The 141526-nt window shown below is 56.6% G+C and overlaps 3 protein-coding genes across 4 annotated transcripts; all 3 read right to left on the bottom strand.

Annotated features, from left to right (window-relative positions):
- Nucleotides 1-23099: 23099 nt before the first annotated feature.
- TAS1R2 (taste 1 receptor member 2) lies at nt 23100-38441 on the bottom strand. Its single transcript, XM_027524408.1, has 6 exons — nt 37986-38441; nt 33606-33906; nt 31366-32133; nt 29966-30175; nt 25330-25453; nt 23100-24574 (listed from the first exon to the last, which is right to left on the bottom strand). Exons 1-6 carry the CDS (start codon nt 38165-38167, stop codon nt 23646-23648), a joined length of 2514 nt encoding a protein of 837 aa, XP_027380209.1. The 5' UTR covers nt 38168-38441; the 3' UTR covers nt 23100-23645.
- Nucleotides 38442-48821: 10380 nt separating this feature from the next.
- ALDH4A1 (aldehyde dehydrogenase 4 family member A1) lies at nt 48822-82339 on the bottom strand. The gene is made up of 15 exons (XM_027522118.1): nt 82024-82339; nt 68218-68311; nt 67478-67570; nt 63778-63825; nt 62894-63049; nt 60441-60590; nt 60291-60365; nt 59013-59200; nt 56326-56399; nt 53833-54029; nt 53643-53690; nt 52580-52732; nt 51817-51938; nt 51180-51298; nt 48822-50290 (listed from the first exon to the last, which is right to left on the bottom strand). The coding sequence occupies exons 1-15, from the start codon at nt 82083-82085 to the stop codon at nt 50178-50180; spliced, it is 1692 nt and encodes a 563-aa protein (XP_027377919.1). The 5' UTR covers nt 82086-82339; the 3' UTR covers nt 48822-50177.
- A 1398-nt stretch (nt 82340-83737) lies between these two features.
- IFFO2 (intermediate filament family orphan 2) lies at nt 83738-133369 on the bottom strand. 2 transcript variants are annotated; one of them, XM_027522134.1, is made up of 9 exons: nt 132370-133369; nt 98689-98749; nt 97318-97413; nt 96010-96150; nt 94627-94766; nt 90331-90451; nt 90128-90220; nt 89175-89305; nt 83738-87884 (listed from the first exon to the last, which is right to left on the bottom strand). In XM_027522134.1, exons 1-9 carry the CDS (start codon nt 133038-133040, stop codon nt 87779-87781), a joined length of 1560 nt encoding a protein of 519 aa, XP_027377935.1. In that variant the 5' UTR covers nt 133041-133369; the 3' UTR covers nt 83738-87778. The 2 variants fall into 2 exon arrangements, with proteins under 2 accessions (XP_027377935.1, XP_027377943.1); XM_027522142.1 differs by lacking the exon at nt 96010-96150.
- Nucleotides 133370-141526: the final 8157 nt, after the last annotated feature.

Here is a 141526-nt window from a genome sequence, read left to right as displayed (position 1 = left end):
GTGTGTGCACGCTACTTTATTGATGACTCCTGAAAGCAGGGCTTCCCACATAACGCTAGTGCTAAAGAACCCAGCTGCCGGTGCGGGAGACCTAAGAGACAGAGGTTAGATCCCTGGATCAGGAGGATCCCCTGGCAGAGGGCATGGCTACCCACCCCAGCATTCTTGCCTGGAGAATTTTATGGACAGAGGAGCCTGGCAGGCTACAGTCCATGGGGCCGAGTCGGACACAACTGAAATGACTTCACATGAAAATTAAAGGTTCTATTTATTTTTCCCCAAAGTGTGCTGGCACCAAGCACATCACTGTTCCTTTAACTGACAGGCTGAGTTAATAAACTGCAGTGCCCTCCGTCACCGTCATAACCATCACTTCACCACCATCAACCACACCTGTGGCAGGAAAGGCAGCAACGTTACCATCTTCATCTCCTTCGTTACAAGTGCCACCGTGGTCACCCTCAGCAATGGCAACAGCCCAGAGGCCTTCACCACGAGGCTGTTGTCTCCATGACTGCCCTCCACACGTGTTTACCCGAAACCTTAGGTGGGCCAAGCTCTGTGCCAGGAGTTGCCCCTGCATGCCCTCATTTGATCATCATAACAAGCCTAGTCCCAGCCCTGCACCCACGGGGTGGATAGTCTTGTACTCATTTTGTTGTTGCTGTTGCTAAGTTGTGTCCAGCTCTTTGCGACCTCATGGACTGCAACATGCCAGGCTTCCCTGTCCTTCACTATCTCCCAGCGTTTGCTCAAACTCATGTCCATTGAGTAAGTGCTGCCATCCAACCATCTCATCCTCTGTTGTCCCCTTCTCCTCCTGCCCTCAATCTTTCCCAGCATCAGGGTCTTTTCTAATGAGTCAGCTCTTCACATCAGGTGGCCAAAGTATTGAAGCTGAAGCTTCAGCATCTGTCCTTCCAATGAATATGCAGGGTTGATTTCCTTTAGGATTGACTGGTTTGATCTCCTTGCTGTCAAGGGACTCTCAAGAGTCTTCTCCAGCACCACAGTTCAAAAGCATCAATTCTTCGGCGCCCTGCCTTCCTTGTGGTCCAGCTCCTACATCCTTACATCCTTACTACTGGGAAAACCACGGCTTTGACTATATGGACGTTTGTCAGCAAGGTGAAGTCTCTGCTTTTAAATATGCTGTCTAGGTTTATACCCATTTTACAGATGAGAAAACTGAAACTCCAAAGAGTTTCTTGAATCTCTGAAGTAATAGAAACAGGGGAGGAAACCAGGCTTGTCTGACTCCAAACTCTATCTTCTTAAACATGCTTTGTACCATCACCTCCAGATCGCGGCAAAACCACCACTATTTTTCACAGCCTAGAAAAGTCACCAGCATCCGCGTCAGTCTGACCCTCACTGCCAACACCAGCACCACCGCTGCCAAGACCTGCTGCCATTCGCCTCCGTCAGCGCTGCATCGTCACCACCACCCCATCGTCACTTTTAGACTCAGTTTGGTGGACATCAGCCTAAGACAGAGGAGCACGCCTGGACCCTGGCCTCAAGGAGCCATGTCCACTCCCATCATCAGGACCTTTTCTCCCTGCCCCGGCCTTGCCACCTCATCATACGAAGGATGACCTGGGGAGGAGCGGTTTTTCCACGATCACGGAAGAAAAGTTTTCATGGCCCAAAATTCAGGCCTTTGTTTGACTGCATTCCACCAACATTCGTTCAGCCATTCACGCAATTCAATCAGCATCTCCTGAGCACCGTCAGGTGAGCCAGAGGGACTCAGAAGCAAACAAAGCAGAGGCAAGGCCCCCTCCGATGGAGTGAGGAGGACAGCTGTCGAATAAATCATCACAGGAGGGACGGAGCACCGAAGAGGCGCGCTGAGCACAAAAATGGGTTGGGGAAAAAAAAAATAAAAAGGAGTGGAATGGAATAACTTAACCTAGTCCAGGAAATCAAGAGGGATTCCTGAAGGAAGTAACAGTTAAGCTGAGACCTGAATGCCAAGCTGGAGTGAACTGAGTAAAAAGGAGATTGTGCGGGAGCTGCTGGCAAGGAGTTCTGGTGAAGGACGCAGCGTGTGCAAAGGCCCGGAGGCGGGAAGGCACCTCCTCCTGGAGGAGTTGAAGGGAGCCCAGGGTGGGTGGTGCAGGATGACCCAGAGGGAGGCGGAGGTGACCAGAAATTGAGGCAGCCCTCTTGCCTCATGGGGAGCAGGAGGAGGGTGGGGTAGGAAGCAGGGGGTGGTTCTTTCTAGAATTTGGAAAGAGCATACCCAGTCCTGGAAGAGAGGGCATGGGCAACCCAGCATGAGGCCCAGAGGACGCAGCTCAAAGTGTTCATGGGAGCCGATGAAGGGTGATGGGCAGTGTTGGCGATTATCACGGAGAATCGGTTGCTCGGGCCAGGGCCTGCCTGGTGCAGAGACACAGACACCATGTCAGGCCTGTGACCCAAAAGCATCACCCGGCCGCCAGTGAGTGAGCAGAGCCCACGGGTGCAGGCAAAGCCGGGACACCCCCAGTAAGAGCAGGGCCCCTCGGAAGATGCTGGCATGGGGAAACGAGTGGGTGTGCTCGTCTGGGCTCCTCTGCACGGACACAGCCCAGCTCCCAGAGACACAGCAGGCAGGCGGCGAGGGAGGCTGGGCCTTAGGAGGAAGACGTTCTGCAGATAAATTTTAAACATGCAAATCAGAAAGGGAGGGACTCTGGAGACTGCCAAAGACCCACTCCCAGGGCACAGGAAAGCAGAGGAGGGGGCTGGCGAGACAGGCAGAGGACGAGCCCGAGGGGGGCGGGGGGCGGGGGGCCAGGGGCCTTGTGCCAACCTGGCACCCTCCTGGCCACTCCTCAGCCCCAGGAGCCACCTCTCTGTACAGCTAGCTGGGTGACTGTCCCTCCCACCCCCCAGAGAAGTGTGGGCCAACTGGGGCACCTCAAAACCATGTTTCCAAGCAAGTATCTACTCTGTCACGAGCCTTCCCACATCTCATCTGGATTTCTGGCTGTACCTTCAAAGTGGGTCTGATCCTACAGGTGGAGAAACCACAGTTCAGAAAGTTAAGGGGCCCAGGCCAGGCGTTCAGGTGCCTAAGTAATCAGCAGCATAGCAACAGCAAATGCCAGAGCGGCTCTGACGGCCACCTGGCTGACCCCGTGCCGAGCCTTTGGCGTGTGCCATCACGTCTAATCCTCAGTCCTGTCTGATGCTCTAAGAAGCTTCATCAGCCCCATTTATAGACAGGGAAACTGAGGCTCTCAGAGAAGTAACTTGGCCAAAGTCATCCTGCCAATAAGAAACAAGCTGATATCTGAACCCTTTGTCTGAACCCGGAGACCTTACTCTCAAGATCCACCGTGGTGAAGAAAACATCTCCAGGTATCAGAAAATTCCCAGCTCAGGGCAAGAGTTGGAAGTCACAGGACACAGGGAACTGATGGGAAGGACGAGAGCTGGAGGAAGGCTTCCTCTGGGATCCAAATTCAAGCCACAACTTCCTGGGCCCCTGTGTTCCCAACCTCCGGGTGTAGGGAGGGGTCCAGGAAGTCTCCACCGCAGGTAGGCAAGTCCCGTTCTGCAGAACCATCAGTTCCCAGACAACATTCTCTGCATTGTGCCTGGGCCAGCTTTCGAAAAAGCATTTTTTTTACATTAATTTCATTTATTTACTTTTGTCTGTGCTGGGTCTTCGTTGCTGTGCAGGCTGTCTCTAGCTGCGGTGTGCGGGCTTCTCCCTGCGGAGCTTCTCTAGGTGTGAAGCACGGGCTCCAGAACACAGGCTCAGCAGTCGCAGCTCGCAGGCTCAGTTGCTCTGCAGCCTGTGGAGTCTTCCCGGACCGGAGATCAAACCCGCGTCGCCTGCGTTGGCAGGTGGATCCTTAACTAACTTTAAAGGGCAACTCAGCTTAGGGCCAGCCTGCTTAACCCTCTCTGTGGCTTCCCGGTTGTTCTGAGAATAAAACCCCAAGTGCTCGCCATGGCCTGCCAGTCCCGGCTCTGACCCCCAGCCACCATCCTGACAGCCCCGGCTTGCTCCCTCCTGGTCCCCAGGCCTCCGCCCCAGGGGTGTCCCCTGGAGACACCCTCCCCGCCTGTCGCGGCCCCTGTCCCACTCTTCCTGGTGCGCCCCTTGGTCTGAACAGGTCTCACTGATGCTGCTTCTCCTTTCCCGTCTCTCATGGAGCTTGGCTCTCGTGAGCACAGGGGCACGTCTACCCTCTGCATCTCTGGCATCTGGAACCACCTGAGGCACACAGCAGGGCCTCAGGAAACGCAGGCGGGATGAATGGGGGTGGGCGGCGCCCAGCGAGGCTTCTTGCACCAGGCAGGGCCAGCACGCGGGGAAACCGAGGCTCCCAGCAGCCGACTCCTCGCTGCGGGCAGAGGCCGCACTTGCCCCAGAGCCAGGAATTTTCCACTGCCCCAGGCTGCTTCCTTTGACAACAGGAGTCCATGACCTCTTTCCCTTATCCCATCCTTGACCTCACATCTGCCCCCTGGTCCCATCCCAGGCTCGTCGCCTGACACTCACCAGCATCGCAGCCCGTCAGCCAGGCCTGCCTGGAGCAGAAGCGGTTTAGTGACGAGTCTCAGGTCTGGACTTTTGCTCAATCTCAGCTCTGCCAGCCCCCCCAGTTTGACCACAGTCAAGTTTCTCTACCTCTCTGATCCTCGGTTTCCTCCTCTGTAAAAGGGGGACATTAGGTGGATGTTGACGGTTGGATGGCATCACCGACTCAATGGACAGGAGTTTGAGCAAACTCCGGGAGTTGGTGATGAACAGGGGAGCCTGGTGTGCTGCAGTTCATGGGGTCGCAAAGAGTCAGACTCACTGAGCAATTGAACAAGGAGGATGTTAGGTGAGAGTGCGTGTGTGAAGGGCCCTGAGTCAGCGTGTATGAACGTGGCCCCTTAGTACCCGTAATTCCGAGCACACAATGGGATTATGTGACATTATTACGGTTTCAGCACGGCCTCCTCCTAACTCGAGGACCCCCGGGTCACTCCTTGCCAGGCCAGGGTCTCTGGCGCCAACTAAGAGGTTACTTCGTCTTTGCAGCCTATCTGTCCATAGCCTCGCTATCCCTCAGACAACTTACTTCCTTCTGCTCCTCATCCATCAGCCCAGCCCAGCGGTTGCCTGGAGTTCGTGATTCCCCGCCAAGCGCACGCACACCACCAAACACACCCGTACGGGCAGCCACACACACACACACCTCCCCACACACAGCTAAAGGGTCGTGCCCAAAAGGACAGGGTGACGAGAGCTCACACACACACACACCCACTCACACGTGTGCACCGGTCCCCACATGCTGTCCCTCTCGTGTGTGCGTGTACAGACACACCCACTTGCACTCTCGCTGACCACAGGAACCCACCCAAGCATCCCCTTCCGCAAGCCTCCTCCTCTCTCACACCCCCGCCCGGCAGGACCCCCGCCACGCACGCTCCACAGAAGTGCACGCGTGATCAGTGAAAACAGCCCCGGTACTTGGCACCAGGCAGGCAGAGGAGATCCAGCCAGGCCACCCCAAAGGAAAGCAACCCTGATTATTCACTGGAAGGACTGACGCTGAAGCTGAAGCTCCAATACTTTGGCCACCTGATGCGAAGAACTGACTCATTTGAATAGACCCTGATGCTGGGAAAGATTGAAGGCAGGAGGAGAAGGGGACGACAGAGGATGAGATGGTTGGATGGTATCACCGACTCAACGGACATGAGTTTGAGCAGGCTCTGGGAGTTGGTGATGGACAGAGAGGCCCGGTGTGGTGCAGTCCATGGGGTCACAGAGTCGGACACGACTGAGCGCTTGAACAACAACAGGGGAACAGCCTCTGTGTGTCCTGTGTGTGAGTCTGCCCTTCCCCAAGGCAAGTGACGGGCGATGGAAAGTGAGCCGGAGAGTCTGGCCTCCCCGGAGAGGGGACCCCAGGCACCTGCAGCCCTGCAGGCCCTGGAGCTGGGAGCCCAGGAGATGCCCAGCCTTCCGCTTGCCCAGGAACGGGGTCAACAGCACCATCTGCTGCCAGCTTCTGGAATTGCCCTTCAGAGAGCGAGCCTGGCCCTCAGCGGACGTTCTGGAAGGAACCGAGGTCCGAGAACAAGCTGAGGCTGCAGGGACCCCTCCGTCCCACGGCCTAGAACGGGGCCCCTGGTCAGAACCTTCTGGGAAGCTCGGTACCCAAGCTGGGGCCCCGAGGCAGAGAATTATGAGATCCACTGGTCGCCCTGGGAAGAGGGGCACGGCCATCTCACAGAGGGAGACGTCCCATCTTCTCAGTGATGGGAGAAATGCTGGGTCCTTCCCAGGACAGGCAAGCCCATTGTACAGATCACATCATCTCCCACATGGATGGGCACACCCGACACCCCGAGAAAGGGGCTGCAGCGTTGGCGGGGGGCGGGGGTGGGGGGGGTGGGGGGTGGCCCAGGCAAGAAGCCGCAAAGGAATGAGAGCTGGAGGGAGGCCACGGGTGGACGGGAGGGGGGCCTGGCTGGCTCTGGCACCACGCTCCGCTCCCGCTGTGTGGCACCTGCTGAATGTGGGAGAGAAGCAGCCTTAGAGTGGAGATGGGCGGTCCGCCATTATACAGATGGGAAGACTGAGGCCCCAGGGAGAAGGGATCCCCAAGGCCTCAGGAAGCAGCAGCCAGCTAGGAACTGGTCTTCGGTGCCCCGCCCAGCACTCTTGCCTCCCCTGTGGTGGCCCCTTCACCCTCTTGGGTCCAGAATTACCCTTTCTACGGTGGAGGCTCTTTTCACGTCCCTGGAGAATAGAGCTGAGTTAGGCCCTGAAAGGGTCTGGCAGGCCTCCTTCCTGGGTTTCTCTGATGGCTCAAATGGGAAAGAATCCACCTGCAATGCAGGAGACACAGGAGATGGGGTTTGATCCCTGGGTCAGAAAGATCCCCTGGAGGAGGAAATGGCAACCCACTCCAGTATACTTGCCTGAGAAATCCCGTGGACAGAGGAGCCTGGTGGGCTACCGTCCATGGGGTCACAGAGTCAGACACGACTGAGCATTCAAACTCACATATACACACAGGCCTCCTTCCTAGAGTGGAGGCTGCTGAAAGAGGTGTGGGAGGCCTGGGCACAAGGCAGGTTCTACCAGGTTCCTGAGCCTGGTCCTAGGCCGACCCCTACCCCTGCCTCCCTCCTTTTAAGTCACGGATGTCATAGCTCTTAAAGGGCTGAGGGATTTTAATAGTAATGATCAGATGCTAGGAGCCACTGTTTATTAACAGGTTTTTTTTGGGGGGGTGGGGCGGGGGTTGTTTGCTTTTCAGCCACGTCACCTGGCACATGAGATCTTAGTTCCCCGACTAGGGATCGAACCTGCAGCCCCTGCAGTGGAAGCACCGAGACTTAACCAGCGGACCACCGGGGAAACCAGGGAAGCCCCTGTGACGCTGAACCAGTTCTTTCCCCCTTGGCTCTGGACCTTCCTGTTGACTGAGCCTGGAGAGAGTGAAAGTGAAGTTGCTCCATCTTGTCCGACTCTTTGCGACCCCATGGTCTGTAGCCCGCCAGGCTCCTCTGTCCATGGAATTCTCCAGGTCAGAATAATGGAGTGGGTAGCCATTTCCTTCTCCAGGGGATCTTCCTGACCCAGGGATCAAACCCAGGTCTCCTGCACTGCAGGTGGATTTTTTACCATCTGAGCCACCAGGGAGGCCCCCATTACCAGTTTATTAAGGAACTTGGGGCCATCCTCCTACAGAATGGATCCTTCTTCTCCGATCAACAGATGAGGAAAGCAGGCTCAGCTTGGGTGCACTGACCTGCCCAACGTCACATCAGGCCCAAGTGACTGGTCTCATCCTCGAGACAGCAGCCCCCAGCCCAAGCCCCTCTCCTCCGCCCCCACTGCCGCATACGGGTCGGAGTAGCGTTTGCATCTCGAATCCATTCAGCAGTGCTGGGGTCCCACTGCAACACGGATGTTGAAAACACCCAGAATCTCATCAGCAAGTGTTTCTCGAGCACTTACTATATGCCAAGCACCACCCCAAGCATTGAAGGTACAGCAGAGTTTGAAACAAGTTAAAAAAAACTCCCTTCTCCTGGGGAGACAGATAAATTAGGTAAGTCAGCAAAGACACATCCTGCCAGATTTTGATCCAGGCTGTGGGGGAGAAACAGCAGAGTCAAGACAAGGAGCCCGGGTGTACGGGGCGGAGGGTGTGGCTGGGACAGGAGGAGGCTCCGGGGGTGTGACTGAGAAGGCGGCGTTTGAGCAGAGACCTAAAGGAGGCAAGGGAACAAGCCACGTGGGTGTGTCTTCCAGGCCGAGTGAGAAGCCTGTGCAAAGGCATTGAGGTGGGCCGTGGGGTCGCTGTGTTGGAGCAGCAGGCGGCCGGTGTGACTGGGGCAGGACCAGCAGAGAGGAGCAGAGGAATGAGTCAGGGAGGCCGGGCAGGGCCCTGTGGGCCCCCGCAGAACTCTGGGTTTCCCTCTGATGGATGGGAGCTGTTTCAAGCAAGGAAGTGGCAAGACCTGATGCGGGCTTTGAAGGGCACTTTGGACACTGTGTAGTTAATAAACTATAGAAGTGGCCTGGGCAGAAGGCGGGAGACCCAAGTGGCGCCTCCCAGGAGCCCAGGGATGTGTCAGGCTGGATGGGTCTTCTTTGTGATTCATTTTGAAGATAAACACACCCACGCAGCTGTGAGTGAACCCACCCTCGGCTGTAGAGGAACCAGCTCCACAAAACCCTTCACTCTGGCTCCTCTGACCCCCCACGTGTTTGCACCACACACAGGGTAGAGAGTCACCCAGGCCTGCCCGGGTGGGTCACTAAGGCAGCCCCGTGCGGATGGCCTGCTTCCCCGCGGCCCTAGAGGCAGTCCTGGTGCCTCCGGAAGAGACAGCTGAAACCCTCAGCTCCTGCCCAACCCTTCATTATACAAGAGGGGAAACTGAGGCTCAGAGTAGCAAAGGGGCGTGTTGCAGTGACAGCTAAAGAGACAGCTGAGACCCTCAGTTCCTGCCCAAACCCTCATTATAAGAGAGGGGAAACTGAGGCTCAGAAGCAAAGGGGCTTGTTGTAGTGACTCAGAAGTTGGAACGGGGACCCGGTTTTCTGACTCCCTGTCCAGGGCTCTCTCTGCTCTGTGTCACCCGCCCAAGGCCTGGCCCCGGACGACTGTGGTGACAGAGGGCCTAGGGCCTGGTCAAACCCACCCGCCCTTCTCTGGAGAAGGGGGTGGATGACGCGGGACTGAGAGAAACACAGCTTTGTCCGCCGGACTCCATCCCCATCCGACTCCCTCCTGGACCGATCCAGTCTAGTCAGAATCTGAAAGGACCCAGATCTGACAGAGAAAAAGGCCGACATACTGCTGGTGTAAGAAAGGACCACTGACCTTGGCTTCGGGCCTCTAAATCAGAGACTTAACGAAGACATTCCACTCGGAAGGGAAGGACTGGCATTAACATCCTCACCACCATCACCACCACCACCACCATCACCACCACCACCAGCATCACTACCACCAGCATCATCACCATCACCACCACCACCATCACCACCATCACCACCACCACAACCAGCATCACCACCATCACCATCACCAGCATCACTACAACCACCATCACCACCACCACCACCATCACCAGCATCACCACCACCAGCATCACCACCACCACCACCACGACCACCACCATCACCACCACCACCATCACCACCATCACCACCACCACAACCAGCATCACCACCATCACCATCACCAGCATCACCACCACCATCACCACCATCACCACCACCACAACCAGCATCACCACCATCACCATCACCAGCATCACCACCACCACCACCATCACCACCACCACCATCACCACCATCACGACCACCACCATCACCACCACCACGACCACCACCACCATCACCATCACCACCATCACCACCACCACCATCACCACCACCACGACCACCACCATCACCACCACCACGACCACCACCACCATCACCACCACCACCATCACCACCACCATGACCATCACCACCACCACCACCACCAAGGCAACCAACACCATCAACACCAGCTTCAGCAGTTCAATCAATACCGTCACCATCATCACCACCAGCACCACCAATACAATCACCATCACCACCACCAACACCATCACTACCACCACCATCACCACTACCACCACCACCATCACCACCATCACCATCACCACCATCACCACCATCACCACCACCATCACCACCACCATGACCACCATCACCACCACCACCACCATCACCACCACCACCATCACCACCACCATGACCATCACCACCATCACCACCACCATGACCACCATCACCACCACCATCACCACCATCACCACCACCACCACCATCACCACCACCACCATCACCACCATCACCACCATCACCACCACCACCACCATCACCACCACCATCACCACCACCACCACCACCATCACCACCACCACCATCACCACCATCACCACCATCACCACCACCACCACCATCACCACCACCACCATCACCACCACCATGACCATCACCACCATCACCACCACCATCACCACCATCACCACCACCATCACCACCATCACCACCACCACCACCATCACCACCACCACCATCACCACCATCACCACCATCACCACCATCACCACCATCACCACCACCACCACCATCACCCACCATCACCATCACCACCACCATGACCATCACCACCATCACCACCACCATCACCACCACCATCACCACCATCACCACCACCACCACCATCACCACCACCACCATCACCACCATCACACCATCACCATCACCACCACCATCACCATCACCACCACCATCACCACCATCACCACCACCATCACCACCATCACCACCACCACCACCATCACCACCACCACCATCACCACCATCACCACCATCACCACCATCACCACCATCACCACCACCACCACCATCACCACCACCACCATCACCACCACCATGACCATCACCACCATCACCACCACCATCACCACCACCACCACCACCATCACCACCACCACCATCACCACCATGACCACCATCACCACCACCACCACCATCACCACCACCACCATCACCACCACCATGACCATCACCACCATCACCACCACCATCACCACCATCACCACCATCACCACCACCATCACCACCATCACCACCACCACCACCATCACCACCACCATCACCACCATCACCACCATCACCACCATCACCACCACCACCACCATCACCACCACCACCATCACCACCACCATGACCATCACCACCATCACCACCACCACCATCACCACCACCATGACCATCACCACCATCACCACCACCACCACCACCACCACCACCACCATCACCACCATCACCACCACCACCATCACCACCACCATGACCATCACCACCACCACCACCACCACGGCAACCAACACCATCAACACCAGCTTCAGCAGTTCAATCAATACCATCACCATCGTCACCACCAGCACCACCAATACAATCACCGTCACCACCACCAACACCATCACTACCACCATCACAGCACTGACACCATCGCCACCAAGAGCACCACTGCAACACAGACACCGTCCCCACTGGCACTGCCACCACATCACCACCGTCAGGACCGTCCACACCTGGCCAACCTTTCCACCATCACCACTCAGCCGGATCTAGGTTGGGTTACCCGGGAGAGCAAACGGGACCCCCTGCAAACGACACTGAACTCAGGAATCTAGCTGGAGAGAGTGAGACTGAGTCTCGCACCCCAGGGAGAGCCAAAAGGCTCAGTTAGTCATCAGGGAATAGAGCTGGGAGGCCTGGAGGGACCGAGAGTTGGGATGAGCGGCGCAGTAGAAGCAGTAGCTGAAACCCCACGCAGAGCAGGGTAATTCTCAAGGCTGACTAGAAGAAAGAGGGACCAGCGAGTCTGAGGAGCATGGAAATGGACTGACCATCGACCACATGGGACATCAGGGAAGGGAAGAGAGGAGCCCTTAGAGGAGCCCACTCGTGAGATGAAGGCCAGGAGGGAGTGTCTTCTTCTTCTTCTCAGAGTTGGGGTCCAGCAGGCAGGAATCCTATCCTGGGCAAAAAACAACAACATTGTAACATCATGGCTTCCCACTCTCTATCATAACGACTGTCATCACCATGGCAACCAGTCTCATGAATGACACCTTCATCACAGCTATGGACACTCTCACAGCCCCACAATTAGCTCTGCCATGATCCCAGTGTTCCTGCCCAGTAGGCCCAGTAGGCCTTCCCCGCTACTTCCCTTGCAACAGAGCTCCCAAGTGTATTTGATGGATGTGGGCTGGGTTTTCCCAGAAGCAGACCCTGAGATAAGTGGGCAGGTTTACTGGGGAGAGCCCTCAGCGTGGACACCTGTGGACAGGAAGCAAAAGTGTAATTGGGTAGAGGAAGAAGCTGGATACAGAGCCAGCTCAATAAAGGCCTTGGCTGACCCCACAAGGACCTCTGAAGAGGGGATGGTTCTCTACACTCGTCCTGCACCATACCTAAAGAGGCCTGCCTTGACATTCCTCGAGATTCCCACAGCTTCCAGTCATTGCTTGCAAGCTCCCCACTGGAAGAGGGTGTGACTTTAGGCAAAACAGTTCTCTTCAGCCAGGAGCCATGTCTAGGGAGGACTGAGGACTATTGGCAAGACTGAAGGGGGATCTGGGTGATGCTTTACATGTCCATCAGAGTCCACTAAATTCCACACTCCCACCCTCCCTTGTAGCAAGGTGTGGCCAGATGGCTAAATTCTGGCCAACTTCATGTAAGAGAAAATTACGTTTGCCCCCTTCAGGTTGTTCCTGAAAAAGAGTGAGCATATAATCTTCTTCTCACTTACCTTTTCACTGCTGGGTTGCAGATGTGATGATGGGAGCTGGAGCAGCCACGTTGGGCCCTGCGTGGGAGCCGCATGTAGAGTGTGGCAGAGTAGCCCACTACTTCTCAACTGCACGCCCCCAGATTGTTACCTGGCAGAGGAACAGCTTCTGCCGTGCGTAAGCATCTGGGTGTCTCTGTTGTCGCCTGCTCTCGTTGACTGTAGCTGAGGAGCCGTCACTTACGTCACTATCCTGACAACAGTGTGACCGCTGTGTTCATCACCAGTAACGCCAACTGCGGCTCCAGCTTCAGCCCCGGCTCCGCTGCCCACTGGCTCTAAGACCCTGGACAAGTCACTACCCCTTTCTGAAAATACGTAGTTTCCTCTTCAGAAAATGCATAGTTTGTAATAGATAATTTTTTGTGCGTTGCAAGGGTGTCATAAGGATGAAACGTATGCTGTACGCGGCAGGAGCCACGTGTGTTTATATGGAAGGTTTGCCCGCTTCCACATCTCCCCACCAGCTCTGAATCTAGAGCTGACTCCTCGGTGGCAACTATTGTTTGTACTGCACAGCATCAGTACAAAGGTCACACAATGTTATCCCTACCCTAACCACCAGAAGCACCACTTCCACTTTTGTTTTAGAGTCAGAAGACCGGGATTCGAATACCAACTCCATCTATTACCAGATGAGTGACTCAAGACTCCCCTGAGCCTCAATCCTCCCATCTGTAAAACGGGAATAATAACAACCCCCATGCAGACACTATGAGAGTGAAACAGGAAGATGAGTGTAAAATGCTACACACAGCACCTGGGTCCAGGTGACACTCATGAATGGCGCCTGTTGTCACTGTCACGGCTGCTGCTTACCTCCATCAAACACCTCCAGCTCACCAACACAAGAAAGCCATGATGCAGATCCTCCCTGGGTCTGGAAATGTGCTGGGTGGGATGGGAGACCCCTCCCCTTGTGGGGGCTCATGATTCGTGTTCAAGGAAACGGCCCTGGCACTACAGTGGGCCACAACTCCAGGGCTGGGGGCAGGGACCAGGCAGAGCTCACACAGTCCAGAGTCCACAGGTGCGCAAGGCTGCCCACCCTGAGACTGCAGGTCACAGGCAGAGGCGCTCCTGAACGCACAGGCGCATTTCAGAGATCCCGACCAAAGGGAGGTCTTGCGGTCTCTGATCAAGACAGTCCGGGTAATGGTTCAAAGCAAAATCGTGGGCATTAACCTTACACCAGGCCTGACCCTCGCTGACGGCTCAGCTCTGCGCTAAGGCACCAGGTGTGACCAAGCTCCACTGATCCTCTGCAGACCTGGGGCTTCCCTGGCACTCAAGTGGCTGAGACTCTGAGCTCCCAATGCAGAGGGCCTGGGTTCGATCCCTGACCAGGGAACTAGATCCTGCGTGTTCCAACTAGGGTTCACATGCTGCAACTAAAATCCCGCACACCACAACTTTAAAAAACCAAAATCTCACGAGCCACAGGGAAAATCCCGCACACCACAACTTTAAAAAAACCAAAAATCTCACGAGCCACGGGGGAGACCCCATGTGCCACACTGAGACCCAGCGCAGCCAAATAAATAAAGAAGTATTTTTTAAAAAATCAATCCTCTTCAGGAAGTACACGTCTGTACTTCCACCCACGTGCTAGGAAGCCTCCTTGGCAAAACTACCTTCTCATTTCAGTTCAGTTCACTCGCTCAGTCGTGTCCGACTCTTTGCGACCCCATGAATCGCAGCACGCCAGGCCTCCCTGTCCATCACCAACTCCCGGAGTTCACTGAGACTCACGTCCATCGAGTCAGTGATGCCATCCAGCCATCTCATCCTCTGTCGTCCCCTTCTCCTTCTGCCCCCAATCCCTCCCAGCATCAGGGTCTTTTCCAAAGAGTCAACTCTTCGCATGAGGTGGCCAAAGTACTGGAGTTTCAGCTTTAGCATCATTCCTTCCAAAGAACACTCAGGACTGATCTCCTTTAGGATGGACTAGTTGGATCTCCTTGCAGTCCAAGGGACTCTCAAGAGTCTTCTCCAACACCACAGTTCAAAAGCATCAATTCTTCAGCACTCAGCTTTCTTCACAGTCCAACTCTCACATCCATACATGACCACTGGAAAAACCATAGCCTTGACTAGACGGACCTTAGCTGGCAAAGTAATGTCTTTGCTTTTCAATATGCTATCTAGGTTGGTCATAACTTTTCTTCCAAGGAGTAATATCTTTTAATTTCATGGCTACAATCACCATCTTGAGTGATTTTGGAGCCCCCAAAAATAAAGTCTGACACTGTTTCCACTGTTTCTCTATCTATTTGCCATGAAGTGATGGGACCAGATGCCATGATCTTCGTTTTCTGAATGTTGAGCTTTAAGCCAACTTTTTCACTCTCCTCTTTCACTTTCATCAAGAGACTTTTTAGTTCCTCTTCACTTTCTGCCATAAGGGTGGTGTTATCTGCATATCTGAGGTTATTGATATTTCTCCTGGCAATCTTGATTCCAGCTTGTGCTTCCTGTAGCCCAGCATTTCACATGATGTACTCTGCATGTAAGTTAAATAAGCAGGGTGACAATATACAGCCTTGACGTACTCCTTTCCCGATTTGGAACCAGTCTGTTGTTCCATGTCCAGTTCTAATTGTTGCCTCCTGACCTGCATATAGGTTTCTCAAGAGGCAGGTCAGGTGCTCTGGTATTCCCATCTCTTTCAGAATTTTCCACAGTTGATTGTGATCCACACAGTCAAAGGCTTTGGCATAGTCAATAAAGTAGAAATAGATGTTTTTCTGGAACTCTCTTGCTTTTTCCATGATCCAGTGGATGTTGGCAATTTGATCTCTGATTCCTCTGCCTTTTCTAAAACCAGCTTGGACATCTGGAAGTTCACAGTTCACGTATTGGTGAAGCCTGGCTTGGAGAATTTTGAGCATTACTTTACTAGTGTGTGAGAAGAGTGCAATTGTGCGGTAGTTTCCGCATTCTTTGGCATTGCCTTTCTTTGGGATTGGAATGAAAACTGACCTTTTCCAGTCCTGTGGCCACTGCTGAGTTTTCCAAATTTGCTGGCATATTGAGTGCAGCACTTTCACAGCATCATCTTTCAGGATTTGAAATAGCTCAACTGGAATTCCATCCCCTCCACTAGCTTTGTTCGTAGTGATGCTTTCTAAGGCCCACTGGACTTCACATTCCAGGATGTCTGGCTCTAGGTGAGTGATCACACCATTGTGATTATCTGGGATGTGAAGATCTTTTTTGTACAGTTCTTCTGTGTATTCTTGGCACCTCTTCTTAATATCTTCTGCTTCTGTTAGGTCCATACCATTTCTGTCCTTTATCGAGCCCATCTTTGCATGAAATGTTCCCTTAGTATCTCTAATTTTCTTGAAGAGATCTCTAGTCTTTCCCATTCTGTTGTTTTCCTCTATTTCTTTGCACTGAAAACTGAGGAAGGCTTTCTTATCTCTTCTTGCTATTCTTTGGAACTCTGCATTCAGATGCTTATATTTTTCCTTTTCTCCTTTGCTTTTCGCTTCTCTTCTTTTCACAGCTATTTGTAAGGCCTCCCCAGACAGCCATTTTCCTTTTTTGCATTTCTTTTCCATGGGGATGGTCTTGATCCCTGTCTCCTGTACAATGTCATGAACCTCAGTCCATAGTTCATCAGGCACTCTATCAGATCTAGGCCCTTAAATCTATTTCTCACTTCCACTGTATAATCATAAGGGATTTGATTTAGGTCATACCTGAATGGTCTAGTGGTTTTCCCTACTTTCTTCAATTTAAGTCTGAATTTGGCAATAAGGAGTTCATGATCTGAGCCACAGTCAGCTCCCGGTCTTGTTTTTGCTGACTGTATAGAGCTTCTCCATCTTTGGCTGCAAAGAATATAATCAATCTGATTTCTGGCTGGCACCTAATTCCACCAGGTGCAGTGTGCCACCCATTACCCTCAGTGCTCCTTTCAGACAAAGAGTGACTTTTGCCTCTTATGAATTTATTCTGTGAGGTTTTCCCTACAGCAGGGTGGGTCAGGAGGGATCTGACAGATGATGAGGGTACCGAAAGGGGAAGGGAGCATACTAATGACAGTTTGAAAAGCTCACCGTTTTGCCACAATCTGAAAACAAACTGAGACAAGACATCTGGGTAATGACCAACCTAGACAGCATATTAGAAAGCAGAGACATTACTTTGCCAAGAAAGGTCCATCTAGTCAAGGCTATGGTTTTTCCAGTAGTAATGTATGGATGTGAGAGTTGGACTACAAAGAAAGCTAAATGCCGAAGAATTTATGCTTATGAACAGTGGTGTTGGAGAAGACTCTTGAGAGCCCCTTGGACTGCAAGGAGGTCCAACGAGTCCATCGTAAAGGAAATCAGTCCTGAATATTCATTGGAAGGACTGATGCTGAAGCTCCAGAGCTTTGGCAACCTGATGCGAAGAGCTGACTCATCTGAAAAGACCCTGATGCTGGAAAAGATTGAAGGCGGGAGGAGAAGGGGACGACAGAGGGTGAGATGGTTGGACGGCATCACCGACTCAATGGACATGAGTTTGAGCAAACTCTGGGAGTTGGTGATGGACAGGGAGGCCTGGCGTGCTGCAGTCCATGGGGTCATAAAGAGTCGGACACGACTGAGCGACTGCTGAACTGAACGACAGTCTCCGCCTCCACATCTCCTTGCCCGTCCATTGGCCGTAATCATGGCCGTTATGTGATCCGTCAGTGTCAGGCCGGGTCATGTGACTTCCTCTGGCCAATGAAATGTGGCCACTGCAAACAGAGGCAGGCTGTGCTTTCTGCCTCAGCTGCTCCCTCTGCCGTGAGAGTTGCCTTTTTCAAAGCAGGCTTGCTCCTTCAGCCTGGATCCTGAAAATAAGATACCCGGAGAAGAGCTGAGACCAGCCCACAGCTCCCTCGTAATGCGAGAAGGAAAGAAATCTTTACTTTTGTAAACCATTTTGTAAATCTTTACAAATCACTTTGTAAATCTTGGCTTCTGTAAATCCAGGGAATGCTTGTCACGTAGCATAATCCAGCAAACACTGACTAATACAACAGCTAGCCTTTCTATAGCAATTACCATGGGCGAGGCACAGTCTGCATACATAACCTGTATTATCTCATTTGACGCCCACAGCAACCTTGATAAGATGGTTCCTATTATTGTGTTGGCCAAAAAGTTCATTCATGTGGCTTTTTCCATCATGTCTTACAGAAAACCCAAATGAATGTTTTGGCCAACCCAATGTATTAGCCTTGTCTCACAGATGAGGGTGGTAAAGCTCTGACACATTAAGTGTCACATCCAGGTTCGTAATGGGCAAAGCTGGGATCCAAACGGAATCCATCCACCTTGAATGACACAGGATGGCTTTTCTCCCATTTTACAGATGGTGAAGCTGAGGCTCTGAGGGGAGACCACACTTGCCCAAAGTCACACGACTGGAGCCAGTCCCTTTACATCATGGGGCCCACTGCAACTCAGGCAGGGGGTGAGGACCGAGGTCTCCCCTCTTTGAGTCCGTAGCCTCCCACCGGGTGCTTTGCCAGGGCAGGACCGCTGGCTCTCGGATACCCCCAGTCACAGTGATGCTGGGATGCCACCCTCCATGAGCCCTTCCCTCCCCGTGAAGCCCACGCTTACGTTTCAGGAGCCCAGGCGCCCCTCCTGCGCACAGCGGCTGCGAACAGCGCATCTGCCCAGGCTCTTCAAAGCCTTTTGACACTTGCTAATATCCTGCCGCTTCTGTGCACCGCAGGTCTGGTTTGCATTAGCACCTCAGGCCCCGCGGTGGTCAACACAGGCCCTGGGCTCCATCCAGAAAGTGTCAGACTCTGCTGGGGCTCTTCTGACTACTTATCTGACGTGGAACATCGAATGGTTTGATCTGCCAATTAGGCACCCCCGGAGCTGCTAACTGGAAGCAGATGGGCCCGTGTATTACCATGTGGAAAACTCCGCACGCCTGTCTTCCCGGCCGAAGGGGCGTGTGGGGCCCGGCGCTCCTCTCTGGCCCGCCCCACAGCCCTCGACGGCGGCAGGCTGTGTGGCCTCCTGGGGGAGTCCCGGGGTGTGTGCCGGGGGTGTGAGCTTCAGGGAGAGTCAGTCTCATCCCCCGCTCCCAGAGAACCGGAGAGAGTCCGCTTCTGGTTACATGTGGAGCCAAGGGGTGGCCCTCCCTGGTGCTCTCAACCCCAGAGCATCACAAGCCTCTGCCAGTGCCCTCCAGCAGGGCCCAGGAGACCTGCATGCAGCGGGTCAGCGCCGGGCACCGGGCTGGGCCCCGAGCCTGCCCAGAGCAAGCAGGGATATGAATGCCTTCTGGGGCCCCTTCTGACCCTTAGGTGGCCTGGACCCACCCACCCACAGCTTCCCCAGCCTGTGGCCGCCTGAACCAGGAGCCCCTCATGCCCCCGGGGCCAGGCCAGCCCCCAGGAGCCCTCGGACGGCCCCACGTCCCTGGCCGCCTCGGGCTCAGCCGCGTCTACGCTCACCAGGACACGCTTCTCAAAGGGCCTCCCTGCCTCCTCTCTCAGAGCATGGGGCCCGCCCCCTCCCTTCAGAAGCCCAGCAAGCCCCGCTCTTCGGTCCAAGCCCAGGCGCCCTACACCCACTGGGCTCTGCCAGGCGTCCTGCTGAGAGCGCCACAGCACAGCGCGCATCACCCTCACGCGGCCCCAGGACCGGCCCCCCAGTCACAGGAGAGGACTGACCCGGGGGCTCACTGCGGGGCAGGCTGCCTGCTCTGCCTCTCTAGGCCTGAGTCTCTGTCTCTCTCCCACCCCTCCCCCTCCTCCCTCCTGTCTTCTGTCTTCTCAGTCTCTCTCTCCTCTCCCTGCCCTCAGCCCCTTCCCCCCCACCCCACAGCTCACCTCCCACTCTCAAGCCCGGCTCATCTCCCCTATCCCCATTTCGGGCCTGCCCGCCCTCCAAGCCTGCCTCGCCTGGCCGGCCGCAGAGAAAACTTGGCCCCTGGAGATGAAATTGGACAGGTGAGCAGGGTCCGGACTTTGAGGGGTCTGATTGGCACACAAAGCGGGTGGAGCACGACTGTACGTCACTCAGTCGGCCAGAGTGTGGATTTAGGGGAGGATTACAGGGACCTTGGGCTTCCCTTGTAGCTCAATCAGTAAAGGATCTGCCTGCAGTGCAGGAGACCTGGGTTTGATCGCTGGGTTGGGAAGATCCCTGGAGAAGGAAATGGCAACCCACTCCAGTATCCTTGCCTGGAAAATCTCCTCCTGGGACAGAGGAGCCTGGTGGGCTGCAGTCCATGGGGTCGAAAAGAGTTGGACACGACTGAGTGACTAACACTGCAGGGGCCTTGGAGAGGGAAGTTGAAGAGGTCCTCACGGAGAGAGGGTCATGGGTCAGAGAGTAAGGAGGGGACCAAAGGAGAGGTCCGCTCGGTGGTCACAAGCAGGTCCTACGAGCCGTCGGGAACCTTTGCCTATTTATCTGTTTCTCTTCATTCATTCGTTCATTCTTGGCTGTGACGGGTCTTCGTTGCCGCGTGCGGGCTCGCTCTGGTTGCAGCAAGCACGGACTCCTCTCCTTTGAGGTGTGTGTGCTTCTCACAGTGGGGCTTCTCTAGTTGGCAAGCACAGGCTCTAGGGTACTTGGGCTTCAGCGGTCACAGTGCATGGACTTAGCTACCCTGTGGCACGTGAGGTCTTCCCGGACCAGGGATTGAACCCATGTTCACAGCATCGGCAGGCAGATTCCTAACCACTGGACCCAGGAAAGTTCTAGGTAAGAAATTTTAGACCAAAAAAAAGAAAAAGAGACCATCCAGGGAGGACACAAGAGCTGTACTCCCTGAATTACTCCTTGAACCCAAACCCTAGCTCCCACACTTACGAGCTGGTGACCCTGAGCAATTTAAAACTCAACATCTCTGAGCTTCAGTTTCCTCTTCAGGAGGGTAAGGATGCTTTGGGTTACAAGGGGCAGAAACCCAACTCAGACCATCTTGAACGATAATGGACTTAAATGGACTCGTGAAATGGGAGATCTCAGAGGCGGGGCTGCCTGTAGGCAAGATCCACCATCTCAACAATTTCCAAGGACCCAGTTTTTGCATCCTTCCACTTGGCCTCTAAGGCTGACTTGCCTTGCAGTCCTGCAAGAAATTCCCCCAGCTCCCGGGTCGACAGCCTTGCTGGCTCCTAAAGAAAGACTCTGTCCCAGCAAATGTCCTAAGGGTCATTCTGATTGGACCAATCCAGGTCATGCGTCCACCCCAGAGCCAATCCCTGCAGCCAGGGGAAGGGTGTGTGTGGATTGGTTGGCCTGAGTCACCCGCTCCGTCCTCCAGAGCCAGGACACAGTCAGCTTCCCTAGAACCACACAGAGCTCCCTTGGGAGTCCAGGGGCTGCCAGGGAGGGAGAGGGGGAGGGATGCTGGGAGGTATCCGAGGTGGCCAGCGAGGGTCACTGGTACCCATCAGGCAGGGTCATCATGGGGATTAGAAATAACACGTATGAAGCACATAACGCCCAGGAGGTGCTCCTTCAGAGGCCATTCTTTTTGCTATTATATATGAAAGACCTTCATGAGAAAAAGGAATGAGTCTAATGTGTGGTCCCAAAGGATAAAACTAGCAACCATCGATGTTTTGAAATCCCAGAGAGCTGGGTTTTCATTCACTCTAAGAAGAATTTTCTAACAACTAGCATTGTCCTCAATGGGCCTCCCATCACTGGAGGGGAACAAGCAGGGATTAAGATCTCAGCTTGGGGTAGCTACAGAAGGCGGTGAGCAGCAGATGCCTCTGAGGTTGGGGTGATTCCAGGATTCTCTCTCTAATGGTGGTCTAGAAGGCAGAACCAGGAAAAATGAGGTCATTATCTCTTAGAAGTGTTTAAACCAAAGCGTCAGAAGCTTGTGAGAAAAGAGAATTAAGAGCTTAAAACTCTCTGAGCCCCTGACAAGCTGGTCCCCAGGGCGAGGAGGCCAAGACTTAGACACATCCGTGAACAGACTGTGCAGAGCCGCTCCCTGGAAGCTCAGGGCCCTAAGTGGGCTCAACCGAGATGCTGGGCTCCCACTGGAGGCGAGTGGAGGGGACAGAGAAGGGATGGTCACGCTGACGGTCCATCCCTGGGTCTTCTCCCCACAGTCTCCAGCCCTCAAGCTGAGCCCCAGGAATATGGGCAGAGAAGGCCGGTCACAGAGGTGAGGGGCAGCCCCAGGCAGCCTGAGGAGAGGGGAAGCCAGCCCATGCAGGGGACACAGCAGTGGCCAGCGGGGAAGATGAGGTCAGGGTCCCCCACACCTAGCCCCTTCCACACCTGGTCCTGACAACCAGCCACCTGTTCCCTTCACCCATCCTTCGCTCTGCAGCCTGCCCACCTCCCCCCCGATTCCTCCCCACCCCAACTCAAACTTCCTGCCTTCCCAAGCTTCTCTGTCCTTCAAAGCACTTTTCAAATGTCAGCTTCCCCCAAGGTCTTCCCTGGTCACTACATTCACAAGCCATCTCCCTAAACTTTGAAGCCCCCACCCTCCAGCACACCAATGTGCCCCCCGACCCCAGCCTACATGATAAGGTTCCCCTCCACCAGCGTTCCAGGCAGGGCGCCCTGGGTCTCACTGCACAGAAGGTCACATTCCAGGGGTGAGCTGTGTGGGGTTGGGGACATTTCATAGTCTCTTTGAGTCTCCTTTTTTCCCATCTGGGACCCATCCCAACCCGCGGATCAAACTCCAGTCTCTTACATCCCTGCACTGGTAGTTGGGTTCTTTACCACTCGTGCCCCCTGGGAAGCCCGTACACCATGGGCACCAGGGTATAAAAAGGGAGCACAGCTTTATTTTGTCCCTGACGGTTCTGGCGACGTGGATTTGCAATGCTTGGCATTTACTGTGTGCCTAATATATGCATTGGGGCTTCCCAGGTGGCTTAGTGGTTAAGAATCTGCCTGCCAATGCAGAAGCCGCAGGAGATGCAGGTTCAATCTCTGGGTCGGGAAGATTCCCTGGAGGAGGGCATGGCAACCCACTCCAGTATTCTTGCCTGGAGAACCCCCATGGACAGAGGGGCCTGGTGGGCTAGCGACCATGGGGTCACAAAGAGTCAAACGAGACTGAAGCGACTTAGCACACACGCACACACCCACAGTAGCAACGCTGGGACTGAAACCAAGATCTCTGATTCCACGTCTCTGTTCTCAGGGGACCTCTGGAAAACAAGGAGAAAACTCATCTGTTTCACCCAAGTAAGGTTTATTCACAAGCATTTATGTGCTCAGCTGTACTCAGAGATAACAGAAAGGCTGGGCCCTCAAGCTCCGGGAGAATCTGGGGGATGAGACTCGGACACACGGACAGCGAGTGAGCGAGGCCAGGTGGTATTTTCTGAGCTCCCATCCGCCCCTCGCTAACCCCAGCCCAGCCCACCAGCAGGCTTCCCTTCACCAGGAGTCAGCAGCAGGAACCTGCAGGAGCCCACCATGACCACCAGATGGCGGCTGCAGGCTGCCAAGCTGGACTCCGTCCTTGGAAGCCGGTAGGTCACCTTGGGTGGTTTTCTAGGATGGAGTACAGCACCTGGCAAGCTAAACAGCTCGAGGGAAAGAGATAAAGGGCAAATGTACCTAAGCATCCATCACTGGGTGGGCAAAGATGGCCAGGACGCACAGAAGCCTGGAGGGACAACCCATCAGAGACCAGGCCCAGGCAGCAACAGGCGAGGGTGGCTCCCCTGCCACCACCTGGCTCCATCTGGAATTGAGTGAGCCCCCTGGCCTCCGCCTCCCGACGCTGAGCCCCACGTCCCAGAGGGCAGACAGTGGAGCCCTAGTCCTTCCGCATGGTGTAGCCCTGAATCACACTGTTGAAGTAAGCCGGCGTGTTGCGCTCCGGGTAGAAGAGAATCATGTAACACTTGGGGCCGAAGTAGCCCAGGCTGATGCCCAGGAGGTTCAGCACGGTGACCAGGAGGTCTAGGATGGTGACCAGCACGCCATTGTAGACGGCCATGAAGGTGCAGAGGAAGACGGAGGAGGAGAAGTAGAAGGTCATGCAGAAGGTGATGAACTTGGCCTCATTGTAGTTGGTGGGCAGCTCCTTGCCGGTGTAGGCGAAGCCGAAGCCCAGCACGGACAGGAGCAGGTCCAGGCTGGTGTTGACCAGCAGCCCCCGGTGGTAGTTGGGGTTGCAGGACAAGATCATGATCCTGGGGTCATCGGGGTCCACGCGAGTGGTGGGCATGGTGGTCGTGGCCAGGACGCTGCTGGCCACAATGACCAACTTGAGCATCACGACGCACGCCACAAAGACATAGGGCCCGTGGTAGCGGCCCCAGCAGCCATAGGCGCGCGGGAGGCGCCGGGCCATCTTGAAGACGCAGACGATCTGGAAGGAGCGCACGGTGATGCAGGAGATGCAGATGGTGAAGCAGAGCGTGAAGAAGGCCTGGCGGAAGATGCAGGACCACACCGTGGGTGGCCCCACGTACACGGGCACCGCCGTGTACGCCATCAGCAGCGGCGCCAGCATCAGGAAGCACATGGGCCCGCCCGCCGAGCGGACCACGGGCGTCCGAACGTGCCTCCAGAAGATGATCACGATGGCCAGGGTGCTGAGGAAGCCCAGGGAGGCCAGCATGACCACGACGATGGTGGGGGCCTCGTCCCATTCGAGGAAGGCCAGCTGCCGCTTGAAGCAGGAGGTGTCTTTCCTGTGGGACCACTCGGAGCTTGGGCAGGGCTGGCAATCAAATTCATCTGCAAGAGCCCAGGGCAGCTCCTGTCAGCTAAACACGCCTTCTCAGCGTCCACCTTCTCCAGGGCTGCACCAGGCCTGGTCCCCATCGGAGGGAGACAGAGCTACGGGCCACCAATGCTCACTGAGTCCCTGACACCCCCTGGCTCATCAACCCCTCACAGCAACCCCATTTCACAGATGAGGAAACTGAGGGTCAGCCAGTTAAAGTCACAAAGCCAGGAGAGTTACAGAGGCAGGATTTGAACTAAGGTCTCCTTGACTCACTCAGTTGGTAAAGAATCTGCCTGCAGTGCAGGAGACCCCAGTTCAATTTCTGGGTCGGGAAGATCTGCTGAAGAAGGGATAGGCTACCCACTCCAGTATTCTTGGGCTTCCCTGTTGGCTCAGCTGGTAAAGAATCCGCCGGCAATGCGGGAGACCCGGGTTCAATCCCTGGGTTGGGAAGATCCCCTGGAGAAGGGACAGGCTACCCACTCCAGTATTCTGGCCTGGAGAGTTCCATGGACTGTACAGTCCATGGGGTCGCAAGGAGTCGAACACGACTAGCGACTTTCACTGACTCCTGGACTCAGCCTAACAACTGTAATCTTTCTTTCCAAGATCTCATCCTCTGGTGGGAGATATACAGTCCTCAGTCCTTGGACACCTGTGTCCCCGGGGAGACTGCCAAGACTCTGCAAAGGGGAAAGGCCTGAGGGAGACCCCCTCAGGGCAGGGCAGGTGCAGGGCCCGTGTGTGGGCCCTGGAGTCATACCTAAGGTTTGGTTGAGGAAGGTGCCCGGGAGGCAGTCAATACACTCGAAGCAGCAGGGGTGCAGGCCCACCGGCTTTTTCTTCTGCCCAGGTTGGCAGCTTCTGGAGCACATAGACACAGGGATCTGGGGGGCGGAGGGCAGAAGACCCTGAGTCCTCCTTCCCGCTCTCTGGAGACCCCTCCTCTCCCATCTCATCCCCAGAAGGATGCTCCCAGGAGGGAAACTGGGCCCTGTTGAGGAGGGGCAGGTGCCAGGACTGCGGCTGGAACTGGACCATCATAGAGACGCTCTTAGCTTTGCCCAGCAAAGACCTAATCTACCTTCTTCAGGACACAGCACTCAGCTGCTGAGATGGAGACCTTCTGAGGTTGCTGAGTGAACAGTGTGTGACTCTGGAGCTCCTAGAAGTCCTCTTATTTCTGGGGGGGTGGGGGGGAGGTGGAGAACTTGCCTGAGGAAGGATCTGGGAGATGGAGAGAATGAGACCCTGGATCCAGCCTTGCGTGAAGCCTCACGGTCAACCCTGGAGTCTTCCATGATGCAAGGCAATAAGTTAACTTTTTATTTATATCATTTTCTGTCACTTGCCACCAGGAGTCCTACTTAATGCAGCTTTATGGAGGGGCAGGGTTGTCTGGAGAACAAGAGCCAGCAGGCAGTGGCCACATCTATAGGTTTTACTGCTGCATTCCTTAGAACAGAGGAGGCCGCCAATGACTGTTCGTTAAGTGAATGAATTACAAGTAGAGGAAACAGTAAGAGCAAGGGGGTGGACGAGAGGCAGGGGTTGGCATTTTCAGAAAGAGGGTGTGTCTAAGCCTGGCTGAAGCCAGGATGCTCTGGGAGAGGGTGGGGAGAATGGGAGGTTGGACTAAGACACTAAAAATGTAGGGTCAAGGGGCCTCAGCCATGCACGCTTCTTGAGTGGGGAGTGGCCTGATTAGATTCGGGTTGTATAAAAATTATCCTGGCTGCGCAGCACTGGAGCGGCAAGCGGCCAAGAGGAGCTACCCCATGTCCAAGGTCAGTTGCAGTGGCTGCGCTTTGCTGGAGCAGCCGTGGAGAGATACCCCACCTCCAAGGTAAGACAAACTCCAGTAAGACAGTAGGCACTGAGAGAGGGCATCAGAGGGGCAGACAGACTGAAACCACAATCACAGAAAACTAGCCAATCTGATCACATGGACCACAGCCTTGTCTAACTCAATGAAACTCAGCCAGGCCATGTGGGGCCACCCAAGATGGACGGGTCATGGTGGAGAGGTCAGACAGAATGTGGCCCACTGGAGAAGGGAATGGCAAACCACTTCAGTATTCTTGCCTTGAGAACCCCATGAACAGTATGAAAAGGCAAAATGATAGGATACTGAAAGAGGAACTCCCCAGGTCAGTAGGTGCCCAATATGCTACTGGAGATCAGTGGAGAAATAACTCCAGAAAGAATGAAGGGATGGAGCCAAAGCAAAAGAAGCAAGGTCCGATGCTGTAAAGAGCAATATTGCATAGGAACCTGGAATGTTAGGTCCATGAATCAAGTCAAATAGGAAGTGGTCAAACAGGAGATGGCAAGAGTGAACGTCAACATTCTAGGAATCAGCGAGCTGAAATGGACTGGAATGGGTGAATTTAACTCAGATGACCATTATATCTACTATTGTGGGCAGGAGCCCTTAGAAGAAATGGAGTAGCCATCATAGACTACAAAAGAGTCCAAAATGCAGTACTTGGATGCAATCTCAAAAACGACAGAATGATCTCTGTTTGTTTCCAAGGCAAACCATTCAATATCACAGTAATCCAAGTCTATGCGCCAATCAGTAACGCTGAAGAAGTTGAAGCTGAATGGTTCTATGAAGACCTACAAGACCTTTTAGAACTAACACCCCAAAAAAGACATCTTTTTCATTATAGGGGACTGGAATGCAAAAGTAGGAAGTCAAGAAATACCTGGAGTAACAGGCAATGGCCTTGGGGTACAGAATGAAGCAGGGCAAAGGCTAATAGAGTTTTGCCAAGAGAATGCACTAGTCATAGCCAACACCCTCTTCCAACAACACAAGAGAAGACTCTACACATGGACATTACCAGGTGGCCAACACCGAAATCAGATTGATTATATTCTTTGCAGCCAAAGATGGAGAAGCTCTATACAGTCAGCAAAAACAAGACCGGGAGCTGACTGTGGCTCAGATCATGAACTCCTTATTGCCAAATTCAGACTGAAATTGAAGAAAGTGGAGAAAACCACTAGACCATTCAGGTATGACCTAAATCAAATCCTTTATGATTATACAGTGGAAGTGAGAAATAGATTTAAGGGCCTAGATCTGATAGATAGAGTGCCTGATGAACTATTGACTGAGGTTTGTGACATTGCACAGGAGACAGGGATCAAGACCATCCCCATGGAAAAGAAATGCATAAAAGCAAAATGGCTGTCTGAGGAGGCCTTACAAATAGCTGTGAAAAGAAGAGAAGCAAAAAGCAAAGGAGAAAAGGAAAGATATGAGCATCTGAATGCAGAGTTCCAAAGAATAGCAAGAAGAGATAAGAAAGCCTTCCTCAGTTTTCAGTGCAAAGAAATAAGAGGAAAATAATAGAATAGGAAAGACTGGATATCTCTTCAAGAAAATTAGAGATACCAAGGGAACATTTCATGCAAAGATGGGCAGAATAAAAGACAGAAATTGTATGGACCTAACAGAAGCAGAAGATATTAAGAAGAGGTAGAAAGAATACACAGAAGAACTATACAGAAAAGATCATGATCCAGATAATCATGATGGTGTGATCACTGACCTAGAGCCAGACATCCTGGAATGTGAAGTCAAGTGGGCCTTAGGAAGCATCACTACAAACAAAGCTAGTGGAGGTGACTGAATTCCAACTGAGCTATTTCAAATCCTAAACGATGATGCTGTGAAAGTACTGCACTCAATATGTCAGCAAATTTGGAAAACTCAGCAGTAGCCACAGGACTGGAAAAGGTCAGTTTTCATTCCAATCCCAAAGAAAGGCAATGCCAAAGAATGCGGAAACTACCGCACAATTGCACTCATCTAACATGCTAGCAAAGTAATGCTCAAAATTCTCCAAGCTGGGCTTCAACAGTACGTGAACCGTGAACTTCCAGATGTTCAAGCCGGATTTAGAAAAGGCAGAGGAACCAGAGATCAAATTGCCAACATCCACTGGATCATCGAAAAAACAAGAAAGTTCCAGAAAAACATCTATTTCTACTTTGTTGACTATGCACTAACCCTTTGACTGTGTGGATCACAATAAACTGTGGAAAATTCTTCAACAGATGGGAATACCAGACCACCTGACCTGCCTCTTGAGAAATCTGTATGCAGTCTGGAAGCAACAGTTAGAACTGGACATGGAACAACAGACTGGTTCCAAATAGGAAAAGGAGTACATCAAGGCTGTACACTGTCACCCTGCTTATTTAACTTATATGCAGAGTACATCATGAGAAACGCTGGGGCTGGAAGAAGCACAAGCTGGAATCAAGATTGCCATGAGAAATATCAATAACCTCAGATATGCAGATGACATCACTCTTATGGCAGAAAGTGAAGAAGAACTAAAGCATCTCTTGATGAAAGTGAAAGAGGAGAGTGAAAAAGTTGGCTTAAAGCTCAACATTCAGAAACCTAAGGTCATGGCATCTGGTCCCATCACCTCATGGCAAATAGATGGGGAAACAGTGGCTGACTTTATTTTGGGGGGCTCCAAAATCACTGCAGATAGTGATTGCAGCCATGAAATTAAAAGACGCTTACTCATTGGAAGGAAATTTATGACCAACCTAGACAGTATATTAAAAAGCAGAGACATTACTTTGCCAACAAAGGTCCATCTAGTCAAAGCAATGGTTTTTCCAGTAGTCGTGGATGTGAGAGTTGGACTATAAAGAAAGCTGAGTGCCGAAGAACTGATGCTTTTGAACTGTGGTGTCGGAGAAGACTCTTGAGAGTCCCTTGGACTGCAAGGAGATCCAACCAGTCCATCCTAAAGGAGATCAGTCCTGGGTGTTCATTGGAAGGACTGATGTTGAAGCTGAAACTCCAATACTTTGGCCACCTGATGCGAAGAGCTGACTCATTTGAAAAGACCCTGATGCTGGGAAAGATTGAGGGCAGGTGGAGAAGGGGACAGCAGAGGATGAGATGTTTGGATGGCATCACTGACGCAACTGACATGAGTTTGAGTAAACTCCGGGAGTTGGTGATGGACAGGGAGGCCTGGCGTGCTGCAGTCCATGGGGTCACGAAGAGTCGGGCATGACTGAGCGATTAAGCAACAACAGCATCTATTTTCCGGGATTAGCATGAGAGTTGAAGTCTTCAATCCACGCATGTCCTGAGCCCCTTGGCCCTGAGGAGCCAGAAAGCCCTGAACGTGGGCAGTTCTCCGTCAGGGAAGAAGGCCAGGACCCCAGACGATACACCCACTCATAGAGACGCCCCCACTTATCAATAATGAACCCGGGTCAAAGGGCCCTCCCACCCCAGCTCCAGCCCTGGGGCCCCGCCCCAGGCCCCGCCCCCAGGCCCCAGGACCCTCCCACCCCAGCTCCAGCCCTGGGGCCCCGCCCCAGGCCCGGACTCCAGGCCCCCTGAGGCTGACCGTGTTGTTGGGGGTGTTCCAGGAGATGTCATGGATGTGCTTCAGCTGCCGCTTGGATGGCTGGTAGGAGGCGACGCTCCGAAAAGGGTTCTGGCTCAGGTCCCATTGCCACTGGATGATCTCCAGGTGCAGGGACAGGTCCCCTTGCTCGTTGAAGAAGATTTGGTGGCCCAGGAGGGTGAAGTTGACCTTCCTGATCTCCAGAAGCAGCTAGAGGGGCCCGAGGGAAGGGAAGTGGAGCTGGCATCAGAGGTCAGGCCAGACCCCGGAAAAATTCTACCAGCCCATGGGCCTTGATTTCCATGTCTATAAAACGGGGCTGATAAAACTGCAAAAGCGTGGCGGTCTGGAGGCAGTGGCTGAGAGATCTGACTTAGAGCCAGATACGCCGGGGTTTTCGCAGCCCATCTACCTCCTGCTGTGAGGCCTTGGACCTGTCACTTAACCTCTATAAACCCGATTCCTCTTCGGCAAAGCGGGAGTCAAGAAAGCCTGATCTTCTGGGCTCTGAAGCAATCAGTGAGTGAATCTCCACTAGAGGCTCAGAACAGTGCCTGGAAAATAGTCAGCACTCACCTCCTAGGAGACGCCAATATGATTCCTTTTCCCTGGAAGTCATTTTGGCCATCCCTCTGTGACCCAATACCTGGGGTTTAGAGTCCATTGCCTCTTCCACCTGCCTGGATCTTCCCTGCCCCCCTGGGTCCTGCCTGCCACCCCACACTTTGGAGCTAACTCTCGTTAGGAGAGGATAAAGATGGGGGTGGGAGGTGGCTGAGCAACAGAGTGGGCAGAGTTTCCAAACTGTGAGAAAGCCAGTGAACTGTTTAAGCAGAGATGTCTGACAGTGGGCAGAAAGTGTACATCTCTGGTCTGCATCTCCTCTGCCCGGCTAGGTCCTCAGTGAACCCTTCTCTGCTTTCCGAAGGCGCATGGCAGAATGCGCCTATGCACATGTGTAAACCAGGAACGCACAGCTTTCAATTCCAGGTCTGAATCAAGGTGAGGTAGAACTGGAACAAGAAGATCAATAAACCTGAGAGCTGATGGGACGCTACAAAGCCCAGCCTCAGCGCCTTCACCCTGGCGAGGCTGTGTGGGGAACTGGGGCTCCCGCTGCCTGCCGAGATTCCTGCTAGAGAATGTCACCCAAATCTTGGTCCCAGGACAGATTCTCGTGGATGGGGATGATTAATTTTTAACAAAGGTATTCTGTTTTGTCACCACGAAGGACTCCTATGTGCCTGGAGGCAGGGCGTGCGCCCTGGTCTCTTCCACTCACTTGCCCAGAACCTCACCAGAAGGTGAGGCCGGAGCTGAGCGCTTGGTGGTCTCCATGACAACCACGGACTCTGCGCCTGCTCCCTGAGGCCCCTGGTACCCTGCGGGCCGGACCTCACCTGCCAAGGGTAGACCACATCCCTGCGGCAGCCGCTCTGGTTGCAGCCCAGGAGACTGTGCAGCGCGTGCGCCACGGCGTAGACGGAGGAGTACACGCTGTAGACCACGCGCTCGCCGGAGAGCGTGAGGATGCTGTTGAAGGACTCGGTGGTGTTCAGACAGGTGTCGCACTCCTGGTTGCAGTTGGCACTGCTCCTGTTGAGCGCGGGCCGACCCACCTGGGAGCGGCGCACGCGGAACTCGCTGAAGCCCGGGATGGGCACGTTTTGGGTGGTGATGCCCAGGAAGGTGCCGGCGCGCTGCAGCTCGGTGAGGTTGTGCAGCACCGGGTCGATGGCCCAGGACTCGGAGGCGATCCACACGGCGCCCGTTAAGTTCTGGCGCAGCACCTCGCGGAAGAAGTTGTGCAGGGCAAGCTCCGGCGAAAACACCACCACGACGCGCGCCGTGCTCTGCTGCAGCTTGCCCACAATGGCCTCCAGACGCTCCTGGTCCTGCGGCGTCATGGTCTGGTTGGGCTGCGGCGTGGGCAGCGTCTCCTGGAAGGCGATGCAGATGTCACCGTGCGCCAGGCGCTGGCTGAGCAGGTGGCTGTTCTCGCGGCCGTAGTCGTCGCCGCTGGCCAGCACGACGATCCAATTCCAGCGGAAGTGCAGCAGCATCTGCACTATGGCCTCCGTCTGGTGATCCGCGCCCGGCACGGTGCGTAGCACCGCGGGGAACCTGCCCTTGTTGCCCAGCTCGTCGTTGATGGCGCTGTACGTGATCTGCAGAGCAGAGGGTCCTCGGGCATTAGCAGGGGGTGGGGCTGGGGGTCGGGGATGGGGGAGGATGGGGATGCGGGGTGGCGGGAAGCTCACCCGGCAAGGTTCCCTTCCTCCTTCACCTCCCTTAAGCCTCCATCCAGGTTCCCCCTCCCCCCGCTTCACCTGCCACCCCCCACCCCCGCCCCCGCAACGTGGCCCACCTCCCTTAACTTTGACTTGACTTTCCCTGACGTCCCTGGTGGCTCAGATAGTAAAGCGTCTGCCTACAATGCGGGAGACCCGGGTATCTCTGGGTCGGGAAGATCCCCTGGAGAAGGAAATGCAACCCACTCCAGGACTCTTGCCTGGAGAATCCCATGGGATGGAGGAGCCTGGTAGTCTACATACAGTCCATGGTTTGCAAAGAGCCAGACTCGACTGAGCGACTTCACTTTCCTTTTCCTTTTTCCCTTTCCTCCACTGCTCACTTCCTGTCACCCTGTATCACATCCTGATTTGCACTGGTCCCTCCGTCTGTCCCCCCAGAAGGTCAGCTCTATGAGGACAGACTTCTGTGCCTCCACAGCTCATCACCAACACCTGCAATGGTGCCTGGCTCGGCACATGCTCAATACACACTCATTACATGAATGAAAGAGTGAGTTCAGTCCTGACTGGATGTTTCAGGTAAGACTGTCAACATTTATTGAGCACCTACAATGAGTCAGAACCTTGGTGCTTGATGTCATAAAAACAACAGTAACAATTACAGTATTTGTAACTGCCCACTGTTGGCTGAGTCCTGTGCTAGCGGCTCTTTAACAAGCAGATATTTTATGCCATTTATGCCTTTCTGATCATGATGAGGAAACTAGAATAGCAGCAGTAGATGTGGCCACCAACTCCGCTCCTCTTGCTTGGAAAAGCTCATGGACAGAGGAGCCTGGTGAGCTACAGTCCATGGGGTCGCAAAGAGTCGGACACGACTGAGTGACTAACACACACACACACACAGTAATTCTACAGCACTTTTGTGAGGACCTGCCATGGGCAGACTCCATGCTAGGAAGCTATGCAGAGTGGTACAGGACACTTTCTGAGTTTTCATTCTCGTGCAAGACACTTTACATAACAAGGGCAACATTACTGACTACCTACTGTGTGCTAGAAATTCTTAGCTAGGGTGAATGCTTTAATCTGCAGACAGTCCAAAGATAGGACTCTTATCTCTCCACTTTAGAGATGCAGAAACTGAGGCTTGGGAGAGTTGAGAGATTGGCTCGAGGTCTCACAACGGCCAAGATTCAGAGGCAAGGTGCACACCAGGTCTGTCTGCCTCCAGAGCCTGAACTCTCAACCAACAGGCTGGCTGCCTGCCAGGGCTGGGGTGGATGTCCTGACCTTGCTTCTGCTCCCCCAGGCATCCCCTGTAGGTACTGGTCAGGGTGGTAAGCCCTCTGGACAAGCCCTCCTCCGCAGCCCCAGGGCCTCACCTGTGGAAGGAGGAAGAGGGAGAGGAAGTTGGCCACAGTCTTGGTGGACTCGGAGTTGTCGGGACCTATGATGGCCACCACGCGGGGCACATATTGGCTGTAGTCCTCCTGGATGGGCAGGAAGTAGTCATCCTGTGACAGGAAGTAGAGCGCGGGCTGGACATTGTTGGACATGTAGCAGGAGTCCACCATCTCGTAGCCCAGCAGCACGTCGGGCAGCAGGCTGCTGTCATTGTTGATCTCCTCCACCGCGAAGCGCATGGCCTGCATGAGGTTGTAGCCCAGCACCTTCATCTCATACCTGGAGGGGCCGCCGTGGGCGGGGTGGGCAACAGGTCCAGGGTGGGAAGGGGAGGGGAGGGGGGGCAGGTGAGCCAGCCTGTCCCTCATGCCTGCAGTAGAAAAACCAAGGCATCGCCCAAGAGGGAACCACTCCAAAGGGTGCTGGCGTCATTATATCATTTTCACCACCCCACAGCTCTGGGATCACCATCGTCCCTGTGACCACCTCTGACACCAGGACCTCTGTGGCCATCAGTCACTTACCACTTCTACCAGCACCAACATCCCTATGGCCTATATCATCACTCAATCAACGTCCATCAATGTGACCATCATCCTACCATGGCCTCCACCATCACCATCACCACCATGACCATCATCACCTGCTATTTCTATTGTGGATATCATCACCATTGCCATCATGGGCACCATGTCGGAAACCATGATTATCAATACCACTATCATCACCACCACCATCATCACCATCATGACCACCACCATCACCACCACCACCACCACCATCACCACCACCATCATCACCATCATGACCACCACCATCACCACCACCACCATCACCACCACCACCATCACCACCATCACCACCACCATCATCACCATCATGACCACCACCATCACCACCACCACCATCACCACCACCACCACCATCACCACCACCACCATCACCACCACCACCACCATCCCCACCACCATCACCACCACCACCACCACCATCCCCACCACCACCACCATCCCCACCACCACCACCATCACCACCACCACCATCACCACCACCACCATCACCACCATCACCACCCACATCATCACCATCATGACCACCACCATCACCACCACCACCATCACCACCAACCACCACCACCACCATCACCATCACCACCACCACCACCACCATCCCCACCACCACCACCATCCCCACCACCACCACCATCACCACCACCACCATCACCACCACCACCATCACCACCACCACCACACCACCATCACCACACCACCACCATCCCCACCACCACCACCATCCCCACCACCATCACCACCACCACCACCACCATCCCCACCACCACCACCATCACCACCACCATCCCCACCAACCACCACCATCCCCACCACCATCACCACCACCACCATCACCACCACCATCCCCACCACCCCACCATCCCCACCACCACCACCATCACCACCACCACCACCACCATCACCACCACCACCACCATCCCCACCACCACCACCATCCCCACCACCATCCACCACCACCACCACCACCATCCCCACCACCACCACCATCAACCACCACCATCCCCACCACCACACCACCACCATCCCCACCACCACCACCAACCTCACCACCACCATCCCACACCACACCATCCCCACACCATCACCACCCACCACACCATCCCACCACCACCCATCCACCACCATCCCCACCACCACCACCATCCCACCACCACCCCCACCACCACCCCATCACCACCATCACCATCACCACCACCACCACCATCGCCCACCACCATCACCACACCACCATCCCCACCACCACCACCATCACCACCACCATCACCACCACCACCACCACCATCCCACCACCATCACCACCACCACCACCACCATCCCCACCACCATCACCATCACCACCACCATCACCACCACCCACCACCACCATCCCCACCACCATCACCACCACACCACCACCATCCCCACCACCACCACCATCCCCACCACCATCACCACCACCCACCACCACCATCACCACCACCACCACCATCCCCACCACCACCATCACCACCACCACCCCCACCACCATCACCACCACCACCATCACCACCACCACCACCACCACCACATCATCACCATCACCACCACCGCCACCATCCCCACCACCACCACCATCACTACCACCATCACCACCACCACCACCATCCCCACCACCATCCCCACCACCATCACCACCACCACCACCACCATCCCCACCACCATCACCACCACCACCATCACCACCACCACCACCACCACATCATCACCATCACCACCACCACCATCACCACCACCATCCCCACCATTGATCACCACCACCATCACCACCACCACCACCTCCACCACCACCACATCATCACCATCACCATCACCACCATGACCATCATCACCTGCTATTTCTATTGTGGATATCATCACCATTGCCATCATGGGCACCATGTCGGAAACCATGATTATCAATACCACTATCATCACCACCACCATCATCACCATCATGACCACCACCATCACCACCACCACCATCACCACCACCATCATCACCATCATGACCACCACCTTCACCACCACCACCACCACCATCACCACCGCCACCATCACCACCACCATCATCACCATCATGACCACCACCATCACCACCACCACCATCACCACCACCACCATCACCACCATCACCACCACCATCATCACCATCATGACCACCACCATCACCACCACCACCATCACCACCACCACCACCAACCACCATCACCACCACCACCATCACCACCACCACCACCATCCCCACCACCACCACCATCACCACCACCACCATCCCCCACCACCACCACCATCCCCACCACCACCACCATCACCACCACCACCATCACCACCACCACCACCATCCCCACCACCATCACCACCACCACCACCACCATCCCCACCACCACCACCATCACCACCACCATCCCCACCACCACCACCATCCCCACCACCATCACCACCACCACCACCACCATCCCCACCACCACCACCATCCCCACCACCACCACCATCACCACCACCACCATCCCCACCACCACCACCATCCCCACCACCATCACCATCACCACCACCATCACCACCACCACCACCACCATCCCCACCACCATCACCATCACCACCACCATCACCACCACCACCACCACCATCCCCACCACCATCACCACCACCACCACCACCACCACCACCACCACCATCCCCACCACCACCACCATCCCCACCACCATCACCACCACCACCACCACCACCACCACCCCACCACCATCACCACCACCACCATCACCACCACCACCACCATCCCCACCACCATCACCACCACCACCATCCCCACCACCACCACCATCACCACCACCATCACCACCACCACGACCACCATCCCCACCACCATCACCACCACCACCACCACCATCCCCACCACCATCACCATCACCACCACCATCACCACCACCACCACCACCATCCCCACCACCATCACCACCACCACCACCACCATCCCCACCACCACCACCATCCCACCACCATCACCACCACCACCACCACCATCACCACCACCACCACCATCCCCACCACCACCATCACCACCACCACCCCCACCACCATCACCACCACCACCATCACCACCACCACCACCACCACCACATCATCACCATCACCACCACCGCCACCATCCCCACCACCACCACCATCACTACCACCATCACCACCACCACCACCATCCCCACCACCATCCCCACCACCATCACCACCACCACCACCACCATCCCCACCACCATCACCACCACCACCATCACCACCACCACCACCACCACATCATCACCATCACCACCACCACCATCACCACCACCATCCCCACCATGATCACCACCACCATCACCACCACCACCACCTCCACCACCACCACATCATCACCATCACCATCACCACCATGACCATCATCACCTGCTATTTCTATTGTGGATATCATCACCATTGCCATCATGGGCACCATGTCGGAAACCATGATTATCAATACCACTATCATCACCACCACCACCACCCTCACCACCATCACCATTGTCACTACCACCACCACCATCCCCACCACCATCACCACCACCACCACCACTTCCATCATCACCATCATGATCACCACCAGGACCACCACCACCACCATCACAACCATCACATCATCACCACCACCACCATCACCACCTCTACAATCACCATCAGCACCTCCTCCTCCATTACCACCACCACCACCACCACCACATCACCACCGCCCACCATCACCACCCTGCCACCACCGCTTCCGGCCTTATCCTGGAGACTCACTCCTTGCACTTGGGCACCTTCAGGTAGTTGAGGTGGACAATGCCTTTCACATTGGCATGGAGGGTGAAGAGGCCACCGAGGAGGTAATCACCAGGCAGGAAGAACTCTGAATTCTCCGCTGGCTCAGCCAGGGCTTGCAGCAGGAAGAGCAGGGAGCAGGCTGCCCTGCCCTGGGGTCCCATGGCTGGGAAATGGAGGTCTCAGAGGTGGCTCTGCCTCCTGGAGAGCTGACAACCTGACCCAGGGGATTTGCACAGACATTTACATACTGCTCCTGTTGCTGTCCACGGGGCAGGAAAGCACCTGGGACAGGTAGAGAGGTTAGTGGGCTCTGGGGAAAGAGGAGGCTGGGATTAGGATGAGCCTTCTGTCACTTGGATGAGATCACATCTTCCTAATGTTTCAAACATTTGGGAGCAAAGGACATTCAGTTCAGTTCAGTCGCTCAGTCATGCCCGACTCTTTGTGACCCCATGGACTGCAGCACGCCAGGCCTCCCTGTCCATCACCAACTCCCGGAGTCTACCCAAACTCATGTCCATTGAGTCGGTGATGCCATCCAGCCATCTCATCCTCTGTCATCCCCTTCTCCTCCCCACTTCAATCTTTCCCAGCATCAGGGTCTTTTCTAATGAGTCAGCCCTTCGCATTGGGTGGCCAAAGTATTGGCGTTTCAGCTTAAGCATCAGTTCTTCCAATGAATATTCAAGACTGATTTCCTTTAGGATGGACTGGTCGGATCTTGCAAGTTGCAAGGGACTCTGAAGAGTCTTCTCCAACACCACAGTTCCACAGCTGTGAAGGACATAGAGGCTCCCGTTAGGAGACAGAGTAGGGGACAAATGGAGCCCGCACTTGAGCCTGGCCCAGCTGGGGCTGGCACGCGGTCCTGTGTCCCACGCCTGACCCATCGTAGTTGTTCTAAAACAGCAGCCCCAATACTAAGAGTCAGACATCACCCTGAGAGCTTGTCATCCACCATCTCATTCACTGCTCACAATAACTGGGACTGTTGCCAACCCCATTTCACAGATGAGGAGACTGAGGCAGAGAAGCTAAGAAACTCACTGTCAGTTGTACAGCCAAGAGAGCTGGGGTTCAAAACCTCAAGGCCTGGCTCTTAACCTCCATGCCATGTTACATCGAAAGGGCCTTGCTTTAAATATATATATATATATATATATATATATATATATATATTCATTTGGTTGCGTTGGGTCTTGGTTGCAGCAGGCGGGACCGTCACTGAGCCAGGTGGGAGCTTTGGATCTTTCCTTGCAGTGCCAGACTCTCTGGTTGCGGTGCGGGGGCCCAGTTATGGCACTCCAGCTTAGCTGCTCTGTGGCATGTGGGATCTGAGATCCACAACTAGGAATCAAACCCACGTCCCCTGCACTGCAAGGTGGATTCTTAACCACTGACCACCAGGGAAGTCCTGAGGGCCTGGCTTTTGATAAAAGCAGCACAACAGCAGGCAAGAGATTGGGAGGTTGGGGGCGGGGACCGAGGGGCAGGCCTCTGTCAGCCCGACGGTCTATCGGTCAGCTCTGCAGAGGGACGCTGCTGGGTGTCCCGTCGATCCAGCACCCAGGGGCAGGCGTTGTGGCAGAAAGGAAAGTTAAAAATTCCTAATGTTGATGGTGATTCCCCCCAAGGAATAAGATGGAGGGAGATGGCTCCAGCAAACCAGGAACCTGCTTGGATCAGAGATCCTTGTCCACAGAGTGCTGCTTTGGTCCTTTCTGGTCCCAACAACACACACGTTCCTTAAGGGCCTGCTCTGTAATGCCCAGACGGGACGGGTCTGTCACAGGCCCGAGCCCTGCTCGTGGGGCCCAGGGTCGTGGGGGGAGGAGGCTCTAAGGGACACAGAGGGGATTGGAAACCCAGCACTGTCCCCCTGCACACCCTGCCGAGTCCTGCCGCTCCTTCCACAGTCCGCTGGAGCCTCGCCTCCTCCTAGAAGCCTTGTGTGGCCCCAGTTCACAGACACTGCTTCCGCTCTGCCCTGCAGTGCCCCTTCCGTCCAGACCAGCGCTGGGCCCCCAGGAGCAGACCTATGTCCTTGACCAGCTCCTGCTGAAGCATAAGTCTACACTCCGGGAACCTCGAGGTAACCTGACTCCAGCCGGCCTGGACGGGACATCTGCTCTGTGCGCTGTGCGACTGTGGGCAGGTTACTCAACCTCTCTGAGCCTCTTTTTCCTACCGAAGCAGGCCTGATAACTCCAGCCTCATGAGATCAGTGTGGGAATCAGGTAAAACGGCGTATGTGACCTGCAGGGCGCACAGCAAACCCTGGGGAAAGGTGAACTGGCCAGAAGTGCGAGATTGTCCTTTCCTGTGATGAAGTGAGCAGGCACTGAGCCCAGCTGAAGGAGCCCGAAGCGTCCCGAAGTTACCCCTGAAAGGTGCTGGCTGTGCCTGTAGCAGTTCCAGAGGGACCACCCCCTCCTGCGCCTCTGAACACCCCTGGGCTAGAGTCAACCACAGACACTGAAAACAAAAGGAAGAGGCCCCTGGTGCTGTGGAAAGATGCGGGATTTGCTGTGTGACTCAGGAGGCTGTCCGTCACTCTCTCCGGTAAACCAGTGGGCAGAGGGGGAGACCTGACCCACAGGAGGAAAGGAAGAGTCTGGAGGCGTGGGCTCTGGGCCTGGCGCTGCCCCCCTTCTGGCCTCAGTGTCCTCATCTGTACAATGGGGAGGCCCTCTTTGGAGAGCCCACACCCACCCTGCGTGTCAGCAGTCAAAGCCCAGCACTCACGCACCTGTGTCCTGCTGGCTCTCTCCAGGCCCCTCCCCTTTTGCCTCATCCCAAACTCACACCCTCACCACCTCCTGTCCGGACCTCTCCGTCTGCCTCACCCTGACACTTTCAGCCCCTGCAGGACAGCTCTGAGTCTCTCCTTCCTCGGCTCCAGCAGCCCCGGGACTCCGTCCTGCTGCAGGACCACGGCTGAGCCCCTGGCCTTGGCGTCCAGGGCCTCCCCAGCCTGGCCCCAGCTCAGCTGCTCTTCCCCCTGCTCACCTCTGTTCCACGCACCTCAAACCACACTGGCCTCCTTGGAATAGGGTCCGTGGTGGCCTTCTAGGAGCCACCGAGACCACGGCCCCTTGCCCTGCCAGACTCTTGGGAAATCAGGAGGATTATAACTAAATAGCACCCTTCCCGGGGTGTGTACGCCAGGCATGGTGCCAAGCACTTCATAGGTTCGGTATCATTTAGTTTGTGCAACTCCCAGCCAAGTAGTCATTTCACTCCCATTTTTTAAATGAGGAAACTGAGCTGAACAGTTAAGCACTTGCCAAAAATCACACATCTAATAAGTGCTGACGCTAGAAGTCATTCGCTGTTCTGCACAACCTGTGGGGTCTTGGTTCCCCGACCGGGGACTCAACCCAGATCCACAGCAGTGAAAGCGCAGAGTCGTAACCACCGGCCGCTAGAAATCAGTCCCAGGCTGCCAAGCCTTCAGCTCTCTTGCTACCTGGTTTTTTGTGCTCTGCCCACAGGAGCTGTCACTGCCATGCCCACCATGAGGCTGGGGGGAGCTGGTGCCAACCTCCCCCAGTGCAGGTCGCACCTCAAGGCCGAGGTGTTGGGAAGGACACGTCCAGGCACAGCGAGTGTGTGCGTCAGTTTGAAGAGGGGAAGTAAACGAGCTGGTTGCTGGGTGGCCCTCGAATGTTCCGGAGTCTCCCAACCAAGTCAGGTTATCTAGCAAAGCTTGGGGGTAAGGGGATGGTAGGGTAAGAGAGTACCAAAGTTAACTGGAGCCCTCCAGATGTGGGGTTGTGGCAGACAAGAGTGGCTGAGAAAGCCGTTTGTCCAGAGGTCACTAGCTGAGCCCCCTACGTGGCAGGGCTGGGTAGGGTACAAGGGCCATAGTTGGGACACACAGAGGACATGACTCCTGGTCTGCAGACAGAAATCAGGCCCCTTGTGAGGGCAGCACTCATTGGTAGGTGCCAGGGGTACCAGGGCCACCCATAGCGTGGCGTATGGTGTCAGAGCTAAGAGGGCCTGCAGAGCTCCAAAACCTACCCATTATACAGATGCAGAAACTGAGGCCTGGAGCGGGCCAGTTGCCAAAGGGCCAGAAAAGCAAGTTGATTTCCCCTGGACTCCAATCAAGTCAAAAGCATGTCAGGACAGCTCTGCAATGCCTTACACTGTGCCGGCCACCAAGATGCGGTAAGGAGAAGGGGCGGTGTGGGCTGGCCAAGCGCTCCGTGGGGTCAGCAGCCAGGGAGCCTGGGAGGAGGATGGCAAAACGAACCCAGGTTATTTCTGTGGTAAACACACTTGGAGGGCTCGCCCCACCCCAGGGACAGTGTGGGCACCCGCCATGCTGGAGGGCTCGCCCCACCCCAGGGACAGTGTGGGCACCCGCCATGCTGGAGGGCTCGCCCCACCCCAGGGACAGTGTGGGCACCGCCATGCTGCCGTTCTGTTTTACTCTCACCACCGTTCGAGGTGCTGCTGTGAGCTCTCCAGTTTTCAGAGCAGGAGTCTGAGGTTTGGAGAGGAACAGTGACTGATTCAAAGCCACATGGCAACCATGCGGATTGGAGGAATCCAGGACCCTGACAGGGGCTCCCGGGAGGAAGGAGCAATGGGGTCCCCTTGCTTAGTGTGGTCAGTGCTGTGGTCCGTGCTGTCAGTCTGCACGGACGATCCTCTCTGAAGAGCGAAACCTGCAGAAGGAAGGAGCTCCGGACGGAGAGTCAGAAGTCCTGGCTCCGGGTTAGCTCTGCCCCCATCGGAAGGCTACCCTTGGGCCGGTGGCTTCCACTCTCTGGACCTCAGCCTCCCCATCTGTAAAATGGACTCAGTGCGTCTTACAATTTCAGAGGCAAGGATCCTTTTGAGATCCTGACAGAGTCCTGGACACTAATGCATATACCCACAAATGCAGCCATGCACCCAGCTACAGAATGTCACGTGGCTCAGGCCGTGATTCATGAGATGCCCTGGGCTAGATGATCTCCAAGGTCCCCTCTGATCTTGATGTCACCTAAGAGGGGCGAGTGGGTGAGGCTTGGGCACTGGCTGTCCCAAGGACAAATGCCAGGGGAACCCTGAGGCTGCGGCTCTCCTTCAGGACTGCACATACTGCCCATGCACACCGCGTGGGGACCCAGGCGACCCTCATGGGCCGGTCCGGGGCCTGAGTTCCCCATGCTCACACCTGTGTGGGCGCTGGTTGCCAAAGTGATGGAGAACCGTGACCGACTTATGCAAAGTCCATGGGGCAGGGGCCGGCCGTGGAAATGGGGGCCCAGAGAGGATGCCCATTTGCCTTGCATCTGCTTCCCAGGATGCTTGCAGAAAGGAACTGGCTGTGCTCGCTCTGGGCTGGAGGGGGCTTCCCTGAACCTCCCTCCTCCCCCATCATGGGGGTTGGAGAGGGGCTGGAGCATGGGGGGCCCACGAGGGGCCTGACCCCAGGGGCCTGGGGGGCCACACCGGCTGCTCTCCCCGACCCCATCCTTGTGTACCCTCTGCTGGCTTCCCTGCCCACCTCCCCTCCCTTTCCCTCTGTCTCTCTCCTATCAGTTCTACCTCCTCCAGGACCCAGTGGGGCAGCTGGAAGCCTGGCTCCAGTTCAGCTGCCCAGGCAGGGGTTGGCAGGCAGGGATTCCCCAAGGAGCCCCTGAGCATCTGCTTGGTTCAGAAACACCCTGGAACAGGGCACAGGGGGGCCTCAGAGCTGGTTCTCAAAGCAGCCAGCCTCGCCAGTCACGCCTCCGAGAGTTCAGATGTCGAAAGTGGAGTGGGCACGATGATCCCTAGAAGCTGGGCGCCAAGGAGTCAGCGAAGGCCTGAGGAAGGACTCTGCTTGGTGGGGACACCTTCTCGAGTACAGAGATCCACTCAAGCCCCCTTTCCGAACTTTGTTGGGTGACCTCAAGCAGGCTCGGTCTCATCCAGAAAACGATCTGAAGATCCCAAATGACCACAAGTCCAATGAGAGCCAGAAAGGTGATCGTCACTAAAGAGAGCGTGAAGGGCTGGGGTGGAAAAGAGCGCTGGTCTTGCTCTGTGGGCTCCGGAGTGGACAGTAACCACCCAGCAGGCTCTGAGTCCACTCAGCTTCACCTGTGAAGTGGGCACAGCCGCCCTCATGGAGGCTGATTAAATGAGATGAATACGTGAAGCCCCTGCTTGATAAATGATAGTGAATATTACACTGCAGCGTCGATGGCTTTGCTCCTAGCGTGGAACTGGCATTCTAGACATTCTCGATTCTAGGCCCGATGAAGGCCTGGGGTCTGTGACTCTGTAGGACTCTCCTTCCTGAGACTCAGATCTCACCGACCTGGGTTCCAGTCCTGGCTCTGCCACTCACTGGCAGTGTAACCTCTTCTGGGCATTTATCTCCCCACGACTCTCCTTCTGACGACGTCTGCCCGGGTGCATGTGAACCCCAGCAGAACATCAGCTCCCTCGCTTCACCCCAGCCTCTGTGCCCCAATGCTTGCGAGGCTGAGGGGTGCCTGCTGGCCACCTGGGGCCTGGAGAGAGGGCACAGCAGAGCTCCGGGAGAGAATGCTGAGGTGCCCCGGGCACCTGAGGGTCGTGTGGCATCTGCTCCACCACCCAGGGTGGCCGTCATCAACCTCGGAGAAGGGGCACAAGGCTGGCTGCCTGTCTCTGGAGCCACTGTCTGCCATGCCTCCTCCCACCCCCTGGCTGGATGGCTCCTGCCCAGAAGCCACTGGATTCCTGTGAGAGGCCAGGACAAGCAGGTGCTGGTATAGCCGGTGGGAACAAGTTCTGCTCTAGCCTCTGCCCCTGCCCCTTACTGAGCAGGTCTCCCTGAGCCTCAGTTTCCTCATCTGTGAAATGGGGCCAAAATAACACCTCCTTCCTCCCAGGCTGGTGTGGTCCAAGGTAATTAGCAGGAGCACCAGCCCATGGGATAAGGAAGCCCAGCTTCAACTTCTTTCTGACCGCAGGCACCCAGGCTGATGGTGTTGAGAGAGTGAGTGAGGGTACGTTCTCCTTCACTGAGCATCTCATCCTGCGCAGGTCATGGGGCCCGGTGTGCACGCAGGCTCAGTCGCTTCAGGCTGGTCTGACTCTGCGACCCCATGGACTGTAGCCCCCCAGGCGCCTCTGTCCATGGAATTCTCCAGGCAAGAATACTGGAGCAGGTTGCCATGCCTGCCTCCAGGGGATCTTCCCGACCCAGGGGTTGAACCCTCATCTCCTGTGTTTTCTGCATTACAGGCAGGTTCTTTACCTGCTGAGCCGTCGGGGAAGGCCATGGGACCTGGCACTTGGTTCTAAAACTTGTCATTTGATCCTCAGGTCCTGGAGAAGCGTCAGATCTGCATTTGGAGGGGCCACGGCACAGGCAGGGGGGCTGAGGTGGGCATTCGCACTGTGCTCGGTGGCCAGGCAGGCAGAGGCAGGGACAGAAACGCAGACGGCCGCCTCCTCCGGTGTGTTAGCTACCTCACCCATCTGTTCCTCAGTCCCCCATCTGTAAAACAGGCCCAACGGAACACACCTTCGGGGTCCCAGTGAGGATCTGAGGGTCTGACGTCTAGAGCACAGCACCTGCGTTCAGTGATGGCGGCTCTCACTATTTCCTGCGCTGCCTCTAGACAGAGAACATACAGGAGCTGTGATGATGGGTGCGAGGGCGGGTGAACTGATAAAAATGAAGACGTGGCTCTGTGGAGAGGGTGGGTCTGCAGCCTGCTGCTTCCCCCCAGAGCCCCGCTCCCCGCAGGAGCTTCAGGTCTGCCCGGCGACTGGGGCACAGGTGGCCCCTAATTTCCTTAGCGTGCACGCCCCACTGGCAGCCCGTGGGCAGTCGTGTTGGGGACATCCGGCCTCAGTCAAATGGTTCACGCTCCAGCCCAGACCTGCGGCTGGGCTCCGGCCGCAGCAGGGAAATGAAGAGGCTCCTTGGGCCACTGTGGACACGGGGACTTAACTGTGGTGAGCATGCAAAGAGGCCTCAGGCACGTGGGTGGGCACTGGGCCCCAAGCCTGGGAGACAAGGAGGGTAGAGAAAATGGAGTGAGCAATGAGCCACCCCCTGCCCTCATCCGGTGGAGTCAGAGGCACTGGGCTGGGAGGAGACAGCACAAAACATCCTTACAGGCACAGCTGGGAGTCAGGGAGGGTGAGGGGGCGGGGGATGGGTGTGGCATCCATAGCCCGGGTTCACTCAGCCCTTGACCAACCCGCTGTGTGACCTCATTCAACGCGAGTGCCACAGGCCTTCCATAAAATGTCGTTAACAGTTCCCTGGTGAGGTCAACATCAATGTCAAGGCTCTACTGAGGCTAGAGGGGGAAGCACGTGGCCAGCGGTCAGCCAGCTGTCTCAGTGCGCCCGTGAATAAGTCACTCCATTCGTTCAGAAACGATAACAGGGCCTCAGTATCCCTTTCTACAAAATACAGTTGCCTCCTTTCCCTGAGCTCCCACTATGTCCCTGACTGAAGTCTCCCCACTCTCTCCTGATCCCATCCCCCACTCTCTCCTAACCCCATCCCCCACTCTCTCCTGACTCCATCCCCCACTCTCTCCTGACCCCATCCTCCACTCTCTCCTGACTCCATCCCCCAACTCTCTCCCTGACCCCATCCCCCTCTCTCCTGACTCCATCCCCCACTCTCCTGACTCCATCCCCCACTCTCCTGACTCCATCCCCCACACTCTCCTGACTCCATCCCCCACTCTCTCCTGACTCCATCCCCCACTCTCTCCTGACTCCATCCCCCAACTCTCTCCCTGACCCCATCCCCCTCTCTCCTGACTCCATCCCCAACTCTATCCCAGACTCCATCCCCCTAGTCTCTCCTGACCCCATCCCCCCACTCTATCCCTGACTCCATCCTACTTTCCCTGACCCGATCCACCCCCCACCACGTCTCTCCCTGACTCCATCCCCCCATTCTCTCTCTGATCCAGCTCCCCTGGCACACGTCAGTGGCAGCCCTGAGTGAGCCCGGGTCAGGGCTTTGCCCAGTGTAGAGTCCCTTCCCCTCCCTCCAGGTCTAAGATCCTCACCTCGGACAGGGGTGGGAGATGTCTATGAGGTTCAGGAACACCTCCTTTTACACTACTAGGGGTGAAGGCAGGCCAGGACGCACCTGTCCTCCCCTGCAAGTCAGCTGGCTCAGGTGGAGTTTGGACCTGTGGATTCTGGGCTCAAGCTAACTGACCATGGTCGCACCCCGTCACATCACCTGGCCAGCAGGCAGATTCTTTCTCTACATGCTGAGCCATCCGGGAAGCCCATGGGACCTGGCACTTGGTTCTAAAACTTGTCCTTTGATCCTCAGCTCCTGCAGAAGCGTCAGACCTGAGGCTGGAGAGGCCACGGCACAGGTAGGGGGTCAAAGTGGGACGTTAGCGCCGTGCTCGGGGCGCCTGCAGCCTTGTGTGGACATCTGGGTGGAGGAGAGAGGGTGGGTTTTGGAATCAGACAGAGCTGGGTTTCCAGCCTGGCAATGCCACACCTTGCCAACTCCCTTCACTTTTCTGCACCTGTGTTCTCATCTGCAAAATGCGGGCAAGGCAACACTCCTCCATAAGACGGCTGTGCATGAAAGAAAATAGATGCAAAGTCTTCAGCACATGTATGAGTCAGGGTTCTGAAGAAAAGCAGAACCTCTAGGAAGGCACTAGAGACAGACACGGAGAAAGCTTGATCATAAGGAAGGAGCCCGTATGATCATGGAGGCTGCAAAGTCCAAATCGCAGAGTGCTGGCGGGAGGCCAGAAATGCAGGGAGGAGCCGCTGAGTCCAAGGCAGCCACTGGCAGAGGTCCTTCCTGCTCAGGGGAACATATGCACGGGAGGGGGCGGCGGGGCGGGGGAGGGGGGGGGGGCGGCGGGTGTCAGTCTTTGTTCTCTTCAGGCCTTCAACTAATTGGATACGGCGCACTCACTTACGGACAGTAATCTGCTTTCCTCAAAGTCCACAGATTTAAATGTTGTGTGTGTGTGCTGAGTTGCCTCAGTCGTGTCTGACTGTGTGACCCCGTGGACTGTAGCCCGCCAGGCTCTTCTGTCCATGGTATTCTCCAGGCAAGAATACTGGAGTGGGTTACCATGCTCTCCTCCAGAGGATCTTCCTGACCCAGGGATAGAACCCATGCCTCTTATGTCTCCTGCTGCTGCTGCTAAGTCGCTTCACTTGTGTCTGACTGTGTGACCCCATGGACTGTAGCCCACCAGGCTCCCCCGTCCCTGGGATTCTCCAGGCAAGAACACTGGAGCGGGTTGCCATTTCCTTCTCCAACGCATGAAAGTAAAAAGTGAAAGTGTCCGACTCCTAGCAACCTCATGGACTGCAGCCCACCAGGCTCCTCTGTCCGTGGGGTTTTCCAGGCAAGAGCACTGGAGTGGGGTGCCATCGCCTTCTCCAATGTCTCCTGCTAATCTCATCCAAAAGACACCTCCATGGAAACATCCAGAATAATGCTTAAGTAGACCCCTGGGCATCATAACCCAGCCAAGCTGACCCACAAACTTAACTATCATAGCACTTAATGGTGGTTGTTTTAACAATGGGTAAACAGGTTAACATTGTTGAATCATTAATTCCATATCTGGCATTGCTCTGAGCACTTATGTGAATTAACTCATTGAATTCTCAAGACTGTGTGTGTGTGTGTGTGTGTACCCAGGCCCTCAGGCTCTAGAGTTCCTGCCACTCACATAGGACTTTCTGCCATCAGGGCTCACCCTTCCTTCCATCACATCACGGGCACTGTGCCCCTGACACCCGGTGACATGTTGGCAATCTCACCGGACTTAGAAGGTGACCAGCCCCCACCGCTCCCACCAGAAAGACCACCAGTTTGGTTAAGGAAGAGGCATTTTATTAGGTGGCATCAGGACAAATCCCACGGCCGCCTCACAGTGCAGAACTAGCAGAACCAGGACCACCTCCGGCCTGCCCGCCGCCCATCCTGGCCCCCGTGAGAAACAAGCCTGTTGGCACCAGGCCCAGCCCAGACTGCGGGCCACGGCGTGACCGTGCACTGGGGGAACAGCCACTCCAGCCCCACGGGGGCCCCATGCCAGCCCTCGGAGGTGCCTGGAGGGCCCCCTAAAAACTCTCCTCAGAGTCGCCTCTTACCTGACCACCCAGAACCCACCCAGGATGCATCTGAGTGTCCCCCGATCAGCTGCATCGAGGAACAGGCCTCCGAGGGGCCAGTCCACACACAGAGCCACGAACATGCCAAGGAGGAACGATTCTACAGGTGAGCCTCAGCCAGGCCAGATGGGGACCCGAGGTGAGGTCTTGGGGCACTGGGGAAGGTAGGGGCAACATCTACCTGGGCCAGTGGGCACTGAGCTCCTGCAGGAAGCCCCAGGCCACAGGAGGCTCTCGGGGCAGAACCCAAGAGCTAAGGAAGTGGCAGGAAGGGCCCCCAAGGTCTGCCAACCTCACAGGCCCAACAGGAAGGACTGGCACCTTGGCAGGTGGACTGCAGAAGCCCCCCAGCCCCATCGCCTGGAGACCGCCAGCAATCTGAGGGCCTCCGAGAGCTCAGGCACTCGGGAGCAAGGCACACTCGGTCTAAGGCGTTTGGTTGGGCGCGGGTACCTGCTGGCACAGGCGGGTACCTGCTGGCACAGGTGCGTCTGGGCAAAGAGCTAGTGAGCAGCACGAACCAAACAGGGCAAGGCCAGCTGGTGCCCCCACGACCTGTGACCACAACGTGGCAGCCTGCAGGCCACCCTGGTCACCCCTAACCCTGGAGACCCGGAGAAGCCAGGGGCCTCGGTGGGTGCGGCGTGCCAGGGCGCCCAGAGCTGCCTCCTCCTCCTGCAGATCCACGCGCTTCTCCACTGCCACGCCCCAGGTCCCTGAGACCCTGGACACAGCAGAGAGGAGCGAGAAGGGGACTGATGGAGAACCAGTTAGGCGCCAAGGTCACACTCACCAGGCGGAATTTCTAGGATACTCTTTGGGGGCAGGGGTGGCAGCCCTACACCTCCCCACAGCGTGATCTCAACCCAGAGCCCACAGCTGACTCTAAGGGGTGGTACAGGCCAGGACGCAGGCCGATGCGGGGCAGGGGGCAGGACTTGGGCCTAGAAAGTCGCCCCATGGGGGCAGGGTGGAAGCACGGGGCGTGGTCAGTGCACTGAGGTCAGTCGTCTGGACGGACGGACGGACGGACGGCGGAGGCGCCGAGCGGGCTCACTGCATGTACGGGTAGCGCCAGTCCCCCAGAGGCCCGTGCGTCTCCTTGATGACCTGGGGCGACGTCCACCGCAGGATATAGTGGGGGCCGCCTGGCTTGTCATTGGTTCCTGTGGAAAGACAGCTCTGTTTGTCCCCCGACAGATACAGCAGCTCTGGGGAGAAGGGAGAAGGGGCGGGGACGAGCAGACGGAAGGAACGGGCAGCAGACAGCTAAGCCAACCCTGACACGGCGGCCAGGGCTCCCTGAGTGCCTCTGGGCAGAGGGCACGCAGCCGGCGGTCGGGGGGCAGGCGCCGGCGAGCAGACAGGACGCCCAGGCTCCCCAGGTCCCCGCACCCCACCTGCACGGCGTGTCCGAGAGGCAGGAAAGCACAGTGGAGGGCGCTGGACAGGGAGCGGGGAGGCCCAGGTTCTGGCCCCGGCTCTGCCACCAGGCACCGTGACCTCTGGCAAGTCCCTGCCCCTCGCCAAGCCTCAGTTTCCCCATTTGTAGACAGGAGGGGGTTGGACTGCAATGGCCTGGAAAACGGTAAGTTGTGTTTACTTGCTAAGTCGTGGTCGACTCTTTCTGACCCCATGGACTAGGAGCCAGGCTCCTCTGTCTATGGGATTTCCCAGGCAAGAACACTGAAGAGTTGCCGTTTCCGCCTCCAGGGGACCTTCCTGGCCCAGGGATCAAACCCGCATCTCCTGCACTGGCAGGTGGGTTCTTTACCACTGAGCCACCTGGGAAGCCGAGATGCGGGTGCTGGACCCAAATCCCGGCTCCACCACTTCTTAGCCACGCGCCCCCCGGGCCTCAGTTCTCCCCTCTGTAAAATGGGAAGAGCACGGGCAGCACAACAGGGGGCTGTCGGGAGGACTCAGTTCGCGCAGGGCCTGGCCCTCCGTGCTCAGCCGCCGGAGCTCCTCCTGTGCCTCTTAACACCCTCGAGATGAAGCAGCAAGGGTCTCCCCCAGGACCTCACCCCCTGCTAGAAAGGAGGACCCGCTCACCCGAGGCTCGGGCGCCCCCAAAGGGCTGCTGGCCCACCACCGAGCCGGTGGACTTGTCGTTGATGTAGAAGTTGCCCGCGGCGTGCCTCAGCAGCTCTGTGGCCTCCCGGAGAACGTCCCTACAAGGCAGGGCGGCGCTAAGAGGGCGGTTGCCAGCGCTGGGCCCCTGCCCTCGGCAGCTCGGGAACCCCCCAAGCCCCAGCCTGCCCCCACAGGTTCCAACCCCGCCTTCCCCTCTTAGAGGCAGACGCAGGGAGGCAACCAGTGCCACGGAGACAAGACGGGGCGAAGCCCCAGCCCAGCGTCACGGTGCCCAGGGGGCCCTCCACCAGACGAGGGCAACGCCTGGGCCCAAGCCCTGCCTTCTGCCCTGAGCCCCGCCAGACCGGGCGGCGGGCCACAGGCGCGGACTGCCCGGCCCCGGCCCTAGAGGCCTGGCTTCAGCAGCCAACAGTGCGGCCCCAGCACCAACGCTTTACCAAGGAGCCTGCGGCCTCTGTCTACCTGCCGGCCGGGGCGGAGTGAGGGGCATGGAGAGCAGCAAGGGCACGTTACTGCTGGGATCCGCGTCCGGGGTGGGCTGTCTCCGGGGACAGGAGGACGTCAGGACTGGCGCCGAGGGGCCGCGGCCACTCACTTATCCTGGGCGAACACTGCCCCCGTGAGGCCGTAGCTGGTGGTGCTGTCGACCAGCCGCAGCGTCTCCTTGTATTCCTCGTCCGGGTAGACATACACGGCCAGAACGGGACCGAAGATCTCCTGGAGAGAAGCCCCAGGGTCGGGCCCCGCCTGGACCCGTCCCCGAGGCTTCCGCCGCATCCCCCCGCCCCCGATCCCCTTCTCAGCCCAGCAGCCTGGGCCAGGCCTTGCCTTCTGGAGGGTTCTCTCCAGGACGGCTCCTACCCTGCCCACCCCACCCAGCCTGGCAGAAGATCCAGAGACCCTCTGTCCTCCCTGCCAGCCAGACCCACCCCCAGAGCCAAGAGTCCAGGCCCTTGGGAGGGGGACACTTCTGGCAACAGGCGGCCAGGGGACTGCCCTGTGACGTCACCTGGGGGCTGGGGACACTGTCATCCTGAGCAACTGCCTAACTTCTCAGAAGCTCAGTTTCTCATCTGTAAAATGGGAACGACACACCAATTTCCTGGCCCACACTGACGACTCCACAGATGTTAGAAGCTGAGACAGCTGTAGGGGCCTCCGGGGCAGCAGGCAGTCGGTGCTGTGACCTCAGCCCGGCCAGCAGCGTCAGGGATCTGGGGTCAGGAGGCCTGAGCCCAGGGCCTGGCTCTGCTCTCCCCGGGGGTGAGGCAGGCCCCTGGCAGGGCCGCGCCACGCTCAGCTGTGAGACGGGACGACGCCCAGAGACGCTGCCCTCCCAGCCCCTCCCTCCCCGTCACCTCCTTCATGATGGGGTCCTGGGGGTCCTTGGTCTCGACGATGCACGGCTCCACAAAGTAGCCCACAGAGTCGTCACAGTGGCCCCCGGCCAGGATGGTGAGGCTGGGCGAGGAGCGGGCGTGCTCCAGCCACTTCCGGATGCGACCGAAGGACTGCGGGATCGGGGCAGGGGGTGTCAAGGGCCAGCTGGAGGCCGCTCCCAGCAGGAGCCCCCAACACATGGGCCCCAGATTCTGAAGGGGGCGAAGGCAGGGTGCGGGGGAGGCTGCGAGCAAACAGGGCCTGGCTAAGCAGGGCAGAAACAGGACTGGACGCGCAGGCTCGTGTGCATGTGTGTGTTAGAACACGCACAGAAAGAAAAAGAAAGAGTCCGGCTCTGCGGCCCCGTGGACTGTGTCCACCCGGCTCCTCCAGCCACGGGATTTTCCAGGCAAGAGTATGGGAGTGGGTTGCCATTTCCTTCTCCAGGGGATCTTCCCGACCCAGGGATTGAACTTTGGTCTCCCGCATTGTAGGCAGATGCTTTACCGTCTGAGCCACCAGGGAAGTCCAAGAACATGTACACTTACATATAAACATCATGCAAACATACATACATACAAATGAGTCTTTAGGTTTAGGTGTGCAGGCACAAGTACGCCTGCATTACATGTTTCTGCAATGCAGACCACACACGTGCCTATCCACGTGTCCACACGCGTTGCCGGATTCGTCTGTGTGTGGAGACGTGTGTGCGTGCAGCTGTGCATGTGTTTACACGGGTGGACCTACGTGCGTGACCCCACACAGAGGTCTACGTGACTGTGTTCACGGCTGTGCGTGTACCTGTGTTCACGGGTGTGCGTGCAGGTGTGCAGGCGAACACGGGCACTTTAAGGGGGCCTGGAGGCAGGGTGTGCAGGAGGCGAGCTCCTCTCTGGGCAGGGATGCCTCTATTCCTTCCAGGGCTGGCGGGGGCGGCAGGGGCTGTGTGCATGGATCTCAGGCTACCCTGCTCTAAGCAGCAGATCTGGGTCACTCTTCCCGCCCCCCACCCAGCACAGGCCTGGCACCCCCCTGTACCTTGGCGTCAATCACGGCAGAGAAGAAGGTCCCAAAATCCTCTGCAGGCTGGAGGCAAGGGAGACATGGATGGAGAGGAGGTGGCCGTCGGCGTGAGACAAGAGGAGTGCCCCCCTCGCACACGGCGCCCCCCCAGCGGCCAATCCCATCAGCCCCCCGCTGGGCCGCGGCAGGAGGCTGAGCCACTCACATTGCCCACTTTGATCCCACCGAGCTCCTCCAGCAGCCGCCCTTTGATCTGCGGCCACAGCGAGCGGGGCGCGTAGAGGCGGGAGCACGCTGAGCACTTCTGGCCGCCGTACTCAAAGGCCGAGCGCAGGGTCCCACTCACCACGCTGTCCACGTCGGCCGAGCGGTGCACAAAGTGGAAGTTCTTGCCCCCGCACTCTAGGGGGCGGGAAGGGAGGGGCGCGCGTGGGGCAGTGGGCCTTGGGGCCGGCCCCGGGGCCCAACATGCTGCCTGCTCCTGTGCACAGGGGCCCGCGAGCAGCCCCCAGGACGGGCGGAGGAGGCCGTGAGAAGCCATACGCCCTGGACACTGACCAGCCAGGCCTGTCCTCCCACCCTACAGACGGGAAGATGGAGGCCCAGGCACGGGCAAAGGGCACCAGGAGGCGTCGGGACCAGCTTTCCCATTTCACAGACGAGAAAGCTGAGCCTGGGGATGGGAATGCTGCCCAACACAGATAAGGCAGAGGAAGGGCCAGAACCCAGGGCTCCCGGCAGCAGGCACAGCTTCCTTTGAGCCTTCGCCTGATCCCCAGCCGGGTCCACGGCCAGGGCTGGCTCCTCTCCCCTCCGCGTGGCGGGGACACCCCTCCCTGGTCCCCTTGGTGTGAGAGAGCCCAGGGAATCACGCCACCATCCGGGCCTTACTACTTTCTTCCTTCAGTTAAACATCAGCCGACAGCAGCTGGTGTTGCAAAGCACTCACTACCCGCCAGACTCAGTTTCAAAGCACTGTGCACCCCTTTCACTGAAGCCTCGCAGCAACCTCCCGTCATCATCCCATTTTAAAGACAAGAAAACTGAGGCACAGAGAGACCAAGTCGTGTACTCAAGGTTGGGAAGTGGTGGAGTGAGCAGCTGTCTTTCTCCTTCAGGGAGATGGTGGGAAGGAGACTGAACTGAAAACCATGCACAGCTGACCCAAGGGACTCACTGTTTCCCGGCTTACGAAGGTTGGACGGGGGTGTGCTGAGAGGCTGGAAGTTAGAGATGCTACCGCTGGCCCTGAGCAGAGTCACCTGCCCTGACACCCCTAACAAAGCCCCACCAGCTTAAGAGGCAAACGATTACATACAGGATGGATGAGCAGCAAGGCCCCTAGCACAGGGAAGTATACTCAATGTCCTGTAACAAGCCATGATGGAAAAGAACACGACAAAGAATATACAGATGCATAACTGAACCGTTCTGCTGTACAGCTGAAACTAACCCGATACTGTGAATCAGCCCAATTTGTAAATACCGCAGCCTAAGACTAAATCAACCATACTTCACTAAAACTTCTTTTAAAAGCTCCCACCAGCTCAGGAGTGGGGTCCAGTCTCCCTGTGGGTCCCGCTTCACTTCCAGGAGCAAGAAGGCTAGACCGGCAGCCCCAGCTCTGCCCTTACGGCATTGTGACCCACTGGGGCCCCTGTCAAAACAGGGTTCTGTACCCCAAAGAGCTTCAGAGACACTACACACCAACCCTGGCTCTTGCACATTAGTGAGTTAAAGGCTCTGAGAAGTCCTGCAGGTAAGGAATCCGTTTCGCTTTAAACACAGTGCATGCCAAATGTCCTTGGCCACAAAGCTGTGGGAACATTATTACTTCAACAAGACCCATCCCTGCCGAGCTCTCAGCCCCGTCTCCTGCCCCACCCCACCCCCTCTCCCAGCTACACTGGCCACGTCTCTTCACACACAAGCTCATTCCCACCTCGTGGTCTCTCCACTACCTGTTTCCTTGGCCTAGATCTGGGTGATGCAACCTAATGCAACATGGGAGTCCCGAGCCCCGTGCGGCCATTTAAATTCAAACTGATTAAAACTGAACGTAACTTTCACTTCCTCAGTCACACGAGTCCCGTTTCCAGAGCGCTGCGGCCACACGCGGTGAGCGGCTACCCTACAGGACCACACGGTGAAGCCCATGTCCATCGTTGCAGGAAGGTCCACTGGACGGCGGTCCAGCGTCCGCACCCGTGACGGTCTGCTCTCCAGACCTCGGCGAGGCTCATTTCTCTTCACTGTTCAGGTTTCCGCTCAAATGCTCCCTCCTTGAAGAGGCTCCCCACCCTGGAGTCACAGCCGCCTGCCACACCCAGCCTCCGGGCGGCCCTGCCTGTCACCTCTTTGCTCTCCTTTAATGAGCCACGGCCCTTCTCACCCCACGACGATGTCATTTATCCAGCTGTTTACTGCCGCCTCCCATGGCTGGAACAGAAGCTGGTGACGGCTGGGTCTCTGGCTCTCATCACCCTTGCATCCCCACCTCCAAAAAGCACCCCTGCACAATCAGCAATTCCCTTGCTGCATGAGGAATGGATGAGAAGTGCGCGCTCTGAGCCAGAAGTTCTCGGAACAACCCCCGGGCCTGCCAGGGTGGGGGCTCCAGGCTGGAGTGCTCCGCCCCTGCAGAGCCCCCCAGCTCCTCCTCTCCCACAACGGCCGCGGCTGGGGAGGGGGCCCTTACCTCCAGCCAGGCGGGGGAAGGTTCGGAACCGGTCCAGGTTCTGGGCCACCTGCTTCCACAGGTGTTTGAAGGTGCTGAAATCAGAGGACAGAGTGGGGATCAGGGCGCCGGGCTCAGGCACCTGCGCAGGTGAGGGGCCTGCTCCCCGCCCACCCGACTAGAGGGCGGGGTACAGGGTCAGCAGCCCGCTGGAGGCTGGCGGAGGTGACAGCTGGCCATGGGCTGCGTGCAGGGCCTACGAGGAGGCAGCAAGGGGAAGCTTGGCAGCAAGGCAGGGCAGAGAGGGGCCCCGCCCCCAGGCCAGGGGGCTCCTGTCCCGACCCGGGTGCACACAGCTGTGTGATCTTGTGCCCAACACTTCACCTCTCTGGGCCTCAAGTTCATGCCACATCTGGAATCGGGCAAGAACAATTTCGCTTGGTGGGGCCGTCTTGGGATGGCTCTGATGTGAGTCAAGTGCTGAGGACAGTGCCGGGCACGCCGCGGGTGCCTGACGGGGCACACACACCACCAGGGTCTGCGAGGAGCACCTCGAGCTCACACCCGGGCCCGGGGACCAGGGAGCATCCTGGGAGAGGCGGCTCAGGCCCCCGCCTCCTCCCGGGGCTCCAAGTGTGACCAACCTCAGCACCGCAAAACAATAAAAATGCTAATCACCAGGGAGCTGGCGACACAGTAGCTGATACTAATTTATGACTTTCCCACCTTGGAGCCCGCTGCTCACCAGAGCATGGCAAATGGGGGCCAGGCCCGCTCCGCCCGCTAATAGGCAGGGACCCGTGGGGCCCGTGGCTGGCGGAGAGGGCCTTTTGGAAAACCGCCCTCCTCAGCAATTCTAACGCGGCCGTCGCCACCCGGCAAACCTTGGACGGGGCGGGTGGGACCCTGAGGTCAGCAGAGAGGGCGAGAAGCCACCGCGGCGAACCCAGGATACCTGGGAGACCCAGAGCAGAGGCCCCGACCTCTCCGCCCACACGACCCGTGGGGACCTCAAACTCACGGTGACCAGCTTCTGGTCCATCTCCTTCCCGAGGCTCCCGGGTGCCCAGCCGTCTGGGGAGCCCACCTTGGTGAACAATGCCCCCTCCAGCCTCGAGCCTGGATGTCCCCACTGACCCCCGACCCCACACACAGGCGATCGAGTCTCCCTGCCACCTCCTCAGCCCATCTCTCCCGGCTCCCACCTCTCTACCCGGGTTCAGGCGTCGCTCTCCCTCTCCAGATCCTCCTAACCTGTCTCCTGCTCCCAGCTGTGAGAGACGTGTGCTCAGGGCAGCCAGAGCCATTATCTAGGTCAGAGGCTGCACACGCAGGCCCCAGAGGGGCTGAGGTTGTCCAGGCATGCGGAGACGCAGGGCCTGTCGGGATGGCGGGGAACCAGAGACCACCCACCTGTCTCCAGCCCGTGGTGCCACACGGAAATGCAGGCCCCGGGGGACCGGGTTCGCAAGTGAAGCCCCATTTGGATTTTCACATGAAAGTATCCCGGTGGTACACGGCTGTCCACCTCTATTAGGAGTCAAAGAACACAGAGCTACTGGCCAGGCCCAACTGGAGAGCGAGCACTGTACTTGCTGAAGTCTGACTGATTCAGCCACTCCCTCTAAAGAATCTGCTTGCAATGTGGGAGGCCTGGGTTCCATCCCTGGGTCAGGAAGATCCCCTGGAGAAGGAAATGGCGACCCGCCCCAGCATTCTTGCCTGGAGAGTTCCATGGACAAGGAGCCTGGGGGGCCACAGTCCAAGGGGTTGCAAAGAGGCAGACTCGACTGAGCGACTGACACTGTCGCGCTCACTGTCCTGCAGGTAACCTTCCACGGCTCCTACCATCTTCAGGATAAAGTCCAAACACCTTCACGGGTCCTGCAGTCACAAGTCTAATCCCTCCAGAGGCATTTCCCTGATGGTCCGTGGTTGAGACTCCACACTCCCAATGCAGGGGGCCCGGGCTTGATCCCTGGCCAGGGGGACTAGATCCCACATGCCTCAGCTAAGACCCAGTGAGTCACAAAACAAAAACAAGCCCCAGAGGCAGGACCTGACCCTCCCCGCGCTCACTGCCCAGCTTTGGCGTCAGCAGAGCCCAGCAAGCACAGGGCTCAGTGAACATCAGCTGAGTGCACGAAAACACGGCTGTGACCAAACCACGTGCCGCCCCCACCCTCTGACCCTCAACCCCAAGCTGCCCACTCCAGCCTCATGGGACTGCGTCCACCTCCCAGAGCACAAGAGCCTCAGCCTTACGCCTCTGCACGTGCATTCTCCCGCCTAGACTGCTCTCCTCCACCTCTGCCTGGCCCACTCCTCTGCTTAGACGCCACCTTCTCCAAGAAGCCTTCCTGACTTCTCCTCCAATTCATTCCAAGCTCCCCTTTGTCCTTTCTAGGGTCAGAGGTGGCATCAAAATCCGTGTCGCCAAATACCTGTAGGCTGCTCCTGGCCTGTTGGCCTGTAACCCTCTTTCCTGTCCACTAAACAGTCTGACCCTCACAACGACTCTGCAAGGTAGGAATCAGCACATATGCAGGCTCAGAGAGGTGAAGGGGCTTACCCAAGGGCCACTGAGCGAGGAGGCGGGACACAGTCAGTGCCTGGCCCCTGAGTCACAGCCCCGGTTCTCAGACAGAGGTTGGGAGGCCTGGGGAGCATCCCCAGGCTACCCTGCCCAGCCCTCCTCGGGGACTTACGGCACACTGCCTGTGAAGTTGATGCCACACAGGTGCTCTGAGCTGGTGACAGTGTCCCCGAAGGTGGGCCCATCGGCTGGCACAAACTGGATGATGTTGGGGGGCAGCCCGGCCTCCCTGAGGATGCGGTAGACAGCATAGCTGGCCAGCATGGCAGTGTCGCTGGGCTTCCACAGGACCACGTTGCCCTGCCCGGGAGGCACAGTGATGACTCACAAGGCCAAGGGCGGCCAGCAGCCCCGACCCCCACCCTACCCCAAGGTACAGCCATCCCTCAGCTGCAGCCACCAGGTAGGTCCCAGTGCAGGCCAGGATGTCCCCAACCCAGCCCCAATCCCCCAGGTGCTGGGCACTGGGCCCTCAAAGTCCTTGCGAATGAGCTGACGCCCTGCCTGCTCCCACGCTCTGGCCAAGGCTCCCTTCCTCTAGAAGTTTGCGCCAACTGATCCTGCCAGCACCCTTCAGGCAGGTCTGTTCTGGGTGTTTCCAAGTTGCCGGGCGCCCACGGGGTGAGGTTGGGACAGCACGCACAGGCCTCTGTCTGCACGTGTTCTGGAGGAGGGCACGTGGGTGCTGGGTGTGTGCACGTTTGTCTGAGCACAGACGCACGAAGACGGGCCCGTGCACGAGCACCTCCCAGATCACCCGGCCGCCCCGACCGCTCAGCCCTCCTGCTGCTCCCTGGGTGACCCAGGCCCCCCAAGGTGGTGAGAGAGCTCCCCCACCAACTCAAGGGAGCTCACAGCCACCTTCATCCTGACCACGGCAGTGGAGCCCTCTGACTTCAAGACCACTGAGACAAACCAAGCCCAAACCTCTACCTGTTTCATCATCTATTAGCCGTGCAGCCCTGACGAATAAGTCCCCGGGCACAGAGCAAGCATTCAGAGGTGAGCTGTAATTATCGTTAGCAGCCCCTGCGTAACACTAATCCTGCACTGGGCCAGACCTGCCTGCTGTTAAGACGAGTCAAAACACGGTCTCACTTGCTCTTCCCAACCCTGTAACGTAAGCTTTTCTGTTATTTCTATCTTGCAGATGAGGAAACGGCCTCAGAGGAGGGCAGGGGCTGGCCTGGGGCCACCCAGGGAGAGTGGGGCAACGGGGACCCAGATCAGCCTCCGACCCTAGAAGCCTCTCCAGGCGGCCAGCTGCCTCCACGTTTTGTGCCTCTCCCCACAAGGGCGGGGCCCCAGGGCTTCGACGTGGCCTCCTGACTGTTGAGGGGGAAGCGATGACTCGGTCCTGCCACCCCCCAGTCCGCTGTCCACATCTCACCATCAAGGCCGGAGCCCCTGCCAGGTTGCCGCCGATCGCAGTGAAGTTGAAGGGGGAGATGGCCGCCACGAAGCCCTGGGGAAGAAGAGGCGGTGAGGCCAGGCCCAGGGCTTCCGGCGGCTCCCCGCCCACGCCACCCCCCGGCGGTACCTCCAGCCCCCGGTACAGCATGCTGTTGGTGCTGGGCGGCACGCTGAGGGGCTGCTCGCCTTCCAGCTCCACGGCGAACTTGGCATTGAAGCGGAAGAAGTCGATGAGTTCAGCCGCAGCGTCGATCTCCGCCTGGATCACTGTCTTCCCCTGCCAGGCGGGAGGGCCCCAGGGTCAGCAGTGGAGGACCTGCCTCCGGAGAGCCCTCTCCCGACCCTGGACCCTGTGCCCGCAGTCACTTGATGCGCATGTGTGTTTGGGAGAAAGAACCAGGGGACCTGAGGACTGCAAACATCAGCCGTGGGGAAAGGCCTCTGGGCGGCCGGAGTCGGGCTCTCCAGGATCTGGCACACCCTCGCTGCACACGCGGTCGCTGGTGGCTGCTTGCCCTGCCCCGGACGCCCCGCCGGGGAAGGGAAACTGCTCCTGTCTGCCTCTCTGCGCCTGCCCACTTTCCGCGCGGCCACCGTACTTCCTACGAGCTGCTGAGTCTTAGGTCAAATAAACAGGCATCTTCCTTTGGTCCTGGAGTGTGTGTGCCTCTTCCTGCCCAGGCATGGCTCACCTGGGACCCTCTAGAGACCCAACGTCCACCCGAGGGGGCTCGGCTCTATCGGGAGACACTGGGCTGGTGGTGGGGGTGTTGTAGCAGCTCTGTGCAGCAGAGGGCGCTCTCGCTACAGGCTGGCGACCTGGCAGGGCTGTGGGCGCAGCCTGAGCCGTGGGCGGAGCCAAGATCCTTATTGTGAAATGAACCCTCTCCCTCTGCTCCTTCCCCGCACTCTGTGCTCCAAGTGCTACCTGCCAGCTCAATAAGCACTCACTACAAAAGCGCTTATCAGGAGCTTCCGTGACTCCACGCAGACACAGAGCAAGACCCAGAAAGAAAGACAGAAAACACTAACGTGATTGCTAAGCCCAAAAAAGCTTGTAAAGACGCAGCAAACACATATGAGGTCATCATCACACCCCGATGCGGCCTGAGCTGTAACCAAGGAAGGAGCAGCATGTCGCGAGGGGCACAAAGGTGGAGCCCAGTCCTTGTGGACTGGTGAGGTCCTAGAAGTCTCACAGAGCGGGTGTGCCTGGGCTAGACCTTGACAGTTAAAGAGTTCACAAAGTAGGGGAGTATTCCTTGGCGGCTCAGTGATAAAGAATCCGCCTGCCAATGCAGGAGACACGGGTTCGAGCCCTGGTCCCGGAAGATCCCACATGCCTCGGAGCAACTAAGCCCGTGAGCCACGATGACTGAGCCTGTGCTCTGGAGCCCAGGCGCCCCAACCACTGAGCCCATGGCCCCGAGCCTGTGCAGAACAAGAGAAGCCACTGCAATGGGAAGCCTGCATCCCACAATGAGAGAGTAGCCCCTGATCTCTGCAACTGGAGAAAAAGCCCGTGCGGCAACAAGACCCAGCACAGCCAACTAAAAAAAAAAGTTCACAGGGCAGAGAGGACAGGGAGCATTCTAGCCGGGGGACCTAGGCCAGAGACTGGGGTCGGGATGTCTGTGGTGTCCAGGAGCCTGGCTAGGTCCAGACTGGTGATGTCGTGGGTGGGATGGTCTGGCAGGAAAGGGCACAGCAGCTAGCCAGCTGGACAGAGGTGGGGATGGAAGGGCCGTGGGGGCCGGGCTCAGGACTTGGGACATGACTTGCAGCCAGACAGCGAGAGCTCGGTGGTTCATATGCCTGGAGTGACCTGCGGGGGGTGTCACAGAGACCGCTGTGAGGCCTGCAGGGGCCTGAGAGAGCCTGGAGGGCTGTGTGCGGCCACTGTCAGTCCAGGCAAAGCACGAGGGCCTAGCCCAGGGCAGGGACAGATGGACACGAGGGGCTGCTTACAGAGGAGGGCATGCAAGCGTAGTCCAAGTCACCTGGCCTGTAATATATATGGGTCTGTCAAGGCTATGGCTTTTCCAGTGGTCATGTATGGATGTGAGAGTTGGACCATAAATAAAGCTGAGCGCTGAAGAATTGATGCCTTTGAACTGTGGTGTTGGAGAAGACTCTTGAGTCCCTTGGACTGCAAGGAGATCCAAGCAGTCCATCCCAAAGGAGATCAGTCCTGGGTGTTCATTGGAAGGACTGATGCTGAAGCTGAAACTCCAATACTCTGGACACCTGATGCAAAGAACTGACTCACTGGAAAAGACCCTGATGCTGGGAAAGATTGAAGGCAGGAAAAGGGGACGACAGAGGATGAGATGGTTGGATGGCATCACTGACTCAATGGACATGAGTTCTGAGCAAGCTCCAGGAGTTGATGATGGACAGGGAGGCCTGGCGTGCTGCAGTCCACGGGGTCGCAAAGAGTTGGACACGACTGAGCGCCTGAACTAAACTGAACTGTCCTCTTTCCTAGGCCTGGTGGGTCCTGGTGACCCATGCAGCGATGTCTGCCGAACTGGACGAGGTGCGACCCCCACAGCCCCCACAGCCCCGCGGGTGCCTCACCTGCCCCACCATGGTCTTGGCCAGGACTTCGGCCCTGCGTGGCCCGCTCAGCAGGTCGGCTGCCTTCAGGAAGACCTGCGCCCGGTCCGCCACAGGCTTCAGGTCCCACTCCTTCCTGGCAGCCAAGGCGGCCCCGATGGCTCTGTGGAGCAGGGCCTGATGAAGAGGGAGAGGTTGGGGGCTTCCTCCCACGGCAGCAAGGGAGCAAGAGGAGCGATCCGGAGAGATCACTATCCACCCAGGGAGGACCCCTATCTCCCTCCCCCTGACAGTGGCATATGCTGGGTCCCACAGCCAGCTGGGCTGCCCCAGGCTCGGAGCCTGCCCCCTCCAGTCAGGAGGAACCCAAGGCGCCTACCAGTGGGTCCCATGCCAAGGACTCGCTCCATTTCCCCTCGTGGCCTCCCCCAGCTCCCGGAGCCTGGTACTCCCAAACCCGCGGTTCGGGGCCTGCAGCCCATGAGGTCAGGACCTGACCTTGTCCTTGTCGGGCCAGAGCTGCAGCCAGAGACAGGCCCCTGCTGGCATCCCAGCTGCCAACCGCCCTCATCGGCACGTGACGCCAGTGCCTCGACCCCGCGCCCTCGCTGGCCTTCCCTGATGCCAGGTCTCTGCCCCTTTCTCTCCGCGATGCCTCCCGTTTCCCAGGCTCAGCCTTCCAGAATCCCCTCCCCCAATCATGGCATACCCCAGCCCTGGCCCAGGCAGCTCTCATTAGGCCCACGTGAGCCCTGGCACACCTGGCCTGGCCAAAGACACCTGCCCAGGGACACCCTCAGTGCCAGCCCTCCTACCCCAACCATGGCCCGAGAGGGAGGCCGTAACTGACCTCCACCCCCACGGCAGCAGAGGTCAACTCACCAGGCAGGCCGCCAGGGACTCACCTTGTCTGCGTAGCAAAACTTGGCCACCTTGTGTCCATGGTTGAAGGGCTGCAAGGAGAGAGCAGGGTGAGGCTGCTGTCCACGAGGGAGGAGCCCTCCCCGGGCGGGTGGGGACGGAACCGGGCTCAGAGCTTGCTGCCAGGCCAGAGTCCTCCACACGCTCGCTCTCCCCGCTCCAATCCCCAGGAGTTGCGTGGGGGCAAATGAGGAGCTCATAGATTTGGGCAGACCACCCCCCACACACACGCCCCTTGGATGCCCACTGAGCCTCGTGTGGAATCCTCAGGGCTTTGTTCCAAGTGTTCCTGTGGGGTCCTACACAAGACCTTCCCTGGCCTCCCTGGACACCGACCTGCTGCAGACTCCTCATCATAGCCCCCTACCCACCTTCCCATCCCAGCTCCCCAGCTGCCCATGGGCACCTGGCCCTCCAAACATCTCTGTCTGAACTCACTTCTGCCAAGCCCACACTCTTAACCCCTCCACCAGCCTAAAATCAGGAAGCATTCTAATGAGCCATGGGCTTTTTCTCACCCTCCTTCACCCTCTCCAATGGTTCGTTCCCCAGGCTCTTGGAAGAGGCTCTGAACCACAGCCAACAAGAATCGCACCGAATGCTCCGACCCCACCAGCTTCCTCCCTGCTCTGCAGCTCCCCCAGCCTCCTCCTGACTCTGCACCTGTGACCCCTCAGCTGGCAGTGAGTCCCCAGCCCATCTCATCCCCGCGGTTCAACTCAGATGCCACCTCAGAGGCCCGTGGACCACCCCACCGTAAGTGGCCTTCACATCCCCAGCCCTCACCTGCGCTTTCCACAGCTCCTCTCACATCTGGAAATCTTTCGTTTGTCTCTCTGCTGACACGTACCCAACCTCATTCTCCCCAAGGTCGGCTCTGTGAGGACAGAGCCATCTACTGTGTTCATCTGTGTCCCGGCAGCCAGCCCCCCTGGGTGTGGGGCTGAGGGCACTTGGATGGATGAATGGGTTTTATTATCATGATTTGTAAGTACCTCCTGATTCTTTGTGACCCCATGGACTGTAGCCCACCAGGCTCCTCTGTCCGTGGAGTTCTCCACCCAAGAATCCTGGAGTGGGCAGCCGTTCTCTTCCCCAGGGGATCTTCCCGACCTAGGGATCGAACCTGGGTCTCTTGCCCTGCAGGCAGATTCTTTACCGAATCTGAGCCATCAGGGAAGCCCCATAAGTACCCCCCCCCACCCCTGCTAGAAAGAGCTAAAGTCACCCTTTTGGAAATTGTCTTCCAACTTTAAACAGGTTTCTCGCTAATAATGCCAAGGAGTAAATCGCTTCATTTACGCGCCGTGGCACTTACTTTGCAACTGGTTGCGCCGCACAAAGCTGGAAACCCCACGTACAGCCCTGACATCAGAACGCAGACACACGTGCGCTCACACAAACACACATTCCACTTCTGCGCGTAGCCAAGCTGGCTGTTTGCTCTAAGCCTTTCTGGGCTACAACTGTCCCTGCCGTGACAAGGGATAAAAAGACTGGAATGGGGCCTCTGCCTGCAGTTGAAGTCGACCCAGGGTTCACCCTTAGGTGGATGCAGACCTCCATTCAGCCGTGAATCCTGGGCAAGATCCCAGCTGCCACCAGGGTGTCACTCTCGCCCTTGAACAGACGGACAGCTGAGGGCACAAGTGCAGATGCTATTTCTTAACCATCAAGCCCAGGGACTTGTTAGGGAGAACAGGCTGTCTGTCGCGGCCCCATTTCTAGCAAAATCCCCGCTGAGAGGAAGGCTGAAGGAGGGTGCTGGAGGGATATGCAGACGCGCTCCGGCTCCGGCCGGGGCTCCGAGAGGCCTGCACGGCCCAGAGAGGAGAGAGAGCTGAGCGGAGAGGGCTGGGGCTGTAGGGACCGGGGCGCTGGCGGCCGGACCCGCACAGGGGCTCACGGGGGGGCCGCTCGTGTGGCCACACCTTCCTTCTCCCAACAGAAGCTGGATGTTTGGATTTATACATGAAATGGCCCCGTCTTTAGGTTTCGGAGATGAAGCTCCCAGTGGCTGACTTGCAGCAGGAGCTCCAGATGGAAAGCCCAGCCCAGCAGTGGACGTGGGGCCTGCAGGGTGACCTGTGGGCATCCTCGGGCGATGGGCTTTGATATCGTACCCAGACGCCAGTGGGCGAGAAGCAGCCCCACGGAACATCTGTGTGGGAGATGAGGATGCTCGTGGGGACGCTGCTTGTCACATCACTGCGTCCTTCTGACTCCTCCACAAGAACTTTCTCTCCAGGCCCAGCCCCAGGAATGGCTGCGTTCCTCCAACTACACAGGTGGGATGTATCTCAGGAACATTCTGGCTAGGGTCAGTGATGTGGTCTCCTCTCCCCTACAAACCAGGAGGCCTAAAAGTAAGTTTGTGGCCATCTCCAGCAAGGGCCCAAGGCTTCACAACGTTGTGGCCATCAGGTCAGAGCAAGAAGACTATCTTGCTGCCGTATGTTAATTAGCACGCTGCTTCTAAAGCCCCTTTAGAAACAGTCAGGGTGTGAATGGATTCACATGAATCGAAATCAAGGGGTTCCGACGGCAGCCCACTGGATAAGACTCTCTGCTTCCACTGCAGGGGACATGGGCTCGATCCCTGGTCGGGGAAATAAGATCCTGCATAATGTACAGGCATGGCCAAAAGTTTTTAATAAAAAGTGAGTCAAATCAAGGGACTATGGTTCCGGGGAACCTGGATCCCTCATCCCTGTTCCATGTCTAACTGTGCCACCCCAGGGGGGCCACTGACGCCTCGGAGCCTTTCCCGATCTGTAAAATGGGTGGCTAACCTCCTGCTCTTCCAGCCTCCAGGGGAGTGGCAGGGACTGCAGAAGTTTGCGCAAAGGGGCCAGGGCCTCACAGCTGTGTCTGTGGATGGAGCCGAGGCTCCACCAGGAGGCCTTCCAGAAGGAAGCGCCACTTGCCACGCCCAGAGAGCTCACCTCTGCTGAGCTCATGGTCACTTAGACCACTGGTTCCCAAAACACAGCAGGGCTTTGGTGACTGCCTTTCTTTGGAAGAATATCTTCTCTTTTATTCAAGTATACTGTTTCAGGTGTATAGCACAGTGATTCAGTTAAATATATATGTATACGTAACTGAATATACATATACATTTTCAGATTATTTTCCATTACAGTGTATTACAAGACGCTGAATATTGTTCCGTGTGATACGGTGAATCCTTGTTGCTTACCTGTTGTATATATAGTAGCGTATGCCTGTTGTAGAGAGTAGCGTGTGCCTGTTGTGTAAAGAGCAGCGTGTCTGTTGTGTAGAGAGTGTGTTGTGTATAGAGCAGTGTGTGTCTGTTGTGTAGAGAGCAGTGTGTGTCTTTGTGTAGAGAGTATATAGCGTAGTGTGTGCCTGTGAAGGGCAGGATCTGCTTTGATTCTGACTGTGCCCTTGCTTCCTGCTCTCTAGGTGGTTAGGGGGTCAGCTTTGTAAAGCGAAGGCGAAGCTGGGGGCACTTGCTGTTTCTAACCTCCCCATGGCAGGCGTGATGCCGGCACCTTTTATGAGCGTCCCCCAAGGTTGCCTTTGGAAGTTTTCCACCGGTCCTCGGAATTCAAAAGCCCGCGGTGGACTCGAAGCCCCTGTGGAGGCAGAACCCCCGAAGAGCGTGTTTATGTGCCCTGGGATTCCAGAGAGCGGCCAAGCCCCAAGGCCCGCTGGACTTACCGACGCCTGGTACCGCACATCCGAGGTCCAGACCTCCTCGTCCCCCACCACGCATGGGATGGCCTCCGTCCGGCCCTTCAGCTCCTTCAGGGCCTGGGGAGAGGACAAGAGGCCATGCGAGCCCTTCCTTCCCTCCTGCTGCCCACCAAAACCCCGAGGCAGGGTCTGCAAAGCAGCCCCGGAGAGAAGGGAGGGGGGTCAGGGGGCAGAGACATGTCCTCCCAATCGGCCCCGCCCCGTTATCTCCTGGCCTGCGACAAGCCAAGGCCGGTGTTGCCAGCTTGTCCCATTAGAGAGGAGATTTTAAAAACTGGGTCTGAAATTTACGTGAAATCTCACAATTTTAAAACCCTCGTATTAAGGGGAGAAACTCTTTTGGCTGTGCCGTGTGGCTGGTGGGATCTTACCCAACCAGGGACGGAACCCCACCTTCAGCAGTGAAAGCACGTCCTAACCACAGTCCAGGGGATTCCCCGGAGGATGTTTCCAAGCACAAACTATCTGCAGACTCATGACCCCTGACCTGGGACCCCAAAGAGGCCCAGGTGGCCACCCTGCTGCTCCCAGGTACCCCCGTCCCCAGCACACGGCTCTGCCGATTCCCGGGTGCTCCCAGGGCTGGGGGCAGGGGCACGAGGGGGTGGGTGGCTGCGGGCGCAGACAGGTCTCGTGGGAGCTGCTGAAGGCTGTCTCCACCAAGCCCTCCAGGCACTACTGGGGCCCCTCACTGTCCCCATTACCTTCTGCAGCGCATCTCGCTCAGGACTGCCCTGCGTGAACGCCAGCACGGGCTCGTTGGCCACCTGGAGGGAGGAGATGTACTTCCGACACAGCCTGGCGGGGAACAGAGGCGCGCAGGTCAGCAGCGCCAGCCCCGGCACCCCGTCACCTTCAGGGGGACCTGGGCTGCCCAGAACCTTGAAATGCAAACCCATTATAGAACTGGGGGATGAGAACCGGCCTTGGAGTCCAAAACCAAAGTTCAAGCCCAGGTCCTGCTACTGTGAGTCCTCAGACACCTGACCTGCCTCCTCCGAGCCTATGTCTCCATCTCCTAAATGAGAATCACCACAGAGACTCACACGGTTGCTTGAAGTTGGAATTCACAGGTACAGAACCATGCCTGGGTGTTTTTCACATAAAGCAGGCTTAATCTCCACTTCCCCACAAGGTGGACTTTCTCCCAAACAGACCCAAGTTACTCCTTTCTCTAAGTAGCAAAGTCAGCACATACCACAGCTCAGTCTCATCCGGATGGGAACCAGCTGAGAGCTCCTTGGCACAAGGACGTGAGTTCCGGGTGGGCAAGAACGCCCAAGGGGAGGGCCGTGAACTCGGAGGGGTGCCCTGAGCTCGGCTCACAGCCACAGGAAGGGCTGCTGTGGGCGTTCAGGGTCTGATTCCTGGGGACTGAATGCCAAGGACTCCTTGTTCTGGGGACCCTATTCACTCTTGACCCCATGGCCTCACTGATCGGTGACCACCAGTGGTGCCATCCCTAATGTGTTTGGGGGCCCCAGGGTGGGTCGGTCACCCCCTTCATGGACTGGGACAGGGGGCTGGGGGAGGGCTGAAGAGGGAGCCGGGTCAGCAGATGGAAGCTGCCACGTGTGCGTGCTCAGTCATCCAGTCGTGTCCGACTCTTTGTGACCCTGTGGACCGCAGCCCACCAGCCTCCTCTAGCCATGGAGTTTTCCAGACAAGAATACTGGAGTGGGGTGCCATTTCCTCCTCCAGGGGATCTTCCCCACCCAGGGATTGACCTAGCATCTCCTGCAGAGGCAGGAGGATTCTCTACCACTGAGCCACCAGGTAAGTCCAAGCTATTACATATACAATGGATAAACAAGGTCTTACTATGCAGCATGGGAAACTACATTTAGTAATCTCTGGTAAATCATAATGGAAGAGAATATTAAAAAATGGGTATATATAATCTTATATTGGTGAAAATGGTATATAAAAAATACCATTTTATATAACATACTTAGATGAAAAATATATATATAAAATACATATATAAAACGTTATACAAAATAACACACACTTAAATGAAAACACTTGTTAATAAATGCAGCCTTAAAATTTTCCAAAAAGAGTCCGTCATTCCAGCGCTGGAGGAACCTCAGCAGTAGGCCTTCCCCTCCAGGCCTCAGTTTCCCCAGCTGTAAATGAGGGCAAGAGCGATGACAAAGGCCCTCGAGGACACACAGGGAGCATCAGCTTTGATAAAACCATGGTGGCGCCGGAAGGGCCTCACCGGCGGCCTGCGACAGAAATACGGTGATTTAGGTCCTAAATGGAAGGGGACTCGTTCAAGGCCAAGATCAAGAGAAACCTAGATTCAAGTCCAGAAAAACCCAGCTCTATCTCCCTCCGGTCAACGCCCCATGGGCAGAGCCTGGGAGGAACACGCCTGCAGGTGGACCAGTTGGTTCCCGGTCACGCACACCGCAGGGACCGCAGGGTCTGCAGGCCTCCGGGGGTGGGGTGTGAGGGGGAGCCCGTTTCAGGACCGGGGTGACGGCAGCTGATTTGGGGAGGGATAAGGACGCGGGGGCTGGCTCTGGTCAGCAAGTGCGGCAATTCCATGGTGGGGTGAGAGGCAGCAGCTCCTCCCTGGGCAAGCGGGCGCTGCCTGGTATCGGGGGTGGGGGGCACAGAGACCTCTGCTGGGCAGTCTGAAGCAGCCTGGCCCGCCCACCTCATCACAGCCCCTGGGGAGGGCGTCTGAGGCTGAGGGCTTACGCACGAGAGAACCAAACAGTCTGGCTGTGAATGTCGGGCACTTTTTTACCTTTCTCACCGAGAAGGGCTCTGGGCTCAGACACCCGGCCTGGAGGCCTAAAGGAAGGACATCACACCAGGCTGTATGCGCAGATCACCGCTGACCCCACCAGGCTGCAAGGCAGCTTGCTCATCTGGAGGGACAGCAGTGACCGAGACAGTGACCCTGTGACTGCACGCAGCCGGCCTCCAGTGCGGGACCCGGGCAAGAAGGGAACACTCGGGCTTCCCTGGAGGCCCAGTGGCTAAGACTCTAAGCTCCCACGGCAGAGGGCGCGGCTTCAGTCCGGGCTTGGAGAACCAAGACTCCACGTGCCGCCTCGGGGTGCAGCCAAAGTAAGAATAAAAATTAAAAAAAAGAAGAAACACAACTGTGACTGAAAAAGCGAGTGTCGGTCGCTCAGTCACGTCCGACTCTTGTGACCCCGTGGACTGCAGCCCGCCAGGCTCCTCTGTCCACGGGATTCTCCAGGCAAGAATACTGGAGGGGGTCACCATGCCCTTCTCCAGGGGATCTTGATCCCCTGGGTGGGGATCAAACCCAGGTCTCCTGCGTGGTGGGCAGATTCTTTACAGTCTGAGCCACCAGGGAAGCCCAAGACTGAAAGGACAAGAACATAACTAAGGAGGGAGGAGGGCGGGGCTACTTCAGCTGGGGTGGTCAGGGAGGGCCTCACGGAGGAGGTGACCTCTGCCGGCCACCTGCAGGAGGTCTGAGAAGAGCTGGGAAGAGTGTTCCAGGCAGGGGGAAGAGCAAAGGCCCAGAGCAGGGAGGACAAGTCAGGAACAGCAAGAGGGGGCCTGTGCAGTGGAGGTTGGGGGGGTGGGGGGAGGGCCGGTCTCCTAGGACCCCACCCCCACCCGCCCATGAGCTCTGGGGCTTTCTCCTCCCTCTCCTCCCCGTGAGCCCCAGCTGCACCCACCACACCCAAGGAAGCGAGCATTCCTCAGGCCCCACCCTGCCCCAACATAGGAAGAAACGCAACGCGGGGCCAGCTGGGCCTCTGGTGAGCTGTGCGGCCTGGTGTCACAGGTCCCTCAGTGTCACAGGGGGACCTGCATCTCCTGGGGTCGCCCTACAGATCTGAAGAGAGACCGGTGCAGAGCTTCAGGTCTGCGCAACGAAGGAAAATCCACTGCTATGGTGGGGAAGACTGCAGAGGCCGGAAAACTCCAGCAGCCACAGGCCTCAACATCCTGGCAGGAAAGAGGAGGGCACTGTCTTCCCCCTTCCCCACCCTCCACCATCTGGAAGGTTCCAGATGCCTCTCTCTGGGCCCGAGTAGCAGTGTGTGTGTGTTAGTCTATCAGCTGTGTCTGACTCTTTGTGACCCCGTGGACTGTAGCCCACCAGGCTCCTCTGTCCATGGGATTCTCCAGGCCAGAATACTGGAGTGGGTAGCCTTTCCCTCCTCCAGGGGATCTTCCCGACCCAGGAATGGAACTGGGGTCTCCTGCACTGCAGGTGGATTCTTCACCAGTTGAGCCACCGGGCACTCAGCAGTAGCAGTGACTCAGCCACCACCTTGTCCCCCTCAAGCCAGGAGAGCGCCGCCGCACGCTGGACCGGGCGCCAGGAGGTGGGCAGCCCAAGCCCTCTCTGGAGCCCAGGGCCTGGCCGGTGCGAAAAGCACAGGCTCCACCGGAAGCAGACATCTTGGGCGAACCCCCCACCTGCTGGAGACCTCACTGCATTCCCACACTGCACTGTAAAAACGCCGCAGGCCTCTGTTTCCTCATCCGAAGAACGGGGGACCCATGCTCCCTGCAGGGTCACTGTGAGGATGACAAGCCTTGCTCACTCGTCTTGCTCTTAGGTTTTCCTAAGAAACTGCAAAGGTCTTCCAGAATGCTTACTCCACCAGGCCAGGCTTTCTAAGGCAAACTGGTTCCCAGACCCTCCCAAGGCGTCCAGGGGCTCAGCAAACACTGCTGGAATAAATGTAGCCCTGGGTCCCACCCGGGCTACCAGCATGGTTCCCTCCCCGCTCTCCCACCCCAGGCCACATCAGAAGCGGGGCAAGTCTTCCCCAGGGCAGAGGGCCACTGTGACCTCAGGATCACATGCCTACGTGGCTGGCTGGCTGTTTGGAAAGTGTCCAGGCCCTGGCCCCACTGTCCACTGGACTGTCCATCTGTCTGAATGTAACAGAGGGACCAGACATTAGTTCAAAGATCAGCCTCAGAGCCTGAGTCAACTAAGAGCCAAAAATAATCTAGGAATGCCTGACAAGCCTTTTTTTTTTCCCCTTGGCTCACGGGCCCTTAGGGATAACACGAGCACCCTTCCACTGGCTCAGGGGAAGGCAGAATGAAGCACTTGTAGGAGCTGGGGCTTTTATGAGGATCTGCAAGGCCCTTCCAGGCAAGACTGTGTTCCTCACTTACTCACTCATTCATGCCGTCAGCATACACCTTTCCCACAAGGCAAGAATGCAGAGATAGCTCAGATGAGGTCAAAGGTCTCACCCACCCACGTGTTCATCACACCTGGCAGGTGCCTGGCTCTGGGATGCAAAGGCGAGTCCATCCCGACCATCTTAGAGCAGCTCTCAGCCCTCCCGCTTCAGGAAAGAAACATAAGGCAGAGTCGGGATTTGACTCAGTTTCCCCTAACCACCTGGGGTGCCGCTTCTCACCTGGTGACTTCACCGCCTGAGTCTGAGACCCCAGCTACCCTGACCCACCCTCTGCATGGGATGACTCACCCATCCTTTTAGGATCTGAGCTAAAAAGGCTGCAAGACCGAAACATCTCCTGCAGCGGGGAATGCTGAGCTCTGAAGTGTACAAAGGGGAAAACTGGCGGGAAGCGGAGGCGCCTGGGCTCCCAGGCCACCCCAGGCCTCCACCCAGGTCACCCCAGGCCTCCACCCAGGCCACCCCAGGCCTCCACCCTGGTCCAAGGCACCATAGGCTTCCACCTTCACGACTGCAATAGCCACTCCAGCTCCACTGACTCCAAGCTCCTCTTGAAACCCCTGGAACAAAGCCCCATGGCCCACCCAGAGCAGGAGCTCACAAGGTGAAAACGGCTGTGAAAGCCAAGGTTGCTCCCTGTGCCCGACTCTTTGCGACCCCAGGGACTACACAGCCCATAGTATTCTCCAGGCAAGAATACTGGAGTGCGTAGCCTTTCCCTTGTCCAAGGGATCTTCCCAACCCAGGGATCAAACCCAGGTCTCCTGCACTGCAGGCGGATTCTTTACCAGCTGAGCCACCACGGAAGCCCAACCAGCCCCTGTCCCACCCAGGGCAGGAGCTGAAAAGGTAGCAGCTACCAGTTTCCATAGTTTTAACATGAAAATCAGAGAAGGCAATGGCGCCCCACTCCAGTACTCCTGCCTGGAAAATCCCATGGGTGGAGGAGCCTGGAAGGCTGCAGTCCATGGGGTCGCTGAGGGTTGGATACGACTGAGCGACTTCACTTTCACTTCTCACTTTCATGCATTGGAGGAGGAAATGGCAACCCACTCCAGTGTTCTTGCCTGGAGAATCCCAGGGATCGGGGAGCCTAGCGGGCTGCCGTCTATGGGGTCACACAGAATCGGACACGACTGAAGCGACTTAGCAGCAGCAGCAACATGAAAACGTCATCAACACAGAGAGATAAAGGGTAAGTAAGTGCTCAGCTCAAAACTACCCAGTGGCTTCTTGTTTCTTCTGCAATAAAGAATCCGAATCCCCACTGAGGCCTCCAGGCTCGTTTCCCATCCCCACCCCACCTCCCACCCTGTCAGCAGCAATCCTGACATTCTGGCCTTCCCGCCCCTTCCCTCACCCCCTCTGCAGGGGATACTAGCCTTGCCCAGCCTGGATGGGGCCCCTATCAGATCACCTCACAGACGACACCCCTCATCACACAACGCGGACTGTCTGTGTTCCTACACTGCAGCGAGCATCCAAGGAACACCCTGAAAACAGCACACAGCTGGACACCAGGCCCCCAGGACCGGACTCCTGGAGGCAGGTCCCCAGGAGCTGGAGTGGGGGCAGCCAAGGCCAAGCAGAGGACTGGAAAGGAATTCGCCCTTCCTTCCTTCAGCTTCTGGGCTTTTCAGCTGTTATCTGAGACCTGATAAGACCAATCCTCCTAATCACTGAGATAAGGGGCTGGGGGTGGAGGAAAGCTGAGAGAAAGTGCAGAGCCGTGCCTGAAGCTCAGGATAAGCTGCCCTGGAAAACTTCAAGGAACTTTTCTGAAGCATTTATGGCATGCCTCGTGTGGTGCTAAGTGATCACCCTACAGATACGTCACCCTGCAAACTATTACTACATCCATTTGATGGACAGGGTTGGGGGAGGAAGCTGAGGTTCAGAGAGTAACGGCTCGTGGTCACAGCTCTCGGAGTGACAGCATGCGGCCTGGGAGATGCGCTCTGGCAGAAGCGCCTAGAGGGCTTCCCTGGTGGCTCAGTGGTAAAGAACCCTCCACCTGCAATGCAGGTTTGATTCCTGGGTTGGGAAGATCACCCACTCCAGTACTCTTGGGCTTCCCTGGTGGCTCAGACGGTAAAGAATCTGCCTGCAATGCGGGAGACCTGGGTTTGATCCCTGGGTTGGGAAGATCCCCTGGAGGAGGACATGGCAACCCACTCGATTATTCTGGCCTGGAGAATCCCATGGACTGAGGAGCCTGGCGGGCTGCAGTCCACGGGGTCACAAAAGAGTCAGACAGGACTGAGTGAGTAAACGACGACAACAAGGTGGAGACCCTCGGCCAGCTGATGGGACGGGTTCCTCCTCTCTTCTCCCTTCAGGAAAGAGGCCGCCCCGAGGTGGGAGTGACCTAAGGTGCCTACCAGCCCTGCCATCTCAGCTCTGTTTTCGGCTGTGCCATGCAGCATGTAGGATCTTAGTTCCCCAACCAGGAAGGTCCCAGTGCTGGCCACTCTTCAAAGTGGGTTTAGCACACGAATTCATTTACTCTCTAGGACAATTTTCAAGGTAGCTCCTATTAATCTTTCTTTTCTACATGAGGACAAGAGACAGCACAGGGAGGTCAAGGAACCCGCCCAGGGCCACACAGCAGCTAACAGGTGGAGCCAGGACCCACCCCGGCCTGTCGCTGGGCCACTCCAACAGCAACTGTTGAGCACCAGCTGTGTGCCGAGCCAGCTGCAGGGCACCAGAAGCCGGGTCCCCCCAGGTCTGAGTGCCGGTGCTGACTGCGGCCTGAGTGGGGATCTTCACAAGTTTAGAACCAAGTATTCCAATCACTGGAGGTTCTACTTATTCCTTTACTCAATTTATTCACAGAAAACACACTGGGTCCCAGGCCCCCCGCAAGCCATCTGTCACTTCCTCTCTAATCCTCGGGCTTTCTTGTTGCTGCTCAATTGCTAAGTCACATCCAACTCTTTGCGACCCCACGGGCTGCAGCACGCCAGACTTCCCTGTCCTTCACTGTCTTCCGGAGTTTGCTCAAACTCACACCCTTTGAGCCTGGTGCGGCACGGCTGTGGATAGGATCACTCCCGTTTCACAGGCAGGGCACTGGGCGGCTGTGGATAGGATCACTCCCGTTTCACAGGCAGGGCACTGGGCCCAAGGACAGCAGGCCCACCAAGCGCTGAGTGAGCACAGGTTCACCGGAGGAGGACACTCAGGCAGGAAGCACCGACCTGGGCACTGCTTGAGAAACCAAAGGGCAGAGCATGGCCAGGGAACGAAGGGACGTACCAGGCTCCTGGCCGGCACAGCATCAGGCGGCTGGGACAAGCCGTAGGTGGTTTTGAAGTTAGGAAGACTAGGCAGGCGGAGAGGCTGATTGGCAGCCAAAGGCACCAGGATTCCTGCAGGCGAACTCCAGCCCACGAGCCCCCTAACGTCGGAGGGCCAGGCTCGAGTCACCGCTGGACCGCGGCACCCAGTGAGGCCTGATACGAGAGTATATAAGGGATGAGTATTGCCAGGGCCAGCGTGAGGAACTCCGCCCGTGGCAAAGGTCATGAGGAAGGAGGCTCGGCATACGCAAAGGCAGGATCGAGCCTCAGGAGTCCCCCTGGAAATTCTCGAGCATCTACCCCCCAAACCAGAGTCTGCCTACTTTCTGCTTTGTGCTCTCACTTACACCTCTGACTTTACGGGGGGCTGTCCCCTACCACCTCTCTCTGAAAAAAAGAGTTAACTTACAGCTCCAGTTAATAAAGTTCCTGGGCATGACCAGAGTGCTTAAACTGTCTAAACACAGATTCCTTTGAGCAGTTAAAAGACTGATTAGAAATTGTATTGGTGAAGGGATTTTCACTTGTTGGGCTAATGTTTGCTGCTAGGTTTCCTTATCCCTTACCTGCTGTGTCCCTGGCAGTGTATTGATTAATATAATTGGTGTAAGTAGTAGCTTTAATGTATGTAACCTTGGACCCTTGAGTTAATTCTTTTTCTTGTTATAGCCCACCACACCTTTGCCCTATAGGAATGCAACTTTATCTAATGCTTTTGGAGGGTGGCGCCTGACTAATCACCTTTAGAGAAAAATAAGTTTTCTGAAGAAAGGGTCTTAAAATGTTAACATGCCTCTGGGCCAGAAGATGATGCAAATCACCTAAACTTTTGCATATGATAAGTCTGCAGGAAGAAAGCCTGGCTTACTGCATGACTCTACCCCTTCCCCCATTATCCTCTATGCATAATTTAAGGTATAAAAACTACTTTGAAAAATAAAGTGCGGGCCTTGTTCACCGAAACTTGGTCTCCCCATGTCGTTCTTTCTCTCATCTTCTGGCTGAATTATTCAGCCTCTTTTCTCCACTGAATTTCCTCACTGAGTTATCCTTATTTAACCACTCTTTATATCCTTAATTAACGCTTAATTAAGCAATTGTTTCCTGATCCTCGCCGACGCCGTCCCGCTTCGAATTCCCTGGATCCACCGGGGCTGGACCCCGGCACTTACTCTAAGGTTCCTAGGTGCCCAGTTTAATTCTTTTATTTATCAAATGTATATACAAGTAGAAATATGTACCTTGGCTCTTTCCAAAGAGAATTTGCAAAGACCTCCCTAGTGGTCCAGTGGTTAGGAACTTGCCTTCTAATTCAGCAGACCTGGGTTCCATCCCTGGTCAGGGAACTAAGATCCCACATGGCAGAGGGCAACCAAGCCTGAGTACCACAACTAGGAAAGCCAGAGTCCCAAACGAACACCCAGCACAGCCAAAACCAGAAACAAAACATTCAGAAAAAAAAACAAAAAACAAAGATGTTGCAGAGGACGCCCATGACAAAGCTAATGAAAGAGAGAAAGGCAGTCAGTTGGGAGCGCTGGCGTTCACCAGCTTAACACCTTGGACAAGTTTTCCTTAACTGCACAGGCCTCAGTTGTTTAGTCTGTGAGATGGGGACAGTAACACGTACATCATGGGGCTTCCCTGGTGGCTCAGTCAGTAAAGAACCTGCCTGCCAATTCGGGAGACCTGGGTTCAATTCCTGGGTTGGGAAAATCCCCTGGTGGGGGTCATGGCAACCCACTGCAGTATTCTTGCCTGGAGCATCCCCAGAGGCAGAGGAGCCTGGCGGGCTACAGTCCATGGGGCCACAAAGAGTTGGACAAAAGAGTTGGACATGACTGAGTGACAACGCCTAACACCTACATCACAGGTTGCTGAGGAGCTAAATGAAATCATCCGCATAAAAGGTAAATGGTAGCCCTGAGTGACCATCGCTGGCCCATCCGTAAAGGCCAGCTGTTCATTGTGATCGTCTCCCAGACTGGTTGTGATAAGTTTCTGTTGACAAGGAAGGAATCACCTGATCATTCTTTCATTCACCAAATGTTTGCTGAGGGCTGACCAGGTGCCAGTCACAGTTCTAGGACCTGGGGACATATAAGGGAGGCAAGCTACAAAAAAGCATCTGCAGAGGAGCCCATTTTTATGTTGTTTTTCTAAAGCATATGTATTCCTGGGCCACGAAAAGGCTAGTCGTCAAAGTAACAGCGTGGTCGCCTCTGTGTGGCGAGCTGCCAGATTACCTTCATCAGCTTTTCTTGCTTTATCTGTACTTTGTACAGTGGACTCATACTAATTAAATAAAAGAAAACCCACAGTCAAGAGTGTGTTTAGGGACTTCCCTGGTGGTCCAGTGGTTAAGAATCTGCCTTGCAATCTAGGGGTCAAAGGTTCAATGCCTGGTCAGGAAACTAAGACCCCACACGCCACAGAGCAACTACGCCAGCACACGGCACCTAGAGAGTCCGTGAGCTGCGATGAAAGACCCCACGCGACACAACTCAGACCTGACGCAGCCCGATAAATAAATATTGTAAAATAACGAGAATAACTGACCAACACTTCAGAAGTCCCTTGGACAGCAAGGAGATCAAACCAGTCCATCCTAAAGGAAATCAGTCCTGAATATTCATTGGAAGGACTGATGCTGAAGCTCAAGCTCCAGTACTTGGCTGCCTGATTCGAGGAGCTGACACACTGGAAAACACCCTGACACTGGGAAAGACTGAAGGCAGGAGGAGGTGGCAACAGAGGACAAGATGGTTGGATGGCGTCACCGACTCAATGCAGGTGAGTCTGATGTCCAGGAGACAGCAAAGGACAGGGAAGCCTGGCATGCTGCAGTCCATGGGGTTGCAAAGAGTCGGACATGACTAGGCGACTGAACAAATCACTTAAAAAAAGAAAAGTATGTTTAACACTTTTGAGATTCCGGGCACTCCAGGCAAAAAGGGAAACACTACAGAACATCACCCACCCCAGGTTCCCAAGAGACGGTTTTTGTCAGCACTAGAATTTCACGTATAGGACACCGAGAGTTATCACTAAAAACGTTCTAAAACTGCTTCTCCATAAATGCAGACACGGCATGCCACAGGTATACGCTAAGAAAGAAAGAAAGCGAAGTCGCTCAGTCGTGTCCGACTCTGCGACCCCATGGGCTGTAGCCTACCAGGCTCCTCCGTCCATGGGATTTTCCAGGCAACAGTCCTGGAGTGGACTGTCATTTCCTTTCTGTCAAATAATTAAACAAGTGGCCAAACACCAAAACTATTCTAGAACCGTGGTTCTCAACCAGGAGCGACTGTGCCCCTCAGGTGACACTTGGCGATGTCTAGAGACTTTTCTTGTTGTCATGACTGGGGGTGCTATAGCATCTAGGGAGTAGACGCCAGGGATTCTGCTAAACATTCTACAGCACACAGGCAGCCCGCACAACAAAGGATTATCAGACTCAAACGTTAATACTGCTGAGGTTGGAAACCCTGTCTTGGGGCATCAAGCCAGCTGCTATATCCAAAGAGGTAACCTGAGCCAGCAGATCTGGTTGCAAAATGCTTTTTCTCCACTCAGGAGGCATGAGCCTGGAGTCAGACAGAGGGTAATTTTATTGCTGTTGTTTAGTTGCTAAGTCATGTCCAACTCTTTGCGACCCCCGTGGACTGTAAGCCCACCAGGCTCTTCCGTCCCTGGGATTTCCGGGGCAAGAACACTAGAGTGGGTTGCCATGTCCTCCTCCAGGGGATCTTCCCCACCAAGGGATGGAACCCACATCTCCTGTTTTGGCAGGCAGATTCTTTAACTGCTGAGCCACTAGGGTAGCCCTTAGTCTCAACATTTTTAACAGGCAGATAAGTTTCCCATCAGTAAAAACGGTAATAATACAGGGCTTATCTGCACAGGGCCAGGCCTATGGTACTTGATTGCTTGATAACTACTGCTGTTATGAGCTTTCCATCCAACCCACCCACCCCGCCCCAGCCCCCATCTCCCCCAGAATAGAGGTGTTTTTATACCAGACATTAGAGGGCTTTTTAGGTTTTTTGTTTTTTTTTTTATGTCTAAGGCTTTCTTCCATTAAACTGAAAACTCTTGGGAGGCTCCCATCCTGGGTGCCCCTCCCTACAGCGTTTAGCACAGCACAGAGATACTCAGTAAACACGTGGACCTATGTGGCTTCCATCAGCGTCTGAGAGGGGTGGTCTCAGAATGCAGGGAAAGGCCTGCAGATGAGGCCGCGCTGAGGATGCAGCGAGCAGGGCCCCCAACCACAGTTTGGAAAAAGAGTCCTCGTCCTTGTCCTCTTCCCTATTCCCCCAGCCACCACCACAGAGCACACACAGCTGCATTGAAACGCATCCGCGCCCAGGGCACCCCGTCCCGTTCCTCCGGGACACTGATTAACTCGGGACAGGTACAGCTGAGCAGGGGAGACGTAACTGATCGGTCCTAGGGGTTAGGCAAACAAAGCCCAAACTGGGGCCAGAGCTGCCCACTCTGAGAGGGAGGTGGACACATGGGTCCGTAGAAGCGCAGCTCACCCAACCGTGAGCCCCTCTGGGGCAGGATCTGTGTCCAGCCCGCCTCCTCCACCAAGCCCAGGGGGTGCAGAAGAGGGCTCTGAGGACAGGTGTCACTGAGAGGGCGAAGGTCCAGGAATCCCACTCCACACTGGAGGGGTCTGCAAATCTGGGTTTGCAGGGCAGCTCCACTCGGACTACTACACCTCAGTTTCTTCGTCTGAATTTCGGAATACCAGCTATCCGCCGGTGAAGTTTAGACCCGGGTGACAGTGACGATCATGATCAACAGCAACAGGCACTGCCTCCATGCCAGGCACGCTCCAAAGCACTTCATGTGTCGTAACTTACAGATCGTCACAATAAGGCACGTAGGCCAAGTGTGCAACTCAGGCTTGGCATGTCACACGTACTCCACAAATATTACTCCACCTATCAGAAGAAAGGAGTCCATTTTTCTGACCAACTGCTGCTGCTGCTGCTAAGTCGCTTCAGTCGTGTCGGACTCTATGCGACCCCATAGCCAGCAGCCCACCAGGCCCCCCCGTCCCTGGGATTCTCCAGGCAAAAATACTGGAGTGGGCTACCATTTCCTTCTCCAATGCATGAAAGTGAAAAGTGAAAGTGAAGTCGCTCAGTCGAGTCGGACTCCTAGCGACCCCATGGACTGCAGCCTACAAGGCTCCTCCGTCCACAGGATTTTCCAGGCAAGAGTACCGGAGTGGGTTGCCATTGCCTTCTCCGACCAACACTTGACTTGAAAAAAGGGGAAGGAGAAAAGAGAGAAACAGAAATGCCAGTCCAGAGGAGAGAGGGAACCCCAGGGAGGGTCCTGAATGTGAAACCAAGGGTGGGGAGGAGAGAAACGAAATGTGCTTTTAAAAAAAGAAAAAAAGAGGTGCCCTCAGAGGAGGAGGCTGTACTCTGGCGGTGGGCAAATGTCTTTATCCACCGGAGAAAGACGAGGTGATCAAGTGGCTCCTTTCTCAGCGTGGGGGAGCCAAGAGGGCACCGAACCACCCCACCCCACCCGCCGGTGGGCAGGACCCCTTAGCTATAAAAGACCTTTGGGAGATGGGCACATCGCAGGAGGTGGGTGTCGGGCGGCATCAGAGGAAGCGACCCCCGGCGGAGAGGAGCCTCTGGGAAACCCGGAGGGGGTCCGGCCCGGAGGGAGCCCGGTTCGGGGGCGGGGGTGGAGCCCGGTTAGGGGGTCCGGCCCGGAGAGAGCCCGGTTCGGGGGTCCGGCGCGGAGGGAGCCCGGTTCGGGGACGAGGGTCGAGCCCGGTGCGGGGCCGGGGGTGGAGCCCGGTTCGGGGGTCCGGCGCGGAGGGAGCCCAGTTCGGGGTCGGGGGCGGAGCCCGGTTCGGGGTCGGGGGCGGAGCCCGGTTCGGGGTCGGGGGCGGAGCCCGGTTCGGGGTCGGGGTCGGGGGCGGGGACGGGGGTCGCCCAGAGACTCCCGGGGCCCCGGGGCCAGCAGGCGCCCCTTGGCCTGCCCGGCGCTCACTCACCCGGCCGCCCTCCCGCGGCGGGCCAGTAGGGCGCGGCAGAGCGCGGCCGAACGCAGCAGCATCCCGGGATCCCCGCGCGGCCTCTCGCTGGACCGTCCCGGCTTGGAGCCACCAGAGGGCACCGCCTCGCCTGGAGCGCACCATCTCGGCGGGCTGAGGGGGGGGGGGCTGCCGCCTCGGCCGCCCTCCAAGTCGGGTCCGGCCTAAACGCCTCTGTTTGCCTCCTGCTAGTAGAAGAATTCTACCCCGAGGGCCTGACGAAGGACACTATCATGTGACGCAAGGCAAAGCAGCCCAAGAGCGAAGCCCCGAAGCGTACGCGTTTCCCCCTTTCTTCCTGTATGGTATGACCCAGTCGCCCTCCGTCGGGGGCCGGGGGCAGGAGGGCGTGAGCTCCATCCACCAATCACAGTGAGCCATGAGAGCTCCCAGACCAATCAGAGGGGCGGTCAAGTTGCAACCTGCTTAGGCCGGGATTAGAGGGGCAGAAGCAGCCAATGAGAGAGCGGGGATGGGGCACGTGTGAGGCGGGGCGGAAGGACCGGGGTCTACGGGTCAGGTGTCGCTGGAGGCCCTACCCGGAGGCTCTCGCTGCCCTTGGCGGGGGGCTGCCAGACTCTTCCACCTTGCAGAGGGCCTCGTCGTGGCCGGCCCCCTGCCTCACCTAGGGGGCTGCAGCCTGGCTTTAGCCTCCTGGTAGGGACGCAGCCGCCCTCCACTCCCGACCTGGAGCGGAGCCACCCAGCTTCCTAAGGCAGAGCGCTTGGACAAATCGGTCTACTTCCTTGCAGATTACGATCAATGTAAGATAAAACCCGAGCCAGTCTGCGCTCGGACTTCCCTTCAAAAGCTCTGGACGCGGAATCCGTTTTATTCCTCTGCTTTAGTTTGGCGCCCCGGACCAAAATTTGAATTTTCTCTCCGGGAAGCTGTTTGCACGAACACATGAACCTTATTAACAACTCAGATTCTGAAGTTCTGAGGATGGAATCTTAGGGGCCCGTTCTATTCCTGAGGTACTGTTAACAACTTTCCCAACGCTCTCTTCTAATGTATCTGTATTTTCTCCAGCGGTGTGTACCGAGAACCTGCTTACGAGTCAGAGTTCCGATGCTGATCGTGGTTTCTCCCTGTGACGTTGACGAAATATGTAACTTTCCTGGGCCTCAGTTCTGTGTCTGTAAAATGGGGGTAATAATACCCACCTTAGAACTTCCTCATTATTTCATCATTACTCCTCTTTATCTGGGAGGCCACACTCTTTAAGGCATTTTGGAGAATTTAAACAAAAGAGTGGGGAGTGGGAAAGCAAACTTCAGTCCTCCTCTGGTGGGAGATTGGTTCCCAGAGCCCCTGCAGATACCAAAATCCACGGATAATAGTCACTTAAATAAGATGGCACAAGTTAGCTTGCTCCATCGGAGAATGGAAAATTTGCAGATTCAGAGGGCAATATGATTAATAGGCCCTCAGTTCCAAACCAGGCTATGCTAGTTCTCTAGTCTGTGATCTCTCTGGCTCTCTTCCCCTTCTATGGAATCTGTATAATTCCTGCTTTAACTACGTCCAAAGATTTTATTGTGAGATGTGAGGTGATGTAAAATTTCCCTATTTGATCACTAATCAGCCAATGACTTTTAGTGTTTATGTGGCCCGTGTCCTCTTTGCCCCTCCCCCATCACTTTATCCTTAATTTAAAAAAAAAAAAAAGGCATCAATTCTAAGACATTTCACTTTATTTAAAAGAAGCCAATATACAGGATATAAAGGGCATGATATTTACAACAATACAGTAAACAGGTTGGTTTCCGGTAGGGTCAGTAGTCTTTCAGTGAGTATAAACCCCCCCTTCCCCTTGACGCTAAACCCAGCTGGCAGACAAAGAGCAGCAGTGGGGTGGGATGGGACTTCAGGACAGAAAGTCCGCCCGGATGGGGCTAAAAATAAGGTAGATGTGAAAATGTCCACGAAGGAGTCTATGGGCGGAGGGTGCCTTTTCCTCGTTGCTTTGATGGCTTGGCAGGAGGAATGGTGAGGGGTTTGCCCGAGACTAACACACAGCCCACCCCGAGCCTGGAAGTCTTCCACTCATTTCTCAGCTCTCTCCCAAATACAGCTGACTTGGCAATGGATCTTGGCAGACCAGAGTCGGAGCAACTAATCAGAGCCCACCCTCTGAAGCAGACCTTGTCCCCCACCCAGCACCCCCTTTCCCTCCCACCACCCTACTCCGTTCTGAATTCCCCACTGCCCACCCACTACCACAAATGCCCATCCCCTGGCCTTCCAATGACCAAGGAGCTGGGGGATCAAGGGACAGAGAAATGGGGTGAGGGGTGACCTTTGCGCTGCTGAAGCCACCCATGGGTATGGATGAGCAGGTGGTGAGGATGAGGAGAAAAGGTGAGGGGTACTGATTATATTAAATCCAGCAGCAACATGCATCTCGTCCACAGAAAAATGCTGGGCTACCATAACTGCCTACCCTAGATTTTAAAAAAACCTTTCCTTTCATAAAAATAGATGAGAGTCTCTTGCTTTATAAATAGATTACATTTAGCTTAAGTTATACCTTATATGACCCCCTGCCCCACACCCTCTCCCCCATCCCAAGCCAAAGTGGTTTGATTCGCCAGGTCATCTGAGCTCCATCCATGGAGCTAAGTCCATGATGGACAGGCCAGTCAGAGACCTCTAGACATATTGCCACAAGAAAACAAAATGTGTTGACTTGTCAATCATTTTTTTCCCTGTTCAGAAGCTCAGAAATGTGTGTGTATGTGTGTGTGTGTGTGTGTGTGTTCCACAATCAGGGAGCCCAAAGGAAGCTACTCTCCCTGCCCCTCCCCAATCCTCTCTTTTTATAAAACCCCCCAAAATAGGAGAGCAAAAGAGGGCAGCACAGGAGAACCCATCTGAGAACAATTCTGAAATACCAATGTCAATATGACACTGGGCTAAGACATAGAAAACCAAAATAAAGTATTTACATCTTTACAAAGGACGGGCCAGTTGGTCCCAACTGGACCTGGTGCTGCCCCAGCGAGCGTTGGGGTCTTTCTTGGCAAGCTGTGAGCCCATGGCAAAGGGGGCAAGCGGGGCCCACTGGCAACGAACTCAAAAAAGAACTTGGTGGGGAGGGAGGCAGCCAGGCCAAAGCCCAGGACCACACCCGCGAGGCAGGTCACTAACACTCTTGCTGTCCCGCCATCCACCAGCCCCAAATCCTTGCTCCCCAGGAGAGCAGCGATTGAAAACCAGCAGGACGGATCTTTCTGGCCAGCATCTGACCCTGGCTCCTGCCACTTCCATACTTCCTAGATAAATTCAGAGTACCCTAGTCCCCAAAGACAAATATCCTATGTATACAAGGGGGGAAGGAAAAATAACACCACTGGACAGCGATCACCACAGTAACCTTAGTTACCCCTAAATACTTCTATTGTTGCCTTACTGTCGTAACTCTAACCGTCACCCTCCCACCACCCCGAGGCAGGCTTCCATTCTGCCCACCTGCCCACAGCACTCCTCAATGCCTCCCTCACCCTGGGCAGAGGAGGCCCGGGGGCGGGGGGCCGGTTTCCCACCCTCCCAGAAACGGAAAATCTTTTCAGCAGCTGAGGTCCAAGCCCAACTGGGTCTGATAACCTTTGGTTAAAATAAAAATAAAACAACAATAACAATAACGACAATAATTATCTGTTTGAACCCTGTAACCTTTAGAACAAGGGTCAGTGAGAAGGAGAGGAAGTGGGTGATCTCTCCTCCGAAACCTCGTCCCTTCACGTACCTAACGAGGGACTATCTGGCTGAGAGATGCTGGGAATGGAAGACGTTCAGCCAGACTTTTACAGGGAACCAGCAGGGGGTTCCCCCACGAAAACAAAACAAAGCAAAAAAAAAAAAAGAAAAAACTCACAATAAAGGCCACCAAGTTCTCATAAATAAAAAGTACACACCATCACTAACACTCTCCTCTCTCTCCATATATATATATATATATTTATATAATATGAATATTATATACAATGGTTTTAAGACTGCAAAACAGGTGGGGAAACGGAAGAGAGAGGAGGCCCTTACAGGTCACTGGTCCTCTGGGGAGGAAAGACGGGAGTCCTTATCTCAGAGCCCCTCCGCTGCCTGCAGACACAGGCCGTGGGGTAGTAAGGAGCTCTGGTCCTTGGGCACATTTTGCTCCTCTGACCTCCAGGGGGAGCTCCTGAGCCAACAAAACCAAAAATCCCCAATCATACAAGGGGATTGGTAGTAGTGAGTAGCGGGTCCAAAAAGATACTTAAAAAAAAAAAAAGCCTGCTCTGCGGGCTCCCAGCTGAGATTTGAGGGTGGCCTCCACACAATGCCCTCTGACTCAGGTCCACTCAAGTCTGGAGAGATACTGGCTCAGATTAACTCTCCAACGCATCAATCAAGCAGTGAGTTACGGTAGAGGTGAGCGTGTGTCCATGAGCGTGGCTCTCAGGTGAGCTCCCGCTCCGGCCACCTCCTCTCTGCCAGCAGTCCCTGCTGCCTCCCTCCGCTTCCCTTTCCAGTGCCCGCCAGTGGCCAAACAGTGGGCAGCTGGGGCACAGTGGAGAACCAAGATGCTGGCAGGCAGTACTGACCCAGCTCCCTGGAGGAGGCAGTGGCTACCAGGCCTGGCCCCCTCCAGACTTTCTCACAGAGAAATTTCAGATCTATAACCCCTTATTGTTGGCTGGGGAAAAAAAAAACATCAGGGCAATAAAAGACATTCCCCACCCCCACCCCCGGCCTACCTCCCCAACCCACAGAAGTCCCAAGAAAGCAAGCAGTCAGGTGGCTGAGGTCCTCGGGACCCCCACCTCGCTATCAACCTTGACCAAACCCCCTCCCAAGTCAGTGCTCACCCGCAGAGGCTGCGAGAGAGAGAGAGATCACCCTAGCTTCCGCCTCCTTCCCAGCTCCAGGGGAAAACCAAGGAGCTAGTTGGGAGAGGGCCCGCCTCCCACAATGGTATAAGGCAAGCTGCTTTTTTTTGTTTTTTTGTTTTTTTTTGCATAGTAGTTTAAACACAGTGAGGCTCCACCTTCCCCCACAGTGCCTTCTCCCTCTGCTTTGCCACTCGATCCAAAATGAAAAGAAAAATTTGTCCTTCCCTCCCTCCTTCTAGCCTTCTCCCCACTTCAGTAAATGACGTGCCCTCGGGAAGTCCCCACCCAGGCCTGGAAAGGTGAAGGTAGACAGCGCCTTCCTGGGGGGCAGGTGGACCATCCCAAGTTCAACTCCAGCAGGGGCGGGAAGGCAGAGCTCATGGCCAATCAGAGGAGCAGGTGGGAGGGTAGAAAAAGGCATTGACCACACCCGGGGAGGCCCCCGGCCCTCACCTTAGAGTTTTGTATAAAAACACCTGCTAGGAATAATTCTTTGGAGCTCAAAGTGGCTCAGCTGAAGGGAAAAGGCACAGTTAGCGCTGCATCGTCGGACAGAAGTCGCACTTGTAACGTGGAGAACGATAGAAATCGACAGCACCATTCCTCGGGTGGGTGGGCGGAGGGGGCACTGGGTGGGTGGGGGGCACTGGGTGGTGGTGGGCCGAGAAAGGAAGGAAGGAAGCAGCGGTCCCTGGGGGCCTCCAGAGAAGGGAGGGCGCAGGAAGTCTGCGTGGTCAGGGCTGGGAGCCCCACTTCCTGGCCCCGTGGGGAGAGGCGTGCAGAGGCCCCATTGCCAAGACCACCAGGCACGGGCTGGGGGGTGGGGGGGCGTGCCTCAGTCATCAGCTGACCATGGGCTCCACGTCCGCCTCCCGCTCAAAGTCGTCCTGGATCTCGTCTGTACTTCCTGAGTCGCTGCTGGCCACGGAGCTTGGGGATGGTGAATTCCTGGAAGGGCACAACAGAACAGGCGACCTCAGAGGGCAGCCTGGGGCAGACAGCAGGAAGCATGGAGCAGCCCCTCCTGGAAAACCTAGCCTCCACGGGGGATCCTTGCCGAGACCCACCCTCTCTGCTTCCCTTAGAATCTTCGAAGTTCAGGGCTTAAACAAGGCTCTTGAGACCTCGTGCGATGCCCCGGTGCTGAGCACTCCACGGGAGCAGGAACCATGGGTCCAGTTCAACTTCTACATTCCCATCATCTGGGCAATGAACTCAGAGCCCAAAGGGAGGCCACAGAGAAGAGCGGTTAACAGCGCTGGGTTCGGATTCTCAGCTTATCACTGCTGAGCTGGGGGACCTAGTGCAAGCTCTTTACCCTGCCTACACGCACACTCCTCGATCCAAACAACGGAAACACCAGAAGTGGGCTCTTGGAATCAGTGAGCTGAAGGTAACATGCGAAGCCCCTCACACACACACACAAAGCTTCCCCCCGCTTCTCCGTCTCTTACGGCCCAAACAGTGCAAGAACACAGTCACAATGAGAGAAACAATTATAATTAACATATTTGTGCTTCAGGCCAAGCACTGTATTTGTCATTTTATCACTAACATGTCTGTCTCCCCTGAAAAGGGGCTCCCTAGGTGGTTCCGTGGTAAAGAACCCACCTGCCAATGCCAGAGATGCGGGTTTGATCCTGGGTCAGGCAGATCCCCTAGAGAAGGAAATGGCAACCCACTCCAGGATTCTTGCTGGGAAAATTCCAGGGACAGGGGAGCCTGGTGGGCTACAGTCCGTGGAGTCACAAAGAGTCGGACACAACAGCAACTGCACACACGCACACACACTCCCCCGAAAAGCTGCGTGTTCCCTAAGGGCAGGAGCTGTCCTGTGCTGGCAAGGAAAGAGGCCTGATGCGTGCTGGTCTCCTGGGGACAGACTCATGTGCCCGTGGCTTAGAAGATGGGAGAGGAAGGAAAATTGCTTCCTCGGGACCCTGTAAGCCCCGCCCACCTCCCCCACCCACCAGCTCAGCAGGAAGTGGGCCTTGCACAGAGCAAGCCTTCTCAAAGTAGCCTTCCACAGTCCCACAACAATGGGAACAGGGTGGTTGTGCGAGTCACGTGAGAGTAGATGTGTAAGGCACACAGTAGGTGGCTAACGGTCATTGGACGCACAGACAGATGGGCTGGCAGATGGAATCTCCAGGCTGCAAGCTGCAGCCCAACACCCCACCCGACCCACGCCAGGACACCAGCCCTGCGTCAGCAGGGAAGACGAGCGCGGGGCGGCACCTGTCCGCGGAGCCTTTGATGAGCCGGCGGCAGGTCTCCATCTGCACGTCCAGGCCCCGCTTCATGCTGCACATCTCCATGTACTCGTGCAGGTGGCGGTTCATGTCGCTCTTGGCCGTGGCCAGCTCCAGCTGAGAAGAGCCAACAGGGGAGAGAGGGCAGGCCCCGTCACCCTCACAGCAAGCCTCGCGGCGACCTCACACCCTCGGCGCCGGTGGCACTGGGGCCATCGCAGGGCACCACACCCTCCGCTGGGGTAGCCCTAGCAACTCTGGCCTTGGCACTCCTTCATGCGGACTGCGTTAGAAAAGGGTGCTCATGTTTCTGACCCTTCTCCTCAACCGAGGGCTCCATCCCTTGGGGAGGAGCCGGACTTCCCTTTCTCCCGCCTGACAATGACTGACTCTCACAGACAGGTGTGCCAGGCACACACACATAGGCTCTGGAGCAGGGAGAACCGGGCTTGCAGGCCACTTCCTGGCTGGGGGTCTCAGGCAAGTCACTTGGTCTCTTTGACCTCATCCCCTCCTCTGTAAAATGGGCACACAGTGCCCACTGCACAGGGTGGAGGCACCCAGGCCCCCTCGGGTACACACACAGGGTATGAGAATGCCGACGGAGGCGTATTTTTAAAGGGCTCAGGGCCCAGTGTCACTTGATATCATTCAAATGTCAGTTCCCATTATTTTGAGATCACCATGTCAGTCAAATAACTTAAGAAAAAACCTCTCTGGGGCAGACAGGTATCACCACCCTCATTTTACAGATTAGGAAACTGAGGCCCTACCCAAGAGAGGGGTGACCTGCCCAGCACCAGGCCAGGAAAATCAGTGGGTGTCCTGACTCCCAATCCTGGTGCCTGCGTTGCTATCCCAGCCCCTGTTCACACGGGCACTTGATCACTGGGGGCCTTGGGCTCACGACTGGGGGACATGAGCGAGTGGGCGCCTCACCTCAATCTGGCCGATCGTCTCCTGGTACTCCTTGTCCCTCGTCTTGAAGAAGGACTCGGTCTCGTGGATCAGATTGCCCAGGTTTTCCTCTTGCTGGGGAAACGGAACAGAGCGGACAGCTTAACCGGGTGGTGGGGGCTGCCGGGAAAGAGCGAGGGACGGGGGAGCAGGGAGCGAGGCGCCCGGGCCGCCTGCCAGCTCACCTCGCCCTGTAGGTCGAGGCTCGGGTTGCAATTGGTGAAGTCCTCCCAGAGCAGCAGCGTGTCTTCGTTCTCTTCCCACGTCAGGCTGTCACAGTCATCGTCGAAGTCAAAGGTCTCCCGCCTGTGGGGGGCACGGGTGGGCATGAGTGAACAGGCAGGCTCCAGGGGCCCAGGCGGCGGGGAGCACGGGGCATGGGGAGGGGCCTGCCAGGTGGCTGTCCAAAAACATGACAGCAGTAGCCAGAGGGGACACGCGCCTTCTCCATGGAGCGCAGCTCTTCAAATGCAGAATGTGTTTATGTATTATGGATACAAGTTAAAACGCATATTCCTAACAACGCCAGTCTTTCATTAATGAAGACTAAAGATAGCATCTTGTGAATGGTTTCCATTCATTTAACAACTCATTGCTGGAGCCCCTACTATACCTGAGATGATTCACATAATCTTCTCTGCAACTTAGAAAGGTGGGTATTATTATTCCCATTTTACAGATGAGGAAACTGCAGCTCAGAAAGAATAAACTAGGGCTGAAAGCCAGATCTTTCTGTTTTCTATGGCTTTTTCCTCTCCATCAAAACACAACCACAGGACGGATGACTAGGCATATATTAAAGTGTGATTCATTCCATCCTCACAACAGTCCTAAGAGGTCAGTATGATTGCTAGTCCCATTTCACAGGTAAGGAAATTGAGGCTCAGAGGGATTAGGTGGAAACTTCTAGAATAACACATGCTGGAAATCGGATTTGAATGCAAATGCTGAGTGATTTCTGGGCTTCCCTATTCACTAGAGCTGGCAATAGGGTGACGGACCATGCAGGTGCATCTGGGACCGAGGGAGTTCTGCAGATGTACTGGTTACCCCAACTGCAGGGGAGTTCCGCCCAATACACCCATTATTCAGATGGGAAGGCTGAGGTCTGCAGGAGTAAGTCACTTGACCCAGTGAATCAGCTGGAGAGGCAGACGTGGGTCCCAAGTCCTGATTCCCATCCCAGGGCTCTCCCCGCTGCCCACACTCACTCCTTCAACAACTTTCTGGATCCTATAGTGCACCGTTCCCAACCTGCTGGGACCACTGGGCAGGGCCCAAGAACCTCAGGAAAAGCGCTGTCCAGAGCGCCCCCTCGAGCCCAGCTCCCCACCAAAAAGCAGTTCCTGCGGGAGCCTGTAGGTGGCTCCTGGCGTCCGGCGACCAGAGCTGGGACCCGGCTGCCCTGGGAGGCATTGCCCGCCCCTTGGCCAGACAGCTCCGGGCAGGCCCCTGGGTCAAGGGTCGACCCATCACCACATCGCATACTGGACTGCTGATTTCACTTCCTTCCCGGCGGCTGGGACCAGAGGACAACCCTGGCTGAGTAATGGAGAAGGAGAAAGGACAGGAAGCTGGACAAGAGGAAGGACTCAGAAGAGGCGCCTCCATCCCCCCAGATGTGGGGGGCGGGACGAGGAAGAGGCGTGGCCATGGTGCAGAGAAAGGAGCAGATTCCTCCCCTTCTTCTGGATCTGAAGCCCAAGCAATTGATTTTGACTGAAACAAAACAGCCCTGACTTGGGCGCAGCTATTCAAAGACTTCAGAGGAACTGGCTGGTGGCAGCTTCTGGCTGGGTCTCAGCCCAGAGCCAGCAGAGAGGTCGGTGGGAGGGGGCCAGGGCCCCGCCCAGGGTGCGGTGTGATGGCTTTGGCGAGAACTGCCAGGGTGGAGGGGTGATCAGAGAATTATGTTTTGCTTTAACTTAGGCAGCTTGACCACCAGATCAATTTAACTGATAGGTTTAATACTAAACCCAGTTCAGACCTGTCAACACTCAGGTGCCCGTTTTTGCAGCATGGCAAAGAGCACACGTGGACCCAGGAGCACAGCCTTTTAGCTCACTCCACTTGCTCCCCCACCCGGCCCGCCCGCTTTCTGGGCAGGCTGTGGATTCCTGGTGACCTGATGAAAACCTGGGAAACAATTTCTTCAAAACAGCCCTTTAATTCAACTGAATGAGCCCAGCCAGGGTTTCTGGGGCCTAAACCCAGCTGGACACTTAAGAATGCCCACAGCAACCTTCGGAAAACCTAGACCTGCCCAAGGGTTCTCTCCCAAAGCCCCTCTCCTCAGTGAAAGACAAGAATGTGCAAAGGGAGGGGTGCGTGTCTGCACGCTAAGCAGCTTCAGTCGTGTCCGACTCCTCTGTCCATGGGACTCTCCAGGCAAGAACACTGGAGTGGGTTGCCATGCCCTTCTCCAGGGGAGCTTCCTGACCCAGGGATCAAACCCGCGTCTCTTACATCTCCTGCATTGGCAGGCGGGTTCTTGACCACTTGCGCCACCTGGGAAGCCCATGAGAAGGGGTAGGGGTCGGGGGGTGTTGAAAGATGAATCAAGAGCCTAGGAGTCTCCTTGTTACCCTCAAAACAGCAACCCCTGCTCCCCGCAAACACAGCGCCATCCCAGTTCCATTTCAAGGGAACAGGAACCACAGGGAAGTGTCACGCAAACCCATCCCGCCCGGGTCCGACTCCTGTCTTCCTGCCGAGTCACCAGGGTGGGGATGGCGTGGCAGGAGAGACAGAAAGAGGACACAGACAGCACTGGACCGAGATCCAGGCTCTGCCCGACCCGCCTGCTCCCTCTGAGCTGTTTCCTCATCTGTGATGAAGGGCTGGGCGGAGTGAGCATTGGACTCTACTACCCTCGGCCAGCCCCAAGCATGGCAGGAAGGGTCTGGAGAGGCCCGGGCCCCTGGCTTCTAAAATGAGCATGATGGCAGGGGCACCGGCGACGGGAGAGGCCCTCCTGGAGGGGCACCGTGAGGGTGGCGACGGCTCATCTGAGTCAAGCACTCAAATCCAGCCCTGCTGTTGGGACACCCAGGACTCCTGGGGAGGGACAGCAGGCCAGGAAGCATGCTCGGCCGTGAGGCTCAGAGACCAGGGGGTCGGGGGAGAAGGAAGTGGGAGGGAAGATGGAGCCCTGGGCCAGGGCTCAGGGGACCCACGGCAGGGGACTCTGGGGAGAGGGCTGGCAAGGGCAGGCCCGTGGGGCGGGGAAAGTAGACTCAGAGACGCAGCCCCAGCCTGCTGTCTGACCACAGCCCTGAGCTGAATCAGCCCCTGCCTGCAGCCGCTCCCCTCCCCACCCCGCGCAGGACACCACGTGGATGCGAGCCAGAGGAGGGTCAGGACTGCAAGTGTGGCATGGACTCACCAGGGCTGCAGTGGGTCCCTGCCCCAGACAGCCGTGCCCAGCTAGTTCCCAGCAAACCAGCTGTCTGCAGAGGCCAGAGCAGGCTGCCCAGGTGCTGGTGCTCATTGTTCTTTAGTCACGAAGTCATATCCGGCTCTTTTGTGACCCCATGGACTGCAGCCCGTCCAGCTCCTCTGTCCATGGGATTTCCCAGGCAAGAATACTAGAGTGGGCTGCCATTTCCTTCTCCAGAGGATCATCCCAACCCAGGGATCGAACGCGAGTCTCCTGCACTGGCAGGCAGGTTCACGAGCCACCAGGGAAGCCCAGGTGGGCAGCATGTGACAGTTTCCCATCGTGGCAAATTTTAGCTATCAGTGTGCCCCTGCTGAACCTGAGTGGGCAGACATCAGCTTTCACGAGCTGGTACAAACCGGCTCCAGCCCACCACTGGCCACACGAGAGCCCAGACTCTGCCACTGACCCAGGCCGCCGCTTAACTCAAGGGAAAAAACATTGTTTTTACTTTGTATGGTGATAAATGTTAGGCTTACTGTGGTGAGCATTTCACAATATACACAAATACTGAATCACAAGGTTGCATATCTGAAACTAAAATAAACTTACATGTCAGTTATATCGCAATTTAAGGAAGAAAAAAAAACTGTCCACAAATATGACCACTATTTGGCTTCCCCAGTGGCTCAGCAGTAAAAAATCTGCCTGCCAAGCAGGAGATGTGGGTTCAACCCCTGGGTCGGGAAGATCCCCTGGAGAGGGCAATGGCAACCCACTGCAGTTATTCTTGCCTGAAAAATCCCACGGACAGAGGAGCCCGGTGGGCTACAGTCTATGGGGTCTCAGAGAGTCAGACGCAGCTTAGCGACTAAACAACAGAAATGAGCACTATTACCAGTTTGGCCTTTTCTGAAAATGTGAAACTCCCCAAATTCTAAATGTTGAAAATGAATCAGATTCTCTCAGAACACCACACTGGCCAACAAAACATGTGGAGGCTACTCGTCAGCCAGCCCAGGGCACCGGTTTGCGCCCCTTGCCCTCGCAATCTGGGGAGACAGAGAGGAGCCCCGGGCGCCAGGGCAGCCAGGATACTCACAGCTGGTTAAACATGCGCTTCATCTCGTCTGTGATGTTCATGGAGCCGACCTCGTCATCTGAGAACCGGTTCACCTCCCCATCCTGCTCGGAGATGTCGTCGTCAGAAGCCACCTTACGCTCTTTCTTTTTGGGGACCACCTGACCCGGGAAGAGAAAGATAAACGTCACTCGGCAGCCCTGCGGGAATGGGGGGCGGGGTGGACTGGGAAGGGAGGCGGTGTCCCGAGGCACGGATGGAGCGCGGCTGGGGCGGCCACTGCCAGGAAGGATGCAGGTCCTCTAAGAAGCAGGTGGCGTTAGCAGGAAGCGTGAGGTGGGGAGGCATGCGGGACAGAGGAACAGACGGCCTGGCCCCTTCCCTGCCCTGGGAGGCCTGGAGATTCGGCCGGCCGGACGTCTCAGAGCTCCCCGGAGAGACAGAGAAGCCCTTACACAGGTCAGATGGCTCCATGCTTCCCAGAGCCCTCCTGCTCCCATGCAAAGGCGACAGGTAGGCAGCCCCGGGTTCAACGAGCTTCCTCCACTCCAAGCAGACAAGACGCAACCAACCAGAGGGGCAGCAAGAAGGCACCCAGGGGAGCCCAGACCTCATCCCACTACGTCCAGAGTCACACACTTAAAGCCAACAACACACTGCTCTGCCCTGGGCTCAGGCAAAAGCCAAACCACAACCCCAAACTCAAGAAGCAGCCTTTGGAGAATGACAGACGCCCTTCAGGCAGCTGGACCAGACCCCAAGCCCTCCCTGGAGGACACTCGCCAGTGCTAACCCATCGCCTTCACTCTGGACACAGACGCCTGCTCGCTGGGGGGTAGGGAAGTGGGGGACTGAATGAGTCTCAATGTGGGAATGAAAAAAGAGTCAACAGGTCAACAGTCCCCCTTCTGAATTCTGAGGCTTGAGGGCTAGGGCTCAGGCCGGCTTGCCTAGGGCTCCCACAGTCTGGCCAGGGCTCCCCAACCATGGCCCTGGTGCCCGGGCTCCTGCTCCCAGGAGAGACAGGAGGCAGGGCAAGCGGCCCAAGGTGGATAGACAGACTGAGCCCTGGAGGGTCCGGAGACCTGAGTCCTCGTCCCAGCTCTGCGGCCACGTTCTTCCAGGAGCCCGTCACGTCGCCCCCCCTACCCCCCCGGTGAGTGGTGTCCTCAGACGTAGGATGAAACAAGCAGTCAGCCTCAATGATGGAGTCATACATGCCTGTGAGCCTATGCAGTCCCTGATTCTACACTTCCCTGGGAGGCCGGAGAGTTGGGCAAAGGCTACCTGGGGGTGGGTTGGGGAGGCGGGGAGGGACGTGGGCGGGGTGTGAGGGGCCCGGGGCAGGGTGGCCGGGGCGGGTGGCGGGCAGTGCCGGCTGGTGAGTGGGGCGGCCCTCGTCACCTGGAAGATCTTGGACACGTCTTCCGAGTTCCGCTGCTGTGCGACATCGCACAGCTTGGCCGTGATATCGATCCGGCGGCAGATGTCCATGTCCACCTTCATGGCCTTTTCTTGGATCTTTGTGTCCAGGTCTGTCATGGGCTGCAGGGAGGACAGCAGGGGGTTACGTGAGCTGGGGGGGGCCCCAAGCAAGGGGTGGGGGGGAGGCACCCCCAGGCTCCGGCTGGATGGAGGGGTGGGGAGACCCCCCAGATGCTGGGCAGGAGGTCCCCGCAGTCCGAGGGGGGTCCTGCAGCCTTTGCTGGGCGTGAAGGGTCGGGCCAGTGGCTCGGGGTCGGGGCAAGGGGCGGGGGGACGTGGGCACCGTGGGGACCAAGGAAGACTGCGTTTGCCAGTCTCCCTAAGGGCCAGAAGGCACCCTCTCAGCAGACACGGCGTCAGGGTTGGTTTTGTCCGAACAAGGGAAAAGAAAGACGTGTCCCGGCGCTGAAAGGCCGCCCTGCTCCCGCGGCGGGTCTGCCCCACCTCTCCCCAGCAGATTCCTCCTAGGCTGACGGTGGGGGCTACCTCGGATGGGTGGGGGTCGCCCAGACCCCGGTAAGGGGGGCCTGCTGCCCTCTTCCAGCCACCCCAGCCTCACACCGCCCAGGGCAGAAGCCACGGCCGGCGGAGGCACCCGTCCTGGGCTCTGTCTCCCTCCTGCAGTCTTTCTCTACATACTGCCCGCGGCCCGAAGGTGGCAGGAAACCAGGTCCCCAGCAGGAAGGAGGCCCTTGCTGCTCTGCCAACAGCTGCCCCCCGCCCACAGTGACTCAGAGGAGCTCCGACTGTCCCAAGGACGCGCATACCGGCCAGTCCCGACTCAACAGAGCAACCTCAGGGAGGCCGCTGGCTCGGGTGGCCTTTTGGGCCGGCGCAGACCAGACCCGGGGTCCCCTTCAGCCTGCCATCAGCATCCCCCACTCCCAGACACAGAGGCCCCCGGCTGCCCCCGCCCCCCCGCCCCCACGCTGGTGAGCCGGCGGAGTCGGAGCGAACGCACACAGGCTGTCAGAGGAGCCCGGGGCGGGCGGATGGGTTAAGCAGCTGATTAATGCATCTCTACTCAGACCACGGGAAGCAGAGGGTGGGGTGGGGAGGGGGGCCTGATCTCTGATGCATCCGTCATCCTCACAGGTCAAACACAGCCAGCCAGGACTCTAACTAGAAGCCGAGCTCTGGAGCCTCGGAGTGAATGAAGCATTCTGCATGATGGGTGGGGGAGTGGGGGTTCATGACACCTGGGGGGTGGCGGCCGGAGGCACTTACGTCACTCATGAGTCCCTTAAACACCACCAGCTCGGCCTTGAGACGCTCAATCTTCTCGTTCATCTCCTCCTGGATGGCTTCCGCCTCCTGCGCTGCCTACAAGGAACGGAGACCGGGGAGGGGTCAGGGGGGGCTGGGTGGGCTCCCTGATGCGGGGCGGAGAGGCCAGACACCAGGCTTTAGAGCCCCAGATGGATGCCTGACATCCAACCATGCCGGGTGCCTCTGTGCCCCAGGGGAGGGGAGCCAAGACCTTGACCCAGCCTGGCTCCCCGCTCAGCCCTCACTTCACCCCTCGGCCTAAAACAATTCTTTTCTGAGAACTGTAAATTGGATGGAAAAATCCATGGCAGACGTTGAGAGAAAAAGTAGATATAAAAGCGATTCCAGTAGGTCAAAATAGCAGGTCAATGTACGTCAAAGTGCCGATACGTGACCATCTCCGATCTCCAGAATGGCAACATCACGCGTGTCAACCTCACTGAGCGTGCACACCCAGGGGCTGTACATGTACACACAAACGCCCAGAAGGTCACGCGCCAACTCAGCAACAGTGGGGCGGGGAGAACCGGAGGCTAAGTTTTGTTTTCTTCTCTGTGCTTCCCTGAACTTTCCAAGTGTTGGCCCGTGAACATGTTACGTTTGTAAAGTAAAAAGACCTTTTCTCACAAAAGAAAGCAGGGCTGGGGGGAGGGAACCTTCATGCTTTTCCTTCTACACGTTATTTTAACCATTCCTTGACGTTGACGTCTTTTAATGTCTCCTTGACATTATTTTAATCCCTAACTTCCTTAGAAGATCAACGCTTATCTTCTTTCTTTCTTCTTTGGTTATTTATGTAGGCGATCCATGCTTTAACTATCAGAAGGCGATGTTTTCAGTGTTAAAAACAGTCACCCATTGCTTCTCACGGGGTTGCCACTCTTGTGTCCATTTGGCAGAGAGGAAAACAAAGCTGAGAAGGTCAAGTCTGCTGCCCGGGGTGCACCATCAGCCCATGTGAAGCAGGGCCCAGAACACAGAGCCACCAAGCCAGAAAAGCCAGAGGCCGTCCTCACACCTGCCGCGGAGCACCACTGGGGCTGGGAGCCCACCTGGCGACAAGCCCCCCAGCCCTTTCCGAGGCACTTGGCCCCAAGTCCAGTCCTGCGTGGCTGAGACAGCAACAGGGCTCTTGTGCCCAGGTTTTTCTGCAACTGTGTGCCGGGGGTGCCTTCCCAGCCCCAAAGCAGGGGCGATGGGAGAGGCTCCTGGCTCCACAGAGGAGAGGCTGAGCTGACACAGCCCAGAGGCTGTGCTGGGAACTGGCCCCCAGCCCCGCCCCTCGACCGCGTGGCTCGCCCCCAGCCTCTCCCGGCCGGGACCTCTTACCTCCTGCAGCGTGTCCACCATGGTCTGCAGGTTCAAGCGCTTGGCGAGCTCCTCCTCCCACCTGCAACAGCCAAGAGGGACAGGTGGTCAGAGGGTGGCCTCGCCCGGGCAGCCCACCCCCAGGCACAGTGCCAGCACCTGCCCTGGATCGCCCCCGCGCTGGCTGAGGAAGGTGCAGCAGGGACTCCAGCCCTGCCTGTGTCCCGGAGCTCCCAGGCAAGGGGGCGTTGGGTGGATGCACGATGCCAGGGGACGAGCGCCAGGCTCCAGGCGTGAGCACAGCCCCGCGGGAGATGTGGGGGAGGGGCCCCCACCCCGCCCCTGTGCGCTCAGTGCAAGGTGCTGCCCAAATGCCGCTGCCCCTTCCGTTCCCATGAGACGCGGTCCTGAGGCTGTTCTCAGGTGTCAGGATACACCCAACACCGCGTTCAGGCTCTCCTTTGCACCCACAAGAAACAAACTTTTTTCGTGCCAACCATTGCAATCTCAGCCAATCTGTCATGCCACCTACCCTAACCAACAAAGACATCTCCCACGTAGCTGTTATCATCCCTTTCTTACAGATGAGGAAACTGAGGCTCAGAGAGGTTACATATCTTGCCCAAAGACACACAGCTAGTTAGGGGATGGGTTTGGACTTCAAACCCAGGTCTGTTTTATTACATTAAAACAAAAAAGAGATATAAGTCTCACTTATTTAATGCCTGGGCTTCACTGCCGGCTCAGATGGTAAAGAATCGGCCTGCAAAGCGGGAGACCTGGGTTCGATCCCTGGGTAGGGAAGATCCCCTGGAGGAGGGCATGGCAACCCACTCCAGTATTTGTGCCTGGAGAATCCCCACAGACAGAAGAGCCTGGTGGGCTATATAGTTCATGGGGTCGCGGAGTTGGACACAAGCACATTTCATGCCTAAGTGAGGGTGAGGGCAGGCGGGGCCAGGACTCAGACTCGCTGGGGGCTCCAGATCGGGTGCTGGTGACCCTGCTGGGCTCCCCGTGGACCGTGGACCCCGGGGAGCCCTGACCCCCTCCCCACCTGCTGCCCCAGAGAGGCGGGCCCTTCTCCAACCGCGGGACAAACAGACGGGGGGCTTCTCTCTTTCTTCACCCTGGGGCTTCCTCCCTACATAGCCTCAGAACAGGCAGGTCTGAAGCCTTGAGGATGCTGTCGGGGCCAGCTAAAAATAGGCCAGAGGGGAGGGATGGCTGAAGAGCGGGTTACGTCACTGGCTTTTGGAAACAAGAGAAAACGGATACTGTTTGCACACACAGAGGAAAATTCCTCCCCTTTCCCACACGAGACACAGACGGCCCCGGGCAAGGCTCCCAGAGGACACACACACTCCCCCCTCCCTTTGGTCTTCACCAGCCCCCGGCGGTGGCGGCCGGGCCTCGATCGGCAGTGGGCGGCAGAGTTCAGAACCCCATGGGCAGCGGGGCTGGGTGGGCGTCCTGGTGTGGATGAGAGATACAGAGGGACCCAAGGAGGGGCAGGGAGAGAGTCTAAGAGTCTGACCCGGGCAGGATTGTCTCATGGAACACTCCTGTGGTACAAATGGAGACACCGAGGCCCTGTGTGTGAAAGGAGCCTGCCCAAGGTCACCCAGCATGTCATGGGCAGGGCCAGGAGTCCAGGGAACAGCTGGGGAACAGGAAGCCCAGGTGCAGAGAAGCTCAAGGCTGCCCCCAGCTCGCCCAGCCACACAGGGTGTCCAGGGCTGCCCTCGAGCGAGGCCGAGGCCCAGAATACAGGGCCCGAGCTGAATCATCCCTCCTGGCCACGCTGCCCCGAGGGGGGCAGGGGGCTGGCTTCCAAAGCTGCTGAGCAGAGCGGGGCCAAGGGAGGGCGCTGACCACAGCCTGGCCCCCAGGGCCGGCCTCACTACTGCGTTCCTGCAGCAACAGCCAGATAAGGGGGGCGGCAGGGATGGGATGTGGGCACCCGGGGGCATCTCACCCCCACACACACACCAGCTTCTCAGAGGAGCCTCTGGGATGAGGCCAGCCCCCTCTCACTTTTCCTTTTCCTGGAAGCAACCTTCTCGTGAGGAAGGTGGGGCAGCAGGTCAACAGACCCATTGAACAGACAGGAAAAGTGAGGCCCAGCAAAGGAGAGCAATGTGTCTCAGGTCAACGCAGAGCGAAGACACAAGCCACGTCTTTGGATCCTCAGACACAGGAGTCGCAGTAGCAGCAGCCCACTGATTGGCGAGCACCACTCGAGTCCCCTGCACTGGGCTCAGTGCCCTGGATACATCTCATTGGCTTGCATCTGACCTCTTAACCCTCTCCTGTAAAGACATTTTCCCCAAACCCATTTTGCAGATGAGAGAGCTGAGGTTCAGAGAGGTGTGACCTGTCTAAGGCCACAAACAACCAGTCAGCAGGGATGGGACTTCAGCCAAGCTCACGCTCTCACTGGGACGAGCGTGGGCGTCACCCGGGGACCGCGCTCACTCGCAGAGTCGGCTCAGCAGGTCTGGGGCGGGGCTCGTTTCTCACGCGCTCCCCAGCGGAGGCGCTTTGGGGGCCCCCTCACCTCGCTAAGCTGCAGCCCAGGTGAGCCTGTACAAGCGATGTCCAGAGCTGGATGGGTGCACGGCCAGTGCCCCTGCCCCCAGGAGGCCCAGGAAGGACCCCTGTGTGTTGGCAGCAGCTGGCTTGACAGACCGAGCCCGCTGCCCACGCTGACCTCCCCTCCCGGCCCGCGGCGGGAAAGCTTGGCTCTGCCCGCTTCCACGTTGACAGTGCAGAATCGCTTTGCCCTTCAGCTGCTCTGGCTGACTGGGGTGAGAGGATGGGTGAGCGATGTTTCTTGAGGAGCCCCAGATGCCCTGCATTCACGGCAACTCAGCCGAGGGGGAGGGAGCGCCAAGCTGAGCCAGAAACTGGTCAACCAAGCTGTGGGCTCCAGGACATTCCAACACCTGCTTCCCAGGCCCGTCCCCTCCCCTGCCCTGGCTCTGCTCACGGGAGCTCGGTTTCAGCAGGAGGGGAGTTTCAGGCATCGGAACCAACAGAAGCAAAGACAGGCCAGCAGGAAGCCAGGGACAAGCCAGCTGCCACCAGGAGGGGACACACGTATGGGGGGCCGGGGGCTGCTGAGCACACAGTGGGTGAGAGGCTGCAGAGGGACTGCCTCCCCGTGGGAAAGGTGGGAAAAGGAAGGCCCAGCGCACCCAGGCACCCAGGCAACGCCAGCCAAGGCAGGGCAGCCCGAATCATTTCGATCCACCTCTGCCTTTCCTGACCCACCAGCTCATAAAACTTCCAAACTCTTTTTTCTCTTGAAGGGAGTGGAGAGAGGGACAGGTATTGGTCACTTTCAGGGTGGTGAACACCATGCTGGGCCTTCATAGACACATAAAAGATAAACTATCACTTAATCCTGCCCTAAGGGTGGTCCCCATTTTACAGGCAGAGGAGACAGAATCAGAGGTAACCCGATTCCCTTTTCCCACCCGCCACTTCAGCCTCCTGAAATCTATCCATTCTCCCAGGCCTGTCTCACATGTCATCTCTCCTCCAAACCAAGGCAGCCACTCCCCTGGCTTTCCCTCCTTGAGCCCAGGCTTGACCTGGCAGGCCACAGGATGCCATCGTCCCCGGGGCCACTTAGCAGCAGTGTCTTATCCACGGAGCCAGCCCACAATGCCAGGGACAGCAGCAGACCACCCTCCGTCTCCTCCATGCCAAGGCGTGCTCAGGCCCAGGTCTGGCTCACGCTCCCACCAGCCCACGGGGACTCTCTCTGGCCCCCAGCATCCTCCCACTCTCTCCCCACCTGCGGACGCCCTCCAGCCACAGCTCTCACAACGGTCTAGGCTGTGGATGCTCACAAAGCAGGCAGGATGGATGACGGCGGTGCTGATGCTGGCGTGACCGGGCGGCCCCCACGGACGGGGCGCTGACGGTGTGCCCGGCACCACCCACAGAGCCTGCCTTCAGCTTCACAGGAACCTCTAGGCCGGGTTAGATCATCTCCACGGGACTGATGAAAACACTGCAGTCCACAAGCATGAGGCACCTCCCCCAGAATCACACGGCGGGCCGGGGGGCTGGGGTAGGGGGAGGGTGCTACTCTACAGAAACAAGAGACACGGAATTTCCAGAAACGAAGGCTGAAAGGGCCCAGAGTCCACCTAGACCACACCTCTGAGTACACAGATAAGCAAAGTGAGGTGCAAGGGCGCCCAGGGCGTGGACAGCGGGGCGGGCGCCCTCCCCTGCCCCGGCCGAAGGGCTTCAGTCTGAACCCCGGCATCTGCTTCCACCGCTCGGAGCCTCAGTCTCTCCATCTATAAAGGAGACGGAGTGTGAGCCCAGCACCCCCCGGGGACGCTCAAGAAGAGCCATTCTGCCCCTACACTCTGGGCCCAGACCGGGGAGCCCACAGGGGCAGACGTGCGTGCAGACAGCAGGGCCAGCTCCTCCAACACCCGCCTCCAGAGGTCTCGGGCACCTGCGCCTGGCTGGTCAGGGCCCAGAGCCAGGGAGACGCCGGTTCTAGGTGGGGAAGCGGGTACAGAGGGGCGCTGCAGGGGCCGGGTCTAAAGCGGGGGTCTGGCCCCTCCCCAGCAGTTCCTGATGACTACTTCCATGCTCCCTGCATTAACCCCAGCCTCACTTGTAAGGAGTCACACAGTTGTTGAATGGATTTGCTGAATGAATGGATGGATGACCCAGGTGGCAAGCGCCCTCCCCAGCCGGGGACCCTTGGACGGCGTCCTCAGTCTGAGCCCCAGCCTGGGGGCCTCGCCACTTAGCTCCGACCGTCCGCTTGGCTCCAGAGCCTCCCCCGGGAGAGGCCCCGCGCTGCGGGGCGGGCTGGCCAGGCCGGAAGCGGGCTGGGAGAAGGAGAAAGCGTGTCTGTCCCGCTCTCCGCAGCTCCAGGCCGGGGCAGAAGAGCAGGGAGGTCAGGGCGGCGGGTGGGGGGAAGAGATGCCTCCCCGGCGTCCACACGGGCTCAGCCACTGTCTTAGCAGAAGGAGCGGAGGCAGCCGCCCCCCCAGCCCCCCAGCCCCGGCCAGATGTGGTCGCCTGCATTCCTGCGGACCCGCCGCTGGGCCACGTGATGGACGGGAAGTCTGGGCAGGCTGCTGGGGGGAGGGGAGGCACGGAGGGGCCAGCCCCCCACCCCCACCCCCAGCCAACGACAGGGCCAGGGTCTCCCTGCCCCCACGAGCTCGGGGTGACAGACTCGCAGGAAAGGGGCCACAAAGCCCGGCTTCAGAGGGGCGGAAGGCTGGGCTGAAGTCACTGGCAGAGGGACTGACTCACGGCTGCTTCACTTCCTGTGGGTCACAGAAAGAGGCTCCGGGGCTCCAGCTCCGGAGGAAAGCGAGTACAGCCCCGCAAAACCACTGCAGTCCCGGGGACGGCCCGGAGGCCTCTGGGGAGAAAGTCCTGGGGACCCCGGGGCGGGGGCAGTGGGAGACCGGGTCAGCATGCTGTCCCTGCTGCTGGCTGGCTGTGTGCCTCTGGGCGGGAAGCGCAGCCCCTGTGAGGCTGTGAGAACACACGGGGTCCAGTGGTGGGGGTGCAAACGCCCAGCCCCTCCCCTGGCACAGACAGCACACTGCAGACGCTCCGAGGCTCAATTCCGACTGCAGGATCCCACGGCTGGCTCCAGCGGCCAGGCCTCTGGGGGGCTGGGAGGCGCCGCAGGAATGGTCCACACCTTGCCAGGGAGGGCGAGCCACACTGGCACGCCCAAGCCAGCTCACTCAGGTGATGGGAAGCAAGCTCAGGTGAGGCTGGGCCAGAGCCATGGGTGGAAAACTTCATTCGGGGCCAAGCGTGGGCCCTGCCTCCGGCGGCGGGCAGGTGGGCAGAGGACAGTTTGCACCCGGGGCCCGGGGAGCTCACCCCATGTCATGTGACTCCGGCCGGGGGCCTGCTGGAGCCATGCTGCCCACCTGCCTGCCTGCCTGTGGGCCTCTGCGCTGCCCAACCACCCACAGACGCAAAGAGGTGCCCCTCGCCTACCCACGCAGGCGTGCCTTGCCCCAGCCTCACGGCAGAGCCAGAGCCCCGAGTGCCAGCTCCTCGTGTAGACTAACGTCTGAGCTGGAGGACCAGGCAGGCCAGGGCGACCCTTCCTCAAACGCAGTTTCGCGGAAGCCAGCGGGCTACAGATCAGAGCGGGCATTTGGCAGGCCCCTACCCGCTGACTTCTGCTGGGCCCCCTAGAGAGCTGGAAATTCACAGACGGGTCAACTGCCCCCTCCACGCCCCCTCCTTGCCCAACACCACAAACAGTTCACGGCAGAGGCAGAGAGAGAAACACAGGTGAGCAAGAGCGCAGCGGGAGCGGGTGGGCAGCCCAGCACGGACGCGCGTGGGCCTCCGTGGCCCGACTCCCCGCTCTCGTCCGTACACCGCACCTTCTCTCTGCAGTCACCGGGGGGGCCGGGCCCCCAGCCTGTGCGTGGACAGGCCCCCGGCCCCCCGAGCCCCGCTCGCATGGGTACCTCCCAGCGCTGCCTCCCCCGCTCACCATCTCCTTCCCCGTGGACTCCGGCGCTCCCATCCGCACCCAGCCCCTGATCCGGGGAAAAGGGATGCCTCCCAGACGTGCCCATCAGAGGCCCAGCTGCCCAGCTGCACTCTGCTGCTCAGAGGGAAACACAAATTAAATGCCAACTGATTGTCTCCGCGGAGGAGGTATTAATTTAATGTGAACACTTAACCAGGGCAGCCGATTCCATTACAGCCGGTGGTAATGGCCCAGGCAGGCCAGAGCACAGGCTGGGAGCTGGTGATAGGCTGGGTGGAGCAGCCACGTTATCAAGTGTGCGCCTCTTCCCAGCAAGCGGGCACCGCACACACGCGCGTGTGCATACGCAGACACACACGCACAGGCGCGAACTCGCTCTCAACTTGAAACAGAAGCTGCCTCCAGGGCTTCCTGACAGAGGGTGTGTGCAAGGCTACTCAGGGTGGGTGGGGGTCTCAGGTCTGCTGGGGAGCACCCTGTGGAGGAGAGGGTTCTGGGCTAGAAGGGGCGGGGACCCTGGCTCGAGTCCAGCTCTGTCGCTAACTCACTGCACGAACCCGGCAAGCCCTTCCTCCGCTGGGGCCTCTGGTCCATAATACAATCTCTGAGTCCCTCTAGATAAGACCTGCACACCCTGGATGTGGCCCTTCCTCGGAGCCAGAAAGAGGAGACAGCCTCAGGGACATCACTGCTACCCAGAGTCACCCAGGGTGATGGCATCGAGCCACTGGCCCCTGCCCTCAGCACCCATGACCAGCAAGCCAGGACTGGGGTGGCAGCACGCGTTTCTAGAGTAGATTTTTACTGGAGAATAGCTGCCTCATGATGTCGTGTTGGTGTCTCCTACATGGCAGAGAGATCAGCTGTCTGTATACACAGGTGCCCCCTCGGGCCTCCTTCCCATTCAGGTCACCACAGTGCGTTAAGCAGAGCTCCCTGCGCTACACGGTACCTTCTCCTTAGTTATCTGTCTCATTCACAGCGTCAGCAGTGTATGGGCTTCCCTGGTGGCTCGGGGATAAAGAACCCGGGAGACCCAGGCTCAGTCCCTGGGCTGGGAAGATCCCCTGGAGGAGGAAGCGGCAGCCCACTCCAGGATTCTTGCCTGGAGAATCCCATGGGCAGAGGAGCCTGGAGGGCTACAGTCCACAGGGTCACAAAAGAGCCGGACACGACTGAGCATGAGCACACGCACACATCGATCCTTCTCCAGTTCCTCCCACTCCCTTTTCCCCTTTGGTATCCACATATTTGTTCTACGTGGGTCTACTTCTGCTTGGCAAATAAGACCATTCATCCATGTTTCTAGAGTCCACACATAGGCGCCAATACACAATATTTGTTCCTCTTCCTGTGCATTGGTTCAGCCTTTGTCCACTCATCCATTCCATGCTTGGTTCTGGAGTGCGTGCCATGAGCTGCTCAGGCCCGACAGAATCAAAGGTGACGTGAGCCTCCACCAGGCCCTCTGAGCAGGGCAGCAAACCGAGGGGCCGCCCGCTGGTCCCCGGCCAGAAACCTCAGTTTCCCCCTCTGTGGAAAGGCGGCGGCAGCCCTACCTTGCAGGCTTCATGGACGTTAAAAGCACTCAAGGGAAGGTAAACAGGCACCCTTCTGGACGAGGGCCGTTCTCACCGTTGGCGTGGCCCAGCCTGGCCCTGTCTGGGAGAGGCAGCGACAGGTGGGTGTGCGAGGCCCGGACACCCAAGCAGGGACACGTCTTCACCCTGCCCCGACCCTCTGTGGATCTAGAAGCAACTGAGAGGGGCTGGCAAGTGAATTTTCCCAGCCAGGCGGTGAAAGCAAGCCTGGCCAATGGACAGCAGGGCTGAGCTGCGTGGAGTCATTCCCACTCTCCCTGCCTGTTCCGGTGACCACGGCTGCCCTTTACCGGGCAGCTGGCAGGCCTCCGGGGCACTCCGCGGGTGGTCACCAGGCCTTGAGAGAGGCGGGGAGGAAAAGACTGGCAAGTCTGTCACTGGACCGCAGCCCCCAGGCCCACACCCCCTCGGGCAACGAGGCAGCCAGCGTCAGTGCAAGCTACCCGGTACCGGGTCCTTTCTCTCTTTAAAAAAAAAAAAATTATTTGGTCACACCAGGTCTTAGGTGCAGCATGCGGGATCTTTACTTGCAGCACATGAACTCTGAGCTGCAGCACGTGAGATCTAGTTCCCCGACCAGGGATCGAACCCAGGCCCCCACACTGGGAGCGTGGAGTCTTAGCCACTGGACCCCCAGGAAAGTCCCAGTGTATCGGCCCTGTCTCTGCCCAGACTTACTGTGTGATCTCGGGCAAGTCCCTTCTCCTCCTCTAGCCTCACTTTCCCTTTCTTGATGCAATGGTGTCAGACTGGGTAAGGTCAAAGGGCTCCCCCAGTCAGGCCAAGAAACAACTCCCACAGTGCCTGGACAGACACCCCATGCCATCAGGAAAGCCATCTGATGAACCACAGAGAGTCAAAGCCAGCCAGGACGTCAGCCTTTGGGTTCAAACCAGTGTGTCTGCTGGAGAGGGGGGCAGGGGTTCTTTTGCAGTCAGAGGTCCTGGGGTCAAACCCCAGCTACATACACACCTCGCCCCTCTGTGACCGGCCAGAGACCGCCAACCCTCTCTGAGCTCTGCTAAGACCACCCACCTCGCAGGGCTGTTTGCAACTAGTCAACGGACCTGTGATGACAGGTGCAGTCCGCGGCTTCACCCTCGCGACCTCCCAGCTGCCGGTGGTCAGAGCGACTGGGAGCGTGGGCCCAGGCCACACTGCAAGTGACGGGGCCGGACCTGAACCCAGGACTGGCTGACCCCACAGCCTCTGTGCACCGTAGTCATCACATGGACGCGATGGGGAGAATGAGCCAGACGCCGCTGCCACCTGGCTGGGGACGGGGGCACATGGCGGGGGCGGGGGGCGGCCGAGGGAACGGAGCCAGATGCTGACACCGCGGCTTCCACGGCCAGCAAAACCCAGCCAGTGACCTGCTTCTGCCCTCCTCGCCCCTCGACAGGCCCCAGGAAGGAACGGGCACTGCTCAGGCTTAGAGGTCTGTCCTGACGAGGACCACCATGTCAGCAGGCAAGGCTAAGGCAGGAGGGGTCCCCTGGTCTTGTGGGGTCACCCCGGCAGGCACTGAAGGTCATTCTCCCAGGTCCAGACGCCCCTGCTCATGTGCCCCCCGTCCATCCCAGGCTCCAGCTGTTTACACCAGCCTTCCATTCCAGTTACCCAGCGTCCACATCTACCAGGTGGCCAGCATCACTCCCGCTTCGGTGCCGTTTATTGAAAGCCCCTTTGGAGGCCCGGCAGCTCTGTGGATGCCAGTCACCCAGAGCTGACGGCTGGGGGGCAGTGCTCTCCTTCCAGTGCCTCTGTCTACAAACCACACCCAAGTGGCACTGACCCCCTCTCCCCAGGCAAGCAGGCCACTACGAGAAGTGGTCAGTGACCACCTCCCGGGGAGGAGGAATCTGCTTCCCAGAGCGCAGGCCCCCGTCAAGTTTCTGGGACACCACTTCCAACCTCTTCCAGGCTTGCAACACCTTCATCACCTCCTCCAGGAAGCCCTTCAGGACTTCCCCAGGAGGAGGCACTCCACCCACCTAAGTGTCTCCAGCCCTGGCACGTGCCTCCCTCACAACATCTGGGGTGCTCTAAGTGTTCACTTCTCTGCCTCTCTCATCAGACTCTGCTCTCCTGGAGAAAGGGAGGACTTGCTCTCACTGTAAAATGCTTATTTCGTGCTAGACTATTCACTTACTCTCACCCTGGCTCTGTGAGGCAGGCGTTACCCTTCCCACTTTACAGGTGAGTAAACCGAGGCCCAGGGGAACCGCCTTGCTCCAGGCCAGGCCCAGGTCCACCTGACTCCCATGTCTGAGCAGCCTGGCAGTGGTAAGAATGTTCCACTGGTTCTGTAAACCCCACTCCCTACCAGGTCTCCCCCAACACACTGCTCGGGAAACACCCCCAAATGACCCTGCCAGGGTCAGCACTGGTGTGCAGCCCTGGGTCATGGCCACTGACTTGGAAGCCGGCCGCTTAGTCTGTTGACTCACTTCCTGGGCCCCCGGGTGGAGAAAGGCCCTAGGGTTCCCCCTCCACCGGCCACGACGGACCTGCCCACAGCCTGCTGCCCATCCCGCCCCCAGAGCCGGCTGGAGCAAAGCCCCGAACCTGCCGTGCGCCTGGTTCCCGTCTCAAGGCAGGGGCTAGCGGGAGCACCTGCCCTGCGGAGCTGGTATATTAAATGAGTCAGCATCCGCCACACGCTCAGCCCAGAGCTTGGCTCCCAGTAAACAAGCCCTCAGCTCAATGGATGGGCACTGATGAGCCGCAGAACGTGGGCTCTACGCTGTCTCTGCTGCCGTGAAGAACGGCCGGCTCAGCCCGGGGTGGCAGGTCTGCAGGGTGGGGGTGGCCAGGGCCCCAGGCACCAGGCAGGACCCCCAGGCACCAAACCAGAGTCCTCGCTCCAACGCCCGGTGACACGCGGGACTGTCAAACGAGCCTCTGGGGGCTTGCCTCATCTCAGAAGGACGTCTCACTGCCCTCGTGCCCAAGCTAGTGCCACACCCTGGGGCTGGCACGAGTCAGGCGCCGAGGACGCCCCGGCGAGTGGGTGTGGGTGCTTCTGTGAAGCCCAGAGCAGCAGCCTCAGCATCTGCTGCAGCCCAACCCCTCCGGCTGTTGCTTTAGATTCCATCTCCTTTTCCCCACGACAGATTCAACAAACATTTCCCAAGTGCCCACTTAGGAGCACAGGACTGAATTAACAGGACTCTCCTCCCCCTGCAAGAGGAGTGATGAGTCTCTGGGCTCCCCCAAGGTGGGACCTCAGCCCCGCTCCTCAGTCGTGGTCCTCAGTCCCCCCAACCCATCAAGGGCCAGAAGATCAGGGCACCGCTGCCTCATGCCCTGAGAGTGGGGACAGAAGAGGGTGCACACCCCGGGCTCTTGGAGAGGCACCTTAGCTCTGCCCGTGAGTGAAGGGGCCCCATCTGAGCGGCCCCTGCCCACTGGAACCCAGGGCGGGAGGGAGGAAGGCACGGCTCCACCAGCACACAGGGAACACCGGTGGTCTCCAGAGACAGGCTTGCGGCTGGGGACGGGGTGGGGGAGACCTGTCCCTGTGCCCTTCTGTACCTTTTTCTTTAATGATAGTAAATACTCAGAAAATTTACCATCCTGACCATTTTTTAAATTTTCTTTCTTTCTTTAGGCTGCTCTGGGTCTCTGCTGTGGCGTGGGCTCTTCTCTAGCAGCAGAGAGTGGGGACGACTCTCCAGCTGTGGTGCTCAGCCTGCTCGCTGCGGCGGCTTCTCTTGTGAAGCACGGGCTTACCTGCTTTGAGGCAGGTGGGGTCTTCCTGGACTAGGGATCAAACCCGCGTCTCTGGTATTGGTAGGCAGATTCTTTACCGCTGAGCCACCAGGGAAGCCCCATCGTAACCACTGTTAAGTGAGCAGCTGAGTGGCATCCAGCACATTCCCACTGCTGTGCAGCCACCACCCCCGCCCCTCTCCAGAGCTCTTCATCTAGCAAAACCAAAACTCTGCCCCCATTAAACGATAACTCCCTGGTCCCCCTCCCCCAGCCCCTGGCAACCACCATTCTACTTCCTGTCTCCAGGAATCTGACTGCCCTTAGGTCCTTCACTTTAGTGGAATCATACAGTATTTGTCCTATCGAGACTGGCTTATTGCACTTAGCATAATGTCCTCAAGGTTCATCTCTGTTGTAGCATGGGTCTGAATTTCTTCTCCTGTATCTTTTAAATTTTCAATCATGTAATGCATCACTAGTCGAGAAAATCAAAGTCATTAAGACAAAAATACCCGCTTGTTTTCCCTTTGTTTTAAACTGCCCGTGTATTTTACAATGATTACACAAGAAACAGGAAAAAAAAAAAAACAGGTAAGCCAACAAACAAACAAAGGAAAACCAAGAACCGTGTGCTTTTCCTACTTAACAACACACAGCAAGCACCCTTCCCAGCAGGTAATACAGTGGGTGACCGTGTATCTCCTGGGCCCTGCATCTTGGCACAGATTTGCATATTTGTCCAGTTATCTCCATGGAGTGGGTTGCTGGGTCAAGGCTTCCAGTGTAGAAAAGACTTCTCTGCCCCTCAAAAGTGCTGGGTGTGACAAGGCTGTTCTCTCACGGGGCTCAGCAGCTGCCCATGGAGCCGAGGAAAAAGCTGGGTCCTCACCCCAGCTCAGCTGTTGTGTGCCTCAGTTTCCCAATTAGACAAAGAGTCCAAGGGTTGCCTCTCTGTTGGATGGAGGAAGACCCCATCGTAGATACTGTCCTTCTTCACCCTCACGGGGTGGTACTCTGCCTTCGCCAAGGAGCCAGGGCCAGGCAATCAGGCTTGCATGAGAAACAGGCCCCATCACCTCTCTTCCGAAAGCGCAGACGTGCCAACCTTGTGTGATAAGCCCCGGGGCGAGTGGCCACGTGCTAGGGTGGGGAAGCCATGCCCCCTGGTGCCTCCAGCCCCAGGCGTGCCATGCCGCATCATACCTCGAAGCCTTTGCCCGTCTACTCAGCCCGGAAGCCTCCCTCTACACGCCCGCTTCGTCATTTGCCAACTTCAGGACTCAGCTTGTATACCCCCTCCTCCAGAAAGCCTTCCTTGGCTCCTTGGTCAGGATCAAGTGCCCCTCGTCTGTGTTCCAGAGACCCTGGTCACTCGCTACTGAGGCTGTCTCCACCTGTTGGTTTCCCCTACTTAACTCAGCCCTTGTAAGATGAGACTCTGGCTCCCAGCTGCAACCCCAGAGTGCAGCATGAGCCTGGCACACAGTAGGCACCAGATACATGTTCGCTGGGTAAAGGGCCCCTGCAAAGGTCGCCTCCAGGGCCTTCCCTAAGAGGCCCACTCTGGAGTCAGTGCAGCACCTGCTCAGTGGAGCCCTGGACACGACCGCCCTGCCCTCCCTCAACCCCCAGCCTCAGTTTCCCCACGTGACTCTGCAGTCCCCACCAGCTCTCCTGCTCTCCCCCAGCGGTCCTGCTCCCTCGACGGGACGCCGGGCCCACCTCTCCCGGGGCAGACGGCCGGCAGGTTAGTGCTCACAGCTCTCCAACCCTAGCACTCGGCCTCTGTGCCTGGGCCTGGCAGAGCGGACCCCCACCCACCACCCACCCCTAGGGTCAGCAGCTCTCGGCCTCGGGGACTCCATCTCTTGTCCAAGTCCAGGAGCCAGGAGGGGATCCAGCCACCCAGACCAAGGAGCGGGAGGCCCCAGGGGTCTGTGACCCGGGAGGCCAGGAGAGCCCCACCCGAGGACGTGTTTATAGCTTGGAGGAAAAGCAGCAACTCCCAAGGCTATTTTGGAAACCTAATGTGCACGTTGGGTCTCTGTGTTTATGTCGACTGCCCGTGCCGCCCTGCAGGTAAATGCATGGCCCTGCGGGTCTGCAGCTCAGTCGCCCCGCCAGGCCCGCATCACTACTCACTCCACGCCGAGCACACTCCGGCCAGCGAGCGGCGGGAAGCCAAGAGGAGCCCAGGAGGCAGCACTTGGCACACACCCCATTCTGGGTTCAAACCAAGGCCCTGCAGCCTTGAGCAAGTTGCCTCTCCGGGCCTCAGTGTTCTCTTCTGTGAAATGGGAAGGGATGACCCCCTCTTGGATTAAATGAGGACTGGATAGCAATAAACAGGCTCCAGGTGTAACAATTAAAAAAAACAAAAAACGCAGAACACGGGTCCCCAGCACCTCAGAATGGGAACATACAGAAGCCCAGGCCTTTGCACACGAGGAGCCCGGAGCTCAGGGGAGTGAAGCGGCATGCCAAGGTCACACAGCCAGGGGTGCCGGGGTGCTGGAACCCAGAACCCGCGCTTCCTGCCAAGCCCCTGCTGAGGGGAGCACAGCCCTGAGCAATCCCCGGGGACGGAGGAAGGAAGAGCAACAAGGACCCGGGAACCAGATACAGGCACACGCGAGGCTGTGCCACAGCGGGCGGAGCGTGGCCCACCGCCTGGCCCTCCCTGCGGGGCGGTGTCCTTGTCACGGCCGCCCGGGAGGCTGCGGGCACCAGCGGGACAGGCAATGAGACCCGGTTCCCCGCGCCGAGCGGGATTAGTGACCACACACCGCTCAGGGGACGGACTCCTGGCTTAACGCCAGCCGCCAGCCACCTCGCAGCCTGACATTCAACTTTTTTTTTTTTTTTTTTTACTGCACTGCTCAGCATGAGGGATCTCAGCTCCCCGGACGGAGACTGAACCCCCTGCAGGAGGAGCACGGAGTCTTCACCACTGGACCACCAGGGAAGTGCCCCTGACATTCAACTTGATGTGAACCAGTGGGCAGGACACTGGGGCTCCCCCAACACACGCACACGCACGCGCACGCGCACACACACAGCATTCCTCCCACCCATCCACAAGGCTGGGGTATGCCTCTCAGAGGAGAGAGAGAGGTCAAAAAGAGCAGAGAAGCTTCTGCGACAGTAACACCCCAGCAGAGCACCTTATAGGAGCCGCTAGCCTCCTCATCCCCATTCTGCCGATGGGGACACTGAGGCTCGGAGAGGTAAGGTGACTTGTCCAGGTCTCATAATCGTAATAGTTAACAATATGAAGAGTTAGGATGAGACGTGCATTATCAAGTCATTTAATTCTCACAGGAGCCTTATGAGGTAGATGCTACTAAGTATGCCCATTTTACAGATGAGGAAACTGAGGCACCGGGAAGTGAAGCCACGTGTGCAAGGCCACAGAGCTCAGAAGTGGTCCAGGCAGTCTGGCTCCAGAGCCCAAACTCATACCCACCAGAAGCACCTGCCTCTGCCCTCTGTACAGAGCTGCAGATGCTGCAGGAGAACACGGGTCTCTCTGATCCAGGGTCCAGCTGCCCTTCTCTGGGCCACGTGGCCTCATGACAAGAAGGAGAAGGTCAGGGAGTGGGACCTCAATCTCCCAGGGGTCAGTGAGTGAGTGTGAGTGCTCGGTCATGGCCGACTCTTTGCTACCCCGCGGACTGTGGCCCACCAGGCTCCTCTGTCCATGGAATTCTCCATGCAAGGATACTGGAGTGGGTTGTCATGCCTTCCTCCAGGGGATCTTCCCGACCCAGGGATTGAACCCGCATCTCTTGTGTTTCCTTCATTGACAGGTGGATCCTTTACCACTAGTGGGAAGCCCCCCTCAGGGGTCAGAGCGGATCCAAATGGCATCCCCTCCAAACTGTAAGAGCAAAGCACAGAGACCCCCACCCTGGGCCCTGCTGGGTCCTGACAGAGTGGCCCCTGAAGCGAGGGTCTCCTAGGCCTGACCCAGCCCCCAGGACCCTCAGATGGGCAGGGTTAAAGAGTCTCCAGTCCCCCAAGCTGCCCAAATCCTGCCCGGTGCCCAGCCCAGGGGGAGGCAGAGGGTCACCAATCCCAGCCCTGCCAAGGTACCAGCAGAGATTCCCTTCTCAACTCAAACCCATCTGGGGCTTCTGTTCCCCCCAGACTTGGTCCTCCAGCCACACGGCACCTGGACTCAACAAGAAGCCAAGAAGGAGGTGGTCCAAGGCTGAAGGATGAGGAGCAAGAGCCGGGGGCGGGGCGTGGGGGGGGTGGTGGGGGGGCAGGGAGGAGACCCCTCACACAGCCACACTGCTACCCCTTATCTCCAACCCTGAGGTCAACAGACAGACTCAGCCACACCCCAGCGGGTGGCCTGGTAAAAGTGACTCTGCTTCTCGGAGCCTCAGTCCCTCATCCATAAAATGGGGGAACAACAGTACCTGCCCCACTGGGCTGTGAACATATACAAGATCACGAACACCGAGCATCTCACGTTACTTCTCACTTTAGCGAGTAGACCTCAATTCCAGCGGCTGGGGCTGGGGTGGGGCCGGGGGGTTGTTGTTTCAGGGTCCAGGGTTCTGGGCTTGACTGAGATGCACCATTCTGCCCCTCAGAGGCTTCATTCTCTGGGTCCTTCTCCCCAGTGCTGGGGTTGGGGTGCTTGGTATCCAAGTAGCCAGCACATGCAGGCCCTTTACCCACTGGATGAATGAATGAGCTTGTGGGCTGGAGCCCCACGGGCAGCAGCAAGCAGGCCTGGGTGTATGTCCCGCTCTGCCTGCATCCCAGATGGTCCCGGGACCCATTCACTCAAGGAAGCTCTGACCACCCCTGGGTGCTCAGGCTCTCCCTCTGCCAGCCACCCCCTCCAGGCAGCCTGCCAGGGCTGGGCCCTTTCCCAACCTGCCGGCCTCCCAGGGACAGACGGCTGGTCCACGCCCACCCCAGCAGGCCCACAAAGGCAGCAGGCAGCCTCCTCCTGGTGACTTGGCCTTGGGACAGATGGATCTTGGTGTGACGTCTGCCAAGCCAGCTGGCCTGGCTGCTTTAAGGGGCCAGGATACCAGCTGGGAGTCCTGTCCCAGCAGGCAGGGCTCTTAACCCCTTCCTGACCCTGCCATGAGACTCGGCGTCCCCCTGACCCCTAATCACTGTCCATAACGGTCAGGCCTCCTGCCCTCCACCCTCGGAGGTGAGGGGCCTCCCAGGGAGAGGCTTGCTAAACGGGAGTCAAAAAGGCTATGGAGTGAAAGGGAGCCGCAGGGCAGACAGGAGTGGAGGAGGTCCCACCACTCTGCTCTGAGGCAGGCCCGGCCCGCCAGGAGTCTGCAAATCCAGAGGGCAGGCAGGAGGGTGCTGGGTCCTGGCCGGGGAGCCCCATGGAGCCAGCTGCCTTGCTTCCAGGATGCCCATCCAGGCGGAGACTGCCAGGTCCAAAGGCCGTCAGCTACCTTTATCTGGCGGAAAAACCCACTCCCCAACCTAATCGCCCAGAAACAGCACTGGCCTGCGAAGGAGACCCAACCCCAGCAGCCTGACCGAAGGTGCCAGACACGCTGCTCAGCCTCTCTGGGCCTCAGTCTCCCCATCAGGAAAGCTAGGCCTGGGAGATCCCTGGGCTCCAGGGCCACTTTCCATCAGAGGGCGCGATGACTCCAGGAGAAGGAATGTGCTTCCTCCCCGCCCCACCCCCAGGAACTCGTGGAATCCTAGAGGGACCAGTCAGATCCTTTCTCCACCAAGAGCATGTCCCAACCACAACTGGAGCGCAGGCATGAGTCAAGAGGACTTCAGACAGAAAGAAAGGAAGCTTCTGGGATTCAGAAGGGGACTGATGAGGCCTGCAGAAGGCAGGGAGGGTCTTCACCAGGCAATGCCCCACCCAACCCCCTACTGGACAGACTGCTAAACAAAGGGAAATGCAGCACGAGGATCGGGGCCAGAGACCAGGAAGGGTTTCCCAGCGGAAGAGGCTACAGAAGAATTACAGAGGATTACAGAAGATGCCTCGAGGGGAAAGCTCTGGAATGTCCTTCCCAGGCAGTAAAATCTCTAATGGGATTTGCAGAGGTCCTACCCTCAAGGCCAGAGAGGAACAGAGAGACCCTCTGCAGACAGCAAGCCAGTCTCCACAGCAAAGCAGGGCCTCAGAGTCTCTGCACTTGGGTGTCCAGCCAATCTGATGTCCCAAATGGACAACGGAGTCATCTCAGGGCACAGCACAGCCAGGTTCAGCTGCGGCCTGGGGCCTGCATGCCAGTCCAACCAGCATCTCAGGACAGAAGCTGCAGAGGACTTGAGAAAAGCCCAAGAACACATCAAAACAACCGAGGAGGGAAGGACAGGGCCAGAGGGCTGCCAGCCAGGAGTGCAGCTGCCTGTCATCCCAGCAGAGATGCAAGAACATGGGACTGGGGTCCACAGACGTGGCCCGAGTCCCAAGTCTGCCACCCACGCTGGGTATAACCTTCAGCGAGTGACTAAGCCTCTGAAAAGTGCGTGTTGGGGGAGAAATGAAGCATCTCTAAGGACTCTTGCAGCTCTGATTTAACAATCATTTGGCGAACTCCCTAGGGATAGGAGTCTGCCATCATCCCCAGAAGCCAAGCATAGGGCCAAGCACAAGCACTCTAAAAATGGTGGACGGATGGATGAAGGGATGGATAAATAGAGAGGAGAGTGGATGGATGGAGGGAAGAAGGGATATATGGATGAATACAGGGATGGATGAATAGAGAGACAGATGATGGATGGATGGATAAATGGATGGATAGATGGATGGATGGATAAATGGATGATGGATGGATGGGTAAATGGAGGGATGGATGGATGAATAAATAGAGAGACAGATGATAGATGGATGAATGGATAAATGGATGATGGATGGATGGATGGGTAAATGGATGGATGGATGGAAGGGTGGATGGATGGATGGATGGATGGATGGATAAATGGATGGTGGCTGGGTAAATGGATGGATGGATGGAAGGGTGGATGGATTGATAGATGGATGAATAGATGATGGGTGGATGGATGGATAAATAGATGACAGATGGATGGATGGGTAAATGGATGGATGGATGGATGAAGATGAATGAATAAATAGATGATGGATAAATAAATGGATGGATGGATGAATAAATAGACAGATAATAGATGGATGGATAAACGGATGATGGATGGATGGATGGGTAAATGGATGGATAGATGGATGAATAAATAGATGATGGATGGATGGGTAAATGAATGGACGGATGGATCAAAGGGTGGATGGAAGGGTGAATGGATGGATGAATAGAGAAGTGATGGATAGATGGATAAATGGATGGATGGAAGGGCAGATGGAAGGGTGGATGGATGGATGATTAAGTGGAGGAGTTCCTGAAAAAGAAGAGCAGAAGGTCTTCAGCGTCTGCTGGAACGATTCCTTACTCTTGCCCTCAAGGCCTCCCTGGAACCACCTTCCCAGGATACAGACCTCCCAGCATCCAACCCCCCTTCTCTAATTTGTACACAGAGGTGTACACACCGACGCACACGTACTTAAATATGCAACAGGCTCCAAGCACTGTGACCCAACTCTGAATCCTGAGAATGGAGGCTCTGGTTCCCAAAAACCGTGAGACCTATCTGCTCCAGTCTACCCCCGGGGTGCCTCCACCTCCTGAAGCACCCTCCCAAAGCTGGGTCTGGAAGGAGGCTGGACAGTGGTGGAAGCCCAGTGACAATCCTCTAAGACCCAAATTCACACGCCAGCTCTGCCCCTTTTCAGGCCACGGCAAGTGACAAGTCGCTTCACCTGTGGAGACTCGGTTTCCCCGTCTGCACAGTGGGCACAGCCACACCCACCCTTCAAGAGTCTTGTGAGGTTTAAGAATCTTGTGCAGTAAAAAAAATGGCTGTGAAGTTTTAAACTGTATCAGCCACACGGGATGCTCTCGGGGAACCATGAGGGGAATATTACGGGGTTCCAAGATCCTGGCTTCCTTCTGGGAGGAAGTGAGGGCGATCCGAGCCTCCCAGGGCTTCTCTGCTTGGGCCCTGTGATCCCTTCCACCTTGTTTCCCACCTTGGGGGTGGGTGATAGCCAGGACTTAAGCCCAGAAGCTACAAAGCAGCCTTTGTCTCGGAGACAAAACCCTAAACCGGCTGCCTTGACGTCAGCCCTGGGCAACCAGTGCCAGGACAGCCTTCAGCATCACCCCTCTGCCAAGGTCTGGGAGTGAGGGCTTCACCCACAAGCCCCGGCAGAGACAGCCTGTGGGCTCACAAGAACCTGGAAGCCACCTGCCCGTGGCTGTAAGAAGGAACAGCTGCCCCAGTGACCCCTGAGGTGCAAGACAGGACTTGACCCCCGTCCCCTGTATCTGAGGCCAAGGGCCGGGGCCAGGAACACATACCCATTCCTCAGCCTGGGAGACTGAGTCAGGGCTGAGGCTAGAAGAGTCCACCAGGTTCAGGTTCGAATTCGAGCGCTTCCGCTCCACACGACGAGACCTCAGGACAGGGCTACCTCCTGAGGCCGCCTCCGCATCAAGCTGCTGGGACTTGGGAGGCAGGGACAGAGAGAGACTCCCCGTTCAAGACCACCCTCCAACAAGGCCCCTGGGAGCCTCAGGGTCCAGGGGACACAGCGCGCTGGTCGCAGCCTTGGGGGCCAGGTCTTGCCCTACAGTGACCCTCTGCCGACAGCCTGCTGGGGAGGACGGGGGATGGGACCTCCTCTTGGCTGGTCAAGAGGGTGGCTGGGCTGGGGAAGGGAAGTGCTCTGAACACAAAGGCCACTCTGCAGCCGGAAGCGGAAGCGGGAGGGCCGAGTCTCTGCTCACTGTGTGGGGCCTGGGGGCTGGGGAGGCAGGGCCGGGCTGAGACAGGCACAGAGCAATAGCAGCTCAGGGGCCTGCACCACACTTGGCCCTCGGTGTGCCCCATCTCACTGAAGCCTCACTGCAACCATGAGCTAAGGCTGTCAGCCCCATTTTACAGATGAGAAAACTGAGGCCTGGGGTGGTGATGCGAAACCCAGGTAGTCCCACTCCAGGATCAGAGTTCCCACCCAAGTGAAAGCCCTGATCACAGGCAGACTATATAACCAAGGAAGAGGGAACAAATCGTTTCTTTTTAAAGCCCCATGGATCAACCCTGAGTGTTCATTGGAAGGACTGATGCTGAAGCTGAAGCTCCAATACTTTGGTCGCCTGATAGGAAGAGCCAAGTCATTGGAAAAGACCCTGATGCTGGGAAAGACTGAAGGTGGGAGGAGAAGGGGACAACAGAGGATGAGATGGTTGGATGCCACCACTGAGCAAACTCCAGGAGATTGTGAAGGACAGGGAAGCCTGGTATGCTGCAGTCCATGGGGTCACAAGGAGTCAGACATGACTTAACGACTGAACGACGACAACAACAATGGATGTATTATGCCTTAAGGCCCAGAAAGGAACAACCTATAAATTAGGGACCCCTGAACTCAGCCTCAGGTTAATCCTGGCTTGTCTGTAGCCTGGTGAGCGTCAGCCTATCTCCCAACATGAACGAGTCCTAATGTTGTAAACGTCAGTATTTTATTTAAAGGCAAGTGTAAAACCAGTTGCAATGTAATATTAAGATTTTCCATAGCTAATTGTATAAACGTCCAAACATAGTACTTGCCAGGGCACAGCCCCAGACTGCGGACTCAAGAAACACGGTCGTTGTGGGGACTGGGGGATCAGCCTTTGTAGTTCACCCAGTTCCTCACTATGGGCAAAGTCCTCAGACCTCCAACTCCAGGGCTCACTCCAGAGAAGAGGGGATGGGAATGGCCCTCACTGGGCCAGGCTCATCAACAGTGCTGTGGGTCTTGCTGTCCCGTTTTATACCAGAGGAAACCAAGGCACAGAGAAACGCACAGCTGAGCACACAGCTGGCAGACAGGGTCGGCCGGTTGGCCAACATCCCAAGACGTGAGCATCAGGCTGAGTTTAGGGAGGTGCGTCCTGTGACAAGGAGACGAACCCAAGACAACCTCGGATATCTCCTGTGCAGCTCTGCAGCACCGGGGACCCAGCTGTCTGGCCAAGAGGCAGGGTTCACTCGGTCCCTGTGGGCGCCACCTCGACAGGCTCCAAGACTTCTTCACTCTAAGCTCTCTGACCTCTGGGAGTTTTCCAAGCCCCTCCTTAAAGGACCAGCAGCCTCCGGAAGGATCCCTTAGCTCAAGGGTTTCAAAGGAACCCTGTTTAGGGACTGGGCTCTAGCCCCTGCTGTGCTATGTGAGCTCAGGAGAGCTGCTCTCCTTCTCCGGGCCTCAGTTTTCTCATCTGTAAAATGGCCGTGGGTATTTAAGTGGGAGTAGAGAGCAAAAGATATAACTCTGAGGGATGAACTCCCAGAAGGTCTTCTTCAAAAGACAGCAGGCACATCTAGGTATCTGGGATGACAGGAGAACGATGTCTCCTGGAAGCAGGGGAGGGACTAGATGATCTCAGAGAAAGCCTCAAACCCTCTGGGCCCACCAGGAGGTCAGAGGAAGGTGTGCGGGAGGGCGGTCAGCTGGGAGAGTAATGGTGAGCCGCCTAGTCCCCGCAGCCCCGAACTGCGTCTAGAACCGCGTCGAATCCTAGGCCTGGACCTTGATGGCGGCCAGGGAAGCTGAGGCCCCCGGGACGGCACTGCCCTCTAACCCTGCAGGTACCTCTCTCACCAACCTCCTCTGCCCCCCACCACGATGTCAAGACCCTAGCCCCATAGTGCAAGGGGTGCGGGGTAAGCAGAGATGGGGTCCTGACCCCAGGGTGCTCCACGTCCAGAGGGGAGAGACACAGGCTCCTGGCCCCACGCTCACAGACACACGGGCTCATGGAGCCTCGCAGGAGGCAAAGAGCTCCCACCCAGGCCTGGCATCGAGCAGGGCTGAGAGACCAAAACAAGGAAGAAGAGAGAGGGAGAGAGGATGAGAGACAGCCAAACTGAAGACAGGGAGCCCAGAAGGGGAGGGAGGGGCGGAAGGGGGAGGGAAAGCAGGCAGGCCCGGCGGTGTCCCGACGCCCTCTCAGCTCCCCGCCTCGGCACAAACTGCTCTCTCCGCCTGCAGCACCCTGTGCCCCCTCTCTTCCACTCTTACTCAACCTTCCGAACATAACTCAGCTGCTGTCTCCTCCAGGAAGCCTTCCTTGACTGGCCTTAAGCTGGCTCAGCTGCCTTCCAGAATCACTGGGTTTCAGGCACTACAGAGTCCCACCAGGGTCCTCTCTGGTCCAGCATTCTGACTTTGCAACGGGCTTTCCCTAAATCGATTCTGGTCTCAGTCTGCCCCTCTTCCCCGGATGGCCTTCTACCCATTACTACAGCTGGCCAGGGCAAGTCGGGGGGGTACCCACGGGTCCTGGGAAGATGTCCTGACCCTGCCCAGAGAGGAGCCTGTCTGCCGGGGAATTTCACAAGGTCCACTTAGACCAGCAGCTCTTCCCCTCCCCCAAGACGGCCAAGAGGCGGCAGTGAGCCAGGAAGCTTCTTAAATAACCCAAGTAATAAAAGTGGCCAATTAAGAGGGTAGAAGGCAGTGTCTCCACTGCGGGGGTGTCTCTCCATTGAGCTGCAGACGCGCAGGGGGCTGTGTGCAGGAGCACATTCCGAAGTCGGAGCACGGAGGCCGGAGAGCGCTGAGCAAGCATCTCGGAGCCAGCCCCTGCCGGCGCGGCCCAGGCCAGGGCCCCAGCGCCCCCCGCCCCTCCCCACAGAGCCCGCAGCCTCGCTGAGCTTCATCACAACAGCTGCCCGTGCCTCAGCGCAGTCCTCCCCTTTCTCTCGCCACTCATGCAATAGGGCTGGTGGTCCTCATGCCGCAGATAAGAAATGAAGGTCTCCCTTAAGGTCACGGGGCTGATAAGCGGTGAAAACACTCCTGGACTCCTCTCTCCCTGACCTCCAAGTCACGCACAAAGGCTCTTCTCTGAGCTGTTTCTTTTCAAAGGTTTTGTCCAGCACCCCATCCCAGCTTGACTTGCGACCAAGGGAAGATGTGCTATTAAGGCAAGGTGGGGACAAGACCTTTCATGGAACTTCAAGTGGCCCCTGGTTGCCCAGGAAGCTGGAGAAGAAGCGTCTGCGTGGGTTTGGGCCCAGGGCCTCCAAGCATGGTCATCACAGGCACAGCACGCGACAATTTATAAAATGCTGCCACAGGGATCACTTGGTTTAATCTGCCAAACAGCCTCATGAAGCCAGGTTTATTACCCCCATTTCACAGCAGGGAAAACTGAGGCTCAAAGCAAGAAAGCTGCCTGCAATTGATATGCCCCTTCCTGGGTACCACAGAGTGTAAGAGGTTGGGTCTGGAGCCTGACTTCCTGGGTTTGAATCTTGGCTTGCTGCTTCCTGTCTTGGCCCTCAAGGTCTCAGTTTTAGCATCTCTAAAATGGGCCACTGATAGTTTGCAACTCATAGGGCTATTGTGAGGTTCCACGAATTAAACTGCTTTGAATAGCACCTGGCAGAGTGTAAATGGTATAGAAACATTTTTTAGCTAATTAATTACTGTTTACTGTGCCCGTAGTCTGCACGGGTACTATTTGGGCAGGGATTGTAACGTGGTATTGTCCCATTTGCCTGGTTCCCCAGACCCTGGGCTGCTGAGGGCAGGGGCTGTGCATGCTTCACCCCAGTGCCCAGCATGGGGCCTGGCACAAGGTGGGTGCCCAGCCACTGTCCAGAGAACAGAACTCCAGCTTCTCGGACACCCATACCCAGCAGTCTCATCTTCCCCACCAAGAGACACAGGATGACTGTAACAAGTTCCCCATTCCCTGGCGAAGTTCACAGCAACCAACGAAAGCAGAAGTCAGACCTGAGCCCAGGGCCCAGGCCGGCTTCCCTCCGGCCACCGGAATGCCCGCTGCCCTCTCCTGCTTATCATCAGGCAGGGAGAGCCCCTGACCACTGCCCAGGGGGCCCTCGGTGCTGGGCATGACAAAGGAGCATTAACTTGGAGTGTGAGCCCCAGATCCTGCCCTGGGTCGGCAAGTGAATTCTCCTTTCTGATCTAAATCAGATCACATGGAAAGTGCTCGGCAGGTAATGATTCGTGTTCCCTGCTCACTCTCCCTCCCTCCTTCCCCACCCACCTGGATATGCCAACTAGGAACTCTCCCCTACCCAGAGCTCGGTCCTCAGCGAGCAGTGGGGCTGGACCGCCCTCCAAAGCCGCCCGGGAGGCTCATCTGCTTGCCCCTGGCACTGATTCATTGGCTTCACAAGAAAATAATTACTCTAAAGTCACAGCAGGAAGTCCTCCCCGCGTGGCAGCCACCTCCTGTTCTGCCACCCGCCGCAGCATTGCTGTGAGGCGGGGAGACCCACCCCTCAGCCTGCCTCCCGCCTGCCTCCCGCCCTTCACCAGCTTCAGGAGCCTTCAGCATCTTTCCGGGGAGGAGCCTGAACCTGGGGTCTGGAGACCCAGGCTGCCCTCCTCTGAGATCTGGGGCAGATGTCTTCACCCTTCTGAACCTCTCATCCGTAAAATGAACAGTAATCAATTCCCACTTCTCGGGATGGCTCTAATAAATAAATCTCACTTATTGAAAGATTTCCTCCCAAGGCCTAGCACATAGTAGGTACTCAATGATGGTGACTAACCCATTATGATTTATTTTAAACCTTTTGGCCAATGTTTCCACATCCCACGGTTTCAGTTGATTTTTATATCAACCCTGGGAAGCAGAACTCAGAAGAAACTTTATCCCCATTTTACAGAGCAATTCATCAAGGTACAAGAGATTAAACAGCATGCACAGAATCCAGGTCACTCTAGGAAAGTCACAGAGACACCAGTCTTTCCGTGGTCCCCAGTGCCAGGTGGGCAACGGGAAGCTTAGCCCACAGCACAGCCAAACCAGGGCCATGACCAGGGTGCCCCCTGGGCCCCTGGGCAGCTCTAGCTGCCCCCTGCCACACCTGGGGGGCTCAGCCAGGCCACAGCCCCCGGAGGGAACCAGTGGCATTTGCCAGGCTTAAGTACTGAATGACAACTACTCTTGTACCAGGAACTAGGGTAAAAAACCACATCCTGCCCAGGAAGCCAAGCAGGGGTGCCCCTTGGGGGTGGGAGGGCACTGCCCTGGCAGGCATCAGCAACCTTCACCAGCCTCGTTTCTGGCCTAGAATCTTCTAAGCACCTCACAGCCAGTCATGCCCAGAGGCTGCACCACCCCCAGATGCTGCCAGCAAGGTCAGGGACCACCCTCTCCCCAGGGCCCAGCCTGGTTCTTGACTTCTGCCCACCTCACAAAGCTGGCACTACCCAGCCCTTAGGGCGCCCACCCTTCCGCCCTGTGAAATCTGGCCATGTAACTCTTAGAACTTCACGGTCTACAATGTGCTGTAGCCATGTGAGCCCATGGCCTGTCCTTCGGTGTCGGGACACAGATTTCAGCAACCCCCTTTTCCAGATGAGAAAACTGAGACTCAGGGAGACAAAGGGAAAGCCATCTGTATATCCCGTGCTGGGGGCCCAGCGTTTGGCATCAGTAGATGGGTTTTCATTCAAACTTGTTGGAATGATGTGTCAGGACCAGAGTCCTGGTCTCCCGACTCCAGATCCAGACCTTTCGCTCAACAAGCTGCAGGCCGGCCAGATGTAGAGTCCACGTGTGTCGGTCACCCATGGCCACGCAGGCCTACTGGGGCCTGCCAGCACGCAGCAGCCAGGCACACAGAGCCTCCCTCACTGCACAAGTACTTGCTCAGCTCGGACGCCGGCCAGAACCTGGCTTGGCTCTGTGTGTACAAGATGAAGAAGGCAGACCCGGAGCCGGCCCCCACAGAGCTTACAGTCGAAGGAAGGGTTAGGGTTAGGGTAGCTACGTTCAGGGTGGAGGGTGCTGTGCCAGGGGAGGCAGTGGGCGCTCAGGAATGCCCGACGGAAGGTCAGGGGAGAGCCCAGGGAACGACAGGGCTGCCTCCCTCCCTGCCGTGCGCCTGCAGCCATCTGTGACCTGGGAAATAACCCGAGCGCCCGGCCGCAGCGCATCGACAGGATCAAAAGCCAGGACTCCGCAGGCAACGCCCACAGCCTCCGCTATCACTGACTCGTGGCACGGTTCAGATGAATTCCCCTGGAAGTCCACTCATCTCCTGGCGGCAAAGGACGTGTGCAAGCTCTCTGTCTACCCTTCTGTGTCCTTCAAATCCTGACACGTGTGGAGATGCAGGCACGGGCTTGGAGAGAGAGCCTGACGGCGCATGTGTACATGAGCGTGTGCGCACGCGCGTGTGTGTGTGTGTGTGTGTGTGTGTGTGTGTGTGTGTGTGTGTGTGAGTGTGTGGCTCCGCATCCGGTGGCCAAGGAAAAAGCCCCGCCTCGAATTCCTGGGAGAAGGAATCTTTAGCGTCAGCTGTCTCCCTGCTTCCTGCTTCCTTTACTTTTCTGGGACCTCATTCCCTTCCTTCTAGCGTAAGGCTCTGAAAATCCCTCCCAAATTTGTCCCCAGAGAGCCTGCCAGCCAAACCAAGAGATGCTGGAAGACGAAGGAGCTAAATGGAGTGGGGTTTGTGTGTTTCTTTTAAAGGAGGCTGGCAGAAAGGGCAGGGGGTGACCGGAGATTTCCGGAGACACAAATCAACCAGTAAGAGTAGGAAGAACAGCCTCCTTAGATGCTGGACAAAGAAGCAGCCCTTTCTCCCTCCGCCCCAGCACCATCTCCGGCGCCTTCCAGGGGACAGAGAGCGACGACGTGTCCTGAAATGGATGTGCCCGGCATCCAGTGCCTTGCCGAGAAACCCTTGTAAAATGAAAGGAACAGATATCGCTGGGGGTGGGAGGCGGGGGTGCTCTGGGATGGGGGATGTTCCGGGAGCCTGCCTCATGTGCTTACCCCAGGCGCTGACTTACCCCCTTCTGACCTCTAGGGGAGTTAGTCTCCCTCTTTCACAGATAGCAGCGGGCCAGTCAGCTCAGAGAGGCCACGCAACTGCCCACAGTCACGCAGAGACTGGGAGAGCTGGGATTCGATCCATGCTTCCTCCAGCCAAAGCTGCCCCCTCCCCCACCGGGACAATCAGAAATAAAGAAGCTGTATCTGCAGTGGCTTCAGAAACAATGGAAGTGCGGGGAAAGAAGTCCTCTGAGCAGCTTTCTGGGGAAGTCTTGTGGCTTTGGGGCACTCGGGGGCCAACACCCTCCTGCCTGGGGCGTGATGGCAAAAAGACAAGGGACAGTCCAGCGGGCATCCCCCCAGCCCCTTTCTGGAGCTCTGCATTCGGGCTGACAGCCCGGCCCCTTCCGGCTCAAGATCAGAAATAGCTGTTACAAAAGTCCCTCCCATCCCCGAAAGTAGCTTTTTAAAAAATGCTTAAAGGCAGACACATAAAAAGGTGGAGAGCGTTCTGCCAAGTCCCGACAGAAGGCAAATGGTGCAGGCATCGCCTCGGGGCAGGAAACAAAACTTTCCATGACAGATGGACGTTCTGCCTGTCTTTGTGGGTCAGCTCCCTCTGGGCCTCAGTTTCCCCGTCTCTAAAGTGAAAGTATTCCGCTGAATCAGCAATTTCTTTCTTTTCTGCTAAACTGTAAAATGCTTGGTTTCCAAACAACTCTCCCTCAGAATATCAATTTGAGAGCCACGAAAATGGAGCTGCTGTGGTTGATGGGGGCGAAATCCTAGGTGGTCTGCCCCTAGCTGTTCCCCAAATCACCTCACAGCACCCTGCTCCAGATCCCAGGGCTCCAAAGAGCCCACCTGAAAACCACCAGGCTGAAGGATCACCATGGTCCTCCAGGACCTCAAACAGAGCTCCAGTGAAAACAAACCTAGACCTCCAGGCAGACCGGAGTCGGGGCACAGACACTCAGCAACGTGCAAGGGCTGGGAACAAAACCAGCCCGGTCCAAACCATGCTGGGCCTGGGGCGGGAGAGGGGGCGGCCGGGGACAGAGAAAGGCCCCCCTGCCCTCCCAGGAGGCAGACAGAGCAGCCCTGACTTGGACCCTCCAAGTCACAGACAGAAACGCTGAGCGAGCTGGGAGGGAGGGCCTATAGGAAGCCTGTTGGGTATAGAAGACCTTCGGCTCAGAAAGAGCAGCGCCTGGCCCTAGGTTACACAGTGCCTCACAGCAGGGTGGGGTCTGGAGAACTCCAGGCACTGGAGTCTGGGTCCCTAGGATGCCCATTCTGAAAACACTCCGCCTGCCTAAAGTTCAGCTACATTCGGCAGGAATCTCCCAGGGAAAGGCCCCCAGCCTGCAAGCTCAGAACAGGATATTTCGGTGACACTATGTGGAGACAGGGTGCCGATGTTTGTTTTGGTTTCCAAATCAACGCTTGACAACCTTGTCAGCTACGGTTTCAGTGACCACACTTCCCGCATGGTAAAGAGCTCGGAGCTGATTGGCCCAAGGGGAAATCAAAGCAGGAGTGAACAGGGTGAGCCCAGGCATCCCAGGCCAGGGGCTCTGGTTTGGGTAAGCGTTTCCAAAACATGGATCCTATACCAATGACGCACACGAGATGATGTGCGCTGGTACACAGAAGGTAACTTTTTAAATTTACATTTTATTGACTATGTGAGTGCATAAACAAAATGTGGTCTACCCACATGGAAGAATATCATTCAGCATTACAAAGGGATGTACTGCTGGTATAAGCTACAGCCTGGATGAATCTCACAAACATCATCTGAGTGAAAGAAGCCAGGCAGAAGCGACAACATGCTGCCGGACCCCGTTTATATGACGAGTCTACAGAGACAGGAAGCCGGTCTGTGGCTGCTGGGCTGGAGGAGAAGTGCGGATTCACTGCAGAGGTGCAAGAAAGATCTTTTGGAGATGATGTGAGTGTTATAAAACTGGACTGTGCTGATAGTTGCACAGCTCGATGGATTGACTAAAAATCATTGAACTGTATGTGTAAAACGGGAGAATTTTGCGATATGCAAATTATACCTCAATAAAGCTGGCTGAGGTGGCTGGATGGCATCACTGACTCGATGGACGTGAGTCTGAGTGAACTCCGGGAGCTGGTGATGGACAGGGAGGCCTGGCGTGCTGCGATTCATGGGGTCGCAAAGAGTTGAACACAACTGAGCGACTGAACTGAACTGAACCGAACACTGGCTGAAAATTTAACGTTCAAAAAACTAAGATCACAGCATCTCTGGTCCCATCATTTCATGGCAAATAGAAGGGGAAAATGTGGAAGCAATGGCAGATTTTATTTTCCTAGGGTCCAAAATCACTGCAGACGGTGACTGCAGTCATGAAATTAAAAGACACTTGCTCCTTGGAAGAAAAGCTATGACAAACCTAGACAGCATATTAAAAAGCAGAGACATCACTTTGCTGACAAAGGTCCATCTAGTCAAAGCTATGGTTTTTCCAGTAGTCATGTATGGATATGAGAGTTGGACCATAAAGAAGGCCTGAGCACTGAAGAATTAACACTTTCAACTGCAGTGCTGGAGAAGACTCTTGCAGGTCCCTTGGAGAGCAAGATCAAACTAGTCAACCCTAAAAGAAATCAATTCTGAATATTCATTAGAAGGACTGAGACTGAAGATGGAGCGCCAATATTTTGGCCACCCGGTGGGAAAAGCCAACTCATTGGAAAAGACCCTGATTCTGTGAAAGACTGAAGGGGCAAAAGGAGAAAGGGATGACAGAGGATGAGATGGTTGGATGGCATCACCGACTCAATGGACATGAATCTGAGCAAATGCCAGGAGATAGTGAAGGCCAGGGAAGCCTGGCGTGCTGCAGTCCATGGGGTCGCAGAGTTAGAAACGACTTAGCAACTGAACAGCAACAACAAAGCTGTTTAAAACATTTTACAAAAATAATAATAGAGATGGTGATACGTGACTATGGCCGCGGTTCATGGAGGCAGAACCCCAAAAGTTCCCAGCTTGGAAAACACTGAGCTACACAACCAAGGCTGCCCTTTGGAGAGGCAGAAGAGCATCTCCAAGGCAGCGAGTTCCTCCAGGTGGACAGGGGAAACTCTGGAAACTTTCCTTCCCCAGGACAGGCTCTTTCTTTTGGTCACCTCTTGGGACCCCATGCTAGATATCCTGGAAGTATCTGAAGCCTTCAGTGGCCAAGAGCCCAGGTAAACACACTGGTCTCATTCTCTTATGAGCATAAGATCAGAAGCGGCCTAGGAGTTCAAACTCAGATTTACATATTGCCAAGGCTGGGAAGACTCTTTGAGATCATCTAGTCCAGTGCTTCTTACGCTTTTCAAAAAGGTTGATCATATGCCTGCCCTCTTCCCAAAAGAAAATCCTATGAGAAACCCAAATAAAGAAACAAATAAATACAGAATATTATTTGTATGAATCTATTGTAGGCTCAGTGAGAAAACAGTCACCAGTCCTTGAGGTTGACGAGCCCATTTTGGTCTGTTAACACTTAGAACTAGGATTATGGTTGACAGGTCCACCTTCAGTTTAATTCTATCTCTGGTTTGGGCCACAGAGTATCAGGAAAATCCTGACTCACACAGATTAGTAGCTACAAACGGGACCAGCTTTTAGCAGTTTGCTTTCTGATCTCAGAATATTCTTCCGACGAAGAGAAGGCGGGGGTGGCTCTAACTTGACTCTGAACCAACAAATCAACGTTAAGTCGACTTCCAAGAGTTAACAGTAAGAACTCAAAAGTGAGTGAGCATATTTTCATGACCATTTGATATTTTTTTAAACATCAGTTTTTATTTAACATTCAAGGAATGCCTACGGCATCTCTGAGGCAGCCTGGAGCTTCAGGGACACTTCTAGCCCACCCTCTTCTCTCCTTTACAGACAGGGCAACTGAGGCTCGCTCAAAGGAGGAGGCAGATGTGCTCTGGCAAAAATCCCACTTGAGCCCTGAATCAATTTCAGAAAAGATGCATCTCCCCAATTCACCAAAAAAAAAAAAAAAAATGGGGGGAAGAGAAGGTGCACACGCCCCCTACAAGGGTGGGAAGAGACACACACTCACCCTCCACCTGTCTCAGCAGCGCCCATGTCATTCCAGGGCAGCACCAGAAGCTGACATCACACCCCACACCCTGGGTGCAACTTGAACTGGGCATTGCTCAATGCCAATCCATCTCCCTCTAGGACTGGGCACAGTGTTTCCATCTCCTTAGTAGCCAGGTCCAAAAAGTGCGCACACACACACACACAATAAAACAAACACCCCGCAAGCCTGGGGCATGACGACACCATCGGCAGTGGCAGACCAAAGGGCCCTCCCAGTTTCACCATCAAGAGCAAGCGCCTGTTTCCCTGCCCCACCCCAACAAAGCAGCCCACACAGGGCAGAGGGGTGGCCTCCCCATGGCGAGGCACCAGGCCATTCTCGAGTCCTGCAGAGAGACAACCAGCCCAGGAGAGTAGCTTGTCTCCCCCTGGGGTCCAAGACATTTCCCCAGGAAGCCAGGCTCTGCATAGGAGACTGGAGACTCTGGGCAAAACTGCCCCCTTACAGCTTGACAAAGAGTCTCTCATCTTTAATAACGTCAATCTGATTACTTCATACCTTCCAAAAGGCATCACCGGCCTACTCGCCCCTTATACAGCTGTGGGTGGATTTTATCATTCCCATTTCTCTGATGAGTAAACAGGCTTCCAAGTAGTTCAGTGACCACTCAGTTCAGCCAGAGGTTCTCACTGGCAGGTGCTGGAGGTGGCACTTGAATCCTGCCCAGTGGCCAGCCCGCCCAGGTGAGACGAAAAGGGAGGAGACCCATGGCCAGCTGTCTGTGCTCTCGTGAGCACTAGGACACAGGAGCGGAAGGAAAGACGCTTCTCAGGGCATCCTCCAAGCCCTGGGGATCAGAGCCACAGTTCCCAACGCAGAGATGCCCATGCCTGGGACAGCAAAGGGCCCTGCTCCCTTCCTGAGACGCTACAGACAAACCCCTCTCCTCTTACCAGTAGGCCGATTAGGTAAAACTGACGGCCAGGTTGCGGGAAGGAGACAATGTCAGTTTCCCAGCTGGGAATCCAGGCTGGGCAGAAATGTGCTAGCCAGTTCAGCAGGCAGTCTGTGCCGCACTCCAGCCAGATCTGGTGGTCTGGGTCCACTCACTGTCCAGGCTTCCAGCCTAAGGTTATCTTTGCTTGCGTAGATAACTCAGTCTTTAGGGCTGAGTTTCTTGGGGGTCCAAAAAAAACCATGAGAATTCGGGGTAGGGAGAAGAGAGGTGAAGGGAGGTGTTTCTAAAACTCGTGGCCAGTCTGATGTAGGTCTTGTTATCCAGTCCAGCCAACCGGACACGAGAGAGCTGGAGCAAGACAGCGGACCCTGGCCTCAGTGCACAGACCCAAGCACTCTGAAACACTTGATTTTTTTTTAAATTCAAGGAAAAATAGAAAGTTAGTGGATTACTTAAGAGTTGTTTCTTTTCACCCATTGACAGAGGGGAGCCCACTTTCTACATCCTTGGGGAAAACACCTAAGTTGGAAGACAGACTGGCCAGGAGTATCTCACATCCCAGCTTCACCACCTATTAGCCAAGACCCCTTAGGCAAGTCACTAGCATCCGTGCCTCGGTTTTCTCATCAACAAAGCTAGGATAAGAATGCCCCACACTTTGTGTTGCCATGAGGATTAGGTGACATCACATAAAACACCTACGGTCATTATGTCACCTAGAAAACAATGTGCCTGGTCCGGTGACGGAGCGGAGGTGTCCCCCACGGTAGTCAGCGCCGGTCCCCATCCTCGGAACTAGAAAACCGAGTTTTCCAAGTCTGCAAACACAGCTTCCAGCCCCACCTGCTAGGACCAGCTGGCCGCCCACCCCCTACCCCGGCCCCTTCGGAACGCACACATTCCGGGGCCGCCAGACCCGAACGACCCCCAACCCCCCACCAGGGAGTGCGAGGGGGCAGGGCGGGGTCCCACTCACCTCCGCTTGTACTCGTCGCGCTCGCGCTTCACCTTGGCGAGCACGTTGTAGAGCGCGCGGATCTCGGGCGTGATGGTGTCGATCTGCACGCCCACGCCGTCGGGATGCACCCACGACACTCCGGGGCCCTGCACGGTCTCCACGCCGCCGCCGCCCGTGCGCCGCACCTGCGTGTAGCTCCAGATGGTCCCGGGCAGGCGGCCGTAGTACTGCGGGTGCGAGCCGCCACCGGGAGGCAGGCCGCCCAGGGCCGCGGCGTGGTTGGCGTTGGCGCCGGCCGCCGCGCCGCTGCCCGGCCCGCCGCCGGGCGCGGGGGGCCGCAGCAGCTCCGGCCCGGTCTGCACGGCCTGCTCGCGGGAGAAGGTCTTGTAGCGCAGCCGCCGCTCGCGCTCGCTCTGCTGCTGCTCCAGCTGCTTCTCCAGCAGCCGGTTGCGCCGCTCCAGTTCGTGCACCTTGGCCAGGAAGCAGCGGAAGCGCACGTTGAGCCCCTTGAGTAGGTGGATGTTAGAGCCCAGGTCGTCCCGCAGCGCCGCCGTCACCGGCGACGGCCCGGGCCCGGCCCCGCCGCCGCTGCCGCCCCCGCCGGGGCAGCCCCCAGGTCCGCCGCCGCCGCCACCCGGCGGGCAGCCGAAGGCCAAGGCCATCTCTCCGAACAGCAGCGAGTTCACCATGCGCCGGCCGCGCGGCTCAGGGCCCAGGGCCCGCGGCTCTAGGTGCGGCTCCAGCTCCGGGCAGGGCTCCCGGCGCGGCCGGGACAGGGCGGACGCGGGATCCAGCGCGGCTGGCCGGGCGGTTCCAGATGCGCGCCAGACGCGGCCTCCGCGATGTCGGCGAGCCGGGCCGTCCCCGGGTGTGGGCGCCGCGGCGAGGGAAGGGACTCGGGCAGCAGTGGAGGCCGCGGCGGCTCGCAAGGGGCGGCGAGGGTCCAAGTCCCGGCGCCGGGGGCTGTCGGAGACACTGTGGAAGCGCCGCGGCAGCCGCGCTCAGAGGACTCTCCGCGGGCACTGCCCCTCTGCGGCGGGCCCCGCCCACTGCAGACCTAGGCCCCGCCCCCGGACGCGCCCCGCCCACCGCGCCTTCCTCTGCGGCGCTCCCGGAGCCAGAGGCCCTGCCCCCAGGTCTCGCCCCGCCCACCGCGCCTTCCTCTGCGGCGCTCCCGGAGCCGGAGGCCCCGCCCCAGGCCCCGCCCAGCCCACCACTGCGGCGCTCCCGGAGCTGGAGGCCCCGCCCACCCCGGTCTCGTCCCGCCCACCGCGCCTTCCACTGCGGCGCTCCGAGAACCGGAGTCCCCGCCCAGCTCCGGACTGGACCCCTCCCTCCCCTGCGCCGGGTCCTGTGGCCCGGCCCGGCTCCGATCCTTCTCCCGGGGACACGGCCAGCAGAACTGCACCAGGCATGCGGTCAGGTGGGATCGCCGCAGAGCCAGCCCGGCCTCTTAAAGGGACCGGCGGCCTCGGCAGCGCTCGCTTCCCCCTCCAGGGAGTCTCCTCCCCCGCGGTCTTTGCCAAGGAGGCTACCCTTTTCTTCCAACCACCCCAGATCCCGCGGTCCCCCATTCCTGCGGAGTGAGGGGGACCTCGGTCCAGAAGGGCTGGGGACCAAAGCATCCGAAGGTGCATTCGCACCCACCCCCAGTCCAGCGTGGCGCGGCCTCAATCGACCTTCCCCGGATGAGGCGGCGCTTGCACCGGCACGTCGCCCACGCAGTGGACCCAGGAGGGCTCCTCCACCGCTTACCCCAGCCTCTCGTCCCGAGATAGGCCTAGGCTATACCGAGCCGGCTGGTCCTCGGGCCCAAAGACGGACCGCGCGGATGCTGGGGACCTGCGTAGGGAAATTGAGCTGAGATCCTCCGGCACGTGATACCTGCAAGCTCAGCCTGGGCTGCTACCACTCCCCGGCCCCGAATGATCACCTCCCCACCACCGCACAGGCTGAGATGCAGCTGGCCCCAGAGTGGGGGTCCATTTCATCAACCGCGTGGGGGGCACTTGAGGGCAGAACAGATCTAGAGGGCGGCGCCGACCCAAAGACGCATTCATTTATTCACTCAAACCTGTTTTCAGATTTACCACCCTAAAAAGAAAAGTTCTCCAGTCTCCTGGTGTCTCTTAAGGTGTTGGTCGTTAAGTCGTCTCTGACTTTTTGCGACCCCACGGACTGTTGCCTGCCAGGCTCCTCTGTCCATGGGATTCTGCAGACAAGGATACTGGAATGGGTTGCCCCTCCCTCCTCCAGGGGATCTTCCCCTCCCAGGTATCGAACCCCTCTCCTGCACTGCAGGCAGATGCTTTACCACTGAGCCACCAGGGAAGCCTGGTGTCTCTTAAACCAGTTTGCACACATCTCTGATTATTTTTTGAATACTGATAATAGTTCCCATTATTGAATGTTAAGTATGTATCAGGTGCCATACTTGTTATCCCAATATTACAGAGGTCACTGAGACCAGTGGAGCAGTGATCCACCCCTAAACACACACTGTAACCTGCCTACGCGATGCAGCTGGCCTCTTGTCTATTTCCCCAGTCGAAACCTCAGAGGGAGGTGACCCCCACATTTGAACGCCTGGGGCTGGCAGTGTATGCATTTAACCAGATATGTGGCATGTTCCACATTCTTTCGGCTGCATTTTTTGAATTGCAATTAAATTTTTGTCCTATTAACTTAATGTGTTTGTTCTCTCTCTTTGTGTGTAAGCTTGAGGGCAGGTACCCTTTCTCAGAGGGACAAAGGCTTTGTGTTCTCAGTGACAGAAGAGACATAAAGGAAACACGGGCATGCTCTGGGGTGAGGTCGTGGCTGTGATGTTAGTTGACTATTTTTGATTCAGTCACAAGAGCAAACCCCAGGTTTCCTTCCCTCAACCCCAGCTCCTTGCTCCATTCCAAACATAGGCTCACCTTTCCAACACCCCCAGCAGAAACTCACCTGTCTTAAAATCTTTCTTTGCCTTACCCAACCAGATGTGATGACTGCTCTTTGGTCTTTGTTCTCTCCTCTCTTGGTAATTTTCTTGTTTATCTAACCTAAAGAATCAAAGCTGTTTGCCTTACAGCAGGAGTTCACGGATTCCCCAGGGTGGGGTGGGGATTGCTAAGGATAGAATTCTGCAAAGTCCATGATATAGACAAAAGTTACATTTTTATTTTCACTAGTACCTGAATCTGGTAAAGCATCTGCCTGCAATGTGGGAGACCCGGATTCGATCCCTGGCTTGGGAAGATCTCCTGGAGAAGGAAATGGCAACCCACTCCAGTGTTCTTGCCAGGAGAATCCCACAGATGGACGAGCATGATAGGCTATAGTCCATGGGGTCGCAAAAAGTCGGACACGACTGAGCGAGCTTCACTTCACAATACCTGAATCAGTTCAGTCGCTCAGTCATGTCCAACTCTTTGCCTGAATGCTATTTAGTATTTCCTTTGATCATGAATGCAGGTAACAAGAAGTCCCTGTGATGTTATTACTAATAGAAATCACAGGTATTTTCACATCACCTTCAGTTTTTATATATCTCAAAGTATCATTTAAGCTACCATACTCTTAATATCATATTCAATTCACCAGTAAATCTTACTTAATGTATTAATAAACATGTTACTATATCACAATTTCTTTAGTATTTTGATAGTTGTATTTTAGTAAAATTGTTACTGGTGTCTGAATGCAATATTTTAAAAATTATTATGAGATGGATTCACAGGCTTCCCCAGATGCCCAAAGGGCCTTAACCCACAGAAAGGGTTAAGAAGCCACACCTCAGGAGCAGTTCCCTGCCACCTTTTCTCAGACAGATCTGTCCTGCTAACCACAATGCCCTGGAATCAGGGTGTGAAGCCCTCCTGGAGGGGCTAGGTGGGGTGGGGGCACCTAACTCTGTTCTGGGCCTGGAGAGACCCAAACAGTCCAAGATCATTTACTGACCTCCTGCTTCAGCACAGACCTTGCGCTAATTCTGGGGAAACAGCCGAGAACAATGCAAGAGCTCCAGAAACCCTGGGGGAGCTCGTGGAGACAGACAACACCTCACCCCCAACAGTTGCTACTCCATACCTTCCATCAGGCCAAGGGTCTTGCGCCAATACTAGGTCAAGTTCAGCACTGAACCTCCATATCCCAGCATGATGCCTGGCACGTGACAGGTGGTCAACAAGGATGAGTTTAGGTAAACAACTGGACGAGCTGTTGGCACTGGAAAAAAATCCCTGTAAAGTACCTAAGAGGTATTCAATACATATTAGGGTTTCACATTTTAATTACATTTCTTTGTCTGATAACTTTATTGAGGCATTTTTTACATATCATGTAATCCACCCATTTCAATGGTTTTTAGTACATTAACCAAATTGTACAACCGCCACTATAAATCAGTTTCAGAAGATGTCATCCCTCCCAGTAAGATCTCTTTTACTGTTACTGTTTCCGCCTCCCGCCCCAGGCAACCGTGATTGTCTCTCCTTCTCTGTAGATTCGCCTTTTATGGACATTTCCTATAGATGGAATCATACAATGTGTGATCCCTCTCGCCTGGCTTCTTTCACCAAGTATCGTGTTTTTCAAATTCACATTATAGCATCCGTAGGACCTTCCTTTCTATTGCCAACCTCTTCTAAAATTTGGTAGTTTGAATTTTGCATTACCTTATTTACTTTTCTGCACATCAATTCCTCATCTGGAAATGGGCCTAATAAAAATATCTACCTGGGGACTTTCCTGGTGGCCCAGAGGTGAAGACTTCACCTTCCAGGGCAGGGGGTGCAGGCTCAGTCCCTAATAAGGGAGTTAAGATCCCACATGCCTTGGGCCACAAAAGCAAAACATAAAGTGAGCAATATTATAACAAAAATTCAATAAAGACTTAAAAAAAAAAAAGAATCTCTCCCTGGGAGGGTGGTTAAGGGTTAAATGACTTAATGCATATAAAGCCAGCACGCAGTAAATGCTCAGTAAAATGTTAGCTATTATCACCATTATTTCTTTTTCATTCTTTTTGCTTATGCCAGTGTGAAAAGCCCATAAATGTCTCAAGAAGCAGGGCAAAAAATAAGCCTCTCCCACGATCCCACACCCAGTGGCCTTCCCCGTCATCTGAGCCCAGTTCTGTTGCCAGGAAGAATGAACTGCCCTCTCCCTTGCATCCCCCATTCCCACCCCCAGGCTGCAGTTTCTAGAACATTCCCATCAGGTGTCTTCACGGCGAAATGAAAGACAGCAGTAAAACAGGGCTGCACGGAGAAAAGGGAGTGGCTATTAGTCCCACATGGAGCTCCAGGTGGAAATTAATCCTTTAAAAGGCACAGGCAAATTCTTGAGAGGGCCCATCTCTCCTCCCCCCAAACAATAATGACAATAACAACAGCCAGAAAAAAAAAAGAGCTGGCAGAAAGGGTGACTCTCGCCCATCCCAGCAGCCACGGCACGCTGCCCAGCCTCGTCCCTCCTGGGCACCTCCAGGCTTACAGGCGGCTTAAGCTACCTGTTGGCTCAACAATTATTCTGGGTGGGTTTGCCTTCCTCGAAAAGGGCGTGGGTTTCACCGACGTCAGGGCGCCAGAGTGTCCCACTGGCTGCCCAGACAGCCCTCTTCTTGGTCAGCAGAACTCTGGTTGCTCCCAGGGCCTTCTCCAGGGCTCTCTCATGCAGGCCAGCCGGGCGGTATGGCAGTGTGGTTACAGGCAGGGCGTGCAGGGCCAGGCTCAGTCGATCACTGTGTGGCTGTGGGCAAGTTACTCACCGGCTCTGTGTCTCAGTTTCTCCCTCTGTAAAATGGGATGGTAGCAGTTTATGGGGTTACCGTGAGGACGAAACAAGTCCACATGGCTGAGAGCAGTGCCTGGCATGCTTTAAGTGCCAGTTATCGTGAATCAACATTCCTCAACCCCCTGCCAGGAACCGTTCTGGGGGCGGGGGGTCTTTGAGCTCCATGTGACAGGAAGTAAAGGCTGAGGGTTGCAGAAGCCTAACCAGGGCCATGCTGGATCATTCTAGGGGGAGCCACAAATTTGGATAGGCCCTTGCTTTTAGGCCTTCTTCCATCATTTCCAAATGACTGCGCCTGTTAAACATCTTCTTTGCATGGGTGCCAAGTGGCTTCATTTGTGTCCGATTCTTTGCAACCACATGGACCGTAGCCTGCCAGGCTCCTCCATCCATGGGGATTCTCCAGGCAAGATTACTAGAGTGGGTTGCCTCACCCAGGGATCAAACTCATATCTCATGTCTCCTGTGTTGGCAGGTGGGTTCTTTACTACCTGGGAAGCCCAGTATCTTCTTTACCCTGACTCGATCACTAAACCTCTGCATGTTAAAGACCCTTCTTACAGATGGGGAGCCCAAGGCTCAGGGGGTAAAGAGCCTATCCCAAAACACACAATTCACAGCACAGTTGAACTCTGAACCCAACTTTGAACTCCAAGCCCCATCCATTCTGCTCCTGCTCTAGCCTCTTCCTCGACCACCCAAAGATGGAACATTCAAGCATTGATCTGAGAAGTGAGCCCCTGAAGTGATTTCTACCATCCTGTTCCATGGTGTTGGCCTTCAAGTGAGTAGAACCGGGCACGGAGAAGCGACCAGCAGGGGCATCGTCAGACGAGCCCAGAGCCACGATGAGAAGCAACACCGCACGCTCCCACGTCCGGGTCTTTACACATGCTGGTCCCGCCTCCAGGGACACCAGTCCCCTTCTCGCAGGCTAGCTCTCACTTATCCTCCAGATCCTGGCTGTAGCAGCACTTCTTCATTTGCTGTCTTGTTTCGACCTTGCATTAAGGAATGATGTACATTCAACAAATATGTGTACAGCTCGATGAATTCCTACACATGCACACCCTAGGGTACTCCACACCCAGTTTATTTCCCGCAAACAGAAATCTCCCTGGTGACCCCTTCCAGTGACACCTCCCAAAGGTGATTGGGCTCTGACGTTTCTCACCATGGATTCCCTTCTAGCCTCATGGACAACAGAATCGGACAGTATGTTTTTTCACTTCTTTCGCTCAGTCTCATCTGTGGGGGACCCACCCACGCAGTTTGTGCTGCTTTGCTGGGTCACATCACATGCTATGAACACATCACAGTGTATTTCTCCATTCTACCACGGTGGACATGCGGGTGCTTTCTAGTTTGGGGCTATTTGAAGTAAAGCTGCCAAGAGCCTTCTCATCTCTGTCTTTAGGTGAACATAAGCATTTGCTCTTCTTGAGTAGAAACTGGGGGATGGGATTGCTGTGTGGCAGGGGTTGTGTATGTTTAGAGTTAGTAGATACAGCCAGACAGTTTTCCAAGTTGGCCATCTAAATGTATACCCCCAGCAGCAGCATATGAGAATTCAGACTGCTCCAAATCCCAGCTAATTGTCTTATTGTTTGGTCACTAAGTTGTGTCCAACTCTCTGCAACCCCATGGACTGTAACCCGCCAGGCTCCTCCATCCGTGGGATTTCCCAGACAAGGATACTGCAGCGGGTTGCCATTTTCTTCTCCAGTGGATCTTCCCGACCCAGAGCTTGAACCCCATCTCCTGAGTCTCCTGCACTGGTGGGCGGGTTCTTTACCGCTGGGCCACCAGCTGTTTCCTTGTTCAATCGTTCAGTCGTGTCTGACTCTTTGTGACCCCATGGACTGCAGCACGCCAGGCTTCCCTGTCCTTCACTATCTCCCAGGGTTTGCTCAAACTCATGTCCGTTGAGTTGATCATGCCATCCAACCATCTCATCTTCTGTCGCTCCCTCCTTCTCCTGCCCTCAATCTTTCCCAGCGTCAGGGTCTTTTCCAATTAGTCATTGGAGCTTCAGCTTCAGCACCAGTCCTTCCAATGAATATTCAGGGTTGACCAGGCAAGTCCAATATTTAGTACAGTCAGAGATCAACACTAGGATTTACTGTATAACATAGGGAACTATATTCAATATCTTGTAAAAACCTACAATAGAAAATCATCTGAAAAAATATATCAAAAAATCACTTTTCTGGATACCTGAAACTAACACAATCTTGACAATCAACTCTACTTCCATAAACATATTTAGCATAATCAGTGCTTTTTTATTTTAAGGGTAGCACTTCCCCTAGAACCGCTCTGCACCCTCGAAACCAGGGTAGGTAGGGACCTCTTCTCACTCTTCCCCACTGTAGATTCATTTGTCCGTAGCATTCCCACTAATTCCTTGTCTCCCTCATGGCAGGAAGTGAGGGCTCCTTAAGGAAGGGAAGGAAACCATCTATCTCCTTGGAAGGGAGAAGCCAGGCCCTGTCACCCCAGCCCCAGGCCACTTGCCCTCTGCCAGTGCAGCCGGAAGTCCAGCCCCGAGGATGCAGGGCCCTCTCTCTGATGCGCCCTACGCGATTTCAAGCCCCGAGCTTAATGAGATGGCCCCTTCCTGGATGTGTGGTGCGGGCCCTCTGAGCCTCAGTTTCTCTGTCTATAAAGCAGCTACGATGCCTCTGCCCCGTTGGGTCGCGTTGTGCGCTGTGCGTGCTCAGTCTGTCCAACTCTTTGCAACCCCATGGACTGTAACCCACCAGGCTCCTCCAACCACGGGATTTTTCCAAACAAGAATATTGAACTGGGTTGCCATTTCCTCCTCCAGGAGATCTTTCGAATCCAGGGATCGAACCCACATCTCCTGCAGCTCCGGCATTGAAGGTAGATTCTTTACCCACCGAGCCGTTTGGAGGAGCCCCTATGAGGCTGTGGTAGGGGCTAAATGAAACACTATTACGTTCCTGGAAGGGAGCCTGACAGAGGTGGGTGGCTCTTTGCAGTCACTTGAAAGCCTGTCGCCCTCTGTCAGAGATGACCTCCCAGGCTTCCCTGTTCTGGTTGTCAGAAAGCTCTACAAAGTGCCCGGCTGCATGATGCAACACATCCATCTCTGCCCGAAGAGACAGGCCTCTGACCCCAAGAACCAACAGGTACTTCTCTCATTTCGCTCATTCCTCATGCTGTCCTTCTCAGATCCGTCCCAGTAGAACTAGTCTATGGGCCAGGCATCATTTCACATGGATCACCTCATTCTCTCCAAACCTCACCAATCTGAGGAAAGACTCTCATTCTGCTTTTACAGATGGAGAAACTGAGGCTTGGAGAGGAAAAGCTAGATTCTTTCCCTTGTCCCAGGGCCTGGCAATCTTAGGTCCGAAACCTTAAGCCA

Source organism: Bos indicus x Bos taurus, chromosome 2 (assembly GCF_003369695.1).
Source record: "Bos indicus x Bos taurus breed Angus x Brahman F1 hybrid chromosome 2, Bos_hybrid_MaternalHap_v2.0, whole genome shotgun sequence".
Classification (NCBI taxonomy): Eukaryota; Metazoa; Chordata; class Mammalia; order Artiodactyla; family Bovidae; genus Bos; species Bos indicus x Bos taurus.
The sequence above is the reverse complement of the archived record's forward strand: the minus strand, read 5'-3'. Positions and strand labels throughout refer to the sequence as shown.

Coding starts and splice junctions, on each gene's coding strand:
- TAS1R2 (XM_027524408.1), bottom strand. CDS start 38,167: ATGGGACCCCAGGGCAGGGCAGCCTGCTCCCTGCTCTTCCTGCTGCAA. Junction 33,907..37,985: donor AAGGTGCCCAAGTGCAAGGA/GTGAGTCTCCAG, acceptor CGGCCCCTCCAG/GTATGAGATGAAGGTGCTGG. Junction 32,134..33,605: donor CCCTCTTCCTCCTTCCACAG/GTGAGGCCCTGG, acceptor TCTGCTCTGCAG/ATCACGTACAGCGCCATCAA.
- ALDH4A1 (XM_027522118.1), bottom strand. CDS start 82,085: ATGCTGCTGCGTTCGGCCGCGCTCTGCCGCGCCCTACTGGCCCGCCGC. Junction 56,400..59,012: donor AACTTCACAGGCAGTGTGCC/GTAAGTCCCCGA, acceptor CTCTGATTTCAG/CACCTTCAAACACCTGTGGA. Junction 52,733..53,642: donor CTGCCGTGATTGACGCCAAG/GTACAGGGGGGT, acceptor CCGATCCCGCAG/TCCTTCGGTCGCATCCGGAA.
- IFFO2 (XM_027522134.1), bottom strand. CDS start 133,040: ATGGTGAACTCGCTGCTGTTCGGAGAGATGGCCTTGGCCTTCGGCTGC. Junction 94,767..96,009: donor ACGTGTCCAAGATCTTCCAG/GTGACGAGGGCC, acceptor TTCCCGGGTCAG/GTGGTCCCCAAAAAGAAAGA. Junction 90,221..90,330: donor GCCTCGACCTACAGGGCGAG/GTGAGCTGGCAG, acceptor CCGTTTCCCCAG/CAAGAGGAAAACCTGGGCAA.